The sequence below is a fragment of the Diospyros lotus genome, chromosome 1 (assembly GCF_014633365.1).
Source record: "Diospyros lotus cultivar Yz01 chromosome 1, ASM1463336v1, whole genome shotgun sequence".
NCBI lineage: Eukaryota > Viridiplantae > Streptophyta > Magnoliopsida > Ericales > Ebenaceae > Diospyros > Diospyros lotus.
In genome coordinates, this window is record NC_068338.1 from 41147146 (window position 1) to 41289626 (window position 142481).

Genomic DNA, 142481 nt, shown 5'->3' on the forward strand with positions numbered 1-142481 from the left:
TTAAATAAAAATTGTAAAAATATGATTTTCATTCCTAGGCTTTTAGAAGTGGGGAACATTAATTAATGAAGTTACTTAAAAAAAAAAAGGAAGTGGGAACGAAGATTAAATAATGTTGTGTTGTCTTAGTGCGGAGCGAAGATGCTTTAATTCTGTAACAAAGAAAAGCTTCAAATATATTTAATAAGGGATACACATGCGTATTTTTACCTAATAAATTAGTTCTGAGAATATTTATTCTCATTTTTAGAATTTGGATTATTATGAATCATGTGATGTCACACTGCCATACATCAATAAAATATTCCATTCTCTGCAAGTTGTACGATTCTTTCTTCTTGGGTTATTGGAGCCAAGCCCATTATATGGGCAAGGGCCCATTTTCATGTTCGTGGCCTCCGTTCCGGCCCAATTACAATATGACATATCATATCAGGTTAGGTTCCAGGTTTAACCCTTTTTATAACTTTTACCCAGGACCAAATCAAATAAAGCAAGTGACCCTATGATGCAACCCAGTGCCATCGACCTCAGCTTAGCCCCTGCAAAAGAGCCTCTCTTTTTTATTTTTTTTCCTTATAAAAGAATATTTTTATCATTAATACACATTTATATAGTTCAAGATGTAAACAAAAATATACCGATAATATTTTTCTTTAGTTTTAGATCTTGGGAAAAGAGTATTTTTTTTTTTGTTTTTTTTTTGAGTGGGATAGAGGTTGTGTTCCTAAAATCGTATTCTTTTATGGATTAAAAATTGTTATTTTTGAGCATAAAAGAAATACAATTTTTTTGTAATTAGTTTTTAACTCTTGATCTCGATATTGAATACATATATATGGATTTTATTATTTTTAATAGAGATAAAAAAAATTACATTTGTAATTTGTTGATTGATTAAAAGACGTTGATTGATTAATTTGATTTTTACTGCTGGTTTGCTTCAAGAATTAATGCATTTGAGGAGCTTATTTTTATTTGTTGTCTTAGTTGAGTTTTTGCATATGTATTACTTTCAAAATTAAGGCACCTAAACATACCTTTTTTATGGTGATTTTTTGGTTGACTTTATACTTTTGATTTATTTTCATAATTGAACTATCTGAGCAGGCATTTTTATCTGTTTTTTGGTTTTGGTTTTGGTTTTGATTTTGATTTTTTTACGTGGTTTTTTTTTCAAAATTTAGTAAGTAAATAGTTATATTTTAAAATTTAATGAGTGTATGTTAAATTCTTTAGCCACGTAGACATTTTTCATTAGTTATTTTGAATTTTGTTAGTCATGTTAGTATTTTTCATTTACAAAATCAAACAATGATGTAACGGGTGATGGATGGTTGATATTAAATAAAATTTAGTAAGTAAATAATAATAATATAAAGCTCGATGAATAAATAGTTATATTTTTTAAATTTAGTGAATATATATTAAATTTATTATTCATTTTTTTTTGTTGGGAGCGGCCTATAACCGACTAGTCCCTAATGCATGTCTATAATCTACTAGCCGCTAATGCAGCAGCAAGCATGACATCCTGATCCTGTCACAATTACTAGGGAAGAAAGGAAACATTCAAAAGCAATAAAAAAGGATCAGGATCATAAGAGTAGAGAAAGAGAGAGAGAGAGGCAAAGGCAACCCCAGGGCTTTTTGAATTCAAAAGTTGGCGCCCAGGCCCAGCCCTCCAGCGTCCTATGAAGGGTTTTAACGGTCTTCCTCCTGTATTTTATATCTATATATATATTAATTACACAACAGGGGGGTTTTAACGGCCGGCTTCTCTCGTTGTTTGTTGCTTTTCCTTTTCAACTGTCTCCTCCTCTCTATCACTGCTGCAACCCTAAGTCTTCTTCAGCTGGACACGGAGAGAGTCTCCCAGTCCGACGAACAATGGTGGTGCACAAAGCAGCAAAATACGAGGAAATCCGCCGGAAGAGGGTTGAGGAGAACAAGAAATTGATTGAACAACTGAATCTCAACAAGCTCTCTCAAGCTCTCCGTTCCACTCCCAGCCCCAAGTCCTCTCCAGTTCGTTCCGCTCCCACCCCCCCCTCCCTTTCTCTCTATATAAATATGTGTATATATATATATATATGTGTGAATGTATAATTTGGATTTTTCCATGAATAGATGAAGCGGGTGAAGCCTCGGACGCCCCAGCTGCCAGCGGATCTCTCGGTGCTTAGGAGATCCAGTCGTATTGCAGACAAACCACCAAGCAATTACAAGGAAGTGAGCACTCTCACTCTCACATTTTGCTATTTTCTCCGCAAGATGAGAAATTATCATTTAAGAGAAAACTTTAGGACTTGTTTAATTATAAAAAAAAATATTTTAAAATTTAATTCTATTTTTTTTGGTTAAATGATTAAATCTCTAGCTAAAAATAAAAACTTATTTTTTTTTAATTTTATACTATGAATTAAAAAAATATATTTTTGGTATTTTTAAATTTTTCTAAAAAAGAAGAAATATAAAATTTTAAGATATATTTAATTGTAAAATCTAAGTTAGAAAAGTAAAAAATATTTTCTACCATAGGCCTTTAATATCCCAAATTAATTGTTTACTATGGACTGCTAATTGTAAAGGTTAGGTTTATAAATACATTAACACAATTATTTTACTTATTTGATGACTTTTATTTTTTTTTAAGTATGTTTAATTGACAACAATTCATTTGTTAGAAACATTTATATTTGACATTGATGTGAAGACTATAATCTAATTTTTTAAAATTGTAGTCGAATTGAGTCAAGCTGAATTTTATTGAACTCAATCTCACTTGCAAGTCAATTTTTAAACTAGAGTCTTAAAGTTCGATTGAATTCAAGTTCAACCTCAATGCATGTGAATCAAGCTTGAGTTCGGTTTGAACTCAACTCGTCAAAAGGTTGACGAGTTGAGCTCAAATTTGTCATTTATTTTTAAATTTAATTTGTTATTTTATTTTATTATATATATATATTATATTATGTTAAATAATTAAATTAATATATAATAATTTTAACATATTTAATTTAATTATATTATTATAGTAATTTAAAGTTTAATAATTTTATATTAAACATGTATTTTTAAAATTATAAATAAATATATTAATATATTTATAAATAAATTTATTCACGAATTATTCACAAACTTTTAATTGAACATATTTTATAAATTTCTAATCAAACTTATTAATATTCACAAATTTTTAATCCACAAACTAGGAAAAAATCCACACAAACGTATTGCGGAGGCAATGTTCTCGTAAAAATAAACCAATTTTAAATCTATTAATTTGTTAATGGATTAATTGAAGGCTTTAATGGGCATCCATCGGCTTGAAAAGGAACAGCAAAAACCAAATGGCCTCATAGCACTAATTTTTTGTTTTTTTTTTTAAAAACGAGTTATTTCATTGTTACAATCTAATACTTGGATTCTGCAATTCAAGAAAGCTTCATTTCCTCACGAGAATATGCTGACAATCTCATGATGAATAACAGGAGCCTATTGAAGCATTGGGCAGGCCTAGAAGGTTCATATGTTTAGTGTTTTGTCTATAAAAAACAAGGTGCCAATATTAATTATTAGTTGCTTATCATTTACATAAGCTGCTGCTGCTGCTGCTGCTGCTTTCATCATATTTTCAGTTTAAGGACTTACAGCCATGGGCGAAGGGATTTGGCAAATCGAGTATATGCCTCGGATGAAGACCGGGCATGCGCCATAGAGAAAGCAGAAGAAATCGAATCGGGTTTAGAACCCGACTTTCCCAGCTTCGTGAAGCCCATGCTCCAATCCCATGTGACTGGAGGATTTTGGCTGGTAAAGCTCTCCATGCTCCCGATTTCGATTTACAGTACATACAGATACCAGATACATGCTCTTAAGAGTTCTTCAATCCATAATCCGCTTTGGATTTCATGTCGGAAATTTGTTTAGGGACTTCCTGTCCAGTTCTCCAAGGCACACCTTCCAGACCATGACGAGTTCATCACCTTACTGGACGAGGATGATAATGAGACCTCCACCAAGTATCTCGCCCAGAAAACGGGGCTCAGTGCCGGATGGAGAGGTTTTGCTATCGATCACCAACTAGTTGATGGTGATGCATTAGTTTTCCAACTAATCCAGCCAACAAAATTCAAGGTGATGATGTTTTTTCTGAACCCGATTTTATCATGCTTGATTGATGCATCTTTATGTGCCCTGAATGCATGCATTTTTAGTTGCAACAGGTTTATATTATAAGGGTGAACCCAGGCGAAGACAGTGATGAAGCTGCACAACAGTAGTGCTAGTAGTGTACACAAATTCGAGCAAGTACGCATACTCTAAGCTTTGAAATGTTTTTTCTATTTTTGAAACCCATTCTGAAATTATAAATGTTTTAAATATTATCGCTTTTGTTTCCATGACAAATGCTTTTCTTGACTGGTTCCAGTGAGAAGAATGCAACAAACTGAACTAGCAAATATCATCTGCGCTTCCAAAAATCAAATGGATAATAAAGCGGCGGGTACAGTGTGATGCAAGTAACCAAATATACAGTTATTTGCTATTAATTCTAAAAATAAAGAATTAGTTTTCAAAAATTGACATCAAATACCCAGTTCTTGTAAGGCAGATAGGAGTTTCTGTGTCTCAAAAGTTAAACGTTGGTGTTGTGAATTGATAATATCACATAATACAAATTAAAGGTGAACCATAATTTATATCAGTAAAGGGCCTCTCTCTTCTCCACAAAAGGTTTTTTTCATGATAAACCATATAGCTATTATGCCCATATGCATCCAACTCAAAACATATACTTTTAAGGCATAATCATATTTTGCCCACATCAATGGACATAAAAACAAACCCTTCTTCACCATAACAAATGGGATAACGTTATATTTTGCAAGAAAACAAACTAAGTTGACTTTAAATTATCCTATTTTACCTTTTTGATAAGAAAATTTATCTTCATTCTCACAAATATAAGATAATTAAGGTATAATCAGACCTGGTTATAGTGGTAAAATCTGTCTTCACAATCATATTAATTCAAGAAATGAATTTGCTTGGTTCTAAATTATCTTTAAGAAATAATAAAATAAAAATACTTTTACTAGTCATGCAAAAATGAAAATGAAAAAAAAAATGATTTTTAAAATTTCCATTATTTTCAATTTTGAGAACGATGAACCCAAGGGTCAACCTGATTCATGCCCCTGCATAATTCTTGTAAATGTCCAAAAAATACAGCAATCCACTACTCAAAACAGATTTGCAAGTTCAACTGATGTTGAATGAAATTCTAGTGGCAAAGAATGAGAACCTTCCAAACAAATCAGATAACACCAGCTATCAACATCCTTATATGGACTGTCATTTCATCCATGAGGCAACCGATGCCTGACAGATGAATGGAGTATAAACCAATTCATGTCATTCTAAATTCCCTAATATTCAAGTTAAATAGTAAAAAGGCCAGTCTAGTTACAACCATCTTTCTTCTTTCTTCAGTTACACAAACATATGTATTTCGTGTCCATACATTTTTACCCTGCTATAAACTTTTGTTTTAGAACTTGGACCTACTAGATTGCATGTGAAATGAATAACAAATTTGTTGCCTACGTTACCATTAAAGGGCCATCAATGTATATTATGAATGACAATAATAGTGTATCACGCCAGGTCAGAATCTTGTCAAAAACTGTGCAAGCTTCTTTCCAATGACAACCAGCAGTGGAAAAACAGTAGTTGGATTCTTTCTCTTTTATTCTAACTTGATATAATAATTCTCTTTATGAATGCCAAATGCATTCAGTGTTTTTGTTATTTTTCCCTACTAGTTGATAGCAGCTAATACCATCTCAACATTTCTTCCAATTTCCGATAAGTATCACGTGTTTCCACTATATTAGAAAGAAAAATTTAGGGGAAACACAAAAAACTCAAAATTACACTAAAAAAACAAAGGCAATAGAGTCCTACAATGAGACTTGGTACAACTAGATATCCTTTATGGATGTTGACAAGTCCCTTTGGTAGTTAGAAACTAAAGTAGAAGAAAAACAATATAAGAAAAATCCAGAACTCTACTCAAAATCGTCATCGTCTATAGATTTAGGAAAAGATCTTTTTTGAGGTAATTGATTTAGAAGAGAGAGTTTATGATTTAATGTTAGACTCTGTGTACCTTTCAGAGAACTTCTCACTGATTTCAAATTCACGCTTTGCAAGTTCTTGCAAAATGTAGGAATTGTGTTCTTGACAGAAGCAATATTCGAAGAAACTGACGGCATTGAATTGTGCCTCAAGTTCTCCTTTGAACTGGACTTGTTTCCATTTCCTTCTACTACAGTGGTCTTGGATTCAATAGGCACAAGCTTCCCGTCTATTTGGTTTGTGAAAACAAATGTGACCTGCAACATTAGAAGTGTTAGATCTAGGCAATCTGGTTGCCCTAAGATGAGGGAATGGTAATCATGTTAACATTCTCCTGTGTTTCTAGTTTAAGTGAATGCAATGATTTATCACATGCGTATAGTGGGTAAAAGCAAACTATGCTGTTCTAGCTTGTATCGTACCAACTAGAAAAGGATAATACACAGTACCAGACTTTTGTTTCTCTTCTTATTTTTTTGTTTTTCTGTTTCTTTCTTCCTTCTTTTGGCTCGGGAGGGGGTTGATAAGGATCAGGGAAGATAAATAGGAAATATATTTTGGAAGTAAGAGTAATTCAAAAACAAATTAGGGTTATCTGGCCATGTTTATTTTATTTTAGGTATTTTTGGAAGCAGAATATAGTAGGATTAGCCAAGCAAGAGGAAAAAGACACATTTTATTGATGCTGAATACATAGAATTTTCTGAGCTTCCCTCTCTGTCTCTTCTCTTCCCATCCCTGTTTCTACTGACTGTTCCCTCTTCTTTTCTAGTTTCTTCCTCTTCCTCATCTCTTTTCTCTTCTCTCTTTTGAGTTTTGTCTCACCCTCAGTTCTGAATGGGGAGGGGTTTGTGTTAAGGGAGGCAAAATCTTCTAAAACAACATAACAAACATCCTCAACCATGAAATTTTGTAATTGAAAGATTCTCCTGGTGACCTTTAAGCATGCTTTAATGCTAAAATTACTTTCATGGTAAAGATATTTGATCAATGCTATAGGAAGCATGAACTTGTATCTTAAGAAGTTACTGTAACCGAGGGAAGCAAAGAGTTTTCCAATGAAAAAAAAAAACTCAACAATATACAAAACTGCAACTCTTAGCACCTCCTCTCCAGCTGAGGCTTGAAAAATAGCATCAGGCACTGATGATGCAGAAAAGTGATGCCCCCAACTGCCCAGATCCTCCTCCAGGGGAGTTCCTACCTGAAAAAATAAGGCAGAGAATTTCAGAGAGATTGTTAGAATCAGTAACATTGAGTCTCGAAAAACATAAACCAACACCATTTCTATGATCAAGTGAACTTAACTAACCTGTTTCTCTGAGCTTCGCAACTTATGGAGGCACCCCGAAATGCAAGCAAATCCTCCTATATCATCTTGATCTGATTGACAATGTTCACTTGTTGAACTGATGCCCTCCATCTGGTCTATTTTATCAGCCCTCTCGTCTAAGACTGCATCATAGTTTGGACAACGGATGCAACCCATCTTCTCATGAATATCAGATCTGAATGGATAACAAAAAAATGAAAGAAAGAAAGAAAGGCAGGTTAGGTATATCTCCATATTGTGCAATAAGATCCTAGACATTAGTTACTCAAGCAAGTAAATCAGTTAGTAATATAATTAGGTTAACGGCAAGGATGAGAGAGACATCAAAGCTTTCAGCCATCAATAAGTAGTATATATTGTTTAAGATAGCATATAGAAGGTGCCTTATCTTCTTTAGCTTTCATCAAGAAAAAAAATGACACCTCTGTTCAGTCAACAAAATAGTAAATTGATTTCCATTCATCAACTTGTTTGAAAGAGAAGATCATCCAGTAAGGAATTTTAAGAAGAAATTTTACAGGAAGAGGAACCTACCTCACATCATGAAAAGTGAACAGATCCCGTAGATCTTCTGTTGACAGAAAGTTGCCCTGTAATTACAACTTTAGTGTTATACAGTTGAAGGCTTTTAAATAGCATCACAGAATCAGAGCAAGTACCTGGGCATTTGTTTTATCTGTTTGCTCCTGCTGAATAACTTTTTGGAGCCCTTCTTTTGACATCTGACGCTGATACACCTGCATGCATACAATTAGTCCTTAAAGCTCAAGCGTGGTTTGTCTTTAATTTATTTCACTAATTTACGCAATAAATCACTAATTACATCCTTAAAATACATGTACTGCAAAAAAGAGTAGAAATGGTAATATCAAATAAATTGCTGCTGTGTCAAAACCTTTTCTTCAATGGTTCCAGCACTCAAAAACCTATAGATGTACACCCTCTTCTTTTGCCCATCCCTCCAGACTCTTGCAGCAGCCTGCATATAGGTTAGAGAGAGAGAGAGAGAGAACATAATAAACAAAAACTCAATTTGCATCCAAACACAATATGATATTTCTTTTTTAGTTCATGTTACAGTCCTTATGATAGACCTTGGGAAAGTAATTACTTGTTTGTCATTGGCAGGATTCCAATCAGGATCAAACAAGACCAATCGATTCCCACCTATCAAATTGAGGCCACAACCACCAGCCTTGCTGCTCAAGAGAAAGACAAACTCATCCTGCAAGACGGAAATCGAATTTGTTTCATCAACTCATATTTTGGCAATGCTAATTTTCTTGGACCGAATTAGGTACCTTCAATGGATCATTGAAACAGTTGACCAACTTTTGCCGTTTACTGATTGATGTAGTTCCATCAAGCCTTAAGAAGGGATATCTTCTTTCGCGACACAATTGAGCAAAAAGGTCCAATGTCTGAAGAAGTAAAACTAAAAATATTTAATGTAAATAACATGAAAGGTTATATCAAGAGACTACAAAATCAGCAGCTGTTATACAGCAGTAAATGTGATCAGAAACACGAAAAATCAATTTAAAGAGAACAATTTGTGAGAGTTCACTTTCAAAGTGAAAAATACACAGTCCGGGTAGTTTTACACTGAAAGTTCATACAAGAATTGTGTTTGCAACAGATAAAAAACACAAGATGTGCTTTTATGGTGTGATTGACCTAATATGTCTTATGGGTTATCTCCATCACCATTGATTTGCCTGGGATATGCTCTTCGAATTTTTTTTCTATATTTTCTCCATCAGAGTTTGTCATCTCACCAACCAAAGAGAAAAGAAGGGTCAGATAAAACTACTTAAGTTGGCAAGATTCACAATCTAAGAGCTACAGCTACCTGTGTGTAGTTTGAGACAAGGACAATCCGGTCATCAGTTCTCTGACGCAGCTGGGCCAGTAACCGAGCTAAGACATGCATTTTTCCAGATAGCTCAACCCAAGCCCCATCACCACCAGTCCAAGATCCAGATCTAACCGAAAAACAGAGATAATTTTGTGATGCCAAGAATATTTGGACAAGAAATTCAGAACTACAAGAAAAGAACAAGGATAAAAAAAAAAGAAAGAAAAAAGGAATGACTTACCTTCCAGAGAACATTTCTGGAGGGAAAAGGCTCGAGCAGTCCTCAAATCCTGATTTTCCAGAACTACCACTTTTTATGGTATCATATATGAGCTTCAAAGTAAAATAACATGCATGAAAACACAGCATCTATCTTATTAAGCGTCAAGGCTAAGTATGAAGGAAATATATCAAAGTGGTCGAAGCAAAATGATGTCACTGAGAGTTAGTCAGAATCTAGCCTAGGAGATCAAATCCAAGCCCACTGCTGTAGATTGGTGAAGTTCCTCACAGTCAAAAACCAATGCCAGTTTCAGAAGACAAGGATCACTACTCAGATATTCACTAATATAGCAAACAAAGTACTCATGCCAACCATATCAAGGGAAAAAAAAAAGGAACAAGGGTCGTTTGTTGGCAAAGGGGTACCTAACTATCAGATTTGTAGTGACTTATTACCTGCATTTGTTGTAGATAATAATTTCACAAGATTTTACACTTTCATAATATGTTAAACATAATGTAAGGGTTCAATATTTGTCATTATTTGCTGTTATTAAGTGGACTTATAGCAAATTTATAACCCTAAACCATCTGTTTCTTTCACATCATTTTGTTGATGTAAAATTTCTTTAGCAGAAAGAGCTATACCTATAATATGGCCAAACCATTGCGAGAATTTATTGGTCTCCAGAACAAAGAAGTAACCTTGCTTTGATGGTATAATTTGTCCCTTAACAATGTAAGTCGCCAAGGGTATGTTATACCATATAAGGTCTGGATGTGCTTCAACATCTTTAATAGTGCATAGCCTTCTGATTCGAGGATAAAAACTATGCTATTGCTGGCCAATATATAAAAGCAGAATATTAAGTTGTAGGGATTTTGCAATTTTAGAATCTCATATACTCAACAAAATTTTTAGTATTCAATTTTTACTTATAGGAAGGAATAAGCCAGAAGGAAAGGGCTTTTGCAATTTTAGAATCTCATATACTCAACAAAAATTTTAGTATTCATTTTTTACTCATAGGAAGGAATATGCCAGAAAGAAAAGGGGGGAAAAAAAACTCCTAACACATATTATTATCCTTCAAGAAATACACCTTGGGATGATTGCAAAGCTTCTTAAGAACTATATATTACTTGCAGAGGAAATAGATAACATGCATTGATTGTTTTGTGCAAGTTTTAGAATTTGTAGTCAGATTACACAACCTTGTATCTTCATTACTTATCTCCAGTATGAAATACACCACACCACAAACAAGACACTTCATAGATATTATCCTTCAGTAAATACCTTTGGATGATTGCAAAGCTTTTTAAGAGCTGTGATGCAAGCCAATATCTTTGATTGCTTCATCTCTTCTGTGATTGCTTGTTTAACCTGCATTTTACAAAAGCAAAAGTACAATCTAACAGTTCCTGTTGTGTACTTCATACATTTATGCAATCTTAAAAGGCAAAAATAGCTACACAAAAAAATGAGAACTTACATTTCTAGAATGCACAAAATGGTTATATAACTCTAGTTGGAGAGGAGCCAACTTGCAACAAACAACTTCAACAATCTGCAAGAACAATTACTCAATAAGCACATGATCAGTGCAAAAGGATAAAAAAGCAATGCTGATATAAAAAAAGGAATTTAAATACTATGGAAATCTAAATTGAGGGGTATAGAACACAATATCCTGTCCAAAGAAAAATCTTATATTGACAGGCCAACAGGGAGAAGGATCAATCTGATAAGATGACAATTAATAATTGAATCTACTTAAAGAGCAGAATGTTAATTCTATCCCCCCTACAGTCCCCACCCAACCAATAGAATATAACCTAATCTGGTCTCTTTGAGTTTCAGCCAATGAATGTTACATTTACATCCAAGCTCTACTACAAAGGCAAGAATGTTGTTAAAACTATATAAAATTTGTTGATAGCACAACCTGTTAAACAAAATGGAGGATGAAATCTACCCTACTTCCAAAAAGAAAAAGGAATCTCAGCTTGACAATTCTTAGAACTCCATAAGTTTGCCATGTTAATCAGCTCTAGACAATTCTTGATTAGCTTCCCAGCTCCAAAACTGTTTATACAAGAACTGGAAGAATGATTATCCTAACATAAAAAGTTCCGAAGGCCAAGATAATCCAACAGAATTTGATTCCCAAACCATAGGGAAAATTTAATTAAAGGACAAAAAGTGTCTCTAGCCTGCATGTAACATGGCCTAATGAGGCTAAATAGAGCTCAAGAGAGATGCTATTGAGTATTTTGTTGCTCCTCTCTCTCTCTCTGTGGGGCATGATGGAAGGGCAAACATCTCATCATTGGGTTAAAAAACAATAAAGTGAAATAACATCATGAATAATTCCTTTATACACTGTTGTTAGAATCGTGCGATTCACAATCCGAATCATACGATTCGACTCAATTCATATAGAAATCGAGTCGAATCTATAGAGTGAATCGAAAATCTCTTAGAATCGTCCATGAATCGCACGATTCGTCCAATTCGTGCGACTTCATCTGCATGTGCGCTTTAATCAAATATTCGTCTGATTTGGCTATGTTTGAAGACAAAGAAGATGATGAAAATGATGATACTCTTGAACTTGAAGACGAAGATGATTGATAACTAGTGAAGATTATAAACAATGGAGTTTATTAGTAGCCTAATAGTTGTAGTTTTTTTTCTTTTTTCTAGCTTGTTATTTTGAAAGTGGTTTGGTTTGGTGTAATTTAAATTTAAAACATGAATATGTTTTTGTCTTTTGGTATAATTTTAAGCTTAGCAAATATATTTAGAAGTATTATTTATCTATTTATATTTAAAAGAATTGATCATGGTGGGCACGTTATTAATTTTCTATGGATATATATTATTTATAGTTGAAATTGAGAATGTGTACTGAATCTTACGATTCGATTCAAAACTCGATTTAACAACTATGCCTTTATATATGCCCAAAAGGATGTGTATAAAATCAAGTCAACAGTCTAATATGAGGTGAGCAATTACTTCAAGGGCATGACAACCATATGAACAAAAATAAATAAATAAAGAGTCTAATTTATCTGAAATGTTGAATTTAAAAAGACATATAATGTTAATAAGACTGATCACTAAACAATGGATCAAGCATGAAAAATGAATTACTACAATCGCAAACGGATAATGGCAACTTCAAGAATTCAAATGGCAAACTGGTCAAGTGCCCATACCTTTGGCGGTAAGTGATTGGATAACAGGGCATTGGTCCTCCTCAATATAAACTGAAAACATGCATATGAGTCATAATTAGATGTAAAGCTGAAGTCTGCTAATTGCACACTTTTTTAACCTACACACCGTATCAAAACAATTTTTTTCTTTTTTTTTTTGGCCATCAAATTACTTGATATTTTGTAAATTACATTACGATCATATATTGCTTTCTCAAGGAACAAAGTGAGTATGCTGCAAGAGTTATATACATTCCAGGAAGAGAATATCACCTGATTTACTTTTGCACTAAGTTCCACAGAACGCTCATCACCTAGTTTCTTCTCTTCTTCAGTGGCAGTCGGTTCTCTTCCACCAATGATTGGCATCTTAATTTACCATGTATTAGAGTTAAAAATTAGCACAAACATATGCCAAGAAGTAGAAAGGGGTAAGCAAACAGCATCTTGGTAATTGCAAACTATACATGAATTCAAATTTGAGGAAGTCCAATAGAAAAACAGCAATTTCCAAACAATACTTCCTGCCACTTGATTTCCTATCATATTGATACCATTAAATAGAGCCAAAATATATTTGGTAGATTAGGTGATAGTTCGTTCTCTAACATTAAATCATAGTAAATTTCAGATCAACTGGTAACATAAATTTATGGCTATGCCATAATGTTCAGAATGTGCAGCAATGAGCTCACCTCATAGTACCGTCGAAAATATGCAGCATCACCCAATATTCCAGGATTAGCAAAGTTAACCATTGCATAGAACTCTTCTAGGTCATTCTGAGGTTGATATGGAAATAAAAGTAGAGGCAGACTTATATAAGATGAGGAAGATCTTGATAACATGAAATATATCAAAAATCAAATATGTCAGACCTGCATTGGAGTTCCTGACAATAGAATGCGACGCTTGCACGAGAGAGCAGCTAATGCCTGAGCCAGAAGACTTCTTAAATATATTCACCAAACCAGACAAGTTAGGAGCAAAATATCAGATTTAGATCTTACTCGATTTGTCAATGTCTGATCATTTTTCAGTCGGTGAGCTTCATCACATATGAGAAGATCACAGGATCCATCACTGCTGAATTTTGATGAATGCATCCGAAATGTCTCATAAGAAACTATCAATACCTGGGAGAGTAACAAGTTGTCACTTCATGACTCCAGATAAAACCCAGATAATTATATTGATTTACCTGTATATGACTACAAGGATTGGTGAAGCTGTCAATTCCAAAGACAACATCATTTCGAGTGCTCTCACACAAAGCAACAAGATGAACTCTATCTCCAATCCACTTCTTAATTTCAGCTTCCCAATTGCTCACAAGGCTGGTTGGAGTTACAATTATAGCCTTCTTAACCATGGGTTTCCCATCAAATCCCTGATGAAGAAGAGTATACAATAATGTGATTGATTGCAAAGTCTTTCCCAAACTGCAAAAGCAAACACTAAATATTAAAAACCCCAAAATCCTGGTAGATAAAGTACGACGGAAAACCACAAGGGTGTTTGAGCTGATAATCAAGAAGGGTCAGGTATTTACCCCATATCATCAGCCAAAATGCATCCATTTATATTGGCAGCACTATATAACCCCGAAACACATTCAAACATGAACTGAACACCCTCCCTGCATAGGAATTAATAAAATGACCTTTTCAGTATAGAATAGTTGCAATCTGATTCACGGAAATGAATTCAAAATATGGAGAATATAATTAGCAATCATAAAAACATGAGTATATATTTATAATATAAGTAGGTTTTAACAATGATATTATAGTTATATAAAAAGATTCCAAATTAATTATGTAACTATTATTGGATGTGTAAGCATGAACAAACATAAAAATATCAGTCTCTGTACGCTGAATTAAAACTATGGATACCAAAACCAACTGTGGAATCTTTAGTTGGAAGAAATACCTTTGATGGGGACGAAGGAAGCGGACAAGCAAAGGATCCACTATTACTGGCACAAAATTACCAGTTTCTTCTTCACGTTCCTCCGGTTGCCACAGGACCAATGACTCAACTCCTGGTGGAAGACTAACGATCTCTTCCGGCACTTCTTTCTCAGGAATAGAGGGAATGTTAAATCTATTGGTAATTGAAATTAGTGCAGGACTCTTAGAGCCCCAAGGGACAAACCGCTTGCGAGCCCAAAGACGACGAAAGAGCTGCTCATTCTTGTTACTGTATCCATTAGAAGAGGGAGGCTTAAAGGGTTTCCTAACTACAGCTGCTCCTTCAGTCACCGAAAGCACCCTTGGAATTAAAGACTGTCTTTTCACAACAAGATTGCCTCTGATAAAACCACAGTAACTGGTCGTTAATTTATCCGAATACCTCCAGGAACAGGAGAGAACTATATTTCCACCTTTATTTATAAGAATACTAGTCTGTTTTGTGGCGTTTTATGCACTAACTAAAAACCATTTTCAACTTATCAGATTACACAATATTGAGAGTGCAGAAGCGTGAAATGAGGACATACAAATTAAACAATGAAGTAAACCTTGCTTTGGTGATAAAACAGATATTCATCCACGTAATGTTATCTATCTAATTTAAATGTTGGAAACCCTAGAAAACCAAAAAGTTTCCACCGTACGCAAATAGGTTACGGAGACGAAGTTTAACAAAAAAATTTGGAAATCAGGACCTACCTCACGAGGGCGGCTATATTTTTCGATTTACGGCTGTCATTTGGCGGAGGTCGCCGAATCGCGGATGGTTCTCGAACATTATCACCGTCACAGTTAACATTTTCATCATTGTAAGATTCAGGTTCAGATTCAGACTGAGATTGTTCCGATTCGTCGCGGTCGCAAGTGAATTCGTCGTTTGAATCGGTGGAGTCGGAAAGTGAAGGGACTTGGTCGTCGTCGTCGTCGTCCATAATGTACCCGTCCGACTGGCGCTTCGCACACCGTCACTGTCGGCTTTACAGGGTGGGATGCATTTTAAGTCGTCCAAATTTGGCGGTACATTTCAAGCCAATAGGCCCTGTTTGGCTACCGGGTTATTATCCTCTCCTCACCGGTTAGACTAATCTCATTTATTTTCTATTATTACCAAGAAAAATAAGGCAAAATGTAAAATAATCACTATATTTTATGAAACTAAATTAATTATTATATATTTACAATAAATTAAATAAGTTATTATATTTTAATTTATAAAAATAATAATAAAAAATATATAATTATCTTGCCTTCTTTATTTTTTTTATCTTAAATGAAAAGTTTAATATGAGTTATTTGACAAATGTGCAAATGCGTGATTCTTAATTAAAATAATAAAATCTTAATTTTAATTTCAAAATAAAAGAATGACTACCAAAATTTTGTCTTAATTTTTGGTAAGTCATTGTTGTAAAATATTTTACTTAAAAAATATGTTTACCCTTTTTTACAATCCAAATAATGAGAAATAATTAAAATGTTCAATTTAAGTCAAAACAAACGAAGCCCTCATTGATATTTAGCATGCTTATTGGGTTTCAATTTTTTGTTTTCAGTTTGATGATTATTTTGAAAATAAAAATAGCCTCTCATAACTTATTTTTAATCTTTAAAACATTAATTAATTTTTTTAAAAAATTAAAAATAAAACAATAATAAAAATAATTTCATATTTTCAACGTATTTGTATTTAGACGTGTATAAGAAGTTAACATTACAACAACATATCCAGCTTTTATCCAATTATGTGGGGTCAGTTATATGAATTCTATATTTCTATGTATTTTTATCTTTTGTCGTATCTTCATTTAGGTCCATACACTTCATATATAAAAAGTTAAGATTTAAAAAAAAAAAAAAAAAAAAAAACTAGCTTCACAAGTGTTACATGAGTGTTAATAGGCCCTAATTTTCAATGTCAAATCATCCACAGATGGACAAGAAAAGGCCAAAACAGGGAAGAAAGAACATAAAGAACAATGGAAGATTAACAATGTGGGGAGAACAATGCTTATATAGCAGAGACATAATTCTATATCATCTTCTTAATTATAATAAACTGCCTGCCCGATCAGCATTCTAGCAAAATATAAAGCTTGACATCATCTACTAAATGGTTGATTTTAGAAGCGGAGAAGCTGACTTAGCCAAAAAAACATAAAAAAAAAAAAAAAAAAAGCAGCAGCAGCAGAGAAGCTGGGGTCGAGTACCTGTAAGATCAGAGTATCAGAGACAACTTCAGAAACTGAAGAAAGCTACGATTCATGCTGGAATGTCAATAATTCATTCATCTCAACTGCACTGCCGCAAACTCCTGAGAATGAGCACATTCCATCAAAATCAACAACCTAATTTGGATACCGCTTTCATTGTGTCTTCCTTTCTGGGAGCTCACTATGGCCTCGTACTCCTCCGGAGAGATCTTAGCATTCAATTTGCACTGGCACGTTGGGCAATAGCTTAAGACCAGGAAAATATATTAGATGATAACTGGCATAGGCTGGCAGATCCAGATGCCTCTTAACCCTGTGATGAGAAACAAAATGATGCACATTTTCCAATGCTGTCAGGAAGAAGAAGCAAGTTAATTTCATTCACCGACAGCATCCATGGCAATTAAGGAATAGAAAGATTTTGAAGTCAGAGGAAGAGGATTTTATCAGAAAAATGGATTAGACATAGGGAAAGAATCAGTTATGGAGCATATCCTTTTTGGAGGGTTTCCTTTCACCAACTATAAATGGATCCTATATTTAAATGGTAAAAAGTTAGAAACATGTGGATCAAAATAGTGAAAATTACAATAATGCTGGACGACTGGATAGAAGATGGACTCGATAGAAATTTGTAGCAATATTCCCGATCAGAAAGAAGAAAAAAGATGTAAAAGAGATATAAGAAAATAAAAGAAAGACAGTTTCTATATTTATTTGGGTGACGGTGGCTTTCCATTATCCAAATCCTCCATCACCTCAATATCCTTGCGTGCCGTTATCTTCTGCACATAACCTGAAAGTATGCAAATACAGAAAGTACGGAAATTCAGACACTTAAACTAAGGTATTCTGCGTCCATAATCAGAGTTAAGTGTAAAAAAGATCATAGACAACCTCATTATATGTCAGAAGCTTGGAAAATCACCCTATAGCATACCCGCCCACAAACAGGAAACACAGGTGAGCATGAACGAGTTAAGTTACATTAAGATGTGATTAAACCTAGATCTGAATGAGTTGCACGCTACTGTATTGAGCATTAACAATCAAATAAAATTCCATTAATGAATGGATTTGGTTCAGGAGTAACAAGTCCACAAACTTATAGAACTGATGGCTATACAACAAAGCCTTGTCCCTACAAGACATCCTAGAAACACTAAAATTCCAACAAGAAAATCTAGTTTTATAGCTTCCATGCACCTCCATGTTCCAACAAGAAAATCTAGTTTTATAGCTTCCATGCACCTCCATGAGGAAACCAACATTATGTCCTCATACTGACCTCCAAAGGACAAAAACGAGAAGGAAAATTCATCTAGAACTGAGAATTGACAGCTATACATTATTTTTTTTAGGTGAATAATTATCTTAAAAATCAGGTTCAAAACATCAGCAACAACATGTTTATCATAAAGAGCTGGTATAAACTTCATTCCCGTCACTGAAAAGGCTAGTTGGTCAACTAGCAAATCATCACCACACGGAAATTGGTGGCTGGAAAATCTTTTATTTTTGGCTAGGTGTAAACATATTTTGAGTAAATTACATCAGCTCCATAAAAGTTTCAGGCCTACATATTCCTTCTTATGAGACGAATGTTTGTCCACCTTTTGCCTATTAACAAGAAATTCCCTTGTTGATGCCATTTAAAAGGAATTTAGTTAGAAAAAATTCCATTTACAAGTAACAACAATTAAAGGACTATAATTTCCCTTGTTAATAGGCATGGATGTACTCTTAGCAAAAAAAAAAAAAAAAAGGCATAGATGTATGATTGAGGTATAAATGTGATACCCATGTATTAAGTTTCTCAGTATAAACACATACTAAGATAACTCTAATTAGGTGTTCGGTATCCTTCCATTTCATGCAAAGATTTACATGGTATTAGAGTGTTAATCCATCATACCTGCTCAAAATTGTTAAAACATTGTTGCTTTAATTTAATAACAAGTATTTTTGTTTTCAAATCAGATAAATTGTTTTATCTAAGGGTGTGTTTGATAACATAAAAATTGCACGGAAAATGTCACATCTAAAGGATTGAATTCCATCTTTACTGTTTGACACACTACATTTTCCATGGAATTGAATTCCATTATACAACTATTAAAGTATGTTTTGATCTATTCTCTATGAAAATTTCCATCTAGGGGGGAGGTGGTTTTTGTTTTTCATGCAAGTTGAAAAATATTTTTCTTTCCAACTAAATGCTATCAAATACACCCTAAGATTCGTTTGAACAAAAAAATGGCCCAGCTAGGTACTGACCTAACCAGGCCATGGGAATAAAAAATCACTTTCAAACAAAATCAAAATAAAGAAAGCTTCTTTATTTTGATTTTTCTTTATATTGGATCTTTTCAGCCCTTACCTTATCTAAATAGAATTGCTGATAAAAGTTGTACATATCTATGTAATAAATAATAAAGAGAAAGACTTTTTTAATCCTTATTTACATGTAATCTAACATGGTAATTGTCCTTTTTTTTAATTGAAGGGTGCACCCACCTCTGTTGATTGTCCTGATGAAGTCAAATCACTCCAACTTGTTCAAGAAGCTCAACATATAAATATTAAAATTATACCCTTAATAATACATCTAATTACAAAAGTGCCTATTAATGCTATCCTTTAAGCTAGAGCACACCTGCTATATATTCCAAAATTGTTATAAAGAAAGTCACTCTTTAACTCCTCAAGTTTTAGTAAACAAACCTGCTAGCCGATTCAGACGTCAAATATTGATCATATTTTGCATCTTTTTCCTAATATTCAGACGTCAAATATTGATCATATTTTGCATCTTTTTCCTAATAAAGTGACAATCAACCTCAATGCACCCTGTCCTTTCGTGACATGTAAGTGAAAATGACAAGTTGCTTTTTGATTATCACACATTAACTGCATACACTATGAATGTTGGACTCCATGCAAGAATATGATTCAACCATATCAATTTGCATCTATTATATATTTATATGTCATATCTCTATACCCAGATTCAGCAACAGACTAAGTTATAACTTCTAGATACTAAAATTTAAGATTCCATTGGTATTTCACTAGCCGAGCTCATCCAAAACTAATAAGAATATACTTGGGAAGAAGAAGAGAGAATATCAAAACCCAAACAAGGGGGAAAAAAGAAAGAAATAAAGCAAAGAGAAGCAATTAAAAGGAATCTTGGTAGGATATTTCTTTCAAAATGAAAGCCCTCCAATTAACAAAATCATTCTGTATAAAAATTTCAAACTTTATTTGTTTGTTCGTCATTATCAAAATGTTTCATATTTATTAAATAATTTCAGAATGATGCTGTCATGATGCTCTTAATATGCAGGGGATCCATTGCCAAGAACTGACCCTTGCCACTTAAGTAAACCATTTTCCCTGACCCCACCCTTCCTACCTAACTAATCTCTTCCTCCTTGAATTTTACGATGAGAGATACTTCATAAAGTCAAACATCATCCTCACATATTATAAACATTTTTCCAGTAATGACAATCCAAGCAATAAAGATAAAAGAGAGGATAAAATGACTGATAATACCTCTTAACTCCACAGCTTTTATTCTTGTTGCCAACATATTCCTAAACAGTTCAGAAGCAGCCTAGGACAATATCAAATCAAGGTTTCAAAACATATTTATTCTCCTTGAGCACAGGTTATCTGGTAGCCCAAAGACTGTCAAGGGTCTTTGGTTAGAATGAAAGTCCAATGTGGATGGTAGACGGGGAGGAAGGGGTGCTCACTCTATAGAGAGAGAATAAGGTTCATACCAGGGGCAAACATCAACAGCAGTTTTCAGAAATAAGAGCTAGCATTTAAAGGTGCAATATGGTTAAGATAGGGTTAACGGATCCTTTTCCCAACCCCAAGGTAAACCTGATTCGCTTAACATACCCAATCCCAAACCTGCCCTAACTTGTTCAACATCACCCCATGCCCTACTCATGCAAAATGTGATGTTTACCCAACATCCAGAAGATTGTTCCATCTTTAGACATGGCAGTGGCATTTCAAGATTAAAGGACACTTTGGTAGGTTATTTGGTTTAAGAATGCTATAGAAACCAAATAATTATGAAGAAACGAAATTGGGATTGGGATCCTATCATCTTAAAAGCTTAGGCTACGTTATCTTTACTTTTCAATTTTCAGTTTTGATTTTTGAATTCATTTTCAGCTTTTTGTTTTGATAGTCTGTTTTTAAAAAATTGAAAACGCGTTCTCTTTGTCATTTTGAAAAACTATTTCTCAAAACAGAAAACTAAAAAACACATTCTCTTTGAAATTTTGAAAATAATTTTTTAATGATATTTTATTCAATAAATTTGATTATTCAGTAAATTAGAAATATTTAATGTTAATATATTATTAAAAAATATATACATTTTAAAATTAATGAATTTTGTAATATTTTTTCCCATTACAATAATAAAATATGAATAAATAAATAAATGTGTTTTGAGTTTAGAGTGTGTTTTGAGTTTAGAGTTTGTTTTGGACGAAAACACTCAAAATAATTTTTCGTTGTTTTGAGTTTTCTTTATAATTTTTTTTTTTTTGTTTTCAAAAAAATATTTTTAAAAACAACAAAGAGAATGTGTTTTCATTATTTTAGAAAATCGAAAACTAAAAATAACTTGAAAACAGCAAAGAGAATGCAGTCTTATATTTTTTAAAACATCATTTCCATATTATACTTATAAATTCAATATGAGTAGCAAATTCCTTGTTCTAAATAGAATGCCCATAACCAGCCACATAATTCGTAACTGATCATCCCCATTTTGTGGAAGTCACAAGGTGTTCCTTATACCTAGTTGACAGCCAACACAATGTTCCCCCATATACAAATTCTTCACAAAATGCTTCCTTATGGTTTAAACATGATAATTGCATGAAACAGTCGCTTCATTTTTCAGGAAACCAACTTTATCCATATGCAGACAGTAAACTCTGATTTTCACTGTAGTGGATGTTCACCATCATGAATTATCATATGCAGTTATCATCCACTCAATAGTTTTCCTTCTCTTAAGCATTTAAATCACCCTGGGGATAAGCCATTCACCAGAATTTTCAATCAAGCATCTTTCTTCAAGGCATATCTTCATCAAATGCCCAGTGCTTTGCATTTCAATCATGAAACACTTATACCCATTTAGTCTTCTAAGTGTTTCGCAGCAAAAAATTGTTGAAAATTTTTCTTCCCGGGTAGACTCAAGCTCTAGGTGATGCTATCCAAAAAGTTATTCCATGTCAAGTCCAACATATCTGACCAGTTTATCTCAAGAATTCCGCAAGGAATTTTGGAGAATTGTGTAGAAGAGACTTGATCGGAGAGAGAGAGAAGAAGAAGAAAGAGAGAGAGAGCGGGAGAATTTAGAGGGAAATTCAGGATTCAATTCATATATGCCTTCTTCGAGTGAGATTAGTGTATTTATATAGATCTCACCAGCCAAGTAGACAATTTGAATAGTTTCTGCCAAAATTCTATACAATCGCTAACAACCATGTGATACGACTACTATTACTTCCTGTCTTCTTTATTTAGTAAGCACATGACAATTTATCCGCCCCATAAAACATTTCTTGTCCTCAAGAAATACAAAGTAGACTAGCTACCTGCAGGAACTATGTGAGCAAATCAGAGAGATATGGTTGTGGTCATTATGAAAATGAGACCACTTTACCAACACATGGGTTATGGGGGCTCCATGCCTATAGATGACCCTTCTATCTAGAACAGTTGCGGGTTCTACCTAAAGCACATTGTTGCTGGTACCCTGAGGTAGACTTGCACTCAACTATTGTCCTCCAACGCCTTTCTTTAATAGTGATACATGGAACATCGGATGAATACGGGAATTCTTTGGTAGCCGCAACTGATATGCTACCTTACCCAATTTAGCCTCAATAGGGAAGGGGCCATAGTACTTGGGGCTCAGCTTGGACATTGGTTTTGAAGTCAATGCCCGAATGTGGGTTGGCATTAGTCTCAGATAGAACTCATCACCTACTGCAAACTCCTTCTCGCTTCTTCCTTTATTAGCCTGTTATTTCATTCTATTATGGGCATAGCTAAATCCCTCTTTAGCTGTCCCAAAATTTCTTGCCTTTGTTGGAGATGATCTTCTACAGCTACCACATTGGTAAATCTCTTGAATAGCATGGAGTAGGGTGGGCTTATACCCAAACAGAGCTTCGAATGGTGACATCCTGATAAAAGTGTGGTGGTTGGAGTTGTACCACCACTGGGGGCTAGTGATAGCCACTTGTGCCAGCTCGTGGGGTGATGGAAACATAAGCACCTCAAGTAGTTCTCCAAACACTGATTGACTCTCTCCGTTTGTCCATTAGTTTGGGGGTGATAGACTAATGACATGCTTAGCTTAGACCCAAGAGATTTCAGTAAAGCATACCACAATAGACTAGCAAATACCTTATCACGGTCAAAGATGATGGTTCTTGGAATCCCATGTATCTTAACAACCTGATCAAGGAATACTCTAACAACTTCCTGTGTGGTGTACAGGTGAGAGAGGCTAAAGAAGTGAGCAAACTTTGTGAACCTATCCACCACCACTAGTATGAAATCTTTCCCTTCCGATCTAGGTAGCCCTTCCACAAAATCCATTGACAAGCTCTCCCATGCTTGGCCTGGAATAGTTAAGGGTTGTAACAATCCGGGGGTGGCTACATTCTCATGCTTGCATCTCTTGCAAGTATCGCATGTCATCACAAACTTAACCACAACTTCCTTCAATTTAGGCAAGAAAAAGAGTTGCTTTACCTTATGGTATGTGTTTTGAATCCTCAAGTGCCCTCCCAATGGGGACTCATGGAGAGTTTGGAGTATCTTTTGCTTGATGTCCTGTTTGTCCCCAATCACTATTCTTCCTTTGTATCGGATCACCCCATTCTTAAGTGTGTATCCCGGTTTGCAAGTGGGGCTCAAGATCAGCTACTCTAATAACCCTTTGATCTACTCATTGGAATCATAACTGGTGGCCACCTCTTGATACCAATCTGGTACCAAGGCAGTTATGGCTACTGCTTCTCCCTCCTCCTAACATCTGGACAAGGCATCGATCACTACATTATCCTTCCCCTTCTTGTATTGTATAGTCAGGACCCATCAACTTTGTCATACCCTTCTTTTGTAATTGAGTGTGTAGCTTCTGTTGAAGCAAAAACTTTAAACTTTGATGGTCAGTCTTGATCACGAATTGAGCCCCTTCTAAGTAGTGCCTCCACTTGTCCATTGCCATCAACACAGCTACAAACTCCTTCTCGTAAATGCTTAGCCCCACATGTCTAGGAGCTAAGGTTTGGCTGAGAAATGCTAGGGGCATAGTTTTGAAAGGCGCAAGGCACAGCGAGACGCAAAGGGTCTTGGAGCTTCAGGCGCGAGGCGCGACTTTGTGAAGCAAGGCGCACATTTTAGAAAAAAAACTCAAAATCTTGTAAAATCATAAAAAACTATCAAATTATCAATAATAACACATGCATATCATTAATGATTCATTATCTTCAAATTCTAAACTAGTAACATCAAAGTTGATTTATTCATCATGCAAATTCTAAACTAGAAATATCATTAAAGTTCAAACTTAAAGTCTCAAACTCAAACAAGTATCAATCATCATACAAAGTTCTAAACAAACATATAAACACTACAAGTCCACAATCAAAAATGAAGTTTTAATCAATCATCATCAAGGAGATCATCAACATCAAGGTCAATATCTTCATCTTCATCTTCTTGTCCCAATTCTTCTCCCTCTTCCATGTCTCCATCATCTTCGGTCTCTGTCTCACTTTCCTCCTCCTCTTCAATCACCTGAGTTACTCGCCGCTTTGAAGTCGAAGCCAAAGTTAAACTCGATTGTGATCGAGTTTGTTTAATACATTGGACAGATACATTGGGTCTTTTTCTACTTTGAGGCAACCCCTAATCATCATCATCATACCCTTCACCAAATTGAAAATCATTATCTAACGGTGTCATATTTCGCTCATCCCTGTTATTCTTCTTCTTTTGCATGTACCCTCCAATCTCTTGTTTTACTGATGGAGGACATTTTGGACAAGCTTTAGTACTCTCCACAATCAATAAACACTACAAGTCCACAATCAAGAAAATATTTTCATTTTGAAAAATGCTATTTTTCTAAGTCTAGAAGATTAGCATATTATAAAGAGACATATAAGAAAATGTTTTCATTTTGAAAAACTATCTCTCGGTATTTTGATAACTAATATTCATTGTTGTTAAAATGATTTTTAGTGATTTTTTCAAGAAATAGTATATATGTATTTTGGGAGTGGTAAAATTGCTAAATTCCAAGTTTGTACTAAAACCAAAATTCTATTTTCTTATTGTTATGGATTTTGATTTTTTAGATATTTTTATTGAATCCAAATGGGGGTTACTTTCTTATTTACATTTATGTATTAAAGTAAATGGAAGGTAAAATATAAATTAAAGAAAATGTGGACATTTAAAGTAAATGTATTTATGTATTAAATATGTTGTAATGTATATATGCTGGAACCGAGAAGAGGGGAGGGGCTAGAGAGGAGAGGAAGAGAGGAAGCAATTACAACCTAGGTTTCGTGAGGCACGCCTCTCGCCTCGGCTCCTCACCGTGCAAGGCGAGAGCCTTGCTGAAATTACCTCGCCTTGGCCCAGGCGAGGCGCCAAACTGGCGCCTTAAGGAGCCTTACACCTAGGCACGCCTTTAACAACTATGGCTAGGGGCCTTCCCTCCTGCATTAACACTACCCTATTTCCAGTCTCGCAAGCGTCTATTTCCAACACGAAGGTTTTGTTAAAGTTAGGTAGGCCCAACACTAGGGCCTCACTCATAGCCCTCTTGAATTGTTCAAAGGCTGCTTCAACCTGAGCATCCCACTTGAAACCTTACTTCTTCAATAATTGAGTTAAAGGCCTACTAATGATCCTATAGTTCTTCACGAACCTCTTGTAGTACCCCGTTAAGCCTAGAAACCTCCTCAAGGCTTTAAGGGTGTTAAGCCTCGACCAAGACTGCATGGCCACTACCTTCTTCAGGTCTGTGCTGACCCTTTGGCCTGAGATAATGTACCCGAGGTATTCCACCTGCCTTTGAGCAAAAACACACTTCGACCTCTTGATATACAATTAGTTGACTCTAAGGATCTCAAAGGTAGCCTTAAGGTGTGTCAAATGCTGGTAAAAAGTACGGTTATACACCAATATATCATCAAAAAATACCAGGATGAAGTTTCTTGGGTGGGGTTCAAAAATGTGGTTCATCAAGGATTAGAAAGTAGCTGGGGCATTGGTAAGGCAAAGGGCATTACCAATAACTCATAATAGCCCTGATGGGTTCGAAAAGCAGTTTTGGGTATATCTTTAGGGCTCATTCGAATCTGGCGATAGCCAGCTCTTAGATCAATCTTAGAAAAAATGGTTGCATCCCTTAATTCATCTAGGAGGTCTTCAATGAGTGGAATTTGGTATTTGTCTTTGATGGTCATGGCATTTAGCTAGTGGTAATCTATACGAAAACACCATGATCCATCCCTTTTCTTTACCAGCAATACTGGAGATGCATAAGGACTGTGGCTGGGCTGAATTAAGGACTGTTGTAACATTTCTTTGACCATTTGCTCTATCTGTGTTTTCTAGGCTGGGGGGTTATCAATAGGCTCGTGCATTAAAGGGTTCAGAATTGGGTTTCAAATTGATGGAATGGTCACGGGGTCATGGGTTCTAGGAGGAGTAGAGTTATTGGCTCCCTAAAGAGATCCTCATATTCAAACAAAAGCATATGAAGTAGGTCGAGTTGATTTACCTCCCACTCTGCTTGAGAGGGGTTGTTGACCACCAACAAGAGTTTGTTGTCTATGCTTTGATCCTCCTCCTCCCCTTCTTCCACTACCTGTATAGAGAAGAGTTGGGCCACCTGAGTTAGCTTCTGCCTGAGCATCTTCCATAAATGTTTCCCCGTGATCATTTTGCACACGCTGGCTTTCTTGTTGCCCACCAATGTCATTCCCTTCCATTCTTTCTCAAAAGTCACCTCCATCATGTTAAAATCGAAGCAGATGGGGCTCACTTGCTTCATCCAGTTGACCCCCAAGACGACATCACATCTCCCTAGTTTTAATAACCTCAGATCTGTCTTCAACTCTTCACCCTACATCTCCCAACGGAAATTAGCGCAAGCTGATTTGTTCATCACCTTACTTCCATTAGCCACTGTTATTAAAAGTGGTTGTGTGCTAATTAGTGAACACTTCAATCGCTTGGCAGTACCTTCGTCCAAAAAATTGTGGGTACTCCTACTATCAATGAGGATCATCAACTTACTTTCTCCTACCTTCCCTTCCACCTTGATGATTTTGTTGTTGGCCAACCCTCTCAAGGCATGTAGAGAGATGCCCCCATTGTCTTATTCTCCTTCTTTAGGCACATCTAACACATTGTGCCTGGAATTGGTAAGCTCCTCACCCCTTATACTCCTTTCCAATTCTCCCTTCCCTGAATCTTCCCAACGGGAGCTAACACATTGTGTGTTCCTCCCTTGTTCACAATTTGTTGCTTCTTCATGAGTGCTTCCACCGTCAGCTCATGCAACCGGGCACTATCAGTGGCATGCTTAAGGGTTTGTGGCTGCAACACCTTCACCATGGGGCTTAACTCCTCATGTAATCCGCTAATAAAACTGGAGACGAAATAAGCGTAAGGTAAGGATTATGGTTGAGCATCAACACATTCGATTCCTCAAACCTCTTCTAATACTCTGCCATCGATCCATTATGTTTAATCTTGTTAAACTCCTACACCACATTTGTCATTCCTCTCTCCCCAAATCTCTCGCAAAATTCTGCTGCAAATTCTGCCCATGGACATTCCCCCCTTGTCTTGGCCCATCCTTGCTACCAATCATCCCCAGCATCGTTAAGGTAGGCCACATACATGGTTACCTTCTGATGCTTCAGTATTCCAAACCACTCAAAGGCCCTCTCACATCATCTAATCCACCACCGAGGTGTACTTCCATCAAACATGGGGATCTCCAATTTTGACATTGGTATCCCCAGGTGGCCAGTGCCTCCATTCACCCCCTGCCTTCGACCAACCACATTCTCCCCCAGTTCCTCCCCAACGTTAGAGGTTCCCGGACTCCTTTAACTAATCCAATGGCCGGGAAGGATCGGATCTGCTCTTTCCCTAGGAGGAAAATCTAGGGAGAGGCTTACCGGTTGTTGTCACGCAAACATGACCATGAAGCCTTATAACTGCTCACGAATCCGTGCTCCTACTTCTTCTCGGATCTAATTGACTGCACCATCCATTTTGCGATCAATGGAGATGATCACCCCATGATTATGATTCGATCCCAATTCTAGCTGATCTACCCTTGCCTACAAGTCCAACACCGTGGATCCGAATTGGTGTAGTTGCACCTCCATATTCTACAGCCTCGCGTCGTCTACCATCACCAAATCTTTCTCGCAGCTTCGCTTGGCCTGGATCGCTCTGATACCAAATTGTCAGGTCCAATAGATCTGACTAGTTTATCTCAAGAATTCCGCAAGAAATTTTGGAGAATTGTGTAGAAGAGACTTAATCAGAGAGAGAGAGCGGGAGAATTTAGAGGGAAATTGATTCAATTCATTCATGCCTTCTTCGAGTGAGATTGGTGTATTTATACTGATCTCACCATCCAAGTGGACAATCAAGTGGGCAATTTGAATAGTTCCCGCCAAAATTCTATACAACCGCTAACTACCATGTGCTACGGCTACTATTACTTCCCGTCTTCTTTATATAGTAAGCACATGACATTCCACCATATCACCGATCTAACAAATGAAGTGACACAAAGTTTCCACACATTTTTAGAGCAAAAATTGTTGAAACTCATGTAGCCGTTTAAATAATGGCCTAGGAGGATTTTCTGGCATGTCATCCACTAGATGATAATCAACACCACGTTTTGAGATGGTTGTCACTCTTGGATGAAGGTAGGAGGGTGGCAATAGAACCAGACAAAGAGATTCAAATCCATATCCAAACTGAAGAAGAGGAATGTGGATCAAGAAAGTCAGAGCCACATAGGTTGTTGGAGTCATAGAAGACAGGCCTGGATGGCAATTGCTCCAACTTGATTGGTTTTGGAGGCCATTGAGCAAGGGTAAAATTGCAAAGAGTAAACTGCTAATACATATTGCCAGCAGACGAGAAAAATCTGCTCTTGCTTTTACCATAGTTGATAGATAAAATAAAACTCCATTAGATGTAATTCATTTACCACATTTAAATCATATTCTGTGGATATCTTCCACGACAACCTGACAGAGTATGAATTAATGCAATGGAATTCTAACGAATATCTTCCATTGCCTTAAATATATATCTGTATGTGGTATGTTAAGTTGAAACAAACCAAATCACTAGCCACAATCACAGCTGGCGTCCTCAGAAGAAAGCATTAGTAGAAACAGATCGCAGACAAAGGAAATTAATAGGGGTAAGTCAAAGCTAAAATTCCATGGAAAGACATCTTTCATAAGGTTGCTTGTACTATGCTGTATGTGAGATGAAACCACAAACTACGAGCCTATGGACAATTGGCAAATCCATGTGAGTTTTCAGTACTACAGAAGGGCAGTATGCTCATTTTCCTTTTAAACAAAAAAAGCATTCAATATAAACATTGATAATGCAGAAGTAAGAGAAAGGAACCAGAATAGTACCAATTCCAAGGCAAGGTATGCATTTGCAGACAACCTCCTTCCCTCTTTTATTATAATAACTGACAAATCCTGATCCTTGGCAACTTCGACACTTCCCAGTCCATTCATACACCACTTCCTTACAGTCCTACAACTCCACAAGTAAGCAGTATCAGCAGCAAGGAACTCCTGTAGACCTCTATTCAAGTTTAAGCCCCAAGAAGAATCAAGAAGGATATGGAACTGCGGAAACTAAACATGATGAGCCATCCCATGGTGATAATGGTGCAAATCCACCTCCAGATAGCCTTTTATTAAAAGGTTTTTCATGCCCATACCATGCAGTAGTGACAAATTCATCAATGTGAACTGAAAACTCAACATTCCTTTATAAAGTTTTGGTGATAACACTCAATAACACAGAAAATTATCTATTTGACTAATTCTCTAATAAAATTTCTGTCGGTGTGAGGAGTCGTATGCATTGAGGACGTCCTTCAGATAATAATTGATTGTTACATTACAACCTAGCTGTGGATCACTTGAAATGCAGATCCCTGTTGTAAAAGGTTCGGGGGGAGCCAACTCAGGAACCTGGTGGATAGGTTCAATGCTTACAAAATTTGCATAAACTTCTTTACACATTACCATTCGCAAGGTAATTGTAATTCCAGGAGCTGTTTTTTCGTCATTCCCGGGGAAAAAAAAAACCCAAAAATTAATCTCAATGACTAACTTTCTATTCCCTTTCAAACCGGGCTGCTTCAAATAAACCAAACCCAGTTCGCAGAACTCATTTGGACCGACAAAGTTCACAAGTTGCAATCAGATGTACATTACCAATTGTATGCAAAATCTGATGTTTAATTTCTAGTTCCTTCCATTTTAATACAAGTTCCAGCCGACTCCAAATCAAACAGACCTGGACTTGAGGATCGCAACTGAGTCGACGATCAATTTCGTCGGGCGAAACCGGCGACGAGTTCGGATACGTCATGGGAAGAGGAAGAGCGTCGCCGTCGTCGGCCAAGTAGCTCTCTCCGTTACGCGACCAACGCTTCTCTTTCGCATTCACCTTCGTGTGCTTTTTGCTACTCGCAACTCGCCTCTCTCCAGCTGCATCGTCGGAGTCAGGGTTTACGCGGGGGATGCCGAAGGACTCTGCTGCAGCCGCCGGCGAATTGAAGAACCACCGCTGACCGCCGGGGAGGTCGGCGGCTTGGCAACGGACGGTGGCGGTGGTTGTGGCGACGGAAGAAAGAGGCGAGAGAGAAGGGAATGAGAGGAATGGGGATTTTGAGGTAAGAAAGAGTGAGCTAGGGTTTAAAGGCAACATTCGATATGCTTACATACAAGCATGTATATGAAAACACCAGGAAGCGTGGCCGATGCCTGAGAAACGGAAACTGAAAGTGAAAAGGTTTGGACAGCAGAGCTGCGAGGAAGATGGAGATAGGTAGGGTCTCTGCCCGTTACGTTACCTAGGATTTTGTGAATCCTAACAAATCAAATGGAATTTGCTCATATTTTTGTTTTCAACTCTTAAAAGATATTTATATTCTGCTTTTATAAAGCCATCAGTCACATGAATATGCATTTATCATTATATGTATTAATTAATAGGAATGTGTAATATTCAGTTTAAACAACTTGAAATATGTTTTTTTTAATTAAATTATTATTACTAACAGTTTGCTTGTCTTTTAAATTATAACCAAAATTAAACAATTTCAATTATAATAATTAATAAAAAAATAAAACATATCAATAATAATATTTTTATTTTAAAATAAAAATTTTGAGAGTTGTCAATTAAACAAACCCACTAATTAGTATGATTTAGAATAAGATAAAGAAAGAGGCTTTGCTTCAAATAATTAAAACAAAAAATGTGAATTTATTAATTATTTGACAATTAACTAAAGTTTTATTACTAAATAAAAATTTCAAATCATAAACAATATAATTTTATTTGGGATTTAGACTTACCAAAACTAAAAACCTAAATCAAACCATTTTAGACCATTTTAAAAATTATCAAACAATGACTGACTACTACTTTGAAGATTTATTGATTTAACCATTTAATTTGGTTAATCTGAACAGTTTGACCTTTTTTCTCACCCTAACTCATAAGTTATGATATTATGTTTAAAGATTTATTTATCAAATTTTCTTTTAGTCTTTTAATACAATTCCAATCCATTGATTATGAACTTATTTCATTTTATTTCTTCATCCTTTTAAGTGTGTTGGTGTTTTATCATGCCTAGTTCATCTTACTTAATAAATGTCACTCCAATTTTATTAAATATTTAATATATCATTATTTCATATAATAATATTATATGATATGATATGATATTTTCTTTATATACTATAAAATATTTTAGTGTTGTCTTTCCAAAAATAACAATTAGGAAAAAGAAAAACACGAACCCATCATAAACACTTAACTTGTATGTTCACTACGTACTAATTAGCTTCCCTACATGTAGTTGCAGTGTGAAAACAGAAGTATATATGCACATAAAACCTGTCCCAATTCAGAAGGTAGATTGGATCTCTCTCTCTCTCTCTCTCTCTCTCTCCCAACTCCCTGCAATAGTACTCTTCTCCAGTATCATCCAGCCTGCGTCTGATCCATAATTTTAACATAAATCAACTTTTCATTTCCAGGGGAATACCTGCAGCAGCAGCAAAAAGCAACGCCGTCAATGGCTAGCTAGAAGAAGTTCTAATATAATATTACGGGCTGTGGAATCAAATCAATGGAAGAATAGAGCTCCTCTTACTGAAGGTTCATGCCCGTCCTCATACCCAAGTGCGTGGGTATCGTTCCTTCTAGGTTGTTTCCTTGAACAAACCTGTCATCCACCAAGCAAACCATCTTCTCAAGCAGCAGCAACACCAAATTGCCACTTACCAAACAGATCTTATTGGACTAAAAAAAAATAACACGATAAGTGTATGATTATTAATAAGTCGTGTTGAAAGCATACAATTCGCGAAGTCGAGGAAGTTGCTCAAGAGACTTGGGGATTTGTCCTTGAAGCTGGTTATTGTCGAGATGCCTGCAGTTTCAGATCATCAATGAGTTTACATAGAAGGTAAAATGAAATAGTAATGACAAATGAGCAGATTAATCCTTTATTCTAAACCCATTAAATTTGATTCTTTAAATTCAGTCACATTAAAAACTGAAAACATACTTTTCTATGGGAACTTACAGAGATTCAAGAGACTTCAAGGCGGTCATATTTGGGAATAAGCCTTTGATTTTATTGCCCCCGAGCCAACTGTATGCACAGCACCACTCGAATTAGTGGATGAGTTCAAGTTCAACGTATCCGCATACTCCAATATTTTCCCCACAGGTGGGTATTTAGATTGTCACGTATTATAATTTTAAAATTAAGAACATTTCACAAGTGATTAAAAACAATGTATGACAATTTAACAATCGATAATGTAAAAAGTTCCTTTGTCAAAATAATTAAACACTTATTGTGAAGAAGAATTAATTAATCCTTACATGCTCCGAATTGCCGTTAAATCATCTATGCTTCCTGAGAGCTGCCCGCCTACACCGACGCCCGTCAGATTTCTTCACATAGAAAAACAGAGAAAAAAACACATCAGATAAAAAAAAAAAAAAATCACATTTAGCTAGCAGAGATAATACATGAACTCATACCAAAAATATATAAGTGAATTATATATAATATAAGAAGTAAATTTCATTTGACACCTCTAAATTTTTATTAAATTGCAGCATACATCTAAATATTACAGTGATCATCCATTGATGAAAAGACTATTAAGAAATGAATGTAATTTTACAAACTCTCTGTATTTATATAGAACCTCAGCTATGCCGAGAGTGATTTGCTTAAATTTCAACCTGTTTATCTGTAAAAATATTATTTGCCCACAAGAACTTGTTAAAAGAGATTGGATGAACTAGCTGAATGAACTTACAGAGCAATAACTCGGGCATATTTTCCACGATAAGAACATTCAAGTCCGGTCCATTGCAACTTCTTGGGCAGACAGGGATCGCCATGCCAATCTGAAGGTGGGTAGTTAAAGCCTCTTGATATTTGTTCCAAAGCCATCACTGCGCTCACACAAACCAACTGATCAATTACAGAACTGATTATATTTTCCATTTATGGAGGTTAATGATTTTATTTTAGGAATAATTATGTAAACACACAGAATTTGTCACGTTGTTTGCTTTTACTATTCTTATATTAACAAAGATATATTTAAAGCCTAAATCTTTGCAAAAATAGTTAAAATACTTTTTAATATTGAGAAAAGTAACAGTAAAGTAAAGTTGCAATTAGAAAAATCATTTGAAAGCCTCAAGTATAAAGGGATAGTTTCTAAACCATTTCATATGAAAAAAAAAAAATCATATATAAATTAAAAAATGGTCTTAGAGTCCGAGAAAAAAATGTGGAAAAAATTAAAAAATAATATACAAATCTCAAAAGTCATTTTGTAGTTGCTAGAAGAATTTCATGAGAATTTACACATTAGGTAAGTTTTTATTAAATTACATATTTAATTAAAAATAAATATTATGACAAATTTTAATTTAGATAAGTTTTTGTTGTTATCCCTTTATTTTATTCTTTTCTTTCCTCTTGCTGTTGATAAACCCTAATTTTTTTACCATCTCTGGTGAGAGTCCTTCCTTGCACCCGCATAATCTGGAAGATCTCCCCGGCGTTGATCACCGGCCCAACCGAGGCATCACTCACCGGAGTCAGCACAATCTCAGTTTGGCCGGATAACGGCCACTGTGGTGAATAAACAGTGACGCCTGATGCAGAGACGTTGAGCTCTCTATAGAACTCCTTTCCGTTCACAGCGACGTTGAAAACTCTCCAGCTGTAGGGGCCGGGGTTCCGGTTGTCCTGGAAGTAGAGCGCAATGTAGTAGTTGCTTTGCGGCAGCGGGAATGGCGGCCACTTGATCGTCAACGTCTTCCCCCTGCTGTTTGTGAGAGCACTCGTCAGGGCTTTTTCCGGCGGCATGTTCCAAAATTCTGCCGAAGTTATGTTGCTTCGGGTTGAAACAACCGGATTCTCGTCCTTGAACGGTTGCCAGAGGCGGTTGAATTGGTCGTCCGGGAAACTAATTTGACAGCAATTGAAATTCAGATGCAGAGCAGAACCAGAATCGCTGTCAATGTGGCAGAACAATTGAAATAGATTAATCGGGTCAAGTGATGTTACCTGATGGGATCCCCGCCATAGCCAAAGCTATTTCTAGCGACAGTGGCCAGTCCATAGGAGACAAAATCAGTGGCGTTATAGAGCGAGTTTTCTAGAGCATAAACCTCAACGGCGGAGATGAAAGGGCTCGAAATCGTGTTTCCGTTTCGAGCCAGGCACAAGCTCAGCGTCTTGGCGTGGGCGGTGACGATGATCTCGTAGTACGAGCTGAGCCCGTTCGCGTAGTCCTCGGTGGTGTTGACGGTGCTCCACTTGGTGCCGTCGATGATCTGATCGAACACCGGCGGCTCCTTCCCGCCGTCGAAGCCTCCGTAGTAATACGTAGTTCTGATGAGAAACTTGCCCTCTTTTATCGCAGGAAACACGTAACAGTGTTTTCTCGACGAATTGTCCGGGAAATATCTCAATGTGGACAATATAGGATCTACATCTGGTTCTTTGATGGTTGATTTGTTTCCGACGAAGACGAAGCTGTCGTCGGGAACGAATTTCAAAGCACCGTGTTTTACCTCCTCCGATGAGCCGCAGTTCAGCAGGAAGCCTGTTCACGCTTGCCATGAAGATAGAGCACAGAAACATTACTACTTATAATTCCAATAGATAGGAGTTTTCTATTAACAAAATTCATCATCATTTGGTATTTGATTTGTAAAAAGAGATGGAAAATTGTTACCTCTAGGTGGCGGATGAACGGCATGGACAAGGAGGGGGATGCTGACGAGCCACAGGAGGAAGACATGAACGGCCATTGCAAGGGTCGGAAGAGGTTGCAGAAAACTTGGGGTTGCAAGGTCAGAGAGAGGAACAGATACAGAGGGGAGAGAGATGGATGGGAATGGGGAAGGAAGCTTTTGGACATGGGTATAGGGCTGTGCATGAAGATAGAGAACATTGCTTTTCAGAGTTGACCGGGTCATTCACATTTTCTTTAAAAAAAAAAAGAAAAAGAAAATGTAATGCGATCATTTTTAATTTGAACATGAAAATTCTTAAAAAAAAATAAATTAAGTAGCATTCAGTGCTTTTTCATCTTGTATTTTTTCAGAGATATTATATCTCAGAATGTGTTTAACAAAAATTCACATTTCAAATAAACTTAACATTTATAAGCGTAATATCATACTTAAATATTCTTTTAATTAATATTGTTTTAAAATAAATTGATTTTTTTATTCGATTTGAACTAAATTATGAACTACCCTTAATCATACATAAACTAACCTAATAATACTAAACAAATGTCTCTAAAGATAATTTAAATAATCATTCATAATTGATAAATAAAAAATTTTTGTCCAAATTTTTTAACGTCTCTTATTATAAATATTTTGAATTTTAATATAATTTATTTTAAAATAATATTAAAAATTATTATTAATGACGATATTATTAATTATTTGATATTTTTTTATTAAAAAAATTATGTATCATTATTTTTTTTACTTAATATATCCTTTAATAAAAATATAAGATATGATCGATAATAATTAGTCATTACTCCTTAGCCTAAGTCCAATTTGGGCTTCTTTGGATTTTTATGGGTTTTTCTAAAATCCAAACTCGCTGGTATCCAACCTCAAATAGAAACAGGCGGCCTGAGTTGGTCCATTTTAACTCAAACCGGTTCTAACCCGCCCAATTGCCAGCCATTCGACTTCAAGCTCGCCTTTGTTAACGAACGAAAACCCTAGCTTTTGCTTACCTTTATCCTTGAAGGAAGAGCAATGAAGGTTTTCGAGGTCGACGGAGGCACTCTCTCTCTCACCCTCTTCACGGATGTCACAAACTCCAGGTACTCTTTATCTCTTGCTGAAGCATCGCTCTGTTTTTGCTGATTTTCCCTACTCTGTATAATTGTGACACGAGAAACAGCTTATGCTGTTTGCGAGCCTGTTTGCATTTCGACGTTTAATTTATGTGGTTTACGTTGATTGATGGATTCGTGTGTCGAGAAGAGTAATTTACGAGTTTTTAGAAACCAAAATACCGAATTATTTTGTGATTACTAGTAAGATGGGAGGTGAATTCGATGAGCTGTTCGTTCTATCTTATGCTTACGTATGGTGTTCTAAGCAGCAGCAACAGTGAAGACTGACGCTCTACTTGCTCTTCTCTCGAAAAGCTGAAGAATTGAAAGGTGGATTATGCTTAGTTTTCTTGACTCCAAACATGGAGGAAAGAGAAAATAGAAATGCAAAGACATGTAGATATGCATGAACTTACAACTATTTGGTAATAGACAGGGTCGCATAACCATTTTGATCTGACAGTTCATCCTGGTTTGACAAGTTCGGAGTCTCATAACCATTTGGTAATGGACAAGGTTCCGGTAGAACTGTAGTGAAAAAGAAGAATTTTTCGTTTTTTTTTTCCCTATCTAGTTCATCCTTGTTGGATCATTCCAGATACCATAGTGCTACATGAAATAGCTACAGCATAGTCCTCTAAGCCTTGATTGTATTCGTTATTTGGCAGAACCCTGATCTATTAATCAACTCTTGACAGAACGTATTTTCTAATATGAATGCCTGAAAAGAAAAGGAAAGAATGGATGTGGTTTGTCTGATGATGTTCTGTCATCTGTGCTTATATTTAATGTTACCCCTGGGCCATTAATATCTATCCAGATTTACGGCGTTGTTTACAGGGATTAAAAAAGAAAGTAAGGAAAAGGATTTTTTGTGTGCCTTTCTTTCTCTGCTAATTAAACTTCAAAAAAGAATGGCAAATAGAGGTGCAGGGAATCGAACCCTGTGAGCACTCTACCATATGAGCTACAGCCCCTTATACTTTTTTTGCTTTAATTATCTTATAAAACTCATTTTCTTGCAGAGAACTACTGGACTTGATGCAAGCTGGAACCCTGGAACCAGAAGTGGCATTTCTTAATGCATCATTGGTAGGGTGCCCAACATACATTCACTTTCCTGCCTTGTGCATTCCGTTTTTTGTTTTTAATCTGCTCTCATGTGCTCCGCTGAGCATTTTCTTGACAGCCTCTCTGTAACATTCCTATTAACAAACATGGCAGATCCCAGATGTCTTCCCTATTCTAGCAGCTGCACATAAGACGCTTCTGGCCAAGCAACGAGAATCCTTGAAAACACGCACCATTCATTCTGAGCTTGTCTACAATTATTCAGGCTCCAAGCATGTAACTTCCACGTTGATTAACCCTTATTTGCAGTTTGTTTTTCTATTCCTCAAATAGATTTCACTTACACTTCTACATTTAACAGATCACAGAATCCTTGAAAAGGTGTGGCATCTCTGAAAGCTCTACTTACATCCTCGTGGCTCGTTTTGGTGCTTCTGTTGATGAGGTGAGACCATAGGGTATTAATAACAATGTTTCTTCGTCCCTTCCCCTATTTTAGTAAAATTTTGCTATTTATTAGATGGAAGCCATCAAGAAACTAATCAAGGGTAAGGAGATTGATATGGAGGAGTTGCTAGGGAGAGCAAACCAAACCCAGATACAAAAGGTTCGAGAAATCTGGACTGGAAACTTCAATAATATTTTGTCTTCACATTTGTGCTTGATTGTCAGTTACTTACAACATCTCCAATGGTTTCACAATTTCAGCATTACAAAATACCTGGCCCGGAATTGGGTTTGTCCACCCTGGAAGATGCTATTACATGCAGGATTGCTGCCCGGGATGCATTGTGAAATAGAAAATAGTTGCTTCAGTTAAGTTGTGGATAATTTTGAATTCAGGCACGCCAGTGCATTGTTCCATGATTTTCTGGGTTCTAAACGTAGAAGGGCTGATGAAACTTTGGGTTGTAAGAGAAATTAAGAGATGTTGAGTTTCTTGTTAGACTTGTTTTGTTAAACAAAAGAGTCGTGTAGATCCAAGATTTTACTTTGTTCTTACTCGTGTTGTTAAGCCTGTATGTCTCTGTTTTGCTGCTGTTAGTTTCACTTAAATAAGGTCATGGGGATTGTTAATTAAATTGTCCTTTTGGAGTTGCCTGTGTTGTGACTTGTGAACTGGCTGGTTCTCTGAACCCAGTTGTGTGCAGGAAAATAAGAAGAATATCCCTTGGGCTTCGTTTGGGAGGGGATTTAGTGATGAATGAAATGTAAAATCATTTGGGAGAGTAATGCATTTTGTTTATTTTATTTTTTAATTTGTATAAATTATTAATTTAATTGATTAATACTGAAAACTAAACTAAACTAAACTCCAGCCGTCCAATCACATGTACTTAATAGTATTCCGTATTCCCGTGCGAGAGGGGGTGGGGGGGCATGTAAAAGGTGGTTTGGCGGATTTTAAGCGTGTGATTTTCAAAAGCGACAAAAATTCAAAGAGCATGCCGTACCACCTTAATTAAATAACCATTTGTATTTTATAAAATAAAACCTGTCTAACGTTCCTTCTTGACCATCGGATTCTCACCAGTTGACTGGACAGAGTCTATTGTGATGTGATTTAAGGATTGAATTGGTCAAAGAAGTCATCTTCCATCTCTTGCTCCTGAAAATTATTGCTCCTGTCCCCAAATCACAACAAATTTTAGTGCTCTAAACTAACTAATGAGTTGCATCCAGGCGTTAATGATATGATAAGATTAAATTCATAACAGGGTTTATGAATTTAGATTAAATATATTATTGCTCCAGTCCCCAAATCACAACAAATTTTAGTGCTCTACTAAACTAACTAATGAGTTTCATCCAGGCGTTAATGATATGATTAGATTAAATTCATAACAGGGTTTATGCAACTATTTTTCTCAATCCAAAATATTTTTTATATATAGGTATAATTATTTTCCTACCAATCAAATTTGAGGTATTCAAATTGTTTGCTTGATTAGCAGCAGCAGCTGCTGCTGCTGCTTGTAGCAGAACCATTTTCTTGGTTAGAAGAATCGTTAAACTTAATATAATGAATATTTCAGTATTTTAAATGAATTACATGATTGTTGTATGCACCAACTATATATTTACAAAGAGAACCTAAATAAAGCTAAACCTATAATATATGATATAATATAAGTTGAACCCAAAAAGATATCATAAAACAATCTCAACAAAACCCAAGAGTATTGAATATGTACTCCAAATCAATTGAGAGCAAAACTGCATTAATTAATTTCCTCTTTTTTGTTTTTATTTTTCTAAAATAAATTCCTCCCTTTCATTTTAATTATAGCTAGTTTCTAAACCCTATCCACTTAGCTATAAATGGGGAAAAATTTGGTAATTAAAAATAAAATATGTTAAATTTATATATTATCTAAAAATGAGATGTATTCGTTGCATCATCTTATAGTACTAGTGCATGAAATTCTAAAAGCTAAAGATTGAGTGGATTTCCTGCCTTACTACTAGAATCACCGTTCAAATCCATAGTCATCATCATCATCCACTCTTCAATCTCTACCTCTCCATTCACCTCCAACGCTTCCTTCCTTTCCTTGCTCGTTTCCGTCTCTATCTCTGTCACGGCTTCGTCCTTCATCTTATTTTCCTGCTGTTGCGGCCATTCCGGCGAGCTTAGGCTCTGGCTGGACGACGGAGACGTGCCGTCAGGGAACGAAAAATTGAGCTTGGCTCTAGGCCCGCGGAATTCAACGGCGGCCTTGTCGTAAGCCCTAGCAGCCTCCTCCGCCGTCCCGAACGTCCCCAGCCACACCCTCGCCGAACGCCGGGGGTCGCGAATCTCCGCCGCCCACTTCCCCCATGGCCGCCTCCTCACCCCTCTGTACGTTCTTTTCTTTTTCTGATCACAGGCGTCGACTCCCTTCTCCTCCTCTTGACTTGGCTGGAAAAAGTTGCAGCCCAAACAACCCTTAATCTTGCAGAACTGACACGTGTCGGGGTATCCGGGAATGGGCAAGAACGTGCCCATCTGGTCGGCGGCGCCGCTGGTGGAGGCGCTGTCCTGGCCGGGTGGCAGCAGCCTCAAGTCATGCACGCCTGCAATGACACTCTTGAGGGCAGCGACCATGACGGCGGCCTCTTGCTCAGGTGTGATACGGGGAGGCTGCGGTGGCGTTGGCGGAGGCGGTGGGGGGTGGTTCGTGGAAGCTCCGCGGTGTCGGACTCTTTTGGTTGGCTTATGCTGCATGGGGGAGTGCATTTTTTTGACGGTTCAAAACCTCTTTGGTCTTCTTCGGACCGTTCGCACGTTTTGGGATTAGATTTTTTTGGGGGTACTGTGGGGGCGGGGGAGGTAGCTAGCTAGGAAGGGGAGAGGGGGGTATAATATATATATATATATATGGGAGCCTACGTGGATGCCAGCTGTACGATTCTGACACAACGGGGTCGGTTGGCCTCCTACGTTGATGCCAGCTGTACGCTTCTCGCACACGGGGTGGATTGGCCTTTTGCTTCTTTTGGAGTTACGCGGTGTTACTCCAATGTTCTTTTGGTTAGACAAGGGCTGACGTGGCCTTGTCGTCCCAAAAATTCCCTTGATTCGGAGCCCGTACGGTTGAAGTGACTTGTACTTGGGTGGTACTTAGTTGTTGTTGTTCTAAGCTGCCCTTTATTTTTTCTAAAAAAAATTGTTATTTATAGATATAACTTGTATATTTTATTTGGGCATTCAACTCAATTGAATTATATTACATTCTTTTATTATAAATATTATTTTTATTTTTTAATTATATTTGATTTTGATTAAATTAGTTTTTTTTCTTTCATTTAAAACTTACAACAATAATGAATTAAATAGTGATCGGATGTACTATTTATATATATATATATATCGGACTAATTCATAAGGATAATCAAGTTTTAAGAAAATAGTTTTAATTTTTTTATGTATTATATTACCACATCTTCTATTATAATACTTTCTTTCACCACTTTCTTCCCATTTGTTATTTTACTATCACTTTTTTAAACACATTATTTTATTTAATATTAAATAATTAAATCCCAATTCGCATTAAATAGTTGACGTTTTGCCTCCTTAATATATTTTTTATTTTTAATTTCTTTTTCACATCACCATCCTTCCTTTTTTTTTTTTCTCTTTATTATTTGCCCATATTATAGCCTTCATAATCCACAACCCACCCCGGGGGAGCCGGGGGGGGGGCTCATTTGCCCATATTATAGCCTTCATAATCCACAACCCACCCCGGGGGAGCCGCGGGGGGGGGGGGGGGGGGGGGGGGGGCTCTTTTTGTCTTTTAGTTTGTTCTTTGTATGGCAATTAGCAAGCCCGCCCGGTCACTCTTGGCCATAGTTAGCATGCTGGTCCGTACGTCCCATATTGCCCGCAATTGGATACATTGTCTTTTTTTTTGTTTTTTAAATACAGATTCAATTTTTATGGGAAATTTTGTATATATAATGGATACAAGCGTGTTATTCCCAGTAAATAAAAAACGAAAAAGGAAAAATATACTTAACAGAAGGGGGAAGGCACGATTACTTGCATATATTATAGGTGAAAAAATAAGAAAAACAAAGGAGGAATGATTTGAAGGCTAACTTGGGGAAATATTAATATTAATAATAAGAAAGGTGGTGAGCAATCAAAATTGATGTGGAAAAAAAATTAGAAAGTAAAAATATATTAATTTTGAATGATGATCTGTGTAATTTAAAAATTAGAAAAAATATATTAATAAAAAGTATGTAAAAGGACAGTTAGTGGGATTTTAATGTGAGTGGAATTTTTTTAATTTAATTTTGAATGATGATCTGCGTAATAATAATTAAAAATAATTAGATAATAAGCTCAGTGTCAACTTATGAAACCAAATTAGATCAACCCACTTGTATATTATCTTTGTTGATTTTTCTTACATGGTCTTTTAAGTCTCTTGCAATATCTCCTGGTTTTTGAATTATTTAAGTATGAAATCATTCTAAAACTCTTTTTTTTATTAACTTTTTAATACTTAAAACTTGTCAAAGACATTTTTTTTTTTTTTTTGGGTATAATTTACTTTTTTGTTAATTGATTTTTTTTTCCCCTTTTTGCACTTGTAATTTTATGAACAATATTTTCACAAAAAAATATATATTGACTACTTTTGAAAATATTTTTTTTATATAAATCTGAATGTAAGGTAGATGAATAATGTTAACCCTTGCTCTAAAGGCCATGGCTACGGATATAAAAAGGACATTATTATTTCCTTGCAGGATTTTATTCAAGTAGAGGAGAGCAATTCTTGACACGATAACGACCACTTTGGCAATTAACATTCAAACACGTTTGATAATTTAGTGTACTCTATAAATAATCTTCGGGAAAACGATCTTAAAACATCTCCATGTTAGAAGTTTGCAGAGAAAAAGTCATTTTCATTGATTCAACTATCATCCTCAATAAAGCTAAAAACTAATTAAAAATGGTTAGCGTTGTTTTCATTGAATGCTGATTGCTATTTTATCAAAGGTGTATGGGGTCATATGGAAAAGCTACAACAACGGAATTGCCAGTTATTTTTACACCAGACTTGGTCTGAAAGGGGAAAGTATGCGGTCCTAACTTCCTTTCTAAACCAACAAAAATAATTTACGTACAAATGCAGAATTTCCAAACTCTCTTTGGAACCAACAAAATGCCGAGGCAAGCAAAGCTTGCAAACCAGTCTGACACTGACAATAGTCTTCCCATGGCTTAAGCATATCTCATGGCAGATGCAACAACTTTTGAGTCAACAAGACACAGACATTCTCATGGCAATGTATATTTCAGCTAAAAGATTTTACTACAATTCCAACTAATCATCATCCTCTGAATCTGCATTAAGGTAGAATCAATCAAGTTGTTATGTTTCAATAGGATTAAAAAAAAAAAAAAAAAAGATGACAGTAATAGGAAGAAAAGGAAGGGAAAAAAAAAAAAGACGACAAATGAAATTTAAATGTTGGAATATGGTCCAATAGGCACCTTTCTGGGATCTCTGTTTCAGTTACCATTCAATAGAGTGTAAAAACAAGGAGGCCACGTTTCTGGTTAATGAGATGCAGCATTTCATCGCATTCCATGTACTACGACAACTGTGTGTTAACGAAAATATGCAAGAGTAGCAGATACTAATATCCATTTGATGGGCCAGTTTCCGATAACGAGTATCAGATGCAGCCTTCGGGCATTTGGATTAGGTTATGACTATCCTGAATCCTGGAGAGACCAACTCTTAAGTTTTTGGTAATGCAACTTTTATGATGAGAATTTATAACCTGTAGGTCATTTGTTATCTGGAAAAAACATTTAAAAGAAAATAAAAAGAAAAGGACACAAGTTCCCAAGAGGGGAGTGCTCGCATAAACACAGTGCAGGGGGAAATGCAATTGATATGTGAGCACCAGTAATAATAGTCTGCATAAAATGAAGATGAATCTCAAACTGATAATTGATATGGAAAAATCCTTACCAGATCTAATATCTTCTCCAACTTTCCCCCTATTTTTCAGCTGCCTCATGATCATCAAATATATGAGAATCCCCCAGTATATGTGGAACACAAGTAAGGTCAATAACATTGTATTGAAGACATAGTACAATACCATGTCATATGCTTCTGGCAACCTCAAACACTCACAGAGGTCATTGCTGTGATACAAGAAACATTTAAAGAGTTAAGCTCAAGAATGGCAAAATGGTACCTAGTGAAAGAAAACATCAACTTGGGGGACAAACCTTGAGGACTTTATAACCCAGAATGGAAAGTATATCAGCCTTAGTAGAAGCCAAGAAATAGCAAACAATCCAAAACAAACACTTGCTCCAAGCTCCTTCTCAGAATATTTGAAAACTTTAGCAGCTTCCATAAATACATCACTTCCGTCGTGCAGTGCAAGGATAATTGAGCCAATCCGGAAGAAACTGTAAAGACCACATGGTATTGGCATGATGGGAGTGACATGATAATGCTAAGACAAGACATGTTTAATGAAGAACAGTTTAAGACCAATGGCCATCCTTCAAACGCCTTCACACTACAGTACTAGACATTTCATTGCCAACAATAACATATGCCAATTATCATCATCATCAACTACACCTTATCCTGACCAAGTTAGGTTTGGTGGCACGACATTCATAATATCAATTGACTTCTACAAGTCATATTGACAATAAAAATCAATGCAAAAGAACAATGTGGCAAAATTTAACTTCAAATGCCCTTCTTGACACAACCCTCTAACAAGGAAACGATGACAAGTTCCAATATCATCTCCATATAGAAGTTTCATGAGATGGTGATAAATGAAGATAATTGATGAAGACTAGGTACAGAAAAATCTTTAGAGATGAGGCACTGTTAATCGTTGTGCATTTCTTTCATTCTATCTGGACTATGGTCCGTTGAATCCAGAACTACATGTTGTTAAAGGGTAAGAAAAAATGATGTCTGAAAATGTTAATTCCATAGTGATTTATAAATTGATAAGGCATATTCCATTCCACATGAAAAAAATTTCTGTAAATAATTTACAAGAAACTGAATTGTGGTAGGAAAAAGCAGAAAAATAGCCATCATATTCTGAGAAATATTTTACATGGTTAATTTGAAGAAATTGTATTTTTTATACAGAAGTTGCCAAGAGAGCATTGTAATTCACATGCAGGCCAAAGGTTGAGCGGGCAATATCATGGATACCCAGGAAGGCCGATATGCTTGGGATGCATTGAAACTAGGATACAATTTTGTCATGACCAACAAGGATTTATGAACAAAATGGACTATTGGCATGATGCCTTTCATGTTGTGTGTCCTAGTAAAACTTAGAATTTCACCCTCGTCTGGGAGACCAAGTAGATAGGCCGAGAACAAGTGTGCTTGGTTGCTTACAAAACTCTACGCTTAAGCTTGGTCATGTGAGCTCAAATTTTGGGGTGTGGAATAGAAGTCTATAATGAGCACCATACTTAACAGTGGCGTTCAGATGAGACTCACTTTGTTTACAACTTTCCTTGCGAAGTGCATAGCTTTGGAGAAGGCTTGTGCCTAGCATGTCACAATAGATTGTGCAGACCTAGACCCTTGGAGCTTAGTGAGTGGCTCATGACTTGTTGCTAGCATATGCTGCTGGGTTGGTTGCACAGCACACATTGCTCGTTTGAGAACTTGTCAAGGCAGAAAAATGGCTATTATCAGCATGACTAGTTGACCTACACCAAGCCTCCAATCATGCAAGACTAGGGATAGACAGAAATGGGACATGTATTTGTCAAGCCCTTGAATTAGGGCCTGCAATTCAGTAATTCCGATTGTAGAGAGAGAGAAAGAGAGAGAGAGGGAGGGAGGGAGGGAGGAAGTTTATTCATTCAATCAATCAGTCAATCCTCCTGAGTGCCGTAGGTCTCTTATCAAGAGGACCTCTAGCCATACAACTATTTCTTCTAATTGCTTAACAGCCTACTCTAGCTGTTACAATAGTCATTCCTGCCTTCTAACCTCCTAACCTCCCCAACAGTCTATAAAAGGTAAGTAATTACAAGATTATCCCCAGGGTCGTAACAATCCCCACCCCTTGAAATAATTCTTGTTCTCAAGAATTTAGATAAGTCCCATGGCTCGGGGAAATTGCTTCAAAAGATTTGGGAGGTATTCTCAAGTAGTGTGGTCTGGATGAAGATGAGACCATTGGACTAATACTTGAGTTATGGGTAACTTCCCTCGGTACAACACTCTTTTCTGCACAATAGTGGAGGGTTCAATTACCTCTTCTGGCTCTTCAGCATTTAGTGGTAAGTCTATCTAAGTAGGAGCAGCAGGGTCTGTAGCTCTCTTCAACAGCGAAACATGGAACACTAGATGGCTGGTAACCCCTTATGATAGCTGCAACCGATATGCTATTAGCCCCACCTTGGCCACAATAGGGTAAGGTCCAAAATACTTTGGACTCAACTTAGAAGCCGGTAAGGAAGTATAGGGCTGTTGCAAGAACCTCTTAACCTTGAGGTAAACCATATCATCGGTCTCAAAGGTCTTGTCACTCCATCTCCTATCTGCCATCTACTTCATCCGGTTACGGGCGGTAGCCAATTCCCTTTTTAATACTGTTAACAACTATTGCCTCTGCTGGAAATAATGCTCCACTTCAGCCATAGTAGGGGAAGACTCTGAAATGGCAGGCAGCAAAGTAGGCTTATACCCAAACATGGCTTCAAAAGGACTCCTCCGAATAGCACTGTGGTAGCTGGTATTGTACCGCCACTGTGCTAACGGCAACCACCTATTCCAGCTCTTAGGGTTAGTGAAGCACATACACCTCAAGTATGCCTCTAGACACTGGTTGACCCTTTCTATTTGGCCATCTATTTAAGGGTGATAGGCAGTGGACAAACATAGGCCTACTCTCAACTTCCGAAACAGCTCCTGCCAAAATGAACTTGTGAATAACTTGTCTCTATCTAAGACAATAGTTTTAGGAACACCATGTATGCTGGCCACCTTATCCAAAAATGTTCGTGCCACCTCCTATGCAGTAAATGGATGAGAGAGACTAATGAAGTGCCCAAATTTTGTCAAATGATCTACCACCACCATAGTTACATCTTTGCTTTTCGACCATGGTAGACCCTCCACAAAGTCCATGGAAAGCCCCTCCCATGCTTGTTGAGGCATTGCCAGAGGCTGCAATAATCCAGGGTAAGCCACATGTTCATGCTTACATCGTTGGCATGCTTCACATGACATCACAAATTTCACCACATTTGCCTTTTGCTTAGGCCAAAAGAATAATTGCTTAACCTTTTGATAAGTAGCTCGTATTTCTGAGTGACCACCAAAGGAAGAACAATGAAGGGCCTGCAATATTTTATCCTTTTAAGGTATTGTCATCTCCTACTACCAACCTGCCCTTGTACCGGACCATACCATTGGACAATGTATAACATGCCATTGCAGTAGGTTGCACAACCAACTGTGCCATAATACCCTGAAGCCACTCAGACTGCCCATAGCTAGCTTTTAACTCCGTCATCCACTTCGGCACTACAACTGTAATAGCTTGGCAGGCTGTAATTTCGTTTTGTCTTAACAGTATGTCAGCCACTACGTTTTCCTTACCTCGCCGATACTGAATAGTATAATCCAGCCCCCGTGAATTTGAAAACACCTTTCCTCTATAATTGGGTATGCAGCCTTTGTTGGGCTAGAAATTGCAAGCTCTTATGGTTTGTGCAAATCACGAATGGTTGGCTCTCCAAATAATGACGCCACTTATCAATTGCCCCTAGCACTGCCAACAGTTCCTTGTCATAAACACTTAACCCTAAGTGTCTTTGAAACAAGGCTTGGCTTATAAAAGCCAATGGTCGCCCTTCCTGTACCAACACAGCTCCAACACCGGTTTCACATGCATCTGTCTCAACTGTAAAGGGTTTAGAAAAATCCGAAAGAGCTAACACCGGTGATGCGATCACCAATCAATATTTGACCCAAGGCCTACCCAACCAAACCGAAACCGTAGCACTGAAATAGTAGTAAATAGTATTTTAATACTTCATATATTTTAGGATTCTACTTGATTTAGGATTCTACTTCATGTTTCTACTTGATTTAGGATTCTATTTCATGTTTGATTAGGATTTATTTTTATTAGGATTCTAATTGGATTTTATTTACAAATATTAGATGAATTTGAATTAGCCAAATACTATAAATATATCTAGGATCTAGAGTTTGTAATCAAGTTTTTCTCAATTAAATTTCAACAACCTATTTGGGTTTTCTTAGCAAAACAGTCTTATTTTTGCGTCTTCTTGAAAGCCAAGCTTCGGCCATTGAAGTTTTCTCTTTCAAGCGGTTCAAGAAGATGCCAAGCAAAGGTTGCACAAATAAGAAGTACAAGGCGACAACTGACAAGCATAGGAAGCACCAGGTATTTGAGGTTGAAGATGAAGTCATGATATTCTTGAAGAAGGAACGGATTCCAGCAGGAAAGCAAAACAAGTTCAAGTCAAAGAAGTATGGTCCTTACAAGATTACAAAGAAGACCAATGATAATGCTTATGTTGTGGATTTGCCTAATCATATGGGTATTTCCAAACATTCAATGTGGCTAATATCTCTTTGTACTTACCGGACATGGATTTGTCCTACCCGGATCAAAATTCGAGGTCGAATTTTTTCTCAAGTGAAGGTGAATGATGCGGTCACCAATCAAGACTCGGCCCAAGGCCTACCCAACCAAACCGGAACAGTAGCACTGAAATAGTAGTAAATAGTATTTTAATACTTCATATATTTTAGAATTCTACTTCATGTTTCTACTTGATTTATGATTCTATTTCATGTTTGATTAGAATTTATTTCTATTAGGATTCTAGTTGGATTTTATTTACAAATATTAGATGGATTTGGATTGGCCAAATACTATAAATATGCCTAGGATCTAGAGTTTGTAATCAAGTTTTTCTCAATCAAATTTCAGCAACCTATTTGGGTTTTCTTAGCAAAACAGTCTTGTTTTTGCGTCTTCTTGAAAGCCAAGCTTCGGGCATTGAAGTTTGCTCTTTCAAGAGTTTATTTTGGTGTGTTTTCTTCACACTCGCGCTACACGCTGCGTCAACCGGGGCCATAGACATGGATTTCTTAAGGGCTAAGAATGCTACTTCCGCCTTGGGATTCCATTGAAATCCTTCCTTCTTCAGCAACTCAGTGAGAGGTTTCTTGATAATGCCATAGTGTTGCACAAATTTCCAGTAATAACTAGTCAATCCCAAGAAACTCCTCAACTCCTTCACATTTTTAGGTCTAGGCCACTCCAACATCGTTCCACTTTCTTTGGATCAATTTGTACCCCTTCTCCACAAATAATATGTCCCAAATACTCCACCTCCTTCGCAACAAAGGTACATTTTGAGAGCTTAACATACAATTGGTGAGACTTAAGGATCTCAAATGTAGTGCAAAGATGTGTGAGGTGGTGTTCAAGAATGGGACTGTAAGCGAGGATGAACTTCTTCAAGTAAGGTAGGAAAATTTGGTTTATCAAAGCTTGGAAGGTGGCAGGGGCATTAGTCAAACCAAAGAGAATAACAGTGAATTCGTATAGCCTTTAGTGGGTTCTAAAAGTTGTTTTATGAATGTTAGATGGGGCCATCTGAATTTGATGGTAACCAGACTTAAGGTCCAGTTCAGAGAAGATTTTTGCACCATATAACTCATCCAATAGGTCATCAACTAAGGGTATAGGAAACTTATTTTTGATAGTGTTGGAATTAAGTTGTCGGTAGTCTATGTAAAACCTCCAAGTTCCATCTTTTTTCTTAACAAGGAGGACTGGGGAAGCATAGGCACTTTGACTGGGCTGAATGATGGTTAAATCTAGCATTGTTTTAACTTGCTTCTCAATCTCTGTTTTCTGAGCAGGAGGGTATTGATAGGCTCTAACATTAACAGGTTCTGAGTTTGGTTTTAGGTGAATTGAGTGGTCTAAGGTTCTTTGAGGTGGTAAAGAATTCAGTTCCACAAATAGATCCTTAAATTCTACCGAAAGTGAATGCAAGTCATCTGAAAAACATACCTTATTTGCGAGTTGGGAATCAATGCTGGCAGTGGTAGGCTAAAGTTCTGCCCTCGATTGGCTGTCACTTTCCATTTCCATAGCCTATATAGAATAGAGTTGGGATATCTGCCCTCCCTTCTTCAACATCATCTTCTACAGTATTTTCCCTCCAATTAGCTTACACTCTCCTTGCTCCAAGCTGCCCAACAAGTCAGCTTCTTTCCTTCTATTACCACAGTGACTTCTAACTTGTTGAAGTCAAAAGTCAGAGGACTCACAATCCTCATCTAGTCTACGCCAAGTACTATATCACATCCACCCAGTTCTAAAATTCGCAAATCAGCCGCAAATTCCTGACCCTGCATGATCCATGTAAATCCTATACATTTATAGTGGTTGTAAATTATACTCTCGTTGGCTATAATTACCGACAAGGGGGTTGTGGCTGTCATGGGACACTTGTGGCTAGTAGCTGTGGCTTCACTAAGGAAGTTGTGGGTGTTTCCACTGTCGATAAGCACCATTAATCTTCGTTTCCCCACCTGGCCTCTCACTTTTATAATTTGTCCCATAGGGCTTCCTTTCAGTGCATGGAAGGAAATCTCCCCTCCTTCCTCTCTTTGCATTTCTTCTTCTTCTTGCACCAGCCCTTCTTCACCGGCCACTTCTTCTTCTTCTACTTCTTCTGTCTTTTCTCCATCAACTCCCTCCATATTCATTAGTTGCCTTTTGCACCGGTGACCAGGGCCATATTTGTCTCCGCATTTAAAGCACAACCCCAGCTGCCTTTGTTACTCTATCAAATTCCCCTTACTTCCATTGTTACTCCCTAGCACCTTGGGAGTTGGTTGATTATGCCACGTGAGCAAGGGCCCTGCGTTTCCCCCTCCATATTGTCATGCTAAGATACTTGGTTTATAGGGAATCTTGTGTTTCTTGAAGATGGCCTCTAAGGCCAATTCTTGAAGTCTAGCCTTTTTTGCAGCTTGTTTCATGGATGTAGGGGTCATCATCTTCACCATTGGTCACAATTATTCCCTCAATCCACTAATAAAGACTGATACCAAATATTGCTCGGTGAGTCCTGGTTGCACTGTACTCACCATAGATCTCAACTCCTCAAATCGAGCTTGGTACTCAACCACAATCCCTTCTTATTTTAACTTGCTGAATTCTTCGACTACATTAGCCATGTTTTTCTCCCCGAAGCGATCACATAACCCCTCAGCAAATTTTGCTCAGCTTCCATGCATTCCTTTATCTTGGACCCATCCTTGATACCAAGAATCCGCCTTTTTATTCAAATAGGTTGACGCCAAATTTATCTTTTGATCTTCAGGGTTTCAATAGAATTAAAAAAATCTTCCACACCTTCTTATCCACCATCGTGGTTTCTTTCCTTCAAACATCAGAATCTCCAATCTTGGCATCAAAACATGTGTGTTGAGTCCACTATTGTTGATTCCTCCCCGGAACTTCTTGAAGTGCAACCTGATCTACTTCGTCAAGAATCCCTTGTGTGCCCGAATGGTTGCCCTGGTGTGGCAAAATTTGTCCTCTCCACACCGAAGCACCCTACTTCGATCAATGCTTTTCTGTTGTGGCACAACTTCCGTAATTTTTCCCACAACCGAATCATCCAACTCTGATACCACAATTGTCAAGCCCTTGAATTAAGGCTTGCAATTCGGTAATTCCGATTGTAGAGAGAGAGAGAGAACAAAGAAATCAAGAGGGAGGAAGTTTATTCATTCAATCAATCAGTCAATCCTCCCGAGTGCCATAAGTCTCTTATTAAGAGGACCTCTAGCCATACAACTATTTCTTCTAACCGCTTAACAGCCTACTCTAGCTGTTACAACAATCCTTCCCGCCTCCTAACCTCCCCAACAGTCTATAAGAGGCAAGTAATTACAAGATTATCCCCAGGGTTGTAACAGTATTGGGATGAAGCATCAAGTCCTATTGGCTTCTTCCACAGTTGTTGAACTGCCAATTGTAAATTACATGAATATATGCTGGCCAACTGCTTTGGTTTGACAAGGGAGGAAGAAGTAGCCACAGCTAGTCTGAATTTCAACTTGTGATCTTCAGGTTTGGTCTAAATTTTGTCATGAGAAACACAAGAAAGGGACCATGCTTTCAACATCTAAAGCAGAAAGATTCATGATTTCTCATGCATAGTTCAAAGTTCACACAAGACATAAAAAGGGATAATATCAAGCCAAATAACAAAAACAATGTTCACAAAATAGAACATGTAGAAATTCTCAGTCAAACACTAATTAAGACATGCAAGTATAATCTCATAAAAGAGGACTAACCCTGAAATATATGAATACCCAATCAAAATTACAGTGACCACATGATGAGACATCATCACAGAAAAATCTTTCCTTCGGGTTTCCCATGTAAGAAGGGCAGCAATGCTATATATGTAGAACCCACACTGGCACATATAGAAAAGCTTTAGGGGGAGCCTGAAATGATAAATCAAACAGTTCAATTTAAGTTAATTAAAAAAGAAATCAATGATTGCAGTTCAATACTTAAGCAAATATGCAACATGGAATTGAAAAGTTTCAGTTGGTGATAGCATTAACTAGACATTAGTTAAAAATGATTACAGGAGCAACAATATCAAAGTCAATCAATCTGTTCAATTTCTTACCTAGAAAAAAAACAAATCAATCTATTTAAGTTGAAAAATAATATCTCAGGAAATTAACAAAGGGCAATCAATTTGACTTCACTAGCAAGCTGATGGAAAAGATGAATGTTTCATCATGTCTATCTTAAAAGTTACAAAATTCCACCAATATTTTAGTCAGAATATTATCATAGGAGATGAAACCAGTGTTGAAAATGTTTATGACATATATGCAAACTGAACAAGGTGAAAACTCCCAGCATATATCATATGCCACCAAATAACATTGAAAAAACTTAAGATAGAAACAAATATATCCACATCTTTATTCAAAGTCCAGTGCAGGAAATGATTGAAAGCTCACAATTTCATCACGAAGAGAAAGTTGGCCCAAAGGTCTTATAATCTAGAATTTGGTAAAATAGTCTGCAATTAACTTAAACATTATTAAGGTACATCAACCACATTAAAGATCAAAACTTGAAGATGTATAAAAAAAATCATAGAATTTGGGGGGGGGGGGGGGGGAAATATGTCTCCAGCTAAAATGAACATCAAGAGAAAAACTTTCAACTTCTATGTTCACAACCAGTTTAGCATCAATGTCATGCAAAGCAGCAATCATCTACAACCATATCCACACATTGCTACGATGTTGAATAAGATAGTTCACAGGTTTTTTCCTCCTTTAATTTTGCATCCGTTAATGGAATTCATAACAAAAATATGGACCTAAAAGAGCATCATGCGAGTTCCTGCAATGGTTGGTCAGAATACTGTTATGGACATGGCATGTTGCATAAAAGAAAAAGAGAGGAAATATGTTTTGAAATTTTTTTTTAGGAATGTCTACACATATAAAATCCACCTATTACAAAAAACACTAAACATAGCATTAAATCAACATAGAATATACCATAATGCATAAATATAAACATTAATCGAAACACAAAAGTAGAATTTTGTAACAACCAAATACCATTATACCACAAATTTGAAAGTATTTAAGTTCAACCGTGAACAGCTAATCAAAAAAAAAATAGATAATGTTATTACTCAAGAAAATCAGCACTGAATACATTGTTGCAATATTAAGAAGATCAACTCATCCTGTTTTTATTGAGAAAAACCTCAAAAACAAAAGGAAAAATAGTGACAATTCCTGACATTAAGTAAACCCAACTCCAGCAAACCAGAGGTCTAGCATGTACGATGACATGCAACGAGTACGCATGACCAATACTGGCACACACTGGCTCCGGTTTCAGAGTACTTGTGTTTCATGGGCTCATACAATAATGTATGACATGTCAAAGATTAGCAAGCTTCAGATTTGTAGTAGTTTTTTTTAAACAATTAAGACATGAGACTTCATATATCCAGTAGTCCAACAAAACAGAATTTCTACTCACTTCAATTCTTGATTTGGCCAGCCTCTGAAGTATCCTTTCCCATCCCCAAACCATGGCTCATGGTAGGTAATTGTTAGAACACATAATTCAACTGTGGCATAGTATGTCAACTTCCACATAGACTCTGAGCATTTCACTATTTTTGTATTTGTAGCTTTTCTAATCTTTAATGGGATGGAACCATTGGACAGAAACCACGTGGCTAACCTCTGGAAAAGATGCAAGAATAATAAGAAAATATAAAATGTAAAAAAAATGTGAGGCAGTTTAATGATCAGAAATACAGAAAAACCAGAAATATTGTGTTTGTACATAGATACGCAGAATTATTTTGTATTAAATTTGACTTAATTTAACATAATTAAATAGAGATTAGAAATAATTTTAACTTAATTTTAGTTTAATTGACGCCTTCTCTTATGGATGCAGTTTCATGGCCATTTTGGGAAAGTTTAGGGACCTACTTGGCCAAAATTAAAGTACAGGAGGTGTACAGTTAATTTACTTAATGCCATGAGTATTGGACAGGGGTGTTGTGGCTATTTCAGAAAGGTTTAGGGACCAATTTGATGGAAAATTAAGTTCATGGGCCGTCTGGGAGAAAGACTCAAAAGTTCTAGAGGTGTACAGTCAATTTACCCCCATCCCCCCAAAAAAAGTGATTGAAAGGGAGACAGGCCAAAAAAGGACATGGTGAATGCAAAGCTGCAGATAAGATGGGATATATTACCGTTAAATTGAATAAAGAAACTGAAAAAAAAAAGAGCAACACCTCTCACTTCCTTATTATGACTTCCTGTAAAAGGTTTCTCAAATGCACTAGACTTCAACCTGAAACTTAGAGCTCAATAAATGGAATGTTATGTTATTAGTTCATTTTCAGATGCTTCAAAACAAAGTGATGTCAAGCTGTTTCTAACTTCCTATTACACTTGCAAGTAATAGTTGATTTAACCATGCCAAGCTTTTCTACTCGACATAACAAATGATTGTATAAATGGAACAAAAAAGGAACCAGGAATAAGAATCTTTTTTTTTTCAAGCTTGATGCATCTGTCACTTCTATAGTTTTCTAGTTACAATAAATGCTGTTTTTTCTTTCAGTAAATAGTTTCCCAAAATGATAACTACTGAGAGAAGCATTGGATGTAACAGCATAATAACTAATAAACAAGTGTTATATTATAAGTTGAATAAACCGTATTAAATTAATAAATCAATCCTGTAACAACAAATGGAGAAACGATAAACCATGCTAGACAAAGATTTAGAATAGGTTGTCCATCCTAAGGGCACTAGCCAACTCTTACATAGTGATGTCCATTAATTAGGCCAACCAAGTTTTTTCTTCCTCAATGAAACTGCACTCCACTAAATATGCCATGCCAAAAGCTAATAAAAGAATTTGTACACATAAGGAGCTTTTTTATGCTGTTTCATGGACTACTTTTTCCAAGAACTAAAGGAGGACTTTAAAAACTTCTCAGTTGATTAACATACAATTTGATACTTAGCACCTACATTTTCGACTTGCAATCCCTCAACCAGTTCACCTGAATTTAGTTGGACAAAATAACATGTGAAAAAAAAAATCCATGGATAGAATAAATATATATCTCATCCACAGCTTAAAGTGCGCTAAGGCAGTAGATGTACCTCCAAAGCCAGAGCTAAATTCCTCCAATGGAAAAAAAAAAAAAAAATTAATCCTGAAACCAAATCAGTATTGATTGAAAAATCAAAACGCAGTTAGCTTATAAAAGAATAGCATTCTCTTCAAGGAAGAGAAAAACTCCGTAGCCTAAGGCTGTGCTAGGGCTTTCTTGCAATATCAAGTCCAAAGAAGTTGCAATCAAAAGGCAATCTGATTGTATACACCTTATCTTACGTGCCAAGTTGCACTGTGTAAGTACAGCCATCGAGTGTCTTGCACTAGCGTAGAGCATACATTTTCCCAATTGAACATAACCAGTGTCAAATTAACCTTATTCTGCTGGCCTTTCCTTCCTTCCTGGTGTGCATTCTAGAGATTGACAAAATTCTTATAGGCTCAGTTTTGTGTAGATCCCTCTTCTATTTTCTTGTGAATAAAAATTCGAAACAATCAAAATCAAACCTAATTAGAAGGTTCTGCTGTACCGCAAAATTCCAATTCCAGAGGCAAATAAAAACGATATGGACCGGGCGATTATTAAATAGCGTTCGGCAGCCCATTCTCTTTACTGCTTTCTTGCGTTTACTTTCAACATCTTGAGAATCGAAGTCAAAAAACAAGGACACACAGAACAATAATTCAAAATCCTCGGTACCGAGAACAAATTTAAAAGGCAGAAATAGATTGTAATCCATATACGCGAGGAGGAGGACCAAGGAGACGTACACGGAAGACAAATCTGTCAAGCAATAACCTGGCGCCGACGAAGCCAAAAGCGAAGCACACGGCATAGGCGAAATGCGAAGCGCTGGGGACGTCATTGTCGCCTCCGATCCAGGCCATTGGTGACTTCGAACGCTGAACTCAGAGAGTCGCTTCGATCAACAGATCCATCCACCGCCACGCGCCCGATCTCAACTTCCGAAACCGCGCAACAACAAAAGATTGCCGCGCGTTCAACTCTCTAATCTCCTAATTGGCAACGCGTTCAGAGATGGAGAGAGAGCGCGGGAAGCTGAGGGAGGGATAGAGACAAGAAATAGAGAGGCGGAAGGGTTGAGATTTGCGTGTGTGCGCGCGCGACTGCGGGGGAGAGATTGTTGATTTTGTTGTGGCAGGATCGCAAGTGTATGCACCGGTGGAGATTGCGTGATTGCATCTGATGATAACCGAAATGAGCGTATAACGGCACGTCGGCGCCCATTGGAGGTGTGGCGCAGACTCTTGGGCAGTCAATATTTCAACAGAAGAAAAAAAAAAGAATAATAATACTATTATTCCGAATAACAGTAATATGGTAGTCCATAAGAATTCTATTCGTTAGGCGTCATTTCACTTTCTCCCAATAATGCAGTTCACATAAATGTGTACCAATAAATACAATTTATATGACTATCACACATTATTATTCATCTATACTATATATGAATAATATTATTAAAAAAACTCTTTTATCTGTAAAACTATTTTTTAATCATTTTCCCATGAAACTTTTTAGTTAATTATAAAAAGAATAAATTATATGAAACCCGCACTTAGGGTCATGTGTAACTTACCTCTTATACTTTCGATTACATCAAAAAATTCTTTACACTTTCAAAATGTTACAATCAGTCACAATTTGTTAACATTTTACATAATTTTATACAATTTACTAGTAATTTTGCATTTCTTTCATATACCACGATTCTGTATGTAGAATTTTATATTTTGTATGTAGATTAATGCATAAAATTATGTAAAATTTTAACAAATTGTGGTTGATTGCAACATTTTAAAAGTGTAAGAGATGGTAAGTTACATATGACCCTAAGTGCAGGGGGATTTCATGTAATTTACCCTTATAAAAATCAATTTTCCTAGTCTTTTCAAATTTAGACTGAATTCTATTAATACTCACATGTAAATTTAATTTAATTTTGTTAAGTTTAAGGGTAAGAAAATACGATTTGAATGATAACAAAAATATTTTTATTATATAAATGTATTTTTTTCATACAAAAAAAAAATATTTTGAATTAAAAGTGGGCACAATTAGTAAATTTATTTTAAATTAAAAATGAATTACTTTTAGATATGTTTCTTTATTTTGATCATTTATATCTCAAAAGTTTATGTTTGAATTTTCATTTCTTGATAAATGTATTTCTTATTTATGAAAAAATATATTTATTTTGAATTAAAAGAGAATTATTTTTAAACATGTTTTATTTTTCTCATACAAAAAGTAAATTTATTTTGAATTAAAGAGAATTGGTTTTAAACATGTTTTTTCTTAGTCATATAAAAAGTAAATTTATTTTGAATTAAAAAAAATTGCTTTTAGACATGTTTTCTTATTTTAATCATTTATGTCTCAAAATGTTACATTTAAATTTTTAAATTTTGAATTAAAGGAAAATTATTTTTAGACATGGTTTCTCTTACTCTTGTATAAAGTAAATTTATTTTGAATTAAAGGATAATTACTTTTAGACATTTTTATTGTTTTAATCATTTATGTCTCAAAAGTTTATATTTGACTTTTCAAATCATGATTTATCATACAAAAAGTAAATTTATTTTGAATTAAAAGTGAAACATGTTTTCTTATTGTTTGAAAAAGTCTAAACATTTTTTGAAACATTTTTTGAATTTCAAATTTTATATTAACATTTTCTTTAATAACTAGTGTGTTTGGAAGATGTATATATATAGGGTAAGTATGGAGGCTTAAGATAGAACAAATTTGATAGAGCATTCAAACAAAAGTGAGAAAGTCCGAAGTGCTGGAAATGTGCTGACGGGTAGAATTCTCAACCGTTGGTAACTTGTTTGTAATTGTCTCTAGTTGTAAGTTTGTTATTTTTACTTACTAGTTGTGTGAAATGATTGTATTTGTTTGTAGTGTGCTAGTGGTTCTTGCTTAGGTAAAGCATTGTATGTTAGTTTTAGCTCTGATTAAAAATTAGTGTTGATTCTTTCTAGTGGAACTTTGATGAGGGAATATTTACAGGAAACAATTTTATTGTACTACCCTCGGGAGATTACCATTAACTTGAGCCATGTGTGCCAGTAAAGGCCAATATGCGATCGCCACGTGTCAAGTCCTAGAAGCTCCATGTGTCTTTATAATCTCTATTATAATTTTGAACTAGAAAGAGATAAAGAGGAAGATTCAATCAACCAAGAATATCTCCAACACCGCAAGAATATCTCCAACATCCCAAGAATTATCTCCATTGGGGAAGGTTATATTTTCTCCCCATGGAAAAGGAATCAGCCTCTATTTTGAAAAGATATCTTATCTTTAAAGGGAAAGGCCAAGGGACATCTATAAATAAATGACAGTCTTTACAGGTATGAAGATTTGACTCTGAATGGACTCTTCTATTATTTTCCATTACTATTCTACTTCTTGAAAACCCATGAACTGACTTGAGCGTCGGAGGTACAACGGGGAAGCAAGTCCCCGCCCCTTTGTTTTGCAGGTACTTGGTCAGATACAGAAGGCGAATGATAGGTTCTGCATCATCAAACCTCAAGTTAAGTCTTTAGAACCTTAAGCTAAGTCTTGAGAGACATGATTAGGTTCTTTAGAGCCGAACTTCTATAAATTTTTCTTATTCTGTGTGGTTGAGTGATTTTATTAATTTCAATCCTATTGCAATCACCACATATTAATATTATAAATTTAAGAGTTTTCAAAAGAATTAAAATTATTAATTTTTGAAAAACTCAATTCACCCCCTCTTGGGTATTTTTTTGGACAACAAATTTGAATTATAAACTATTGCCTCCCCTATTAAATAATATCCATCAAATGTTTAGATTTTTTTTATCAACTTTCTTTGGCTTCATGAAATACAAAAAAACATGTCACAAGTTAGATTTAAAATAATATGAAATAAAAGCATATTTGTTTTGATTAGATTAATATTATTATTATTGAGCATATAAATTTTGGTATTACACAGTGTTGAATGTATATGTAAACTTAACTATGTTGACTATATGTTATTTATAGTTGTTGGAAATCAAAATATTAATCATTGAAATTTCGACTTTTAAATCTTGTAAATCTTAGTTCTTTCTCAAATAACTTGTGTTCTAGTCTTATTTTAAAGTTTGTTTAAAATTTGAAGACACATCAATTTTGTTTCTTTTGCAATTAGACCCTTTTTTTCATAATATTTATGCCTAGAAAGAAGAAACCCTGCAAGTTTTAAAAATCCATTATAATATTAAAATCATTTACTTTCATCTTTATTTTTAATATAAATTATCATAAGAAAGGAAAAACAATTATATACGCTAGTTAATTTAAGTAAAAAAGGATTATTATAAGTTAATTATTTTGTGACGTAATGTAAATAATATACCATCTCACTAATGAAATGCGAATTGACATCAACATAGATATGTAATATGTTGAATTGAATTAAATTAAATTATTACCTATTATAGTGAAAAATATATGAAATTAAAGCCAATTATATGTCCTCTATTCGAATGGTAAAGCTAGTTGTTTGACTATTGGACTATTTTGGATAAATGAAAAGGCAAATACTACAACAAGACAGTAATCCTTATATGAGATATAGCTATAGTAATAAGGTACATATTCTAAGCTTAAATAACATATTAGTCTATAAAAAAATATTTAGAGCTACAAAAGCATATATTTGCATTTTTTATGATGTTGTGTAATAAGGATAAAAAAAATCCAAAAACTCGAAATAATTTTTTAAGACTAAAAAAGTGTAATTTTTTCTATAAACGGGAGGTCTCACACAATGCCCAAACTAAATAATTATAAAATTTGAAAATTTCTCTAAAGATTTTATTAAATACTATAAATAATTTCTTCAAAAATAATAGATAATTATTCATAAATAATTTTAATTTTAAAAAATTAAAATATTGAAATAAACATTATCTATAAAAAGTCATAATGCTAGTGAGTTTCAAAATATTAAGATAGATATTATCTTTACGAATCTTAATTTTAAGAGACTCAAGATTGCTCCACACTTCTATATAAATAAGTAGATTCTTATTTTAAAAATTATATATTTTTAATATTAGTTTCAATATGAGTTTTATCATATTTGTTGTTTGACTTAAATATTAGAGTGTTTGTGAGATAATTTCCTTACGTCATCTAACTCTTTATTCTCTTGTAAACTCAGATGACTTGATGATGACGTTTTTTATTAAATAAATTTATTATTGTATCTCAATAACAACATATATAGGAGTAAATGTAGAGTTGTGTTGTGTAATTTTAGGATAAAGTGGGCAAATGTGATGTATTATTTTTTTTATTTTATTTTAACAATTGGCTGTATATATCTAATTTTTATTGCAGTTAAGAAATCTTTAAATCTCACAATTACACTTTTATTTACTAAATTAAGAGAGCATGTTAATGTAAATATAAATTATGAGTTTATTGAGAGACGTCACCGTGATAACGAGGACATTCTAAATAAGTTTATTTTACTTGTAATTGGCAAACTTGGTAATTCGTTAAGTGATGAAAATTAATTTTAATCATTAATTAAAATTAATTATGTTAGTGTTGTGTATCTTAATGTTAGATTTAGATAACTTTTACCGAACTTGTAATTAATTCATTCGTTATATTTTTGTACATATTAATAAAAATTAAGTTTATCATCATTCATAAACTTTCCAACTGTATAAATGAATTCCTAGATCTTCTGTTTGAGAATTTTATTTTCAAGATATTGAGATTGTATAACAAGATTCTCGGGTGATAAGACTTTTTGTTAAGTTCAAGGGTAAGTAAATAAGATTTTGATGATAACAAAATTTTTTTATGATATAAATGTATTTTTTACTCATGCAAAAAGTAAATTTATTTTGAATTAAAAATGAGTACAAAAAGTAAATTTATTTTAAATTAAATGTGGGTTGTCTTTAGACATATTTCATTATTTTGATCATTTATGTTTCAAAAGTTTATATTTGAATTTTCATATCTTGATAAATGTATCTCTTACTCATACAAAAAATAAAGTTATTTTGAATTAAATGTGAGTTACTTTTAAACTTGTTTTCTTATTTTGATCATTTACGTCTCAAAAATTTATGTTTGAATTTTCATATCTTGATAAATGCATTTTTTACTCATACAAAAAATAAATTTATTTTGATTAAAAGGTGAATTATTTTTAGACATGTTTCATTGTTTTAATCATTTATGTCTCAAAATGTTGTGTTTGAATTTTCATATATTAATAAATATATTTCTTACTCATGCAAGAAGTAAATTTATTTTGAATTAAATGTGAGTTGTTTTTAGACGTGTTTTTTTATTTTGTTCCTTGTTGTTTGAAAAAACCTAAAAAAATTTGAATTTCAAACTTCATATTAACCATTTTTTTAACGATTAGTTTGTTTGGTAGATATATATATATATATATATATGGTAAGTATAAAGACTCGAGATAGAACAAACTTGATAGAGCATTCAAACAAGAGTGAAAATGTTTAAAGTGCTGAAGTGTGCTGGCTGGTGGAATTCTCAATCATTGGTGATTTGTTTATAATTATCTCTGGTTGTAAGTTTTTTATTTTTACTTACTTGTTGTGTAGGGGAATTGTATTTGTTAGCAGTGTGCTAGTGATTTTTACTTAGACAAAGGATTTTATGTTAGTTCTAGCTCCAATTAAAAGTTAGTGTTAATTCTTCTTAGTGGAATTTCAAGTTAAGTTTTAAGAGAGAGGATTAGGCTCTTTAGAGCCGAACTTTTATAAACTTATCTTATTTTATGTGGTTATGTGATTTTATTGTTATCAATCTTACTGCAATCGCTACATATTAAGATCACAAATTTAAGAGTTAAAATTATTAATTTTTGAAAAACTAAATTCACCATTTTCTTGGGTATTTTTTTAGGCGACACTTCTTAAATTATTCATGATCTTTAGATTAATCGAATAGAGACTCTAATTAGTCGAGTATGAATTAATACAGTGTTTACTACATTGTTCAATATGAAATGCTGATGGGAGGATGCTGTGTCACGTGCCATATGACATGGAGATATCTCTAGTAAACCTGTAGGTGGTTATTGGGGAACAACGCACTGAATGTGACTCTGATAACTGACCATATGACATTGTGTATAATAGTTATATCGTCTAATTACGATAGTGTAGTCGATGTGCGAGATTTACTAATGCGTCAAACTATCCAATTGCGAGGTAGAAGGGTTCATCTATGTGGTTCCATATTGCTGGTATATGGAGACATATGTTGAGAATATGATCTGTCACTCTCATCGTAACTAATTGGGTGAACGTCTTATATGATCTACTGTTAGTATGATAGAACAATCTCTAGCCATAGCAAATTGATTATCTAGGAAAATGTTTTCTAAGATATCATCTAGTCATATTGACGAGATAAGACACATAGTTACTAAGTTTGTAAGGTTATCACTCCATGGCTCTAGTTCAGTTGGAACGTTAGGTAATAGAATGATTATAGCATACAATAATTGTTAACTATAATAGGTTCACTTGAAGTAAAACTTTATCGTCACTTATATTGTCCTGGATTGTTGCTATGCGCTATCCATGACCTTTCAGATCATTATCGAGATATTGAGAGATTTTTGTGATGGGTCAAGGTGTCGGGCGGTGTCAAAATGGATTTTGATACTATTTGATTGCTAGCAGACTATGGACATAAAAAGTCACACACCATGTAGTGTTATGTCTTGTGTCGACATTGTGTATCTGATGTGTCTCGGTTATGTCATTAAGAATTAATGACGTGATGGGTCAAAAGTTGACTTGTTAAAGCATTGAGAATTGACTGCTCTAGGTCTGAGGCTAGTGAGCGGGAGTTGCCTCCTAGTGCCACCTCAACCAAAGTTGGTGGGTTCCACATGGCACAAAATTGGGGCTGTTAGTAGAGGTGGTCAGGTAAAAGAAATTAGATGAGAGGTGAAATTGGAAAGATAAGGTTTTTACTATTTACCTATGGTCTATTCCTTTATGTTTCCTCTGCCAGATTTCTATTGTTGTCCTAGTAAATTAATTGAGCGTGAGTGTCACACATCGATTGAGACACGGGTATTGATGATATGGGATTTTTAGTCTAACATGAGAAGAGGTGATTGGAACAATATTAGACATGATGCTAGGTGTGGACAATTTAAGGCCACCACAACGTGAGGTGAAATGGTCTCAATACAAAAATAGTTTTTGTACCCTAACTTGACATCAAATTTCAAGTATTAATTTATTATATTTCATGTGATGAAACAATACGTTGTTTAAATATCCAAACTATGTATGATGTATGTTTATAACTTCTGTTGTGTATATCTGATGCATGTAAAATTTTTATTCTTACCCGCACCAGCATACTTGTATGAGTGTGATTTTGTTCACCCTAGGGGTAAAAAGGTTAATAAAATCGCACTCCTCTATTTCTACCCCTACCACGTTTCTTTCTCATCTCTCTCATTCCTCTATTTACCTATGAATCGTTGCATCACTGTCTCACTTTGCAACGGGTCGAGGCAACTACCGCTGCATCGCTACCTCGCCTCGCAGTAGGTCAAGGCGAGGCAACTGGTCAACGATAGTCGACTAGTCAAATATGGGAGGAATAAGAGATAAATGGGGTAGGAGTAGGGATAAAGAGGGAATAGTGCGATTTTATTAACCTTTTTACCCCTAAGGTAAAGTCGCCCAAGTGAACAAAATCACACTCTACTTGTTGATAGAAATTAAGTACTAGGGCACACACCAAGAGGTGGGGTTGAATTGGTGATTTTAAAAATTGTTAATTTTTAATATTTTAAACAATGCAAAAGAATGTTATAAAAAAAATGTGAGGGATGAAAGAGTGCTAAAAAGAAATTAAATAAAATAAGTACACAAGGATATATAGTGGTTAAAAGAATACAACCTCCTATTATCTAGATATGCCCTCAAGCTCTACAAGGTTGGAACAAATGAATACAATAGTAAAATGAGAGTTTTAAGAGCTTGACCTCTTAGTTATAAGTTCTCTCAATAAAAATACAAGGCTGGAATAAAGATAGACACAAAAGAAACACAACCTTTACACTTGATACGAAAGAACAAAAGAAATTTAAAACTCAATGACTTCTTGGACACTTGGTAGTTGAGTATTAAATCATTTAAAAGTTTTGAATGATGCTTCAACCATCTATTTATAGTTGATGGAAAGATAGGCAAGAATTAGACCGTTGTGTTGAAAGCATTAAATACATTCAAAAAACTAGTCGTTATAAGAATCTGCGAAACAAACTGTCGACAAATGGAGAAAGTTAGTTGATAGATTTAACTTATGAAAGAAGACTTAGTCGACAGATGACTTTGCAAGCACACTGTCTGTCGACAGTTGCTTGCTAAACTGTCGATAATTTCATGGCATCACACAATCATGCTTTCTGTCTGTCGACAGTTTCTAGAGAACTGTCGACAATTTCAAACATTGTTTCAAAATGTTGACAATTAGGCTAGGAAAACTTATCCAAAGGAAATTTTTTTTGATAAAAAAAAATTATTTGTTGAAATTTAATTTTCAAAACCAATAATTTCAACAAATCATATATGAGTTTGATCCCGATATCCATAAACTAAGAGGTTGATTTCCAAAAATATTCATTTTATCACAATGAATCACAAATACATGATAATTTTGATAATTAATTTTGATACATTTAAGAATAGCTTGCTTGAAATATTTTCATCATAAAAAACGTAATTAATCACAAGAGTAAAAATATCACTTGTATTCCGTCAAACTGGTACACATGATTTCTTATTGGGGCTAGCTGTCTTCATTTTAATCAAGTAAATGATATCAATTAATCACTTGAATTCATTCAATTTAAATTAAAAATATAAGTAAGTTACTCAAAAGATAATGAACTTTGACTTTATTTTCTAATTATATATCAGACTTTTGTCTTAAATTTCAATTTTATGACAAATTTTTAATTTTTTCAATACTAAGCACAACGTTGATATCTACACTCAGCATCTAAGCCAATTAACCGTTACTAGCCATTGTGTAGGCTCACAGTCAAGTCTAGTCAAATTAAAAATTAATATTGAACGACAATCATAAACTAAAGATATAATAATCTGAAATTTAGATTAAGAATTTGAAATAATAAATGTATAAATATTTTTTGGGTAAATTACTAAAAAATGCTAACTTTTGATTTTATTTTTAATTTTATAATTAAATTATCATTTTTTTAAATGTTATATCGAATTGTGTGTTTACTTTCAATTTTTTGGAGTTATATTTTTGGATAAATTATTTTATAGACCCCTGATGAGAGAATATTTACAGGGGGGCAATTTTACTGTACTACCCCTGGGAGGTTACCATTAACTTGGAGCCATGTGGGCCAATAAAGACCAATATGCGATCGCCACGTGTCAAGACTTAGGAGCTCCGCTTATCTTTATAATCTTTATTATGATTTTGAACTGGAAAGAGATAAAGAAGAAGATTAAGTCAACCAATGATATCTTTAAATATCCCAAGAATTATCTCTATTAGGGAAGATTATTTTTTCTCCCCATGGGAAGGGGATCAACCTCTCCTTTTGAAATATATCTTATCTCCTAAGGGAAAGGCCACGGGACATCTATAAATAGAGGGTAACCTCTACAGGTAGGGGGATCTGACTCCTAAGGGACTCATATATTATTTTCCATTACTATTATACTCCTCAAAAACCCTATGAACTGACTTGAGCGTCGGAGGGATCACGGGGAGCAAGTCCCTACCCTTTTTGCAGGTATTTGGTTCGAGACAGAAGAAAGTGATCGGCCCCGCATCATCAATTGGCGCCCACCGTGGGGCCCTCATTTTTCTTTTTGTCTGCCAAGTATAATCTCAAGCCACTCGAAGCACAATCAGATTGAGTGGGAAAGAAAAGGTTTCACGTATGTGGCCTCATTAACGATCAATTTTTGTATGTGTCAATTTTCGCTGTTTTCCCATAAGTTTGGCTCTTATGTGACCTCATTAACGGCTTCTGAAAAAATGGGAGAAGAAATTGAGAGCGGTAATCCAAGAGAAAGAAGAGGTTCATCTTATTTTATAGATCCTATAAGGCTTGATTTTGCCATCCTATGCGGCTTTATGTTAAAATAAAACCTTTTAGAGGCTGGGAAAAAAGACAAGCAGAATCAATGGATGAAGTTTCACGGCAGCAAGGTACTGTTAATCTTTCTAATCCATTGAGTCTATGTGTTTGTTTATCATTGTTGCTTATTAATTGCACTTGTTGAGGTCAAAAACCTCAAGATGATGAAGCTTGATTTTGTTCATGCTGTATACATTATATTTTTCTGGCCTATCTTTTGGGCTACAACGTCAATAAAGGGCTTTTCCAATAAGTATAACATCTTTTTCTACCCATGGGGGTTTTATTCCATGACGGCAGCAAGGGCCAAATTGGGCTAGCTCCGAACCCTCAAAGAGATGGCCAATGGTTAGTAGGATTCATCTTTGCATGACAAGACGGTAGAGATGGCTATCGCGGATGTAGGCATCAAGACCGAACCGCGAAAATAAAATATGAATATTATTTTAGATTGCGAACGTAGACATTTCGCTGAACCGCGAAGGCAAAATATGAACATTATCTCTGATTGCGGACGTAGGCATCAAGCCGAACCGTGAAAACAAAATATGGATGTTATTTCGGATTGTGGAAGTAGGCATTTCGCCGAAAATAAAATATGGATATTTTTTAAAATCCCGTCATCAACTACAATTCAAGCCAGCATGTGCACATGAAGACCGAGGGTCTGAAATGCCTCGACAACGCAAGAGTAAAGGATCAGATATGATCCTCGGGGGGCCTCGAACCCCCGAACACTCAAAAACAAAGGATCAGATATGATCCTCGGGGGGCCTCGAACCCCCGAACACTCAAAAACAAAGGATCAGATATGATCCTCGGGGGGCCCCGAACCCCCGAACACTCAAAAACAAATGATCACTTATGATCCTCGAACTCTTGACAACTCAAAACCGAAGGTTCAAAGGGGACCACCCCTACTAATTAAGGTACCAGTTCGGAGGCTATGAAACTCCACCAAATGAAGACCAAAGGGGACCACCCCTACTAATTAAGGCATCAGTTCGGAGGCTACGAACCTCCGCCAAACAAAGACTAAAGGGGACCACCCCTACTAATTAAGGTACTAGTTCGGAGGCTACGAACCTCCGCCAAATGAAGACTAAAGGGGACCACCCCTACTAATTAAGGTACTAGTTCGGAGGCTACGAACCTTCGCCAAATGAAGACCAAAGGGGACCACCCCTACTAATTAAGGCACCAGGTCGGAGGCTACGAACCTCCGCCAAATGAAGACCAAAGGGGACCACAACCTCGACCAACACAGCTTCGGCCAAACGGCCCCGAAGATAAGGCAAGCTGCCTCGGCCCCCACAGCCTCAGCCAACGGCCTCCGAAGACGAGGCACGCAGCCTCGGCCACCGCAGCCTCGGCCAGCGGCCCCCAAAGATCAGGCACGCGGCCTCGGCCACCATAGCCTCGGCCAGTGGCCCCCGAAGACAAGGCACACAGCCTCGGCCAGCGACTTCGAAGATAAGGAAAATTCTCAAACGTCACTATCACCTCGAGCGACCTAATCACCCTTTGCATGGGAAGACTGAAAAGGCACCGGGAGACTTAAGAAGCGAATTCAGCATTCGAGACTGCTAACCCAAATTTTTAACAGAATTTTTTTACAGAGGCTCAGAAAAACAGTGACAACTACTCCTTCAGTTGCCTAACCTCCTTACTCGATCAGCTCAAGGAGTGGGGGGCAAGTGATGAGGGAATATTTACAGGGGGGCAATTTTACTGTACTACCCCTGGGAGGTTACCATTAACTTGGAGCCATGTGTGCCAGTAAAGACCAATATGCGATCGCCACGTGTCAAGACTTAGGAGCTCCGCTTATCTTTATTATAATTTTGAACTGGAAAGAGATAAAGAAGAAGATTAAGTCAACCAATGATATCTTTAAATATCTCAAGAATTATCTCTATTAGGGAAGATTATCTTTTCTCCCCATGGAAAGGGGATCAACCTCTCCTTTTGAAATATATCTTATCTCCTAAGGGAAAGGCCACGGGACATCTATAAATAGAGGGTAACCTCTACAGGTAGGGGGATCTGACTCCTAAAGGACTCATATATTATTTTTCCATTACTATTATACTCCTCAAAAACCCTATGAACTGACTTGAGCGTCGGAGGGATCACGGGGAGCAAGTCCCTACCCTTTTTGCAGGTATTTGGTTCGAGACAGAAGAAGGTGATCGGCCCCGCATCATCAACCCCATATGTGATTTGAGCTATTGATACAGAGATTTACCATGGTAAATAGTTGAAGTTCAATGTTGTTTAGTTTAATTTTTTTTAGGCTTAATATATTTTTTAATTCCTAGACTAATCAAAAAAATGATTTTAAAGATATCAATTAAATTGTACTCATTATTCATCCATGGATAAAATAATTTTATACATTTTTAGTCCCTGGCTTAATAGACGTTAACTTTACCACGTCATGCTGCCACGTCCCTGACGCGTCACTCCTCAGCACTGCCATGTCACCACAGCTTAATGCATTTTTTAGTCCCTGAACTAATAAAAAAAAGTGATTTTAAGGATATCAACTAAATTGTACTCACTATTCATTTTTAGACAAAATAATTTTATATACTTTTAGTTCCTGTCTTAACCGACATTAACTAAGATGTTAATTTTGTCTCGTCACGCTGCCATGTCACTGACAAGTATTCACGTCTGATGTCCATATTTTTATATAAAAAAAAAACAAACAACGTCTACACACACCCAACCATGGCTGTCAGCGACCATGGGAGCCTTTTCCCTCTTTCTCCCTCTCTTCTCGTTCTGGACCATTCTTACCTTTGCACTCGTTGTTGATTCAGCCATTGTCGGTTGCATCGAAACAACTGGGGGTCGGGGACCTTACACCCAGTGGTCGGGGAATGGCTGGGGGTCGGGGACTAAGGTTCTAGGGTTCCCCGACCCCCAACAACCGACGGCCATGGCGGTCAGCCGCCCGACCGCTAGGTTCCCTATCCTAGCCACGGCTGGGTCGAGGAACCCAGCTTTCCATGGTCGTGGTTGGGAAGCCCAACTGTGGAGACATTTTTTTTTTATATATATAAAAATATGGACAATAGACATGGATAATATGAGTGACATGGTAGTAACGTGGCAACGTGATGAGGCAAAGTTATCGTTAGTTAAGCCAGTGACTAAAAATGTATAAAATTATTTTGTTCAGAGATGAATAATGAGCACAATTTAGTTAATATCCTCAAAATTATTTTTTTTATTATTCCAGAGACTAAAAAATGCATTAAGTTCTGGTGACGTGGCAGTACTGAGAAGTGACGTGACAGCGTGACGTGGCAAAATTAACGTCTTAGTTAACGTCCATTAAGTTAGGGACTAAAAATGTATAAAATTATTTTGTTTATGAATGAATAATGAGTACAATTTAGTTGATATTCTTAAAGCTATTTTTTTTTTATTAATGCAAGGACTAAAAAATGTATTAAACCTTTTTTTTACTTGAACACTTCATCCATTATAAACATTATTATTTAAACTTTAAATAAACTAAATTAAGTTAATTCAACAATAATTAAGTTACATTTAATTAAATAAAAATTAAACAATTGTCAACTAGAGCCCATCGCCAATGATAGGTTCTAGTTGAAAGAACCTGTCGTTAAAATTTTGTATTTTATGCTTGTATTTGCATGGTATATATGCCCTTCCAAGAATGGAGACTCTTCTTTCCCGCCAAAACCCTGTTAACAGCAACACTTTCATTCTCTCTCTGCAATTAATCAGAGATCAAAAGATGAATAAAACTCGGTTTGCTTATCTTTTCTGTCTTATTCTATCTGCCGTTCTCTTCGCTTTTTCCGAGCTTCGAACTTTCAGGCTGAGAAGTTGATCAGCAAGTTCAATTTGTTCCCGAAATTGTCGGTTGACGTTGGCGATCCCGATCGACACGCATTTACGGGAAGGTTGCAGGACCGTCGAGAAGCGGTTCGTGTTTTCCAATTTGGTGTCGTATCTGTCGAAGACCTAGGTCACCACTACGGGTACGTACTAAGTCAGCATTTTCTCGATGCTAGTTACCTCCAAAAGACCCCAGGAATTCTGATTTTTGGATAATTCCACATTGGTCCCCTCCTTGAACTCGTTCATGGAGTGGAGTTGCAAATTGACACTCTCGCGCGGAACGATTTTGTTCTTGTGGAGACGGGAGATAGGGACCGTCGGACAGGTTTATGGAATAAAAGATTCGACCACTGCGTGAATCAATGACCTTCAAAATAGTTAAGACTTGAATATAAATTAATTTGCTCATTAAATATACTTAATTGATGATTGTAGCGACCAATTTAGCTTTTCTTTTTCTTTTCCCTCTTTTTAGGGGGGAAAAAAAAAACTATGCGTGCTTTCATTGCAAGTCAAATAGAGTCCAGCTAAACGTAAAGGGCATATGTGCATATATATATATATATATATATAAAGTCTCTTGCTCTCAGTGCCCTTTCTTTTTTCCCTTATTGTGGAATGGAAGTGATAAAGGAGAATACCTTCGGATCCGTAATTACTCTCATGCACTGGAAAGGCGTTCTATAGCAGTCGTGCCACGTGTTTGCTTAAGGGGTACTTCGCAGATGCTATCTTGTTTGGATCTAGAAGGACACGTGGCAGATATATATCGTCACGCTAGTTGGCAGGATGCTCGGTAAGGAAGTCCCCGAGGTCTTAGGGACTAATCTTTTCGCCAAAGATGATGGAGGAAGAAAGCTATCCTGAACTTTTCGGAGAGGACGACTATTAAGGAATCCTTATCGATAAGGATTCCAAGAAAAGTGGGATAGAGATCTCGAAAATCTCTATCCGGAATCTTGATCTCAACGCAAGGATAAAAGAAGGGGGAAGAGCAAAGGTAAGGGATCGAATCATCTCTTGATAATTGGAGCATACTTATACTGATTTTTGTTGGTAAAAAAGACATCTGACTTGATCGTCGGAGATTCACCGGGGGAGTGAGTCCCCATCTCCATTGCAGGCACATTGGAAGAGGTGGAAGAGGGTGATCGGCTACCGCATCATCAGGAAGAATTTATGTTCATAATGTTCTAGAATTTATGTTCATAATGTCCTAATAATAATATGAAAGATTAGCACGTGCTGTGCCCACTTGGATCCTACGTGATAACTAACCCGATTTTCTAATGTGCTATATTGGAGTTACCTGCATTTGCAGCTGGATTGATCTCAATTGCTTTATGAGCAAGTCAGCTGTGGCTCCCACTGAAAAGAGAAGGAACTGGTAATTTGCCCTTTGGCATTTTGCCAAATGGTACTATCGAGACCATCTTCAGGGATTTTCTGGAAAGCAATTTGTCCTACGTACATAATTAAGTTAGATCTCGGGTGCACCCCGCATTCTGTTCACAGAATGAGTTTATTTGGTTCTATCTTCCAAATAGCAAGGGGAAAAGCTATTTTGGATCTCCTAACTATTCAAACAGGTCATGGAACCGGCTGTTCCCAATGGATCCAAAATCTGTCCAAATGGATCAGGAGCATTATAACAATCTGAACTTGGCTTTTGACCACGAAAAAATTGGAATTTGAATACTGTTGTGAGATACTAATTCGTAGCCCTTTAATTCTTGTTTGGAATGGCACAGTTGAGTAGCTAGATTGCGTACTGCTGCTACAGCCTACGTGTAAAACATTTCTATCTTTTTATTGCAGCATGCGGTGGAATGTTTCCATGTGGTTTGTCGAGAGTGTTGCACTTCATCTTAATTTTACCTGTCTTTTGCATTCAACAAATCAGGATCTTGTTGAAATTGAAATCGGTGTCAATGAAAAAGACTGACATCAAGGATGAAACACACCCGGTAACTTAAGACACTGAAGATCGAAAGCTTGTGATTAGTATAGAAAGCAAAATTTGCCACTGAGGCAATTGTTGATTTACTGAGAGCTACATTGTGGTTGTTGTACTATATCTGAACCACATCCAATCCTTTTGTCGCACATGCGAAGATTCGTGATCCTTCTGTAATTAAGACTGATTATGAATATGGTTTTCATGTGATCTGTTGAGCCATTTTGGGAAAGAACAGAAGGCAATGGTTTCTAGAGCATGAAGTATTGCCAGCTTGTTCAATTCAAATGTGATAGGTACTGAAAGAAATATTACATATGTAGAAGGTGCTTAAAATTATTGTGAAAAGAGCATTTGTTACAAGATGAGATTCTCTGTGTTTCAATTAGTTTTAGTGACAAACCTAGTCCATAAATGAAAAGTAAACGGCTTAATTATCTCCTCATCTTTCTTATTAGTATTCAAAATATTCATGGTAGGTTCATTAAATGCTATTACGGTCACAGTGAGGTTAATTTTGATGCCTGCAAATTTGTTTTATGAATCTGAATCATATAATTGTAGATTAGTTTCGGTGAATCTGTATAAGAACTACCAAGTATGTGCCCTTGTGAAGTTTTGCCAATACAGGAATCACTCTTTCCAAATACTCAGACACTACATCTCTATTATCAGAATGTACTGCCTTTTAAATTAGCGGAAATATTGAGAAGAAATTTTTGAGAGCACATTCTTTTCCTTATAGTCTTTTTTCCATGTAGTTGATGATATTAATTTCAGAGTTTAGAGCGGCAGTTGTTTATTGTAATGATTGTGATGACTGATGACTGATGAGCCTATCATGAGAACCTTACCACGTATTTATCATTTATGTTTCATTCTAAGGACCTAATGGCGACTATGCTAATTGCATCACGTTGATGGCTCTTTAGTGGTGGCAATGATTTGCCCATTTCCCTGTAAATTAACAGCATGTTGTAATGATGATGAATGATGTATCCACGACATACGAATTTCATGACGCAAAAAGCTGAGTGACAATTTTCATAACATTGTTGATGAGGAAAGTATGTTTATTCAAATGCTTATTTGGTCTCTATTTAGCTCCACTTATGCCGTGTGAAAATTCCTCTTTTTCCCATTACCTATCCCAAAAAAAGAAAAAAAGAAAAAAAAAGAAGTAGAAGTGTATTCATTTGATTGAGGTCTTATTTTAGACTATTTTGTCAACAAATGAATGCCGTACTCTGTAGTCTTCTTCTAGTTATGTGGTGGAACTACCTTCAGTTGAAGAATTTCATCTATTTTACGTAGGTCCATGACTTCTGTATTATTTTGAACTTGCAAGGAGCTTCTGTACATGGGTTTTCTCTAGCACAGGAGAAATGCCAATAGTTAGTTAATTTCTTCCCCATGTACTTTATGTGGAAGTACTTTCTGTAGAAGAAAGTACCTTTTATTCTTCTTTCATTTAGTGGATTGATAATACAAGTTTGCTTCTTTAGAGCAACATGCTTGAGCCTAAACTTCTTTTTTTTTTTAGCTAATGCTTGTAGGGTTGAGTTCATACATTTCTTATACCAGCACCAGTGAGACTTTACTGCAAGACACATTCTTGAAAAATGAAGAGGAATCTAGCGTTAAATAAGACATAGTACTCCTCTTTTATTACACAGTTATAGTCATAATCATGAAGTACAACTTATGCAATTAATATTAATATAGGTAGGAAATGAGATGGAGACAAATGACAGACCCATAAAAATGCAGGAGGGATGAGGGAGTTGAAAATCTTGAATCCTATATGGTAATGCAACTCTCACTCATTAAGTCTTAGACAGGAATATATGATTATCTTGAATCTTATATGGAAATGCAACTCACTCATTAAGTCTTGGACAGGAATATATGATTAATAGGCATGAAATGCTGCTCCAAGACAAACTGTTGTTCTGCTACTGATTTTGTATCATGCTAAGTGAAAGTAAATTTGAGCCGAACAGGGTATCATCTTCTGCTAGAAACCCACTTATTTGGTGCTAAAATCTTTCCAAAACATGGCCGGTAGCCCTTGGTGAGGGATTGGGAAAGGGCTATACTCAATTCCACCTCGGGAAGCCACCACTTCCCACCTGCAACCAGAATCAATCACATGGCGCCAAATGGGAACAGCCAATCAACATTATCTTTTTCATTCTGACTCTTGAGAGCAATGTTTACTGACCTAATTTTGATAAGTACTTTCTTAGCCAAAAATCTTCTATCTCTTTTTACTTTTCTTTGTAAGCAATGACGCTGTCTAATGGCTGTAGTGTTAAGAGAATTTTTATTGTGTCTTGCTGTATCCTAGATGATCCTGAGGATATGGATTTCTTTTCTTCCTTTTCTCACGGGGGACAAAAATTTTACCATGGGTGTCATACCTGAACTTGGTAACCAGGTGATGGACCAAAATAAGAATCTGCAGTTTGGCAAGCTCATTCCCTGGACAAGCATGTACCCCATTGCCAAATGGCATAAAAGTATTTGGTTTGGGAGCAACCTGCAGAATCCACCACAACCAAAAACTAGTATTGTTTTAAGGAAACCTGAGACTGCTTTCAGGCAAGAGAGAGGGAGGGAGAGAAGCTACTTAGACTTAACAGCTTCATTATGACACACCTCAAATCTTGATGGATCAAAGTTTTGGGGTTCAGAAAAGAATTCAGGGTTGTGGTGGATATTCCTGAACAATGGCATCACCTTCCAACCTTTTGGAATTAGGCATCCTGTCAAATATAAAAAAAGATCCATGAATCTTAGACTAGCCTAAAGGCTCTTAGACTGACCATTTAAACTTCTCTTTAAGTCCTTACCTCCATATTCTACATTAACCACTGCTTCCCGAAAGGCGAAAGAAATTATACTTGCCGTCCTTAAGGTCTCCAGTATAACCTGAAAATACAAGTAAATATGACTTAGATGAACATTCTGTCAAGTTAGTTACTGAAAAAAAAAAGAAAAAAGGGGAACATTCTGTCAAGAATATGCTCTCAAACATAATATAGAAAGTGTGAGATTGCATACCCTATACGTGAATGGCATATTTCTAGTCTGAGCCCATGTCAAAGGTCTGTTTCCTGCATCGTTCAATTCATGTATCGCCTTCTGCTCTGCCTGCAACAAGAAAGTTGTACTAAAACTGCAAATGAAAAGAACTAACATTTATGGAGAGACCTTATATCAATGAACTAATCCCTTATCAAGAGTGTAATGAATAGGTTTTGGGCATGCTACTTTGAGTTTAAGAGCCCAAAAGCTTTAGCTTCAATATACTTTTGAGTGATGACCCAAGGTTTTGTATCCCTAGTTCATGAAATGCCGGAAATGGAGTTTGTAGGCCCTGGTTGGTTTTGTTACCTTAACAGCCTCTAGAAGTTTTTGGTCATCGTGGAGGTATTTGACAATGAATGTCAGGGCACTAGCTGTTGTATCTTGTGCAGCGAATAGCACCCCAATGATGTTATCGGCAATTTGCACCTCAGTCAATTTCTGCTCCTTTTCATCTCTGAAGTTCAGGAAATGACCCAATAGGTCCTTCTCCAGCAGCCTTTTCTCCTTCCTCTCTGAAATTATCTCACTCAGCAATTGACCTAGCCTTTTTCGTGCCTTGAAGAATTAATCACAGGGCAAGCTTTAGAGAAAAGGTCTGTCCAAAAAACGTATAAAACCAAATGTGCAAAAGAATAAGAACTTTACTTACCAGGATTGCTTTATTATATGCGGTTCCTGGTAAATTTGGTTGGAAAGAATTGTAACCCTTGTCCATTATGCAGTAGTTCTCTATTAGCTCTTCCCTATATTTTCTGTCCAGGTGACCAAGCACAGAGAGAATGCCAACTTCGAAAGAGTACTGTAGAAGATCAATAGAATAGAACTCCAATGTATTAGAAGCAGAATCTAAAAGAGTATAAAGGAAGTGCAGTAGAGTAAGATGTGGACACAGACAATATGATCACGACCCCACATCATCGATTAACTTAGGTAACCAAAATAGCATGAGTTTCAGATACTAAGCATGCATTCTATAAAATCTACATTAAACTGCTGGTGCCAAACTAACCTTCTTCATTGCATGGAAGGTCTTGATAACTTCTCCACTGGCCCATGACTCCAACGCAGAGATGGCAATGGCTCCAATATCACAAGTAAATTTTCTGATTGCTTCTGGAGACAATGAACTCTGAACCAGCTTTCTCAGGCGAATATGGTAGTCACCTTGGTGAAAAAATAGTGCAGAAGAGCCAATCATCATCTCTTTACTTTTGGGGTATGTAGGCTTGAACAAGTGGGCATGAGTCACCAGCACAAACCGTGCAGCGTCAGGGGAAGCTAGCATGATGCAAGGGCAGCCATGAAAGCGTATTTTGAATATGTTCCCGTATCTGAATATAGAAATTAGCAGCACTAAGGATGTTAGGAACCTATTCAAAGAAAAGCTTGCATGGGAGAGTAAGAGATTAAGGGTAGCATCTAAAGATGGTGTTTAATTACCTTCTCTGCTTCTTAGTAAAGAAGTCATCTGGGTCTTGGGAGTAGAGTTGGAGAGTCTCTCCTATGTAAGGCCATCCCATTGTTCCCGGGGGAAGTTTAGCCTTTTGTTTTGGTTTTCTCTTCTGTTTCTTTGAATAAAAATATGAAAAGAGAGAACAGAGAAAGAGCAGGATGTACATAAAAGTAGACATCGCCCGTGTCACGAGCAAGCACCTCTTCCCCCAAGGGAAAATTTCTATGGCTGAGCCGTTGATGTCGCAGAAATACGGTGTTTATGTTAGTTCAAAATTTAGTGGTGCGGAGAGGTGTTTATATAGTGAAGAGCTGGGATGTGGATAGAGAATAATCTAGGCTATCTAGTGTTCAAAGATTAGCTTACACCTGAGAGCTAGTTCCACTAGAAATGGGATTATAATTAGGCAGATGTACTGCTGCACATTATTATGTCATAATAGAGTAGTACCCGATTACGTAGAGAACCAAACATTTACCAGAAATGGTTTCAGAAGCTGGAACCTCTAATCAATGATCTACTTTCATTATGTGTAGCCAATTTGCTCAACAGTTGGTGTGTATGGCTGCCGATGAAGGGCATGCTAGCATTCTTTGACAGTGATTTGCTCTGCGAGTTTCAGCAACTTGCAAGATATGTCAACATGCACTTTAATTATTTAGTTTCAGAAACTTGCAAAATATGTCAACATGCAATTTCTTGATGATTTCTGTCTGATCAATATCAATAAATCCTGTGAAGAGAAAGTGATAAATTTCAAAGTTCATTATTCTAAGCTTTTATTTGATGTGCATTGTGCAGGTGTTGGTTGTGCAAACTGCAGCTTGGAGTATCTTACCTCCATATGCTCCTAATATTTGAGAACCAGGTATCCAAAATGATCTTGTTTCTCTGATTAGTTGGGAAGACATTGATAGTAAGACTCTTGTACAAATAGAATTATATATACCATACATTGAGAAGAATATGAATAGAAAACAGCAAAACGGGTAAAAGTAACACCGACACCAAACAAGTTAGTCAATTTTTATCTAAGCTTGAATAATTTGGTATTTTTGTAATTAAATCTATCCAATTACCAAAAAAAAAACAAGTTTTGAAATACATGAAGTTCAACTCATTTAAGTAACAAAAATTTAGGTGAAACCTTTAACAAGTTTGATCTAGTTTATCCGTACATAAAATTTATGTTGAAATTAGATATTTTCCTACCCAGATAAGATGACTAATAATTGTCAAATTAACATTTCTAATTTAGATTGTTCTGTATTATCAACTTAAAACAAATTTTATGCTTTGTATTAGTTAGAATTAGTATGATAATTGCATATATCATTCCACAGACCTAAGGAAAATAATGCTAGGCTATTATAATTAAATGCATCAAATAATATGTAGCTTAATTGTCTAATTTGTCTTGAATTTTTTTTAAATTCTAATGGTAATGAAAAAACATCATAGTGTAGAAAAAGTTTAATCTGTGTCCTTTCCATATTAGAAGCCGAATGTAAATTAACTTTGAGCTCTTTTACGTCATATTAATATAAATAGAATATCAGAAATACTATGTCCACAAATTCACCTTTAACCTAACATAGCCCTCCAGTAAAATTAATTTGTAGATATATTGGTAATGCATGATGTTATGTTTATTAATATTGTGAAGAAATATTATTAAATATGAGAAGAATTATTATGTATTTTTTGTTTTAATCATTAACAAAAAAAATCAATTAAACTAATAAAAAAATACATAATAATTCTTTCTAAATTTAACAATAATAATATAACATTACATGCGAACCAAGCATTTCATGTGATTTGGCGTTGTGTTTTGTTATAATTAGAATGGTAATCTCGAGCCTTCCCATGATCATGCGCTTGGAAGCGAATGAAAATCCAACATCCCATGATGTTGGATTTCAACTGATGGGACCAACGTCGGTCACGTACAATAGGAAACGTCGACGTGGAAGTTGCGCAAGTATCACATGGGACACTCTCCTCTCCGTGATCGTGTGAAGTTGGTTTCAGCGCAGTCCTGCTGGGTACAGACTGGTAATAGTCGCGGTCAGGACGCGACGCGTGTTGAGCTCCCGATGGTCTTTCTCGCGATCCCTTCGCGGACGACAGGAACATGATAATGCTGCCGTCCCTCTCTGCCTGTCCGCCAGTCTTCCAATAAATACAGGGATGCGACACTACGACTAGTGCGATATAAATTATGAAATTGGATATGCTACGCAACTAACCTGCTTCACGAAGCTTTACTTGACTGGTACCCTTGACACATTCTTCACCATATGCTTCTTTGTATCGTCTGTCAAATGATTTTCAGTTTCACTTCATTCACCTCACCAGGGAATGATGACCCCGATTCAAACTCAGAACCAAAGGAACCAAAACTTCCATATTTCTCATCAATTCAAATACTGGTCCTAGTATTGCACTTGCATCATAACTCATAAGCCAACTGTAATAGAAGAGAAAAAAATAAAATTTGATGGATAAGATGTGTCCTTGGAGTTTTCCTTTAGCCAAAAGGGTGGTCATGTCCTCATCGGTTGAACGTATTATGGCTATGTAAATAGGCAAACATAACTTTGCCACATTATCTGGAGGTGATGAATCATGGAGTTCTGCTGCATAAAGCAGTTTCCATAATTTTCCTAGTAGATCTTGGTGGTCATGTAGAACCACTGCCCGGGAGGGCCACTACCCCGGATAAGTTCACTCTACACTGCAACTTTACAAGTTACAACAGCGTAACACAAAGTTACAAGCTAGTTCAATTCTCATTAGTTTTTAGTAACCTTCCTTAAAATCCTACATACTATATATATTGTTGTTCAAAGACTTCACAAGTTAATCCTTGCTTGTCTTTTCTTCTTCCTCTTCATCCGATTCTTCATCATCTGAGCATGGAACTGAATTTCGGCCATCTTAATATTATCACCACGGTTGTTTTAAATTCTTTGGACTGCTTCTAATTTTTCAAAATCCATGAATCTAGTTCAAAGCAGATAAAATTAACTGGAAGTCTAGAATTTATGCTGTCGACCTACGTGGTGGGATTAAGACTTGTGACTTTTGTTGTTAGCATCTGCTTCTAATTCTTCAAGAGCAATATCATGATTAGCCACTCTTCATGCTCATCAGGGTCAAACTCCAGAATTTTCTTATAGCCCATTAACCCTCAATTGGAAATAACACATTCTTATCTATTTTCCCTTGTGAAGGCTCTCCCAGAAATGTTCAAATGCAATAATTGAGGGCAAGGGTCGTGTCTTTTTTTTGGTTCTTTTTCCCACCCACATCCTGTTGCAGAACCCACTGCTAGCTGCAAGCTGTAGGCATGTCCAAATAAACCCAGAGAAACTTCAAGCAAAACCACAAGCTCCCGAACCAATTTCTGGTGATTTCAACCATATCCCCGTCTCAAAACCCACTGCTAATGGTATCTGCAATATATAGGCTTGTCCAAAAAACCTAGAGGAAATACAAGCAAAGCCACAAGTTCTAGAACCACTAGTCATCAGAATGATTGATATGATCTTAGTGGTTGATCTTCTGACCCGGAACAATTTAATGACAATTATCCAAATTGTCAAATTTCTGAATACCTACATATAATCCATGTCACCAATAATCCCCACAAGAACAAATGCCATCTTTGAAGTGGTGGAAGCGATTAGAATCCCTCACTATAATCTCCCTCTCTGTAATCATTGATACAAATTTAGTTGCATTGTGGCAATCTCCACAAACCCGCAAATTCTTGAAGATTTGAATAAGAGTTTTAGGAGGGGTGCTAATAATTCCATATGCAATAGCTAATCTCTCACTATGACCCATAAGGATATGCTCCTTTTCATTGTCTTCAACGTCCTGCAACACAAAGCTATAATCTGGAATATAGCCAATGCTCTTCATTTTAGCAGTTAAAGTCTCCAACTCCTTATAGATCTCCTCACAATGTGGATGAGATTGATTTCCAGTATAAAAGACTTCTATCCTATTGTTCAGCTCAATTGAGCTCCAACCAGGAGTCTTCTTCAATCCCCTATCTCTGGCCAATGATCTCACTTCATTCACTCCCTCCCATTTTCCAACATTTGCATATATATTTGACAATAAAACATAGTATCCAACATTCTCGATATCAACTTCAAACAAGCGATCTGAAGCAAACTTACCCAGTTCAATATTTCCATGGATTCTACAAGCTCCAAGAAGAGCACCCCAAATTGAAGCATCAGGTTGCAAAGGCATACTTTTGATAAAACAGTATGCCTTTTCTAAATATCCAGCTCTACCAAGCAGATCTACCATGCAGCCATAATGCTTCAAACCAGGTTCAATTCTGTACTCTTGCTGCATCACATGAAAGCACCATTGCCCTTGATCAACTAAGCCCGAATGGCTACAAGAGGACAACAGAGATACAAAAGTTACATGATCAGGCTTTACCCCTACATCCCGCATAGCTTTGAAAAGCTGCATAGAAGTCTCACCATGCCCATGAATCCCATGACAGGATATTAAAGCATTCCAAGTAACTGAACTTATCCTGGGAACTTCATAAAATAAGGACATTGCATCACCCAGTCTCCCACATTTTCCATACAGGTCAATAAGGCAGGTAGCAACATAGACATCTACGTGGCAACTTGCTTTTAAAATTCGTCCATGAATTCTCATACCCAGTTTCAAGGCCCCTAGGTGTGAGCAAGCTGGTAAAATGCTTACCCAAGTCCCTTGGTTAGGTGTTATATCCTGACACCCTTCCATCATTCGGAATATTTCAATGGCCTCAGTTGCAAGGCCATTCTGACCATAGCCTGATATCATAGTGTTCCAAGAAACCACATCTTTTAAAGGAATTTCTTCAAAAACTCTACGTGCAGAATCAATATTACCCAACTTTGCATACATGTCCACAACTGCATTTCCAATGACAACATCTTCCATAATCCAACATCTCCTAAGGACAAAACCATGAATAGATTTGCTTGTTTGGCAGTCCCTAGATTGAGCAACACTAGAAGCCAAGCTCACCAGTGTCAGCATATCAGGCTGAACTCTATTAAACTGCATGTTGCCAAAAAAATTTAATGCAGTTTCCGGATTGCCATTCTGCTCGTATGCAGCAATAATTGAGTTCCATGAAACCAAATCTCTGACCACCATTTCATCAAATACCTTCTGTGCATGCCCCAAGTTTCCAAATTTAGCATACATGGTTATCAAGGCATTGGACACAAACACATCAAACTCCAGCCCATGCTTTATGACATACAAATGCACCAGCAATCCATGCAAAATATCATCCATTTGCGCACACAAGGGAAGAATAGTTGAAATTGTGACAGAATCCATCTCCATTCCCTCTAACCTCATCTCGTCCAAAACACCCAACGCCTCTGCAGCGTGGCCGTTTTGACAAAACCCAGAAATCATCGCATTCCAGGAACCCCTATCTCTGAATGGCATATCGCCAAATATCTGATATGCAACAGCAATAAAGCCAAAGCGGCAATACATGCGGACCAAAGACGCAGCCACAAAGACATCCCATTGCAAACCCAATTTAAACACCCAGCAATGTAACTTCTTCCCGTCTAACAAATTAGCACAAGCTTTCAGCACCGGAGGAAAAGTATAAAAGTCCGGCCTAACTTCAGAGCCCGATAACATTTCATATAAGCAATTCACAGCTCCACGGAATTGGCCATTGCGAACATAGGCCGATACCATTGAGTTCCATGTATAGGCATCCCTCTTCGCGATCTGATCAAACGTCGAGCGAGACAACGCAACATAGCCGAGATTGGAATAAAGATTGACAAGTTTAGTGGCAATGAACATGCCTTGGCCATTCCCCGACACAATAAGAAGCGCGTGGAGGCGCTTAGCGAGGCGGACTTTCGTACATGACCGGAAAAGGAACTCGAAATCAATCTCTCCGTTCGCCTCCTCTGCGCCATTGGACAAAACTTGCGCACAATTTGCAGCCGTCGAATATAATTGGCGGCTGGTTCCAATAGATAGACGATAAGGCGAAAAATGCCTCGCTTTGCAGGCGGGCAGCAATCTAAAATCATTAAAACTAGGGAAAGTTACTCCGGATGGGAGATCGGCTTGTAATTCAGAAAAAAAAAAAAAGAAAAAGAAAAATGAGAGTTCTGATAAGAAAATTACGTGGCTAAAAGTATAGAAGCAAATCAATAGTACCTGAACATACATGTAAATTCAGTGCCGTAATCAGGCGATCCTCTGAAGACGATGCACAGCGAGAAGAACACGCCAGGGAGAGAACTCAGATGGGCTTGGGGGGTTAGGGTTTTAGTTTAGACAGAAGGATTTTGTTGAACCGAATCGAACCGGGAGACCGGTCCAGTTTGTGGGAAATAAATGGATTGATTACACTTACGCTTAGACCCTCTGATTATAATTTATGTTGAACTAACCCCATCATAGTAAGAAATTCACACTTCAAACCCTATCTTACTTTTTTGGTTGTGCATATTGTTATAGAAATGTGATGCGTTTCTGACATTGCAAAAGTTACACATTATGAAATTGTCAAGTACTATAAATATGATAATAATATAATTAATTTAAAGTAAATTGCACTTTATGTCTTTAGGTTTTATTAAATTCCGTGTATATCTTATCTTTGAAAAATTATATTAAATGCTAATAAATTCAGATAATTTGATACAATTTTTGTATGATAGAGATAGACAATATATATAATTTTTGAAATGTAAGAGCCACTGCATATAATTTATGCCTGCCAAAATTTTAAGTTTTGTGATTAAAGAATAGCTATTAATATATACCACACCAAATAAGGTATTAAATTTGTCATTTGTCATTAATATAGAATACAAAATCAATCTCATTAAAATTTATTATTTCATATTATTTTTTATATATCATTATAACAATATATATTGTAAAAATTTACACAAATACTATTGTAAGGCCATTTATAATTATTGTCATTATCAATGAGATGTCACACAATCTAACATAACAACACTAAATGTGTGTTTGATTGCATTGCTTATAATTTAATTTTAGGTAATATTTGTCTAAAAAATAAAAACTACCTCACTCCCCTAAAAAATAAATTTCATGAAAAAAAATATTTAAATACTTGTATCATACATATTTTTTTATAGAAAAATTAAGAATGTTTGATTACTTTCATAGAAAATATTGTAATAATTACACATTTTATATGATAAATGTGTACAGTCAAACATACTTTAACACTACAATAAAAATAACAATTGTCATTGTTCAAAGAGTAGTCACCACACAGAGCAAATGAATAGATTAGTTATTTTTATTTTTATAGAATTAACGATTAGGTTTATTTCTCTTTGTGTATGCCATTTTTTTTTCGATTTTATTTGTTTACTTTACTTTGATTGATGCTTTTGTCATCTTTTAATATATTTTCATTTTTGTGTACTGAGCATGCAATGAGGAGGTGTACGAGTATCATCATTTTGCATCTTTATTTTTCACATTTAAAATTTGTTAATTATTCTATTTATAAAAAAAGTTAAATATTATTTTGAAAATATTATTTTGATAGAGCTTATTAAAATTGTGATATGGATTCTTATCACTAAAGCCACCCATGAAATGTGTGATATGGGTCTATCTTACTAATATAATAAGTGAGATATAAAGTATAAAACTAAAGCTAGTTACAAAGCAGTAAAAATAAGAATTTAATTGGTAAATAGTAAAAAAAAAAAAAAAAAAAACTCAATTTTTTTTTTTTTTTTTGTAAATTTGTAACTTTATTCAATTATTTTAATTTAACAATTATATCTCAATGGAGTGTAATTTTATTTAAAAATTGATTTAGAAATAGTGTGTTAATGTTAACGTGTCATATTAGATGTCATTTAATAATAATATTTATAAAATTTATATGTATAAGTAAATTAAAAAAATAAAAAATAATGTGAACAATCACATAACTAACTATGGTGACACAATGATGATTTTTTTTTTTTTTTTACTTATGTATACATGTAAATTTTATAAATATTATTATTAAATAACACATGATATGCCACTTTAGTATTGACACATGCCTTCTAAATTGATTTTAGATATTGGATAAAATTATATTCAATTAAATCGATTGGGATATAATTATCAAAATTAAAATGATTGGATAAAGTTGCAAATTCGTAAAAAGATTTGAAATCTTTTTGATATTTACCTGAATTTATATAAATTCTTCTCCAATTCTAAAATTCATAGTTTATAAATAGATGAATGGTGGTTGATATATTCAATTCACTTTGTCGTACACAAATTGAAGATTTGGTCACTACTCAACTCAGTCTTTTTAATACATACACAACTATAAAAAATAAAAAAAAAAAATCAATGGCTACAAGTGACAATATATTTTATTCTCAATTGAATAAAATAATATTTAAGTTATTAATTTTACAAAACAATTATGCGTACAGTAACTACAATAAAAACCTCTTTGGAGGCATCATCGACTTATAAATAGAGATCAAAGTTTCCTCTATGAAAAAAATTAAAAATTATGGCAAAATAAATAAAGTAAAAATTGAAGGGAACAATGACAATCCCCTCTCTCTCTCTCTCTCTTTCTCCTTTTGCCTCAAAGTAAAAAATAATAATTTATAAATAACCTTTTTTTATAGTATTTATGGATTATTAAACCATTAATTCAATGACTTATGGTATCACACAAACTGTATGTATCCCAATAATAGTTTAATTATATTGTAAATTAAAGCAGAAGTACAAGTGCTACGAGTGATGCGTTGTCGTCTTAATACCCAAATAAAAAAGCTTATCTCTTCTTTTAAATTAATTAATATAATATAAAACGTAACATATCAATGCATAAATATTATCTTAAGTATGTGTCTGAATCCTTGTTTAAACAACTAATCTAAATCTCACCAACCCACTTCCATTATTGGCTGTCCATTAAATTAATAAATACCATTTAGCCGTCGGCACTTGCCATATATGGCAAGTGGCAGGCGCACGCGTTCTTTGTTTTATTTGTTTTATGGTTGACAATGTGCTTCGATACGTGGGATTGTGCAAAGGCCGCTACCATTCCCATCTGTTCTTCCCCAATCACGTGGGGACGCGTGTCGCGATTGACCGACCATTACGCCAGTGGTTTTATCCTCCTTTCATATTCCAGTTTGCCACTACTACGAATCTGGTGATGCAAATTTGGTGCCATGATATTTTCCCATTCCATCGACAAGGTAAATATATATATATATATATATATATATTATAATTATATTTTTTAGGATTAGTTACCCAAAAAATGGTTAAATTTTGGTCATTGTATTAATTTTATAATAAATTCTAAAGTTTATAATTTTTCAAGTAAATTATAGTATTTGATCTTGAATTTTGTATTTAGTAACAAATTAATTATTGTGTTTTGAATTTTATCCTTATAACACTAAATTTTAACTTTTAAATTTTAGTTTACCTTTTAATTTTTCATCATATTTTATTAACAAAAATTGTCCGATATACATGAATATAAATTCTTATATCACTTGATATTAAAATTAACTTAAACTTCATAATCACATAATTATAGGATATATATTAGTACATATCATGTCAATTCTCATTGAATTTTAACAAAAACCAAAACTTAATAGTTATACTGAGAAAAATTAAAATATAATATTCAATTTGTCATATCTTAATTTTTTATTTAAAATTTTAATTATATCCATTCTATAATACCATTAAAACTTAAATAATTAATGTTTATTTTTCTTGTGCACAGCAAAAACTATGTGTTTCGCCTATTTTTTTATTGGAAGAGAGGGATTTTTTGTTTTTTGTTTTAAGCAAAGGGTGAGTTAGGTATTCCCATTTTTTTAGTTGGAATTGGAGATAAGGTTTAAAACTCACAACATATCAAAAGCAAGAGATAAGATAATGAAAAATATTTAATTAGATACAATATTTGATAAATTATTATTTAATTTTTTCTTATGATTGGTTAAATATAAAATTATTGATTAATATTACAAAATATTAATCGTCTAATATAAGTGGACTCATATCCCAATTAAAGATAAACACAAAACAGGTGAAACCCGAACCCAACTTTTTTCATTCTTATTTGTTATGAAATCAAACCCAACTATATTTATAATTTCGTTTAACTTTTGAAATATGCTTTCTTTATCTTTTTGGTTGATTCCAACTAATTTGATTATTTTAGCTATGCCAATAAGCAAATAAAGTAGACAAAGTTACAATGGAATTCACTCTCAAAGTCATTATTTCTTAGGGGGAGGGAGTTTAAAAAATATAATTAAAATAATCTTTTACTATATATCTCTTTATAATAGTAATAGTAAGAGTGTTTATTATAATTTATAAAAATAGATAGATAATTTCTATTATTAAATCTGATCTCAAACTAATAATTAATATAATTTACTCAAAAGTAAAATATTAAAAACTTATCATCTTACAATAACAAATCAAACCAATATATATTCTCGTAATTCAAGCTCAAAGGAATAACATCAAAGTCCCAAATCCCTACTGCAGAAAGGGCGGCTTTCACGTGCGGCTAGAAGATCCCTCGCACTAGGGTGGTGCGCAGTAAGCACCGGGGCGCACTCTAGCCAGAAGTGCACTAGACCGGATAGCGGACAAATCCAGGATCGACATCTAATAGGTTGCCGGAAAGCGCAAGCGAGCGATCCAGATGCTTCCACCTTGCGCGCTCCCATTGCTAAACGTCACATCAAGAACCTCAGCCCACTCTGATTGGCCCACGTTGCTCCGCCCCATTGGCGGCAGAAATTAAAATAATATCCGATGAAATATTTAATTGATGTAATTGGCAAAAGCAAGAGGGCTTAAATACCGACCCGTGTCGAGGCGGCACAATACACTTGTCGCCTCCTCCACCGGCACACCAACGCTGCTCTCTCTACGGTTCCATTTTCCATTTTTTTTCCAACACAAGAAAATTAGGAAAAAAAAATACGTTAAAAGGTAAAAAGTCCACTCCCCTCTCATTTATTTTTTTTCTTCTTTTGTGGGTTTTTTTTTTGTGATATAATTAAAATGAGTTTCCAAGTTTTTTGGAAACAAAGGACTCTTACTCGTTTGGGCTCTGCTTGGGTGAGAGGAAAATCATGAACAAAGAGCTGGGATCGTAAGATGTCTGTAGACCCGTGCTGTTAATCATTTGAAATCCAGAGTTGGGTTTTCCTCGATTGAAGTGTTTCGTGGGTTGAAGGAAAGAAAAAGAGTGAAAATCATGACCAAAGGGCTGGGAATTATATGATTATTTTTTTAAACGATCTTGGAGGTTTTGTGCCGTTTATGATTTGAAATTCTGGGTTGGGTTTTTTGCGAAGTGATGCACATGGATGTGAGCTACTGATTATATGTTTGTTTCTGCTCAAACGGGCGTGCTTTTTTATTTGTCTTTTTCTTTTTCTGTTGGGTTTTCTTTGAAGTTAAGTTTGCTATACTTGTTTTTCGTTTGCTTGTTTACTGGTCCTGGATCTGATGTGAAGCAAAGAGGAGTGGCTAAAGCCTAAAATTACGATCTGATCCATGATTGAATGGGTGCTATTTATATGGTGATGGTTAATTGTTTGAACCGCCTGATTGATTATGCAACTGGGATTTTAGATGGGTTTTCGTGTGAAAGTGTTTTTTGACATTTTCTCAGTTGTTCTTTTCCGGTGGATTTGGCTTTGACCTCATAGGAAACTTTCCTGTTTGAATTTGTTGTCCCGTTTACTATTGGTGGTTTTGTTTTTGATTAGGAGGCATAGTGGAGACTGACGACTATATATGCTGACTCACATTTGTGGGTCCTTGAATATCAATATCTTGTCATTTTTGTCAGTTACTGACCCTCTCTTCTTGATTTGTTAAATTATGGGCCTAAATTTGAAGGTAGCAAGCCATACGGATTAGGGAACCCAGGAGTTTGATCCAATTTGGTAAATAGGAGTTCATTTTGTTCTTAAATGATGGGTTCCCATGTGAATTTCAAGAACTTTGGTGACACACCACAGTCAGAATTCAGTGGGATGAAGCCAGCAGGCAATATGCCGTTGCTTCGACAGCCTTCTCTGTACTCCTTGACCTTTGATGAGTTCCAGAACACCTTGGGTGGATTTGGAAAGGACTTTGGTTCGATGAACATGGATGAACTCTTAAAGAACATTTGGACAGCTGAGGAGACTCAAGCCAAGGGAGTTTCTAGTGGTGGTGGAGGTGGCAGTATGCCCGGTGGGAATTTGCAAAGACAGGGATCACTAACTTTGCCACGCACGCTTAGCCAGAAAACAGTGGATGAAGTTTGGAGAGACTTGTTTAAAGAAAGTAGCGGAGCAAGAGATGGGGCAGGCAATGGTGGAGTGCATTTTCAGCAGAGGCAGCCTACTTTAGGAGAGATGACATTGGAGGAATTCTTGGCGAGAGCAGGTGTGGTAAAAGAAGATCCCCAACCAATTGGGAGGGCAAATAATGGTGCTTTTTTTGGTGAGCTATCACAACCAAGCAATAACAACAGTGGCCTGGCAATTGGTTTTCAGCAATCGGCTAGAAACAATGAAGTCCTGGCTAATGAGATTAGGAAAAATAATAAGTCAGTGGTCAATATAAGTGGAACAGGATCATCTCAACAACAATTGCAGCAGCAACAGCATCAGCCACTTTTCCCCAAGCAAACCACTTTGGCTTTTGGCACTCCTATGCCTTTAGTAAACAATACTCAGCTGGCTAGCCCAGGAATTAGGATGCCGAATCCTTCTGTAAACAATCCATCGATTCAAGGTACTGTCATACAGAATGGATCACTTGGCATGACAGGTATAGTTACTGGGACGACAATGGTTGCATCAGGATCTCCTGCCAGTAAATTATCTTCAGATGCAATTGCAAACAGTAATGTGGATACCTCTTCGTTGTCACCTTCGCCTTACATGTTTAGTGAAGGAGTACGTGGAAGGAAATGTGGTGGGACTTTGGAGAAGGCAATGGAGAGACGACATAGGAGAATGATTAAAAACAGGGAGTCTGCTGCAAGATCACGAGCCCGGAAGCAGGTGAATTTATAGCTGTTCTGTACCATCTACTTTTTCCATGTCATTCTTAAAGCTAGTCAAGGAGTTCTTTCGGGTTAAGGTCTAAAAAGAAAAAAAAAAAGTCCTGGGTCATGTTAATTTATGCACCAGTATGACTTTTATATCCTTATGACAAGGCTCATTAGTAGATATGGTTAGTATTTTCTTCTAGGTGCTCTTGCAAATATATTTGAAAAACTCTTATTACTCATAAGCTGATAACTTATTAAGATGCAAGCACGTTCTTAGTCTTCTAGATTTAAACAGAAGCCTTGAATAACCAACCTTAGCTATTAATTATTCTTTCCTGTTTGCAATGATGCCTATAGATGGTTGTAGGAAAAAAATAGGTTGATGAGCAAATTCTTGTTATGATGTTTAGATTGTTATCCATGAAGAAATTAGTACGTTGGAATGAAAGATCATGTACAAATTGGCTGATCGATATTGTATTGTTACCTGAACCTTTAACTTTTAGTCCTAGAGATGAATCTCGTGCTCTCGGCACTTTAGGATACACCCTGCAATTAAGAAAGAAATATCTATCACTATATCCAATTCAAGAGAACGAGAACATAATGGGACAAATATATATGCTGATAACAGTAAGTTGAATCTTTTTTCCGTATCAAATGGTGTGGAAATGTTTAAAAAAATTATCATTCTGAAGGGGTTTGTCAAGCATAAAATGTTTCTAGATGGGGAGTCCTTGTACATAACTAGCTTTGCTGATATCCACTGATGTTAATTTTCTCTTCTGTTTTGGGCAGGCGTATACCTTAGAATTGGAAGCAGAAGTTGCAAAACTTAAAGAAATTAATCAAGAGTTGCGAAAGAAACAGGTATACTAGTAATTGCATCCAAATTTATGTGCTCTTAAAACGTTACTTCCAAAAAGATCCTTTGGAACAGGCATTTGCATCCAAAGTTCTATGCGTCTAAAATTTAAGTTCCAAAAACATGTTTGTGACCAATATTTGTTTTATCATTTCTGCAGGAAAAAATTATGGAGAGGCAGAAAAATCAGGTACCTGTCCGCTGCTACACTTTGGTTGCCATATGATCTTCTAAGCTGAAAAATCAGTGTGCTATATCCAATAAAATGTGAGACCAACAAGGGAGGAAAAAGAGATGGAAAATAGATATAGCTTTGCTGGAACCTTCAACGCATGTATCCATGGATGCCCACTTTTTGCAATTAACGAATACTAGTTGGATACCCAAGTTATTAAGAAATGGGTTATGGTGAAAAATCGCAGTCTACCAAGAAATAAACAACTTTCAACTCCTTTACAGCTGACTGTATCTTTTGCAATCTGGAAATTTTGAGCCTCAAGTATGTGGAGTTGGGGTGAACTCGTTGAAAACTAATGGAAACATGAGTTTTTCCTTCAGGCACATATCTAGTTGTTGCCGAGCAGTTGTTCTCGTGTGGATTAAAATTAGCGACTTTTGCATTTGGCTTTCCCTTCTATCTAATCTTATTCCATTCATTTGTTGCTACATATACTTGTGGCAACTGTTGGATAATGCCATGTAAAAATAGAACTTTTCAACAGAATTCTTAATATAGAATGATGTGCTTTGTTCATATTCATGTATTGGGAAGAAATGCCCGTAAATTAAATCATAATGTCAGAAATGCCAAAAATTCTTTTAGAACATGAATTGGCAATAGAATTTATCTGTTGAAAGCACCCTTTTTGGTTTGTGCGCAGATCGTGGAGACGATGATACTGCCCTGGGGGAGCAAGAGGCAATGCTTGAGGAGAACGCTGACAGGCCCCTGGTAGTAGAGAGAGAACGAACGTGAGTCGCGGATGCATGTAGTTGAAGTAGTAGATCAGAGTTGTAGTTTACGAGCATTTGGATTGGAGATTCAGTATGAATGCTTTGCCCGCTGTGAGATAAAAAGGATTCAACAGCTTGCCATCCGTGGCAAACCTTATCTTAGGATTTGATAAAGCAGCTGTATGTACATAAGGAAACAGTGTTGTGCTGTAGAATCTCGAATTGGGGATGAAAATAATACCTTGAGATAAAAGTTCTTAATTTTGTGAGCTCTGTCCGCCTCTCCGTTTGAGTTTGTTGAAAGATGGTGCATAAAGGTCGGTTACCTTTTTAGTTAGTTTTGTTTGAAATATACTTAAAGAGATGCCGAAGATAGCAGCCCAGCTGGAGTCGAGCTCCAATGAAGAATAAAGGACTCTTTACTTCAACTGTCGTTATTCTTTATAAAACTTGAATGGCTGATTTTCATACTTCATTGAGATCTAAGAATGAAAAAGTTGATATTGTTGCCATTGATGACCTATTAGTAATCACAATAGTCTGCGTAAGTAAGACTTTCACGAAGTCAATCTCATGAGAGGTGCAGAAGTTGAGCAAAGCTCATTTTGCACATCATTTATTTTACAAAGTAAGAAAGAAAAATCTACGAGAGAGTCAGTTATCTAGAATTTATATAGTAGATTCATGTAATAATGAGATTATAATTTATTATTGTTATTTTAAGGGCAAATAACAAAAAAAAAAAAAAAAAACCAAATATTTTTATATTTTTATATTTTATAAATTTATTCAAATATTTCAATTTTAACAATTGTATCTCTACAATTTTATTGAACATTTGAAATCAATTTATGTTGACGTGTCACGTCGTCACCTGTTATAAAAAAAAAAAATATACCAGCGAGATTGACATATATTCATAAAAAATATATATTAAATGACTATCTGGCATTAAATGGGTGGGGTTTAACTTTAATTAAATTTAGGGATTGGGTGAGTGACCCAAATTGAACTAAAGGAATCAGAACCCTAATTGAACCAGAGGAAGACAAGGTGGTCTCGTCTGCAGCTGAGAAGTAACAATGATGGTGGTGGTGGTGGGATCCGCCAAGGGCAAAGAGATCACGAGTGATGAGGGAGTCGATGGTGTTAGAGAGTAAGGAACCTGGGACCGAATTGTACCGAATCAGCTGATCGCTCCTCTTGGAGTGCCCGATTGGGATTGATCTCGCTCCCCAAAAAGAAGATGAAGAAGTAGAAAAAGATGGCGATCGTATCGAATCAGCTGGCCGCTCTCTCTTGGGGGGGCTGATTGGGATTGACCTTGCTCCCAGAGAAAAAGACGAAAAAGCAGAAGAAAATGGTGACTCTGGCTGCTGCTAGTGCTGCTTTGGTTCAATTAAGGCTCTCTCACCCAATCCCTAAAGTTAAACCCTACTCATTTAACTCTAATTAGTCATTTAATTTTTTATTTTATTTTTATTTTTATTTTTATTTTTCCATAATTGACACTCATATTTTTTGTTATGACAGATTATATGCTATATCAAAATTGCACCAAATTGAGTCAATTAGGATATAATTGATCAAATTAAAATGTTTGGATAAATTTGTAAAAATGTAAAAAAAAATTGGTTTTTTTTTTACTATTTGTCCTTGTCTTTATTTGTTGGTTTGTGAAAAAATAATAAGAAAATATTTTTAAAAAATATATATATATCTATATACGAATTAAGTCATGTTTGATTGAACAAATAGAGACCGATTTTATAAAATATTACAAAGTATTATTTTGTTATTACAAAGAAATAGAACGATCAATTGCTTATGGATTAACAATTCTCTCAAATTGATGAGAAGCCTTCTCTGTTATAAAATGGACAATGTAACATAAATTTAATAGAAATAAAATATTAGAAAAAGTTGTCATTAAAAATTATATAATTATAAAAATATTATTATCCTTAATTTTTTAAATAAAAAAAATTGCATAATGATATGCCTTCGGATTGATGGCGAGGAAATGGATAAGCGAAGAGGGTAAAGCAGCAAGACAGTGATCCAAGCAAAGAAAGCACCAGAGCGGTCAAGAAAATGAACAGAGTGGTAGCGAGAATTGCAGCCAAAGCAGCCGTTTCCAAATCAATTACACGGAACCAAAGCCCAATCAACGCGCTTCTATTCCAGGCCAGGAGACCTCTCTGCCTGGGTGTCCTCTCCGATGTCGTCGACCGGAGCTCTGAATTTTTCGCTCGTAACTCCGCCGTCATGGAGAGCCTCGTATCCGACCTGCAATCCCACGTCCGCAAGGTCCCTTTATTCTTCATTTGCCCCGCTTTAATTTGTTTGTGTCTATTTTGGAGTTTAACGTGTTTTTCCTTAACTTATTAGGTTTTCTTTGTTTGGATAGGTTATGGCCGGAGGAGGCGCGGATGCGGTGAAGAGAAACAAGGCTAGGAATAAGCTTCTTCCCAGAGAGAGAATTGACCGTTTGATTGACCCTGGTTCTTCTTTTGTTGAGTTTTCTCAGGTTCTAATTTGCTTTTATACGTTTTTCCTGCGCCCCCCCCCCTCCCTCCTTTTTTTCAAGTCTCTGTTTCTAACTCGTGGAAGAGAAAGAAAGAGAGAGATTATTTTCCTTCTTTTTTATGTTTGATTCTTGGTTTTATGGGAGAGGAGAGAAATTCAAAGAAAAATCGTTTTGCTTTTGTTTTGGCTGTTATTTTCAGAATAATAGCTAAAAATAAAACATGCGAAAATTTTTCTCTTTTCATTCCTGAATTCTTACCAAAATTTATCAGTTTTTTCTTCATTTTCAATGCACTTCTCTGACCCTTCTGTTTGGAACTTGTGGAACATAAATGAATAAAAATGAAAAAAATGAAAAGGTGACAGGAAGACGAGTCTTCGAGACAGTAGTAAATTTCCTTAATTTGGTTTTACACGGACGAAGGGGAAAAGTTTCTGTCTCTCTTTATAATCCTTTTTCTTTCTTGGTATACTTGGGAAATTATCTAGTCCACAAAATTGCATGATGGGCACCAAGATGATGGTAAATTCAATTATACATGTCTTACAAGAGGAATGTAGGAAAGCATTTACTGTTGGAACTCGTACTTTAGTCAAGCAAATGCTTCTAGTCCTATGTATTTGTGGTCTACACAAACACAAAATCGCTTGCACAGCTTTACCTGATAAACATTCATAATTCTGTATCTCTTTACTCGAATTTCTCATTATCATTTATCGGGCTTGATGCATTCTTTTGATTATTCCACTTATAGCTTTCAGTGTTTTGTGGATTAAGCTTGCAGGGCATGAACTATATGATGAACCCTTGCCCTCTGCTGGGATCGTGACTGGAATTGGGCCAGTGCATGGGAGACTTTGTATGTTTGTGGCAAATGATCCCACTGTGAAGGGAGGAACTTATTATCCTATTACTGTAAAAAAGCATCTTAGGGCACAGGAGATTGCAGCTCAATGTAAACTACCATGTATATACCTTGTTGATAGTGGAGGTGCTTTTCTTCCAAAGCAGGCTGATGTATTTCCTGACAAGGAAAATTTTGGTCGAATTTTCTACAATCAAGCTGTTATGTCTGCTGAAGGTATTCCCCAAATTGCACTGGTATTGGGTTCTTGCACAGCAGGCGGTGCTTACATACCTGCAATGGCTGATGAGAGTGTAATGGTAAAAGGAAACGGTACCATATTTCTAGCTGGACCTCCACTTGTAAAGGTTTGTTCTTTTCCTTCTGTTGTCCCATAATGCCTCATGCCTGTTCCATTATTCTTTTCATAATTTCTAGGTGTTCTATGAAATTCTTAGCTCATGTTTGATGCAATAATTGTTATTGTGCATGATATGTTCTATTCATGAGCATTTCAAGTGTTGTCATATACATTTTTCTGTTGCCTACGTGTGCACATATATCTCAAAACTATAGGCTATGTCTAAAACAAGTCCTGACAGGCTGCTACTGGGGAGGAAGTTTCTGCAGAGGACTTGGGTGGTGCAAATGTGCATTGTAAGATGTCAGGTGTTTCTGATCATTTTGCTCAAGGTACTCCTTTTGGAGATTTACAATTTTACACTGACACCACACTGCATGTTACATAAATAAAAAGAAAGGAAAAGAATTTGAACGACTTAAAATGAACTAATTTATGTATGTAATATTTGCTAAGACCAATCCATCAGAACAAGGAAAAAAAATGATATTTAATGAACCCCTTGAATTTCTGTATGATGTCCTAGCATGTTATTGGTTGTTTGAACCATCTCATCAAGGATTGGCCAAAAATGTTCTGCGTTAAATATGGTCATATCTTAAACATTGGCAATCATTAAGTTTCAACAAGCTTTGCTGCTTCCTTAAAATGTTTGAAATTTGAATTTCAAGACTCCATCACTGTTGTAATTATAGAGCTAGAAACCTTTTTCAGCACTAGAAGCCATTCTGATAAGAGTGCCATGGAAAACAAATGGTCTTTCAACCTTATTGCTGCTGCTGGTTTTTGCTATTGCTATTGTTATTTGTTGTTCTTGTTCTTACATTATTGTTTGTTTTTGTTCTTACTATTGTAATCAATCTTATTGTTAAGTCCAATTCATGGAGTTCATATAGGTTTCCTGAGTACTACAAAAACAATAAAGTTTAACTCATTGTATCATATAAAATTGGCAACTTTTGTTGATTAGATGGGTCATTTGAAAGAACAAATGCTGAAGATAACTTGATGGGTTTGCATTCTTCTTGATTGGAGAAATATAAAGGAAAAGAAAATAAGAAAAAGGAAGAGATAGCAAGGGGCTGTTTAGTTGTGGAAAATGTTTTCCAGTTTTCTACCTCTAATTTTCTATAAAGTCTCTAGTTTTCATTTTCCATAGAAAATTTGAGAAACACTTTCAAATGCTAGAAGTGTAGAAAACTAATTTCCAATCTAGAAAATTGTAACATATGTTAAAAAATAGAGAGAGAGAGAGAGAGGTTTTTCTTTCATGTAAATGTAACTTGTGTTAGAGAAGGAAGTGGAGATGATTTGGGAAAAATTGTGGAAAACTGCATTTTACAAATCTCCAAATTAGGAAAACTCCGAACTGCATTATCCAAATCTTCATTTTCTGGGATTAATTTTCTAGAAAACAGGGGCTGTTTTCCATGACTAAATAACCCCTAATGTTTTTCAAGCCCTGAATAAAATAATTGCTCGCCCCCACCTCCCCCCCCCCCCCCCCAAAAAAAAAAAAAAAGGAAAAAAAAAAAGAGAAGAAAATGAAAAAAACTTCCATTCATATAATCAATGAAACAAGCAATTCTTTGCCTATCTTGTAGATGAACTGCATGGACTTGCGATAGGGAGGAACATCATCAAGAATTTGCACAGGGCAGGAAATCAAGGGATGAGAGATGGATTGCATAATTTTATTTCTGATTATAAAGAACCTCTATATGATGTAAAGGAACTTCGTGCTATTGCACCAACGGACCTGAAGCAGTCTTTTGACATACGATCAGTTATTGCTCGCATCGTTGATGGGAGTGAATTTGATGAATTCAAGAAACTGTATGGCACTGTGAGGTCATTTGTATTCTGAAAGACTATTAATTGTTTTTGCTTTTTATATTTAACAATATGCTAACCGCAGTCATGTTTGTGCAGACTCTCATAACTGGCTTTGGTACAATTTTGGGGCAACCTGTTGGAATCCTTGGAAACAATGGAATACTATTTAATGAATCTGCTTTGAAAGGCGCCCACTTTATTGAATTATGTACTCAACGTAACATTCCTTTGATCTTCCTTCAGAATATCACAGGGTTTATGGTATGTATTATGTTATGTAAGGTTTTATTGTATTTAATCTTTGGATGAAGGTTTATTTTGATGTTGTGTCATTAAATTTCTAATAAGGAATGCTAATAAAATTGATGTTGATGAAATTCTCATACTCCTTGTTACTTGAATATTTCCCAAATAAAAGGAATTATGAGGGGACAGAGTGATTCTTATTCCATCTTGAATAATTTTTTGGATAATTATATAAGATATTACGCTAACTTTTCACCATTATTCTATTAGTTCTATTAGAACAACCTGTATAGATGACATCCTTCATCTAGATATCATTTTACCAAAACTTTCCTTGATTTTGTTTTTTAATTCTTGAAAAATTGAACTAGAAAACTTCTGATATGGTAGGTTGGCTCAAAATCTGAGGCAAATGGTATAGCAAAATCTGGAGCAAAAATGGTGATGGCAGTTGCGTGTGCAAAGGTAAGGTTTTTCTGCAGACTTTTGCCACAAAAGATCATGAAATGCGAGTGCTTATTTCTTCTCCTCTCTCTCTCTCTCTCTAAAATTCTCTTCCAATCACTGTTTTCACAGGTCCCTAAAGTTACTGTTATTATCGGTGGGAGCTTTGGAGCTGGAAACTATGCTATGTGTGGGCGTGCATATAGCCCCAATTTTCTGTTCTTCTGGCCAAATGCCAGAATATCAGTAATGGGCGGTGCTCAGGTCGTGTACCGTTTGCATTACTATTTGTTTGCAAATCCATTCTTGTTTATGTGCTATTGTTTATCAAAATATTGCAAGTCTTTAATTCCACCTGATTTGTCAATTTTCACAATCAAGGTGGTTTCCTATTCTTTTCTCCTTAGAAAGGATGGGGTCTGTTTGCATCATCTGTGGTGGTAAAATGATGTAAAATATGATACGAAATATCCATAGAATAAGGTAAATGTTATCTCTAACAAAAAGAGTTGCATAAAATTGTGAAATAGTAAAATGATATCTTTTTCAGTATGGTAAAAATCAAAACCTGTAAAAGCATAATTTCTTACTCCTCTTACTTTTTGAGTTTCTTCTGTTCTTTCATTCCAAAAAGAATGTTTTCCTAGCCAAAAAAGCTAGCAACCAAATTTATTTAGCTTCTTCTAAGCAAAGAAGAAAAAAAGCAGCTTATAAAAGCTGGTGCCAAACAGATATAGATCCTTACATAATTTGTTAAGCATTATCCCTTTAAACCAAGCATGAACACACCAATTTACTTGTTTACTGTGGCCAAGTCCAGGCTGCTGGTGTGCTGGCTCAAATAGAAAGGGGCAACAAGAAGAAACAAGGAATCCAGGTAACGATCTACCCACTACGACTTAATTTCGTTTTCTGTTTTGTGTTTTCTATTGTCTCTTGGGTACGTGACTGAACTTCAGCCACTGTGATCGGGCTCTGCAGTGGACGGAGGAGGAGGAGGAGGACTTCAAGGCAAGAGTTGTCGATGCATATGATAGAGAAGGTAGTGCTTACTACTCCACAGCCAGACTCTGGGACGACGGCATAATTGATCCAGCCGATACAAGAAAAATCATAGGCCTGTGCTTATCTGCTTCCATGAACCGCAACCCGGAAACGACCAAGTTTGGTGTATTTAGAATGTAGTGGTGTAACATCATTGGCATTCAAACAGTTGTTTCTTAACGATCAAAATGGCTGTATTAAGAGGTTCGTTGTGGGTTCTTATGCGTGTAAATGCTCTGATCTCTTTGCAGCTCTGAACCTTTCACCGTTTTGTGTTTGCTGCTTTGTAAATAATGCCTACTTTGGAAAGGGCTATACTATTGAAGAAGGGATGACATTGTTTTCACTTTTATTCAGTGGGTCAAGTTTTAGTTAAATATCTGGTAGTTTTTTTTCTTTCTCAAGTTTATGAGTTTTCAAGAAGAATTCTCGAAATTTTTATTTATAATTTGCAGATTTTTTTTAATTGATTCATCAAGCTTTAAATATTTACTAAAGATTCTCAAAGTTTTTTTCTTTTTGTTAAATTTTGGCTAGGCATTTAGCAGTTGTTTTAATTTAAGGGCTATATATGTTTATTCATGCTATACAAACTACAATATTAACCATCCAAGTTGTAGTACACGGGTAGAGAGTATTGGGGAGCTTGGGTTATAGTTTAAGGTGTTGGTGTTAAATGTACTATATTAATTTGTTGAGACTCAAGGCAGCAAGGCGCCCATGGCCTAATGGATAAGGCGTCTGACTTCTAATCAGGCGATTGTGGGTTCGAGTCCCACTGGGCGTGTGCAAATATTATTTTTCGTACAAGATTATTAATGCTTTTAGTATTTGTGTTGCATTTTTCAAATTACTATAATACCCAAGGCTTGCCCATAAGATATTATCATTAACGGCCTCTCATATATTTGTGACCAACAGAATTTACACATATATTTGTAAGTTGTAACAAATACATAGGTATATACTCATAAGTCAAGTCAAATATTATGAGGCTATTCGTAATTTAAACAAATAAGAAGTGTTACTTAGATTCTTTTAAATAAACAAGAAAAGATACCAATGAATCACTAAGGAAAATTCATAACTAACACAAAATAAATGTACATAATCGTTTTTAGCACTTCTAAAGCATAGGTAAATTAACAAAGATGAATACTCTATTAATGTTAATTTGATAGGACACGAATTTAAACACTTCCTTAATGAGACAAAAGCTTCACGTCTGCAAATTATCTCCCTCGCGTAAGTAAGGGTATGAATACGAAATACCGCGCGCGGTCATCCGAAGAAAACAAAAGAACGTTCATCCCATCCCATCCCATCGAGCCAGCCAGGTAAGACTTGAGTTGAATGTGTTAGGAAGGAAGCACGTTTGTGAAATGAAGTGATATTTTCCGTTGCCCACCAAACACAGATCATTCAACGATACGTACGTACCCATTCACACACGTCGCTGTTCCATCGTCCTCTCTCTCTCTCTCTCTCTCTCCATCTTTTGATTCTCGCGAAAAATAGGCGTCTCTGAAGAAAGTTCATTGCATCAGACCATTACGGTTTCCCACAGAGGCAGTGATCGCTGTCCAGTTTGTGGAATTGGGCGTTTGGTAATGATTCAATGGCTTCTTCTGTCGTTTCTCGTCTTTCCTTCTCCGCTTCCCCGAACCCTAGCCTCTCTTCCCTCCCTCCCTGCTTTCACCGACTCTCTTTCCAGCGCGACAGAGCAATTATCGCTCCAAACTCCCGTTCCAGTCTAAGAATCTTCTGCATCCGTGAAACCAAAGGTACTTTTCTTTTTTCATTGTCTTTTCGTTTTTGTTGAATCCTTACAATACTCTGGTGATGTTTGGTCGTCGATATTTGCAAAATATGCTTTGATTTACTTATTGCAAATGCTTGATCCGATATGGTAATCTAGGGTTTAGTGGAGGACACGTTCAGATTGATTCAAACAAGTTGAAGATGTTTAAGTTATATTGTTGATTGCTTCTGATATCAATGCAGTCTTTACTGGATCACGTTTCTATTCAGATCCGCCTGTACAGTGGCCTTGCTAATTTTTGCGGGGGCTGGCTGTTCGAAAATTGAAACTTTTTAACTTTCCTAGTCTAACTAGGATTTTGTTTAATTGAGCTAGTTTTATGTTAAGTAGAATGCTCCTGGAAACATGTTTAGTCTGGATTTTCACAGCTGAAACGCTTTTGTGGACTTTTGTGTGATTTGGAATACCATTTTTCTTGATCTCTGTGTTGTCATTTTCTGAGATTAGCATCAGTCTCAATTTATTTCCTGGGTAGTAATGTATTATCTACATTATTTCATTCGGAAGTACTGCACAAGTGTTGATGTTGCTGGTTGTCTTATGAGGTTTTAAGTTGTGAATTATAGGACATATTCAGTTCCATTTTAGCAGAACTTTCAAATTGGAAATCAACCTTCCTGGATAAAATGTAAGTCCTAAATTATTGGTTGGGGAAACAATGGAAGTAGGTGCCAGAATGAAGTATCTTGACCTCGAAAGAATTTTTACCTTGTTCTTTATGATAATTGATTTGCTTGAAGCCCCACTTGAAAGAATGGTACGGTTGTGAATTTGTAGATGCCGAAGTGAACAAAGCCAAAAGCCACTAACCTCAATTGATGATTATAGCATCACATTCTTGTGTTAATATTCTGTAATCTTAAAATAGATAGTATTATGTTTGTTTCAGGGATCTATTCATAGTCTTTATCCTCATGTTAAAGCTGATGAAATTTTGTGAATGAGGATATAGTTATTGAAGAAATCCTACCAAAAAATTATACCTATTGATAGATTATATTGTATCATGGTATGGAAAAAAAAATCATGGTACACTACAGACTCTATTATATACTTGAAATGCTTTTGAAAGGAATGTTTTGGAAGAGAAAAAAGCCATGGCTTTGCACATTTAGGTACCATATGAGTATTGCAAACTTTGGGTGTTAGTGAGATGCCTTATGGTTGTATTAGACATGATGATGCATCCTGAGTGGTATCTGGTCCATTAAATTATATCTATCTAGAGTTACAGCGGTGCTGTTTTTGATGGCTTTTAGGGGTGGTGTCATGGTCCGATTTGGAAGAATTTGAAAACCAAACTTTAATTACAGTTTGCATACGTTCCAAACCAAATCAAACCATTTTTAATAGTCAAATCAAAACACATATTCGAAATTCTGATTTGGTGCGGTTTAAACAGCGTACAAATTTTATCTAGTTTTGTACCTTATAGTGCAAACTAAAAAAAAAAAGATAGCATAAAAATATTCAAACATAATTAAAAAATCATGTAACAACCAATGTCATAACAAAAATTACAAATGCAGATTCAAATTTTTGAATATTTCATCACACAAGAAAAAATCCAGACATGCTTCAACAGTATTCGAACAATTACAATGTACTTACTACTTATAAAACTTAAGTCTTATAAAAACAGTTCAACTCATAACTCATAAATGTTTGAACAATTGTGTGCGTGGGTTTTTATTACTGCTGTTGTTTTATTTTAGGCAAATGAGCTTCTATATAAATTTTTTTAAGAAATTATAATAAAAAAATTATTTGGTTTCTTTGTTCAAAATCTGTTTTATCACACATTTATTTTTTTGTATATATATTTGTAAAAAAAAATTCTATACAAGTTTTTAAACAAAAAAGGGTAAAAACTTTATCATTAAAATAGTTTTTGCTACAAGATATTTTTATGGGGATATAAATATTACAAATATTATATATTATTAATAATATGATTTACTGTTTGATTTCGGTTTTTTTAACAGAAGCTGAAACCAAACCCGTAAATTACATTTTCCAAAATTTACAAACCAAACTGTTATTCAAAAAATTTTAACCAGACAGAATCAAACCAAATTAGCTGGTTTGGTTCAGTTTAACAGTTTGGACCAAACTGTGCCCACCTATAGTGGTGCAATAATTGCTAGATATAGCTATTTGGTTGAAAATATCTATAAAAGGATCAAATCAGATCTTTACATTTAGCCAGAGGTAAGGTAATTCTGGATTTTCAGAAGGGTTGGGTGCCAATTTGGTGAATTTGATTAAAAAATAGAGACTTTGAAGTGCAGAGTTTGGGAAATAATATTTGTAGCTATCCGTGCATTGTGGTCTGGAAGGATGGATTTTAGTTTGGGGGTTCTTTAGCGGAGATTGCACACCCAACAGTGCATTGAGGTTACTTAAAACCATAATGTCTGATGTCTTTACGTGTATACATACTTTTTGATAACTAATAAGACCATGTAAGAACTCCAGATATTGATATCACCAAACTAAAAATTGCTAATTTGAGATGATGTTGCTCCATTGAAGAATTGCATGGAGGCAAGAAATTAAAAGGCTTCGTAAGTTATCAACCCCCCCATAAAAGAAAAAAGTCCCAAGTCTATTATTGACAATATTGTCTTGAGGTTAAATCTTCAGATTGCTATGGATGCGCTATCCCGACACCAATTACTGGCATGCCTTGAACAATGTGGCGGAAGTGAAACTGCTCATGTGCACTAGCAAAGAGAAACTTGTCAATTAGTAAGATCCTCTATGTTAAGCGTTTGGAGTTGTTACGGATTCAATAGCATTTTTGTTTTTTTTTTTTGCTCTCTTTTATTATAGATTTTTCATAATAATACTTAACATTCTTTTTCTGAAGTATATTATTTTATGTAGTCAGAGAATCAAATTTGAGTTTCTTCAAGTATGGTAGTGGTTCTTCAAGTTCACTAATACCATCATCTCTAGTTTTTATTTATCAGAAATTATGTGCTGTATTTGCCAAGTATGCGACATTGCTTAAATTGATTTGTGAACCGAACTTATCCCAAGTCGATCATGTTACAAAGAGAGGCAAACTGATGGTTTAAATGCATGCTAATACCTTCTTAACTAATTAACATTTGTCAAGTTGAGTTCAGTAGTAGTTGATAAAACCAGAAAACTAAATTTAAAGAAAGAGTGAGTATTAGAATGTCCAGACAGCAACTCTTTGAAACATGTAGTCTTCTTTCAGTGCTGAGATTAGAGTTTCTGGATCTAAAAGTCTTTAATCTGTGTAAATGTTGAACATCAGTTTAGGTGATGAATGGTTGGTGTTGCAAATTATTATACTTTTTATCCAATTTCACCGGACAACTCTAACTACCAGTGGTGGTTGAAGTGAGGAAGATTAGAACCCAATAAACTGTAATAAATTCCATCACAACAAAATTAAAGAGGCAAAAGAAGCAAGGAATTTAGTGCAAGCTATCCTATTTTTTGTTTTTGTGTTATGCAAGATGATATTGTTGAGGTAGGACGCTTGTTTAGATATGATGAAACATGAGAAAAACCTGAAATCTTGTTTTTGGAACATGCAGCTGCCGTTGTTACTGGGAAATCATGGGACAAACTGATTTTGAACAGTGATACTCCGGTCCTTGTAGAATTCCACGCGAGCTGGTGTGGGCCATGCAGGATGGTTCATCGGGTGATCGACGAGCTTGCGGTTGAGTATGCTGGGAGACTAAAGTGCTTCGTACTCCATGCGGACAATGATAAAGAAGTTGCAGAGAACTATGACATCAAGGCCGTGCCTGTAGTTTTGCTGTTTAAGAATGGAGAGAGACGCAAATGCGTGGTGGGTACCATGCCAAAGGAGTTCTATGTGGCTGCCATTGAAAGGATCCTAGCTTCATAGTTGTTTATGACTATTATAAGTGGAGAATTATTGATCAAATGTTTTCTGCATGTTACATGATTCGCATCATATGTGTTCTTTCAGCTGTTTTGGTGCACGGTCTGTAAAATTTTTCACACGTACCTGGTTTTTACTAGATAAATAGATGAACAAAAAGGTGAATGATTTCTTCGGGTTGCTAAGGTTTGCACATGGTTTGAACTGTTCGATCTTTTCCAATTAATCTATTGCTGTGTGCAATTTTATTTTTTTCTTTTTCTTTTTTAGGCTCGGGAACGTGTGTGTGTGTGAAAATAGAACAGCTAACAGGTTGAGGCCTCTCGCTTCGCACACTTCAGTCAGGGTGGGTCAGCAGAGCTAGCTAGCCACATTTCAATTTACCTATTCACTGCAGCCAGCCACACTGCACTAAGATGCTAAATCGATAGTATCCTTATTAGGTTGAAGACACCATTATCTCTAAAAATTTATCTTAACTATGATCTTCTTCTCTAAGATATATTTTGCAATCGATGCCAAAAACAAGAAAAAAAAAAAAAAAACTGATGAAATATATTTTGCAATGCGAAATCAATTCCGTTCAGCCACACAGCATTTCAACTATGATCTTCTTCCCTAGGAAAATTTATTAGTATTAATTTCTGTGGCTGAACGTGTCTGGGTGTGATCCTAAGTCCTACCAAAGGGCTATTAGAAGTACGGCCCAAGATAAATCTAAAATGAGTTTGGTGGGCAAAAGCTTAAAAGGCCAATATTAATGGAATCCACGAAGAACCAAACCGGCGGCCGCAGCCTTCCCGCGAGCTCAAAGCTGCTGTGCTATGTGTCGAGCCCTTCTCTCTCACTGATATCACTGCCATCGACCGAGGACCTGACGCTCTCTTTCTCCCTCTATTCATTCTGTATAATGTGGTAACCTAGTAATCTTATTCTCGGTTTTTGGTATCTCGAATTATTGGATTCTCCTGCTTATGTTCGGAACTGAAATTAAATGGTTCAGTTCCTTTTTCTTTTTGGTATATATTTGTTGTATATTTCCTTAATTAGGTTTTTGGTTCATAGAGCTCGGGAATCTGGTCATGATCAACGAGGAATTGCTTGCTGCTGATTGAGAACATCAATTTTGGTCGGCGTGGCATCTGGTTTTGTTCTGTACTTCAATTTTGGAGAGTTCTGGTTTGTAGCTTTTATCTTCTTCTCTAATTCAGTTGATTGTATCCTGGTTTTTGTCGGAATTGATTTCGCATTGCAAAATATATTTCATCAGTTTTTTTTTCCCCTTGTTTTTGGCATCGTGGATACCTGTGCTTGGTTTCCTACTTAATAGACATTTCAAAGAAAAACAGAAAGGAATACATAGATATATTTAATAAACAAGATAGAAGCTGGTAGCAGTATCTTCATTATTTGTTTTGCTGTCTGTAGGCTGGCCTTGCATTATGAGAAGGCTGCTGGGGAGGATAGAATCACCGTTTCCATGAATTTAGCAGTAGTATTTTTTTATTTTTTTCATCTTAGACCGCTCCTTTACTACATAATAAGTCATAATCCCAGACTGAGAAAATTGTATCAATTTGTTTAATTATCATCTGAAGTAATCTTGCATGTTCCTGGTTGTTTAGTAAACACATTCTGCTGTTTATCCAAATTGCCTAGTTTCTAATTAAGAAAAGTTCCGATATTGAACCAACAACAGTGGTCTTTCCATGTAATAGATGTCTCAGGTCTTAAATACCATGTGTAGTAGCAGTAACATACAACCTGAAGTTCGATTTTAGCATTCAAAACCATTTTGTCTCATCAGCTGCTATGAATGGCAGGAATTGGTTGATATAGAGACATTTGATTATCTCTTGGTTCTATTTTGAATATAGCACGCCACTATATTCTTACGGGGGGTAATGTTGTGCTATGCTCTGTTCAAATATTATCTCCCGGAAAGAGTTGATGGTTGTGCAAATTTAAAAATATTATATCCTACTTGATATTTTTACGAGGGATTCAATTGCATGTATCATGTATAATAGACCGGAAAGTTGCTGGAGCATGCGCTTAGAAGTACACTTATTTGAAGCACTCCTACTGCTTAAGAAAGAACATAAGAGACTATTGGACTTCTTATTACATGCGTCCCATTGACCTCACACCAGCTCAAAAACCCATATGTCCCATTATAATCGCTCTCTGAACTATGTCCCAGATCAATCTCAACTGTCAAGTTAAACTCAACCTTGCTGTATTTTCCAGGAAAATAGATCTCCGACGGCTGCACAGCAATTTTCATATCAGATGGAACCACCACCTGAACTCTATAAACAGAATTTGAATCTGCTGCATTTGTCAGCACCCTCCTAAATGTGTAAGTACTAATAGCATTGGTGATGTTCAAGATGATGGCAAAGGAAGGATAATTAAGATCGAGATTGGCATTGTCACAGTTGAAATCTGACCTCCTTGTGATTATCCTGATCTGCTTTGTTGTATACTTCATAGCGCAGAGGAAATCAATATAGTCCTGGATCTCAATGTCATACACAAGGCCAGGGTCCATGGCTTTGTTGGGATTAACATGCCCTGCCCCAAAATCTAGAGGGGTAGCCGCAGCACCAGTGGCCATGTCAGTGATCACACCATCTTTGTTGTCAAGGACATCAGCAGTGGTCATCATAGCTGATCGGATTGCAGCTGAGCTCCAGTCAGCGTGGACTGATTTAAGCAGTGCAGCTACGGCCGCTATATGGGGAGAGGACATGGAAGTGCCTGACAAAAGCACATAATCTGTGAGCAAGTAATTGTCACGAATAAATGCCCCCTTCTTGTTTGGTACCCACGCGGCCAAGATGTCATAACCAGGAGCCAATATATCTGGTTTCAGTACCCATGGAGCCACTAGACTTGGCCCCCTCGATGAGAAGTCTGTAACCTGGGGAGCTGGCTTAGTGCCCAGTAGCGTTTTCTGGAACAAAATGGACACGATTGGATTGTCATTGTTGATTATGTAATCCTTCACCAGCTTTCCATCTTTATGGTTCACAATTACAAATGGTAAGTTGAAGTCTCCGGAACGGATCAACAGCCCAAAATCTGAGCTTAAGATAGCTCCAGCCGCTCCTGATCTGTTAAGTTCACGCAGTTGCTGATATAGTACTGATGTTCTATTTGTGAAGTAGCAAAAGATGTACTTTCCCGCAACATCTTCAGCGTCTAAGGCAGCGTATTTACAGGTCTCCTTGCTTCTGTTTCCGTGTCCATAGTATAAAGGGACTTTGAAGACTAACTGGTTTTCTGGGTAAAGAGACCTTCCAGTGATTGTGAAGTCTCCATTGCCAAGGGTTACAAAACCTGCGAAATTCCGGTCAAGAGTCCCAGCACCAACGGTGGTAATCCAAGGAGCTTCATTGAATAGCTTAAACTGACCACTATTTCCGGCTGAACAGGCCACGAAGATCCCTTTCTCCATTGCAGCAAAAGCTCCAAGTGCAATTGGGTTTTTGTAGAATGGACTGTCGGGGAAGCCTAATGACAGAGAAATGAGATCTACGCCATCATCTATAGCCTGATCTATCCCGGCCAGCGTATCACTTGCAGCTGCAGCTTCATCAGATTCATTATGGTGGAACACTTTGTACATGGCTAGGTGGGCTTTTGGAGCCAAGCCAATCGCCTTTCCCTTGGCATATCTGAAGTAATTGGCACACTGCACTGGGCTGCCGGCAGCTATAGAGGATGTATGTGTCCCATGCCCCATGAAATCCCTCGGAGAATCATAGTCGTATGTTTTTGATATGTTCAGCCCGGCCTCCTTGAAAGCCTTGCTGAAAGACCTGGCACCAATAAGTTTCCTGTTACAGTGAGAAGAGTTGAACTCAGTCCCGGTTTCACAGGTACCACGCCATCGCGCTGGCACGGGAGGCATCCCCTCCTCGTTGAAACTCTCACTTTCAGGCCATATCCCGGTGTCAATGATACCAACAATCACGCCCTCCCCAAATCTGGCCTCCGGCCACAACCCGGCCTGATTTTTCAAGCCAAGAAACTCACTGCTGTGGGTTGTGTGGAGATGTCCGAATGTCTCTGCATAAGTGGCAACATGGCCGGGCATTTTCTCGAGCTGTTCTAGATGGGACTCTGAAAGAACCGCGCTGAAGCCATCCATCACATGGCTATAAGAATAGAGATGGATCGGGGGAGCATCTTCTGTCGATGAGAGCGATGACAGAACCGATTGGTGCCAGCCCCGGGGCGTGGAGAATGGAGCCGGCATAGCACCCTCATCCATGTGGATGATATAGCTTCGACGATCATTTGCAGCTGAGGATGATATGGAAGTTACAAGAAGAAGCGAAAAGGAAAGGATGAGGTAACAAGAAAGGTTGCCAATATTACAGTCCATTCTTTCAAATACAATCTGTGATCGAGCATGCAAGAGAAGAGAAGAGGATCTCGATTATCTACTAGCTCTACTCTGCGTCCGCTGACTGTGAAGCATGGAGATGATCGGTAAGATATGTTATGAATATGAAAATGAAACTAGTGGTTCATAGTAAGGGGACGACTCGAAGGTGGCTTGAAATGTCTGTTTCAACAATCCCATCTGAAAAGTTTTTTTATCGGCCGGCAATTTTCATCCTTAGACGTGTAGTAGGTGTAGGATACTGATACATAAGTTTATAAGTAATATTGATGTATGAAGATGAAGAGATGACAAAGGGATACAGAAGATTTGGAATCTGAATTATGAGTTTCCTTCGGCATTTTGATCTGCTTGTGCGTGGACTACTCCATTCACTTAATGATAGCAACATCGAGTTGTTTTACTAGTAAGAGCATCTCCAATAGAGAGTGTCATTTTGGAGTGCTAAATTACCTATTTATAATTTTGAATAGTATTATAGCACTTCTAAAAAATAAATCTGCTCCAATGGCAAGTGTCAAAATAGAGAGTTATCATTAATATTTTAATATTTTTTATTAAATTTTAAATTCAAATAATCAATATTTTATAATAAAAGTTGAAATAGACCAATTAGAAATGATGGTTGGAGTTTGCATTTCTTCCTTTTTCTCTCTCCAAATGTTGTAAAAATGACACCCCAAGAGGGTTGTTATCATTTTACAACCCCATATCCCACCCCCATTGGAGTGGTTCATTTTTAATTCGGAGTGCCATTTTGACAGTTATGAAAATGGTACCTCAGATGCCATGTAAGCACCCCCACCCGGATATCCCAGCCGCCCGGACTACCCGAACGGGAGCGCCTACGGAAGGAGAAAAGAATGAGACACCAGACAAAGACCACCCTGGCATGCATACACAAAAAATAAGAACAGCGGAAGCAAAGGTCAAGACATGCATGCACTATGGGTACCCCGCTAACACAGCGGTCACAAGATAAATAAATAAACACAAACTCCTGTGCCGACATACACAAGACTCGAGAAAACACCCGGCACAGTACGAAATAATAGAGTAAATTCTACTTAGACATCAGAGTGGATAGGGATTGACGAGACTGCCTGTACACCACACCGACTCTGCCGCAAAAGCTGACTCCCTTGCTCGGACCTACGCTGGCACTACCTGGAATGATGGAAAGCAAAGTGAGTCGAGAGACTCAGCAAGCATAAAGAAGAAAAGGCTGAAGGCTACACAAAACCAGAAATCTCACCCCAGAATAAACCCCCAGGTACACACAAGCCATGAGACGCTACAACACAACAGCTCAATAGCATAACAAAATAAAGGCACATACCGGTCCTTGGGGCCCACATAAGACACTTGGCACCCAAGTCCCATACCAACCTGCCGCTGCCCTGAAAGGCAACAAATGTCTCCACAAACCTGCGCGCGCTGTCCCAGGCCGGTACTCCCGTCACCTGTATCCGTCGGTACTCCCGACAACCGAGCCATAGGCTCCCTCGGAACGGTACTCCCGTCCGAGAACTAAATACTACCAGTATCCATGCAATGCACATAGAAATGCAATGGCGTAGTGAGCATCAACGTGATACAAGGCGCCCATACATCCAGGCATCAGGCCATGCTCCGCCCACATAGTAAACCACACGCCATGCATATGCTCGCGCTGGATGCAACCTAACCAAACTAGAATGTCCGTGTCCAAGCATTCTCAATAAATGGATATCCCAATATGCATCCCGTACCCATGCGCATATCAAATCATGAACAGTAATACAATGTATCTAATCATGCAGTAAATCACATACCGGCAGAGCTAGTCAGCAGTGCCCGGCACCGGTCAACGGCCAGTGACTAGGGGTATCCACCCGACGGTCCACATCAAGGCCGTACCATAGTCTACCCCAACGTCACCAACAACCGACCCCTGCCCCACTGCTCAATAGCTCTAACCGAACCATAAATAAATCTGAGAAAAATTGTAAGTAAATCCAATAAAATCGTAAATAAACCCTCACGTCTAGGAACCTAGTCCCCAAACCGGTTCAGCATCATTCCCGAAAGGAATGGGGGTGGTACAAACCCCCGTAGGCTCACAACGAATAAAATTATAGAAGTCTCGGATTTAATTTAAATTAAAACAAATGAATAATAGTTCAACCAATAAGGCAAGGTGCCGAATTAAAGTAAGGGAGGTGATAAAATATAGAAAATCACGGGGTCTTCCACGGGAATTAAAGATCAGGAAGTGAGGGTTAAGAGCTTGCCTTTACACGGCCGTTTCTTCTCTTTCTTGCACTCCCGCTGCGAAGTAAAACGTTCGTTGGCAATAAATAAAATCGCAGCTTAATTAAATAAATCTACCGTGTAATATAAATAATTTAACCGTCTAAAATCCCTCGTAAGCGCACCACAATTAATATCTCAACGAGTCTCATATTTATTTTAAATTAAATCACGCTAATAAAGCCAGCTTAATAAATTAAATTTAAATCAAACGACTCCAAATTCCATAATTAATAAACGAGTCGAAACAGACGAAGGGAGGGTATAAAATACGAGAAATCACAGGGTTTCTCACGGGAATTAAAGAATACGAGGAAAGCATTAGGAACTTGCCTGAAATCAGCTGATTCTGACCTCACTCGAGCTCCCGAGGCAAATTAAATCATTCCCTAGCAAATAGCACAATCGGGACTCAAATTAATTAATTTTAATCGCGAAAAATTTATAATTTAAACACGTAATACTTCTACTAATTTTTACCCACGTACCTGATCACTTTCTACACCGAAATAATTCCAAAATCCCTTATTTTTTCTTAATTTCTTCCTTTTCTTTCTTCTTCTTCTTCTTCTCTGCGTCCCTGCTCCTGCAACGTCTTCTTCTCCTTTCCTTTCCTTCTTCTTCTTCTTTTCTTCTTCTTCTTCCTTTCTTTTTCTTCTTCTTCCTCTTCTTCCTTTCTTCTTCTCCCTTCCTTCTTCTTCTTCTCCTTCTTCTTCCTTTCCCTTCCCGCGGCCGCTGCTTTATTCTTCTTCCCCATGGCGCCGCACCAGCTCGCGGCCATGCCCAGCCGCCTCCGCGGCTACCTCTGCCCGACGCCGGCCATCGTGGTCGTCTTCCCCGGCCGCCACCGAGCCCGTTGCCGCCGCTGCTCCGCCTTCGCCGCCGCTGTTGGTTGCTCGGCTGCCATGGCCGAGCTTCACTCGACAGCTTCCATGGCTGCCGAGCCTCTCTCTCTCCCTCGTTCTATCTCTCTCCCTCTCGGCTAAACTCTCCCCCTCACCCGATCTCATTCTCTTCATCCCCCTCGCCTGATCTCTATCTCACTCTCTGCTCACTCTCTGCCCCTCCCCCTGTCTCTCATCTGCTCACTTTGAAAAATATGGCCACTGGCCATCCCACAGCTTCCACGCACCTGCACACAACCACACAAAATTATATCATATTAATTATTTAATTAAACTTAATTTACACTTTTATTAATGTTGGGATATTACATGCCACTTTTTATTGGAGATGCTCTAAACACAAGAAGTCAAGAATCTAGATAACAGAGATCAAATTATTTCCATGTATGGTTCCACTCCCCCAAATTAAGAACAGGCACATCCTTTTTCTGTTTAGATGAAATATTTTGTAGTCGAGAGATAGTTAAAACGAAAAAGATAATAATAAGGTTAGTTGTGGTAGAGATTAAGATGTTTTAAATATGTGAACAAAAATTAGATAGAAATACTTATGAGCAAAATAAAAAAAAAATTGTTGCAAAATAGAGGGAAAAAAAACACAATATAAGTTAATAAATATACAAAAACTCTCTCTCAATATACGCTTAAAACTAATTAAAGTCTAGAAAAAAAACTCTTTCTCAATATACAAAGGCTAGTTTCAATGGACCTCATAGCAATAAATGAGCCACCAGAGAAGAACAAGTTAATGAATGCAAGCATGTATATATATATAATTATGTCACCTTAATTATGGTCTGATAAAAGAAGCTTAAGCATGCAGCTCAGCTGTAGTGTTTTATCCTCACCTATACATATGTACTGCCCATCTAAGACAAGTTTGAAGGATTTAAAAAAGAGTGTGCGCTCTAGTTAGTTAGTATATATATTCCTTGAGATGGATGGATCCTCATTAGAAAAATTGTGTGCCCTAGTTACACAGGTCTTACAAACATGTGAAAGGGAGTAGAAGATAAGACAAGTAAATTTTAGGGCTTAATACATAGAGAGGTCTTTGGACTACTAATAAATGTGACTTTTGGTTAACTTTCAATTAACGGTTCAAACTCGATTAACATTAACATGTACAACTAAATCTCTTTAACATGCCAAATTAAATTATCCACGTTAGACTAAACATTTACACATCACAATCATCATCTTCATCTTCTATTTTTTTTTTTTTTTTTGGCTAGCCATCATCGCTACCATCACAACTACTCCTCTTTCTCTAGTTGTCCATCCATCACAACACCTATTTTTTTTTCTCTTCACTTTCTTCTCTCTTCTTCGTCTCATTCTCAGCCTTACACCACCACCACCATATTCGATCTTTTTTTTTTTTTTTTTTTCCAACCACCACCATCATCACCCTCACCAATTTACTATTAGAATCACTCCTATCTTTTTCTCTCTATAAAAGAAAATGAAAAAAAAAATCATCTTATAACATAAATCCACTATTTGCCTCTATTGTCACCAGCTACCAACCATCACCAAAGCAAAATCCAACGAGTCACTTCAACCATCACTACCAGCCAATCACCTAGACCTCCATTTCCATCATGCAACTACCAACGGCTTCTACGCCACCAAAAACCACCCATCAAAGCTTCGCCAGCCACTCCATCACATCGAAACTTACTTACCAAAAAAATAGAGAACTAAATAAATTATGAATACAACACAATTGCAATTAAATAGAAAATTGCAACAAAAATTAAAGAAAAATTACAAAAATTCAAAGTTACATATTTTGCTTAATTCTTTCGAGAACCAAACAAAGAGATAACAAAAAACAAACTTTATTCATCAACGCCAATAATCTTGACAAGCACAAGAATTGTGATCTTAAAAAAAAATAAAGAACATTACCTCATAAAAAAATGAGATATCAAAAACAAGGAACAAAAATTGAATCAAAATCTTGACTCTTCTAGGGACATTGACTCGTTCACTACACCTAATTACATCACTGTTACTCAAAAAGAGAAATATGTGAAGTGGCTAGTTGTGGTGGTGGTTGCGTTACTTTTGGTTGTTTGAGATGGAGCAATTAGTTGTACCGGTAGTGGTGGTTGTAATATCTCGATATTTTAGGAAAAATTAATTTATGTAATTGAGATGAATTATTTATGATTTATTGATGATTTTTAGATTTGAGAAATTTAATGAAAATAATAAAATTTTTATATTTTGGAATAAGGAAACGGTTAAGAGTTTTTAGAAATTTATGGATTTCAGTGAAATTTCGAAAACTAAGAACTAAGATTAGTATAAATTTAATGGTTGCATATTAATAAATGAGAAAGTTGGTTAACGGGGTGGCACGTGAGGAAGGATGCTGAGCTGGCTCCTAGTCACGGGTTTGACTCTAAGCAAGCGCATGGGCTGGGGAAAAATGTTGGAATTTTTCTAGCTGAGGGGGTGCCAAAATGAGTGCGATTTTGTGCACCCCATTTAACTGGGGTAACTTTACCCAGTGTCATATCCACCGTTAACTTAAAAAGGTGGTGTAAACTGTAGAGAGTTATTAGAGAATTAAAAAAAATATTTAATTAATTTTACACGGCCCAATGTACGCGCCCCCCCCCCCCCCCCCCCCCCCTCTCCCTCCCAACACTTTTTCCTTCACTCTCTCACGCAACTCTCTCTCTCTCTGTCTCACTCTTACTCTCTTTCCAGCATCTCTCTCTCCAGCAGCGGCCTTCCACCTCCAGCGTCCGTCCAGCAGCGATTCTCTACTCTTTCTCTCTCTCCGTCCCCTTTACCAGTGGCCGCGACGTCCCCTTTTCCTCCGGTGTCCTCTCTTTTTCCGACGTCCCCTCCAACAGCGACCATGGTCCTCGGCGCGTCCCTTCCAGCAGTGGCTGCGAAGTCCCCTTCACCTCCGCCATCCCCTCCAGCAGTGGCCGTTACGTCCTCTCTCTCCGGCGTAGGGAGGCGGTTTATCAATTTATTTGGGCTTACAGAGGAGACATGACTCATTCTGAACATGACTCATTCTGATTTTGATTTTGTTTGATTTAGGTTTTACGCAGTGTAATTTGAACAGCAGCATATCATGTATTATGATTTGTTTACTTTTTAAAATCATTTTAGTGCTTAAACTAAACAAATTCATAAAACTATATGCCACTATTTAGACACTATAAAACTCAAATAAAACTTTTTTCGCTGAAAAATATTGTTAGGTAAATATTAAACCTTATATGTAATAATATATGATAAATATTATATAATATAATAATATCACAGGACATGATTTTATTTTAATCTTTTGTAAGATAAATTGTAACAGAGATAAAAGTTATGTTTTTAACATTTATAATCAAATATGTTCTCTTTCTTTTTATGTATTATAAGTGATGTTTTAATTTTATAACGTTATCATATAATAAAAAAATTAAATGTGTAAAAAATAAAATACATATATTATTCCTAATAATAAATATATTACTCAAAAAATACTTATATTTACTTAGAATTACTTTTCTACGAATTTATGGCTAAATATGATATTAATAATTAAATAGAATTGAAGAATTAAGTCACATGCCTGTATGTTATATAGTCATGCAAAGAACAAATTCTTTGCCTAGATCACTTCCCTTTTGGACCAAATATAAGCATTTTTTATGTAATTTTTTTTATTACTTTGGAAGAAACAGAAATTCGTGGCCTTGTTGAGGGGTCTGAGACCCTGGAAGGTGGGTGCGGAGAACAAGGCGGAGGCCATGGCAGAAGAAGGGAGCTTTGGAAGAAGAAAGAAGATAAAGATGAGATAGTGGATGGGAACTATCAAGAAGAGGATATATATATGTATGTATACATATATATATATATATGTTTGTTTGGTATTTGTGAAGCAGACTCTAGAGAAAGTGTGAGAGAGAGCCATCGTTGGTGGAGGGGACACCGGAGGTGGAGGGCCGTTCTCCGACGACGGCAGGAGGCGGACGACACGACGGAGGTGGAGAGACACCACTGGTTGAGGAGTCGTCGTCGGAGGCGGAGGGAGACTGAGAAAAACAGAGACATAGAGAGAGAAAGAAAGGGAGTGTGTGTGTCATGTAGGAGAGAGTGAAAGCAGGAGAAATGGGTCAAGTTGCATTGGGTTGGGCGCAATTTCATTTGCTTCTCTCCCTCTCTCTCTGTTTAATTTAACGGTGGGTAAAGTTACCCATCGTTAAATGGGGTGCACAAAATTGCACTCTGCCAAAATGACACTATTTTGGGCCCACCTGGAGGCTTTGGGCTGTTTGCTGATACCTTGTGGACGCTGCTTCAAATGCTTAGGTGGTGTTTTATTTGTATTTTAATTTTGAGTTTTGAATTTATTTTTAATTTTGTATTTTAAGTTTTTATTTTAAAATTTTTAAAAATGCGTTATTTTTTTATTTTAAAAAATTATTTCTTAAAATAGAAAATTAAAAAACACGTTTATTTTGAATTTTTTAAAAATTTATTTTATAATATTTTATTAAATAAATTTGATTTAAAATAAATTATAAACATTTATTAATACATTATAAATTTAATTCAAAGACTTTAAACTATAATTCAAGAAATAATTGATAATCTAATTTTAGAAATGAAATAAAGTAATTATAAATTACAAAATAACATAACATTATTACAGGTATAATCCAAAATTTTAAAAATATTTTTAAAAAAATTAATACAACAAAATTATATTGCATATTTAATTTAATATTTAAATAAAATAAAATAAAACAACAAAAAAAATCAAATCGTAGAAGGGAAGCCGCGACAAGCTAGAAGAAACCATGGTGAAGGGGAGGCAATGCTCAACCATTCGGCGATGGGTAGTGGTGGGCGCAATGCTAGGGTTTCAATCAATAACGATGGGCGATGACAGGTCAAAAGAGAAGAAAGAAGAAAAGAGACAGGGGGCGATCAACGATAATGGGCGATGGCGTTGGTCGTGATGCGAGGGTTTGCGATAGGGGGAGGTCGATAGCGGTGGTGGTGGGGGAAGCGGTCAGCGACGGTGATGGCGATGGCGAGCCAGAAGCTTAGAAAGGAGACAAGGGGCGATCGACGGCAGACGCGATGCAAGGGTTTTTGCTATGGGGGGCGATTGACGGCGATGGTGGTGGTGGTGGAAGCAATCGATGGTGGTGGTAGTCGACGGCCATAAGAGAATAGAGAAAAAAATTGAGAAGATAGGAGAGAGATCACTACAAGAAATGTGGTATTTAGCGACGAAATTAGCGAATGAACAAAATTCGTCACTAATTAGCGACGGATTAGTGATGGAATTCCGTCGCTAAAATTTTTAAATATTTTTTTGTAATTTAGTGACAGAATTAGAGACAGGATGTGGTTGCTGAATTTTTAGCTACAGAATTAACGATTGGATTACTCGTCGCTATTTTTTTTTAATAAATTTAAAAATTTAGCGATGGAAAAATCTGTCGCTAAAAAAGGAAAAAATAAATTCAAAATTAAAAATTTAGCAAAAGAAAAAAATAATAAATTTAAAATACAAAAGCCGCTAAAAAAATAAAATATATAAAATTAAAAAAACTTTAGCGACGGATATTCCATAGCTAAAAAATGGGAAACAAATAATTTTAAAATTAAGATTTTAGCGATGGGAAACACTCGTAGTAGAAAAGGGCAAAAAAATAAATTAAAATAAAATCTTTAGCGACAAGAAAGGCCCGTCGTTAAAACATAAATTTAGTGATGAGAAGATCCGTCGCTACAAAATAACAAAAAAAATATATAAAATGCAAAAGTTGCTAAAAAAAGAAATAAAATTAAAAATTAAAATTTTTAGCAACGGGTTTCTTTCGTTGCTAAAACACGAGTAAAAAATAATATAAAAAATAAAAATTTAGCAAAAGGTGTTTCCTGTCGCTAAAAAATGAGAAACAAATAATTTTAAAATTAAAATTTTAGCAATGGGAAACACTCGTCACAAAAAAGGAAAAAAAATTAAAATAAAATATTTAGCGACGGCAAAGTCCCGTTGCTAAAACATAAATTTAGCGATGGGTAGTTCCGTCGCTAAAAAATAACAAAAAAATAAATGTAAAATACAAAAGTCGCTAAAAAAATAAATAAAATATATAAAATTAAAAAACCTTAACAACTCTGTTGCAAAAAAAGAAAAAAATTAAAATACAAAATGTAGCAATAGAAAACGCTCGTCGCTAAAAGAAATTAAATTTAAATTTAGGGATGGGTGCATCCATCGTAAAAGATAAAAAAATAAATTAAAAATATAATATCTACTTTAAAAAATCAATAAAATAATTTTAAAATTAAAAGTTTAGGTGTGTGTAGTGGGTGGGTGGGGGTTGCATACATTTTTCGTGTTTTGGTATTTTTAGTGTGTTTTTATTAAAAACACCTAAAGCAATATTTTGTTATTTTGAGTTTTCTTTATAATTTTTTTCTTATTTTCAAAAACGTGTTTTAAAAAATAGAAAAAAAATAAATTTTCACTATTTTGAAAAATTGAAAACTCAAAATAGGTTAAAACATTTCAACTAAAATTGAAAAATTATCAATTAAAAACGTGTTTTGAAAAATAGAAGAAGTCATATGTGATGAATGAAAGAGCATTAATTGAGAGAAGTGAAAGCAGCAACACATTAATTGAAGATGTGAAAAGGACATTAAATTGAGATAGTATTTAACAATTAAAGAAACATGCATCAGATTTTAAATTGGATTTGGCTGCAAAATTAGCCTGTGAATTAGAGACACATACCATATAATCAGAACGTGAATTGAGCATGAAATTAATTTGATTTGATAGTTCTGTAAACTAAATGATGATAACACGTAAAAATGAGGTGAAAATGAGAGAAGTGAGAGTTAAAATTTATTGAAATTTTGAAATAGAAAGAGGAGAATAACTTTATAAATATAGCGCTTCCATGAGAATAACTTTATAAATTAAGAGTCAGTAGTAAATTATGCAAATAATTGAACAAGTCTAAAAGTTATATTCATAATTTAAGGTGTGAGATCTAATATCATATTTAAAAGTGATTTAGTTATACTTAGTTAAAATAATTCTTTTAACCTATTAGGTTAAATTTTTGCTAGAAAAATTCTAGCACGTGGCAACGATATTTTCAACACTTAAAGAAATATATTCAAAGAGATTTATTAAGGCATCAAAAGTAAATTGTAAGGGTCAATATATATTTTATGTGCAAATTTTATTATCATAATTTGCATATGATGACGTGAAAGTGTCTAGGCATGAGACTAAATTTTGGGGATTGAACAGAACTCATGACTGCACTCTCACCCTGCAATTAAAACACAATAAAAACAAATCATAATAAAACTTTTATATTTTTTTTATTTTAGTGAGAGGTTTATACTCGCCAGTGTACGAGTGCAGTTGTAGTCCAAATTTAAATTTATATTTTCTGGATGAATCCAGGTCGTCCACTGAGAGATTTATTTATGGCAAAAGAAAAAGAATGTCACACACACGCACACGCATTTGGACAAATTGACAACAAGATTTTTTATGGTTTTGTTTTTTAGACAACAGGTACTAGAAAATAAAGTAAGGCAAAAATTGAAATAAACATTAAACGTAAAAATATGAATTTGGATAGTGCTTGAGTTAAGACAATTTCAGTACCAACCCGTTGATTCCCAAATTTTAGCATATAAGATTAGCAACATTAATTTAATTTCAGATATGAGGGTTTGTTATTAAATGCAATTAGAGATGATGATAATTCTAGGTTAAGCAATCCCCATACATGATATGCGGGATTCTAATTTAAGCAACTACCATAAATCCAATTACAATTAATATACAAAACAACTAAATTAATCATCCGGGTTTGGGTATGATAGTGTTTCCAGTTCTAGTAACTCTCATACATGGCATGAAAGCTCTAAGTTAGGCTTACGCTCCAATCCAAACCTAGTAATTTTTTAATAATTAATACACACTCATACTGAAATTTAAATTAATGTTACTTATTTAAAGCGCAGCTTTCTTTGGGAATCTTGGCATTGGACATTGTCCTTGCCTTAATCCAAGATTAGATTTAACTACTCATTTTTATTTGAAAGTTAATTGACAGAAATTTAAATGACGTAATTTAAATAACAGAATTTAAATGACAAGAAATTTAAAAGCATAAACTAACCGGCCATTTAGGCGGTGGATAATTAAATGACAAGAATTAAAATTGCAGAAATTTAAAGGCATAAACTAACCGGCCATTTAGGCGGTGAATAATTAAATGACAAGAATTAAAATTACAGAAATTTAAAGGCACAAATTAACCGGCCATTTAGGCGGTGAATAATAAAGTAATAATAAATGACATAAGAATTTAAAAGAAGAAAGAAAAAAAAGTAAGATTATAAGAGAAAGTACTAAAGAAAATGAGAAAGAACAAGAACAATTCTCAAAGAGAGAATTATAAGGAAACAACTAAACTTTTATTCAAGAATAATAATCACGCTTACAAATGCAATCAAGTGAGCTATTTATAGGCCACAAGATGCAATACAAATCACACAATTTCAATTATTCAATTAAACACAATTATATCTAATGGGCACTCACACACTTAAAGTTAAATGGATTTTAGCTAAAATACATACCTAATAAAGCACTCATAAAGTTAAATGGATTTTAGCTATAATATCCACCTAATAGTTAAATGAATTTTAGCTAAAAAACACACCTAATAAAGCTCTCACATAAAAAATAAAAATAGATTTCTATAAATTGGTTTTTAATCTTCATTAGGATTAAAAATAATCCTTGGGCCTTCTCCAAATAATATTTTCCATGGGTTGCTCAAATTGGTCCTTAATTCTTCATGGGCTTGAATTCTTCATGGACTTTAATTTTTCATGGGTTTGATTTCTTCATGGATTTGAATTCTTCATGGCTTTGATTTCTTCATGGACTTGAATTCTTCATGGACTTTAAGTCTTCATGGGCTTGAATTCTTCATGCCTAAAAAAAATAAAAATAATTTAATGTTATTAATAAATTATATATTATATATATGTATTACACATGGCACATATATATATTAGATTATATTATATATATATTACATGCATGCATATAATGATATATATGTATTATATATAATTTTATATATTATTATTATTTACTTTAGAACTTCATTTCATTCATCTTTCAATTTAAATTTACATATAACCATAAAATATATATTAATATCTAATTTAAACCATATTTAAGATCGAAAGAAGGGTATAATTATAACAAAATTTTTACAAAATTAACCACTAATCAGCTCGTGTTAGGGTTTATGGAAAATCATGTTGCCAAAAAAAATGCCCGAGAAGCGGATGAATCGAATTTTTTAAAAATTAATAATTTTAACTATTTTGAAAACTCTTAAATTTGTAATCTTAATATGTGACAATTGCAATAACATTGATAACAATAAAATCACACAACCACAATAAACAAAAGAAAATTATAGAGGTTCAATTCTAAAAAGCTTAATCATTTCTTTCGAGACTTAATTTAAGATTTCACTAGAGATAATCAACACTAACTTTTAATTGGAGGTATAATTAACATACAATCCCTTGCCTAAATAAAAATCACTAGCACACTGTTAGCAAATATAATCCGCTCATACAACAAGTGAGTAAAAATAATAAACTTACAAGTAAAGACAATTACAAATAAGTTATCAACGGTTGATAATTCTACCAATTGGTACACTTTCAGCATTTTGGATTTTCTTACTCTTTTTTGAATACTTTATCAAGTTTGTTCTATCTTAAGTCTCTATACTTTATATATAGATACATCCTCCAAACAAATTACCCGTTAAAGAAATGATTAATATAAAGTTTGAAATTCAATTTTTTTTAGGCATTTTCAAATAACAATGAACAAACACAAGAAACACATGTTTAAAAGCAATTAATCTTTAATTTAAAATAAATTTACTTTTTACATGAGTAAGAGATACATTTATCAAAATATAAAAATTAAAACATAAATTTTTGAGACATAAATTATCAAAATAAAGAAATATATCTAAAAACAACTTACTTTTAATTCAAAATAAATTTACTATAAATTATCAAAATAAGGAAACATGTGTAAAAACAACTCACTTTTAATTTAAAATAAAATTACTTTTTGCAAGAATAAAAAATATATTTATATTATAAAAATATTTTTATTATCATCAAAATTTTATTTACATTCTTAAACTTAATAAATCTGATTTAAAAGCATAATAAAGGGCCCCAAGGCTGCTATTAACCCAAACATAAATTTAAATGGTTTCTTGTTATGTTTTATTTACATATAATTTTATTTTTTCTATTATGGAGGCTCTTTCCCTAAAATTTATTTTTTTATCTTTTAATTCGTGCTTTTATGCTAAATTTGAGTATATGACTTTAAAATTTTATTTTTTAAATCATTGAATCTACCATGTCAACTATCAATATATTTTACAAATAAGTTACCAACAATTGAGAATTCTACCAGTTGGTACACTTTCAGCACTTTGAACCTTCTTACTTTTGTTTGAATGCTCTATCAAGTTTGTTCTATCTTAAGTCTCTATACTTTATATATAGATACATCCTCCAAACAAATTATCTGTTAAATAAATGATTAATATGAAGTTTGAAATTCAATTTTTTTTAGGCATTTTCAAATAACAATGAACAAAATAAGAAATATGTTTAAAAATAATTCATTTTTAATTCAAAATAAATTTTCTTTTTGCATGAGTAAGAGATACATTTATCAAGATATGAAAATTAAAATATAGGCTGCGTTCTCTTTACTTTTTAATTTTCAATTTTGAATTTTGAATTCATTTTCAGTTTTCTATTTTGGTAGTCTGTTTTTAGAAAATTGAAAACGCATTCTTTTTGTTATTTTGAAAAACTATTTCTCAAAACAGAAAATTAGAAAACGCGTTCTCTTTAAAATTTTGAAAATAATTTTTAATGATATTTTATTCAATAAATTTGATTATTCAGTAAGTTAAAAATATTTAATGTTTATAAATTATTAAAAAAATATCTACATTTTAAATTAGTGAATTTTATAATATTTTTTTTATTATAATAATAAAATCTAAATAAATAAATAAATAAATATGTTTTGAGTTTTAAATTTGTTTTGAATGAAAACACTCAAAACAACTTTTTGTTGTTTTGAGTTTTTTTTACAATATTTTTTTTTTGTTTTCAAAAATACATTTTTAAAAACAGTAAAGAAAACGTGTTTTCATCATTTTAGAAGATTGAAAACTAAAAATGACTTAAAAATAGCAAAGAGAACGTAACCTAAATTTTTAAGACATAAATGATCAAAATAAGGAAACATATCTAAAAACAACTTACTTTTAATTTAAAATAAAATTATTTTTTGCAAGAATAAAAAATATATTTATATTATAAAAATATTTTTATTATCATAAAAATCTTATTTACACTCTTAAACTTAATAAATCTCACTTAAAAGCATAATAAAGGGCCCCAAGGCTGCTATTAACCCAAACATAAATTTAAATGGTTTCTTGTTATGTTTTATTTACATATAATTTTATTTTTTCTATTATAGAGGCTCTTTCACTAAAATTTATTTTTTTATCTTTTAATTTGTGCTTTTATGCTAAATTTGAGTATATGACTTTAAAATTTTATTTTTATTTTATTTTTTAAATCATTGAATCTACCATGTCAACTATCAATATATTTTTGTAATTATTTATTTTTTATTTTAGCAACAATTTAATATATAAAAAATAAATATAATTAAAAACATAATTATTTTTTAGAGAAAAATTAATATTTTAGATTTTTATATAAATTTGTTGAGTAACCAATCAATACCACTAAACAATTTTCTCAAATGGAGATTGGACGATTGGGGTACTCAAATAGAAACATTTTATGGTTACGATAGCAATTGAATCGAAACTCAAGTTGTACTTGATGAAATATAGTTTCTAAATTCAAGCTCGAACTTGGGCTTTACAAAATTTGTTGGTAGGTTCGAGCTTGGGCTTGGGCTCAAATTCACTATAAATATTTTAAAAATTATAAATATAAATAATTAGCAAATAGTAATCTTAAATTAAATTTAATAATCAATAAATATAATATCAACATAATAATTAACTAATAAAAATTTTAAATTATAGTAAATATAATACCATTCATCATAATTTAAAGTTTGATAATTTTATGTTAAATAATATATTTATATAATTATAAATAAATTTATTAATGTATTTATAAAAAATATGTTCACGAGTTATTTGCGAATTTCTAATCAAACATGTTTACAAATTTTTAATTAAATATGTTTGTGAGTTTTAACAAGTTGAGTTTTACTGACTTTAATATCGATTCGTTTAATAATCGAGTTTTAAAATTAAATTCAAGTTTAATTTATTTATCTTAACGAATAAATTTTTATTAAGTACAAAATTGAGCCACTCACAAATGACATGGCTCATTTATAACCTTATTCAAAGTTTATAAGGAGTAAAATCATAATTTATTTTTATTAAATAAATAAAGCATGATAATTATGACTTAGATACAAAAATAAAAAATAAAATTAAACATTGATTCTCTCTATTATTAATAATGTTAATTAAGTAAATTATTGATAAATTTATTCAAAAATTTTGACTCAAACTCTCTATGAACTTAATTTTTTACCAAATTAATTCATGAAGTTTCTGAAATGATCAAGAATAATTTGATGAAAAAATAAAAATTTAACAAATATTTAGATTAAAAACTCAAAATTTAAAAATTATATGATTACTATTATTAACAAAGTGATAATATGACTAATTTTAAAAATCAATTAATTAAATTTTAAAATTCAAAAAATATTAACCAAATAAACAACCAACTAAAATTCAAGGCGACAATGTTTATAATGTTCGAATGGCCACTTCGTAATTCCAGTCAAAAATCCGGGGTTCTTTCTGTTCGAATGCAAAACCCTAATATAACCCCATATATATGCACACATTCTTCTCTCTCATTCACTCTAGGGTTTTCCAAACAGCGTAGTGGGCCTACCAACTCCGAATCCAGCGACAACAATGGCGCCAACTGTCGAGTCTGTTCAGTGCTTCGGCCGGAAGAAGACGGCCGTCGCCGTCACCTACTGCAAGCGCGGCCGAGGCCTCATCAAGATCAACGGCTGCCCAATCGAGCTTGTTGAGCCGGAGATCCTCCGCTACAAGGCCTGCGAGCCCATCCTCCTGCTCGGCCGCCACCGCTTCGCCGGCGTCGACATGCGTATCCGCGTCAAGGGAGGCGGCCACACATCCCAGATCTATGCGATTCGCCAGAGCATCGCTAAGGCCCTCGTCGCCTTCTATCAGAAGTACGTCGACGAGCAATCCAAGAAGGAGATCAAGGACATCCTTGTTAGGTACGACCGCACTCTTCTTGTGGCCGATCCCAGGCGTTGTGAGCCCAAGAAATTCGGCGGTCGCGGTGCTCGTGCTAGGTTCCAGAAGTCCTACCGTTGAGCGATTTATCGTCAGTATGCTTCTATTCATCCGTTTTGGTCATGTTTCTGCGAGATTTTGTTTTAGTTTTTTGGCGACATTACGTTTACATTTGGTGAAGTAAGTTGTTTTGGATTATAGTTATGCGTCTTTAGTTAATCGAAACTTCAATAATTAGGTGTTTTATTTTAATTTGAACTTGTTGTTTGATTATATGTGCTGGTCATGCAAAAATTACAGCTTGTTGCTGCTAAAGCCTTTCCCCTAAAACCTTAATTGAGAATCATGCTTTGTTTTTTTTTCTTTTTACAGATGCAGTAACTCAGAGTTATTTGAATAACATAAAATGATATATGAATTCTTTTGGTGTTGTAATTTGTATTGTTATAATTGGGAGCACTGGCAGCCTTTATTCCTCCTCAAGAAACCAATCAAACACCTCCCAATCACACTCTCAATCACTCTCAACACACCGGCTAATAAACCACAAAGCAAACATATAATAAAGAACAGAAATTAATCAAAAGAACATAACAGGAAGTGAAACATTCAAACCATATAAGAAGACACAATTTTATCCTGGTTCATGCTAATTGAATTGGCACTACATCCAGCCTTGAAACCACCATCGAGCAGCCTTCTTTATTGATGAAAACAGTACAAGACTTCCCTCTTCTCTCTCTCTCTCTCACGATACAAGCCTTCCAAAAGTGTACAAGACTACAACTTTCTCACTTTCTAGGCTCTCGCGAAATCAGAAGAGAACATGCGGTATAGTCCCTCAGCCCCCCCTGCCCTATTTATAGAAAATAGGGTGATATTTCCTAGGGCTGATTATAATATTTCCGATTTTGCCCTCCACTAATAAATAATATTACAAGAGAGCCACTCACCTATCAACTAATCTCATAACCACATACAAATCTGTAAACTAACCTATCACTAACTCTAGACAATCTTTAACAAATCTCCACCATTGTCTTGAGTGTGATACCTTCCATCTTCATCCATCAAAAACTTTTGCTTGCTCTTCCTTTGGTGTTTCCCGCATGATAACCTGACCATCAAATCAATCAATAAACATTAAGAACATCAAAAAAACAATGCTGTATATTTCACAAATGGATCACCTTTGGACAATACTTCCAGCTGCATATCCTACACGTGCAACTCTCATTAGAATTATCTACCTCCTCAAGGGGTTTTCCTAATGAATACATTCCTTACACCAATATGATTGGTCTCTCCATGGTGTCTACATACACTCCACCATAAACCAAATCCATACTCAATGGTACTTATTAATCACAAAGTGTCCAAACTTTTCATAGCATCATATCAACAGTGCACCATACCCGGATTGGCCTCAACTTTGCTAGACTTACTCCTACCTTCCCAAAACCAGTCTTTAGGCTTTACCACTGTCCTTCCTCTAATGTTTGCTTAAACTTCAAAAAAAAAAAAAAAAAAAACTGCTCGAATTTTCTTCTATCTACCTACCAGTCTACCAAGATATGCTTAAGATTAGGGTAACCTAGGCTGCCATAAGCTGTCCAATTCCTATTCCAATCTCTATGCCTTATCTTTCCAGCTTCTCCCCCTTCCAACAATCTCAAACACTGAACTACCACCTCAGCTACACCTTGAGATTCTCATTGGATAACTATCAATGAAGCTGCCTTACTTTTCCTAGGCATACCATTGAAATCGACACAGCTACCCCATGCACTTAATTTACCCCTTGGACTATCACAACCTTATATCTTACCTAGGGAATTATAATCACACCTAGAGAGACCTTCTAAGCAACCAATCCTTGCTTACCTTTCCCTCTAGCCTATTATCCCTTGGCTACACTATAAGATCACTTTTCCCTTAGTTTCCACATGGATAATTAGCTTTTCGTGATACCTATTTGATCCAAATTAAGCCTTCATGTGCTGCTTTAACCAATGGCCATTTGTCTAGCCTTTTCCTAGACTTTTCCCCATTTCCAGCACCTTCCTTAATTCTCAAATAGACACTTCACAACACTCCACCCTTTTAACCCAAGGGATCTTCCTCCTAAGTCCAAAATTCTCCCCAAATTTACATGGCTCCATGCCATTCATTTGGACAAGAGTGCATCACCTCTTCTTATACAAGAGGTTCTATTTTTCAGCCTGTTCCTTGGCACTCAAAAACAGTGCATAAGTATCTTAAACCTAACATTCCATACCTCACTGGTACTTTCTTGTGGTTCTATCTTTTACCCATCCTAGGCAACACTAAACCTTCTATTCCCTTGCTTATTTCCTACAAGATGATTCTCCTTCCCTTTCCTTGCTTAACCCAGATTTTGATCAACATGGGCTACACCATACAAGACAACACTTGCACACACCCTTTTCCCCTCACTGTTCACAAGGACCCTCAATGCAAGAGCCAAAGCTATCTTAAACACTAGCTTCCTCCCTCTCACAATCTAGCCCAAGCTTACACAATGAATATGACCAAAAAATTTCCAGATTTCCCTATTGCTATACCCTGGTTCATAGGTTAGTTTAGGACATTCCCAAAGGATTCTTCTTGCTGTTTTTCTTTACACGACAGTCCAGATTTCATCCATTGCCCTTAGCATTAGCTAATTTTATGTCCTATCGGTAGAGTTTTCCCACATAGGTAAGAAACCTAGCTTTAGAAGTCCTAGGCATACCTATTACACAACTCCACAACATCTAAGCCTTCACACCAGAAGCAATTTCCGGCAAACTTAAATATGATTGGGAATTCCTTAGGGACACACCATCTTCACTAGGTGCACTTCACCTAGCTCCACCATGAGACAAAGCCTAGATAGGTTCCTCCTAGATCCTAGAAATTGATCTCTAATGGGCTTTTGACACATACAAGGTCTGTTTTGGAGACTTCTTCATTTGGTAATCTTACCAAACTACATGGTTTCTATTCCTATACACCTGCAAATTTTCCCCTCCCCTAATATCCCTAGCTCACCATTGTGAGCCATCCTCAAGAAATGTCCTAACCTAACTTATCATGGGCTATCCTTAGTGGTTGCAGCTTATCCACAGAACCTGCAAGCATGCACCACATAACCTCTATTCTTGAGGGTTGCTTCCATCTCTCTAAGAGATCCTAGCAACTCTTAGGACTCAATTCTCACTATCTAATTATTCCTAAGGACATTAGGCTTTCTATTAAAATAGAGACATATTTTACAGCTTCTAATATTCGGAACAGCCCCACCATGCGTCCTAGTTTCTCCCATCTCCAAATCCCTTGACCTTAATTGTTGCCTAGACAAACCATTTCCCCCTTCCACCATGTCTCTATGGGTAAATACCCTTTTCCTAAGAGAAGTACACCCTAACCCTAGGACCTATGCTATTTTTACTGTATACCTAGAAAAACTATAGGACATGCACACTTTCATAGCCAAAACCACACATGGTGCTTGAGCATTCGGGGTTGGTTTTCTCTTGGGATTCTTTCTTCCTATTTGGGCAATTCTTCTTCATATGCCCTTCTTCATGACAATGAAAACATTTAACCACTTTCTTGCCACTCCTAGACGTAGACCGAGACCTACCATTTAACCTAGGGTCTCCTTTTTCTGTTCTAGAGTTCACTGCCAAAGCTTCTATGGCAGATTTCTAGGACTCTACTTTGTGCTGCAAATCCTTGGAATTCAAAGCTCCTATCACATTATCTAGGGTCAGCTTATCTTTTCCACGTTTCAAGATATCCACAAAGGTCTCATAGGACTTAGGAAGAGAGTGCAATAAGACCAAAGCCTTATCCTCATCTTCATACTTAATATTTATATTCTCAAGATCCAAACACAGTTTATTAAAACTGTCCATATGATCTTGCAACCTTTGATTCTCACTCATCTTGAAAGAAAAGAATTTTGTTTTCAAGAACAGCCAGTTGGAGAGGGTTTTAGTCATATAAAGTGCATTTAACCTATTCCAAAGCTCCTCCGCGGTTGTCATCTTTGATACCTCCCGCAAGACTTTGTCTCCTAGGCTTAGAATCCAATGGAAATGTTGGTTTCTTTCCTTCTATCCCTGATATCTTTTTTCTGGACTTCAGTTAGGGTTTCGGGCATAGGCTTCTCAGCCTCTAGGGCATCCTCCAGTCCAAGATTTCCCAAAAGGGCTCTCATCTTCATCTTCTATAGGCCAAAATCGTTTTGGCCATCAAATTTCTCAACATCATATCGTGTGATAGAGGCTATAGATGCTATTCTTGCAGGTATGTGATGAAATTCTAAGTTCTTGATGAGAGGCTCGGCTCTGATACCAATTTGTTATAATTGGGAGCACTGACAGCCTTTATTCCTCTTCAAGAAACCAATCAAACACCTCCCAATCACACTCTCAATCACTCTCAACACACCGGCCAATAAACCACAAAGCAAACATATAATGAAGAACAGAAATTAATCAAAAGAACATAACAGGAAATGAAACATTCAAATCATATAAGAAGACATAATTTTATCTTGGTTCATGCCAATTGAATTGACACTACATCTAGCCTTGAAACCACCATCGAGCAGCCTTCTTTATTGATGAAAACAGTACAAGACTTCCATCTTCTCTCTCTCACGATATAAGTCTTTAAAAAATGTACAAGACTACAGCTTTCTCACTCTCCATGCTCTCGCGAAATCAGAAGAGAACATGCGGTATAGTCCCTCACCCCCCCTGCCCTATTTATAGAAAATAGGGTGATATTTCCTAGGGCCAATTATGATATTTTTGGTTTTTCCCTCCACTAATAAATAATATTACAAGTGAGTCACTCACCTATCAACTAATCTCATAACCACATACAAATCTGTAAACTAACCTATCACTAACTCTAGATAATCTTTAACATGTATAGCATCTTAAGCATGTGTCTACATTAAATGCTTTTGCAACACTGGGTTATGTTTCTTGAGATAACAAGCTTTTCTATTGTGATGTTCCACAAATATGGGATTAGAGTTGCTTGAACTGTTAAACTGGAGATAGCTATGTGAGAGTTAATTTGAAGCCTCATTTTGGAAATTTGTTGACATCCACGATAGAGGCAGAGACTTGTGTAAGAGTGGGGGGGGGGGGGGGGGGAAGCTTATTTATTTTTGTTACAAAATTAATAGAAGTTTTGTAATAAAATTTAAAATTCGATGCATAAACTTCAGATATGTCATGAACCTTGGAGATGAGCTACGGTATGAAAGGAAGATTGAGAATAATAAGAGAAGAATTTGGGGGAAGAGATTAGTTGGGAGGGAGAGAGGACAACAAGAAAATAAGCGAGGAGATTACTAAGAGAGAGAGGGAGAGAGATACTAGAGAGAAACAAGTATTCAATTCATTTTCAGCATGAAGGATCAAGCTTATATAGCTTGAACCATGGGTGCTACCATAGCATATCACACTCTAACTAACTAATTTGTCCTATTCTAGCACATAGACACCTGACAAATTTTGTTATAACAAACTGACTAGCAGTGTTCGAAAATTCGGCCTAGGCCGCCTAAGCGCCGCCTAGGCGCTGAGCGGCAACCGGCCGCATCGATTTAGGGCTACTCGGTAGCCCTATGCGCCATGGCCGACTAATCGGTTCGCGGCGCCGCTTAGGCGGACCAGGCGGCGCCTAACCGCCTGGGCGGCCGCCTGGGTTGCGCACGACCTGGGCCACCTAGGTCGTGCGCGTCTTGGGCCAACCTTTTTTCCCCCTCCCTTTCTCTATTTCCCGATCCCCTTTCCCTTTCTCTCTCTGGTTGTGTTCATCGCGGCTCCTCTCTCTCTCTCTCTCTCGCCTTCGATCTCTTTTTGGTTGTTCGCCACCGCCATTGATCTCTTCTCTTGGTCTTGCTCTCTCGTTGCTGCCGACCTCACCTGTTGCCTGTTGGTCGTTCTCTCTCGTCGCCGTTCGCGTCTTGCTGTGGTATGTATCCAACCATCCATCTTCCTCCGCCAACGCAAGCTTGCCTTTTTGCAGCAACTCAGCAGCAAGCAGCAACGCAAAGCTACTCATGGCTCGCTTGCATATTGCTTGCTTGCTGCTCGTTGAAGCAGCAAGCAAGCAATATGCAAGCTTGCTGCTTCAAGCTGCGTCAGCTTGCTGCTTCAAGCAGCAGCTGATTTCATTTCATTTGATGAGTTTTAGTTAAATTTTAATGTATATTATTGAAATTATTCAATACTCAGGGAAAAACAGGAGTCAGGAAGTGAAATGAATGATTCGGATAGGACTGGAAGTACGGGAGCATCGTCCGAGGCCTCCTCAATTCTTAAAAGGAAGTCAAATGATGTCGGATGGGAGTATGGAATGTTAATTGATCCGAAAAATATGGATAAAATTAAATGTAAGTTGTGTGGTAAAATTATGTCTGGAGGTGTTTACAGAGTAAAAGAACACATTGGCCACATTTCTGGAAATGTTTCTGCATGTCCAAAATCTTCTCCAACAGATCAAGCCAAATGTAAGAATGCTATTGCCGAGGCAAAGAATAAGAGGAAAAATAAGGAGGAGGAGGAAGATTTGATGAGATCAATTGTTAATATCTCCGAAAGAGTGGAAGAGGATGATGAAGATGAATTGCAAGAGTTAGGTAGCAGAAAAACGTCCCGTACTCTTGGCCCTATCGATAAGTTTGCAAGCTCCATCAGCCCTGAAACTTGTTTGAGTGCGAGAATGAGCCAAAGGCAACAAACTATTAGTGAAGCACTATTTAAAGAGAGAACACAGTCTGTTCGTGAATATTGTGCTAGATGGGTGTATGAAGCTGGTATACATTTCAATGCGATTGACAATGATAGTTTCAAATTGTTTGTTGAGGTGGTTGGTCAATTTGGGCCGGGCTTCAAACCTCCCAGTCAATACCAATTGAAGGAACCACTATTAAAGGGGGAAGTTGACAGAATAAAAGAGTTATTGAAGAAGCATGAAGAAGAGTGGGCACGAACTGGGTGCTCCATTATGACAGATGCTTGGACAGATAGAAAAAGGAGGAGCATCATGAACCTATGTGTTAATTCTAATGTAGGTACTGCTTTCCTTTCTTCTAGAGAGTCTTCAGATGAAGCACATACAAGTGAACTTATCTTTGAGTATGTGGATAAATGCATTGAGCAAGTTGGGCCACAAAACATCATCCAAGTAGTAACCGACAATGCTGCCAATAATATGGGAGCGGCAAAATTATTGAAGGTGAAGAGGCCAAATATCTTTTGGACCTCATGTGCTACTCACACCATCAATTTGATGCTTGAAAGTATTGGAAAACTGCCGAAGTATAAGAAAGTCATTGATAAGGCTAAGAGTTTCACAATCTTCATTTATGCACACCATAAGACCTTGTCCTTAATGAGGTCATTTACGAAGAAGAGGGATATAGTGAGACCAGGAGTTACTAGATTCGCTTCTGCTTTCTTGACTTTACAGAGTTTGATGGAGAAAAAGGCTCAATTGAGGGCAATGTTTACCAGCTCCGAATGGGAGGAGTGCAAATGGTCAAAGATTGTTAAAGGGAAAGCAGCCTATGCTACTGTGATGAGCATTGCTTTTTGGAATGGTGTGACTATATGCCTTAAAGTTTTTGCACCTTTGGTGAAGGTGCTTCGAATTGTTGATGCGGATAGAAAGCCTTCTATGGGCTTTTTATGTGGAGAGATTAAGCAAGCAAAGGAAGATATTAAGGAGGCCTTAAATAATCTTGAAAAGAACTATAAGCCTATTATGGAGATTATTGAAGCAAGGGTAAAAGATAGGCTAGATAGTCCACTACATTTTGCAGCTTACCTTTTGAATCCCTACTACTTTTTCAAGGATATGGATATACAACTTGATAACGAAGTGATGGATGGGCTTTTTAACTGTGTGGAGATGTTTTATCATTATGATGGTGAATTGCAAGGCCATGTTATAAATGTTGAGTTGCCAAAGTATACTCGTAAAGATGGAGCTTTTGGAAAATCGTGGGCAACTCAAGGGTGTGCGGAAAATGATGACAATTATAATCCAGGTATAAAATTCTTTTAATCCTTTCTATTGTGTATTAGTGTATAAATTAAATTTGTTTACTTTATACTTGTTTGACCTATGTAGTTACATGGTGAATGACTTATGGAAATCAAACTCCAAACTTGCAATGAATGGCGAGAAAGATTCTCTCGTTAACCACTAGTTCATCCGGTTGTGAAAGAAATTGGAGCACTTTTGAAGGGGTTAGTGTATATATGAATTATATTTATTTACTATCAATTAGTTATCCTTATTCAGTTATCATTTATATTGATATTGCTTTTATTTTATTTATGTAGATACATACGAAGAAAAGAAATAGACTAGACGTGAATCGATTGAACAATCTAGTCTATATTCAATTTAATGCGAAATTGATGAACAAGCACAAAAGGGAGAAGGAAATGAATGTTGATGTGCTACTTGCTAGTGATGCTAGTAATGCACAAGGATGGATCGTTGATGGAGAAGATGATGAAGAAGTTGAGCCTGGTACGGGGCTCACTTGGGAAGTGGTTGGTGAAGCATCGGGAGCAGACGAGATGCTTCAAGCTCGAAGAAGTTCTAGGATGAGAGAGCTTCATGAAGATGATTTTCAATCAGAAGAAGAAGATGAGCAAGAAATCAATGAATTTGATTTTGAGTCCGATGAAGATCGTGTATTGGAAGAATATGGAGAGGAAGAAGACCAATTAGATAGTTAGACTTAGATTCTTCGGATATGGTTTATGTTGTATTATTGCTACTTCTACCTTCTTGAACTTATAACTAATATAATAGTTTATTTTTTGAGTCTTAATTCCATTATTTCACTTGTCTTTTCAACTTTGATTTACTTGAAAATAATATCAAATTACATCAAAAGGTTTTTAGAAAAAAAAAAAAAATCATTTTTCCTAGTCGCCGCCTAGGCCCCGCCTAGGCGCCCTAGGCGCTAGGCCCCAGCCTGGCGCCCGACTAGCGCCTAGCGCGTTTTTGAACACTGCTGACTAGAAAAGAAAATACAAACAAGAGAATGAAATACTAAGGCAATACAATTTAGTAATATTGTCAGATCTTAGTAGTTCTGACAATGAATTCCAGGGGATTCGAAGAATTTTCTAGAGGTAAGAAGATTGAAATCGAGAGAGAGAGAAAAGAAAGAGAGGGAGAGAATTTGAGAGAAATTTCAAAATGAGTAGTGATTCAATTCCAAACGTAACTCATATTGTTTGCATGATCCTTTATATAGGAAGGATACCACGAGTCTATTCCCGCCAATGTGAGGTTATTTACATGAGTGTCCTCCTTCTAGAAGTAACTGCATAACTACCTACCCATGTGCATGTGATGCTTGCCACTTGCATGACTTATTCCCTAGCTAGTGACTTATACCATGACAAGTTCCCTCGGGCTTGAAAACTTTTCTTGTCCTCAAGAAATGATGAGTAGACTGGCTGCTTGCGGAAATTGCCTAAGCAGATCTAGTTAGTATTCCCATGTGTTGCTATCATGTGGAAGGTTGGACCATTTCACCAACATTTGAATACTTGGAGCCCCATGCTTGTAGAGTACCCGCCTATCCAAGATTGAGCTTGGTTGTGCTGTAACATCTGCCTCTCTTGACATTTGTGGTAGAGTAGAAGCTACCTGCTAATCTCCCACTGACTTTTTTAGTAAGGAGACATGGAAAATCGGATGGATCTTGGTCTCATCTGGCAATTTAAGCTTATAGGCCACAATGCTTATCTTAGCCTCAATGGTGTAGGGCCCGTAGTACTTAGGACTTAACTTGGTTATCTGTCACTGGGCAATCTTCTTGAGGTGTGTTGGTCGGAGCCTTAAATAGACCTTTTCCCCTACATCGAATTGCCTCTCACTTCTCTTCTTATCCGCGTATTGCTTTATGCAGTTTTGGGCCACTGCTAATTCCTGCTTAAGCTACTGTAACACATTTTGTCTTTTTTCCAAATAATCCTCCACTGTGGCCATCGTAGTGCCATCCCCAATAGCTGGAAGGAGTGGGGGTGGGTAGCCGAACAGTGCTTCAAAGGGTGATCGTTTAATCGAGGCGTGGTGGCAAGAGTTATACCACCATTGTGCAAGAGAAATCCATCGGTGCCATCCCTTAGGGTGAAGAAATCATAGGCACCTTAGATACCCTTCCACACACTGGTTCACTCGTTTGGTCTGGCCATCTGTTTGAGGATGGTAGGCTATAGGCATCTTCAATCTTACTCCTAAAGCCTTTATAAGCTCCAGCCAGAACAGGCTAGTGAAAATCTTATCTCGGTCGGAAATTATTGAGTTAGGGACCCCATGCAGTTTCGTAACTTGGTCAAGGAAAGTTCTAGCCACTTCTCGAGCAGAATATGGATGAGTTAACCCAATAAAATGAGCGAACTTCGTGAGTCTGTCCACTATGACCATTATGCAATCTTTGCGTTCCAATATAGGTAAACCCTCTATAAAATCCATACTGATGCTGTTCCATGCCTGAGCAGGAATGGGTAACGGCTGTAATAAACCTGGGGAGGCTATTGTTTCATGTTTACAACAACTGTAAGTATCACAAGCCATCACAAACTCCGTTACATACCTTTTCATTTGAGGCCAATAGAAGAATTGTTGCACTTTGTGATAAGTGTTCTGGATTCCGGAGTGACCACCCACTAGCGACTCATGTAGGGAGCTCAATCTTTTTTTCTTTAAGACCTCTATCAACAATCTCCCCTTATATCTCATTATCCCATGACTCAGCTTATATCCAGGCTTATTGCTGGGGTTGAGTTTCAATTGTTCCTTAAGCTTTTACATCTTCTGATCTCCTCATAACTTTCCTCTACTTCCTTGTATCAGTCCGGAGTCACCATCATGAGGGCGGCAGTGTGTCCTTCTTCAAAGCATCTGGAAAGGGCATCAGCAACCACATTCTCTCTGCCCTTCTTATATTGGATGGTGTAGTCCATACCCATAAGTTTGGCCATCCCTTTCCGCTGCAAATGTGTCTGTAGTTTTTGTTGGAGAAGAAACTTAAGACTTTCGTGGTTAGTGCGTATAATGAACTGATTGCCTTTGAGATAATGTCTCCATCGTTCCATAACCATCACTACTGCTTAGTAACTCCTTCTTGTATATGCTTAGGCCTAGGAGATAGGGATTGACTGAGATAAGCTAGAGGTCTGCCCTCTTGCATTAGCACTGCTCCTATTCCCGTTCCACAAGCATCTGTCTCAAGGATGAATGGCTTAGAGAAATCCAGTAATCCCAACACCGGTGCCTTGCACATGGCATCCTTCAATTGCGCAAATGCTCTGTCTACCTCCAGTCCCCACTTAAATCTATCTTTCTTCAAGAGCTCTGTTAATGGCCGGTTGATGAGACCATAATTTCTGACAAAACGCCTGTAATAGCCTGTAAGTCCTAGGAACCCCCTCAAAGCCTTCAAATTGACAGGCTTTGGCCACTTCACCATACCAGCTTCCTTCCTGGGATCAGTACTCACCCTCGCCCTTGAAATCACATGACCCAAGCACTCCACATGCTTCTGGCCAAAGGCGCATTTAGACCGCTTAATATACAATTGGCTAGATTTGAGGACATCGAATGTAGTCCTTAAGTGTTGCAAATGTTGGGTGTATGTTTGGCTGTAAATTAAGAGAAATTTCAAACATAACTCAATTCAGAATGAGTTGTGATTCAATTCCAAACGTAACTCATACAGTTTGCGCGATCCTTTATATAGGAAGGATACTGCGAGTCTATTCCTGCCAATGCGAGGTTATTTACATGAGTGTCCTTCTTCTAGAAGTAACTGCATAACTACCTACCCATGTGCATGTGATGCTCGCCACTTGCATGACTTATTTAGCTAGTGATTTATACCATGACAAATATCTAAGTCGATACAAAACTTAGCCGCAAAAATTATATGTCTCCCTAGTCTCATGACAAACTATTGCAACCATATTACAATGATGCCCTTCTATTGTTCTTGGGGTCATGACAATTCCCCCATCCTTGAGAGATTTCTTGTCCCCCAAGAACTTGCAACAAGTAGCCATTGCTCTTCACCCAATTCTAGCCTTCTCTATCTGTTTCATTCCTCGTTCCTTCTTTCTCCTCCTAAGCCTCTTCTTTTTTGTTCTTAAGCTTCCAAGATCCATCACAAGCATACTTTGGCCTAGAATTTCAATTGAAGAAATCTGATCGAGTTCAAGTTCGATGCCCCCACCTTTTGCAATAGCTAGCCGACCAAAATCGGTCTCCCTGCCAATACAAGGATGGATAACAAACCTACAACCATAGCTGCCTTTATTGTATTCCCATTCAACCCATGGCCAAGCTCTGTTACAAAAATATCAACATCTTGGAAATATAGCGATGAATTGTAGACTTGTCTTGGGTGCTCAGACCAATGTTGTCTATGAGCATTGGAATTAGGGGTTGTTGTGATTTTAATCCCAGCCAATAGCCTCCTTAGTGGCTGCCATAAGGCCTTCATCCCGACCTTCTTTCCCGACCTGATTTGTAGCCCAATTTTCTGATAAAACAATATCCTTGCCCGGCCTATTAGATGTATGGAAGCCATCTATGTAATAGTTCTTACCTTCAATTTGTTGTATAGACTAATTAGCACCCGATTTATCAGCTTCCAGCTCTTGTTAAGTGTGATCTATGCAGATCTTCTCATCCGATCTACTTTCATGTTTGGAATCTTGAGTTACCATTGATAAATTGGCTTTGATTCCAGCAATAACTTTCTTAATATTGATTGAATTTTCAGTTGGTTTCTCTTGATTCCATGCAAGTAATCCAACAGTTTCTTTTTCCTCGTATTTGTCGAGATATTTCTCTACATACACTTCTCCTTCAAAAAGATCTGTGGGCTCCTTTTAATCTGCTGCCATATCAACCTGATCAATATAATTTTCCTCGAGATTATGATTTTCACCACCAAAATTACTCACAATATTGCAGCCATCCTTCTGGTCACTGCTGCCTCCATCAGAATGCTTCTTTTTCTGCCTAAAGTCTAGAGTAGGCAGTGAATCAGTCGTTCGTAATCTTATCTTCTCCTTCGCCTGTTCCACTCCAAGGAATTCTTCTTTGATTAAAACTTTCGTGATAATCATCAAAGTATTCCATCAGAAAGTTGTAATAATACTTCTTAATAAGTATCATCGTAAACTCTTGTAGTTTTTTGCGTATCATAAGGCCAAATTCCTTGCTCGTATCATGTACCCCATTGCTTACTCTCTTGTCTCATTGGTTGATCTCATTCTCAAACTTCTTTTCCCCTGTTTGATGTTTCTGGCCAAATGAAAATTCAGCACTCTTCTATTGCAGTTGAGGCTCCATTTGTTTCATGTGTGCACTGCTTCCTTTTACTGACATTTCCTGAATAGTACATTGCGAAGACCAAGGAGGAGGAGTTTTATACATTCTTCTATTTCGCCTGTTATAACAATTCCTATACTTGCCTCATGCACGTCAATAGCCGAGGCACCCTCTCTTCTTTGTTGTTCCCTTACAAACCAAGTTGGCCGAAATTCACAATTGAAATCTATCTCTTACTTCCCCTTACTCACTGCCTAAAGCACCAACAATCAACGGGTAGGATAAGTTGGAAGAATCTGCTTCTCAAACAGAATCCACCTTTGATTTTTTTCCAGCTTCCCCCTTCTGGTACTGCTTATTGATTTATAATTGGCTGCTCCAAATTCGCCTCCGCACCAACAATCAACGGGTAGGATAAGTTGGAAGAATCTGCTTCTCAAACAGAATCCACCTCTGATTTTTTTCTAGCTTCCCCCTTCTGGTACTACTTACTGATTTATAATTGGCTGCTCCAAATTCGCCTCCAATATTAATCGACTCCAATGCGATTGCTACAATTTTTCGGATTTAGGCCGGAAGTCACTGCACCCACTATGCACCCATTGTCTAGTTCAATGGTAGTCACTTGTCTTGCTTTTTACTTTCAATTTAGATCGCCTTACTTGCAACTTCCAAAGTCACCAAAGCCTTGACAGTGAATCCGTTTCCTATTACTTGTGTTCAACTTCTACTTTTCCTCCACAATTTAAATCGACTCTTATTTTGAGAATTAATCACGTTGGAAAGTAATAGCCTAGAATTGATCAAAACTCACTTGGCTAGATCTTTGCCACATTCCACCAATCACCATCCTTTTGGGTTAGAATCTTTTTTGGAAGTCGCCTTCCTATTCTACATTAATCACTGTTGAAAGGCTTCCTAATTCTCACCAAATCGTCTTTGACAGATCAATGAAGTTTCTCTAGAGTTCGATTTAGAGCCTCACGCCAAGAGCCATGGCCGTATGATATCTCACCTCTTTGTAGTCGCCTCCAAATCACCAATGAAAATCACGGCTCGTTGTTAGTCGTGACTAAAGAAATCCACCAAGGATCAGTTGGAACATCCTACCTTGCTCGTTTTCAATGTCGAACAAGTGACCAACGTCTTAGCCGGAGGCCACTCCTACGTCTCCTTCAAATCCTAGTCAACCTCACCTTTTCATGCATCGGAATCAGTCACTACTTCAGATCCAACATGCGATTGCCTTGATTCAACAATTACTTCCAAACTTGCTTTCTTACTCACCGGAATCTCGACTCGGCCGCCAAAGAGCGCTCGACTTGCTCACTTCAAATCGGATCGAACACTATTGAATTCTGAACTCTAGCCGAGGAAGACTGCTTTGTGATGCCTTCCGATTGGGATCGTGAGGTGATCAGAAATCACTTGACCCTGCTTCCCCTCAATCTTTCCTTGTTTGACAAGGGCTATTCATCGAAATTGGCTGCGACAACCTTTCTCACCCCTGTCGTCAACTTCGGCAGAGCTCCTGCAACTTGTCTTCCGCTTCAGTCACATGCGCCTAGGCCATCAGCTCTGGTCAAAATCACCTTCCGACCAAGTGAGCCGCACACCGTCGAGCCCCAGTCGAATTCGCCTTCAAATAAAAGCCGCAACAAAAACACAGCCTAGGATGGTACTGAGCCTAGGATGGTACTGCTCTGATACTAATTTGTCATGAACCTTGGAGATGAGCTAGGGTATGAAAAGAAGATTGAGAATAATAGTAGAAGAATTTGGGGAAGAGATTAGTTGGGAGGGAGAGAGAACATCCAGAAGATAAGGGAGGAGATTATGGAGAGAGAGAGAGAGAGGGGGGGGGGAGAAATACTAGAGAGAAACAAGTATTCAATTCATTTTTAGCATGCCTTTTACAAAAGAAGGATCAAACTTATATAGCTTGAACTGTGGGTGCTACCATAGCATATCACACTTACTCTCACTAACTAATTTGTCCTATTCTAACACATGGACACCTGACATATTTTGCAATAACAAACTAATTAGCTGGAAAGGAAATACAAATAAGAGAATGAAATACTAAGGCAATACAAGTAATATCCAAGCCAATACAAAACTTAGCTGCAAAAATTATACGTCTCCCTAGTCTTATGACAAACTATTACAACCATATTAAAATGATGCTCTTCTATTGTTTCTGGGTCATGACAAGATGTTCTTGAATTTAGGTTAAAGTGTGACTTCCATCTCTCATGAAACGCATTCTTTAGGTTAAAGCCCCCCCCCC

General features: G+C 36.1%; 14 protein-coding genes and 1 non-coding gene across 18 annotated transcripts; 7 read left to right on the plus strand and 8 right to left on the minus strand.

Moving 5' to 3' along the window:
- The first annotated feature begins 1741 nt into the window (after window positions 1-1741).
- Window positions 1742-8787, plus strand: LOC127806075 (B3 domain-containing protein At3g19184-like). Of its 4 annotated transcripts, none has more exons than XM_052343072.1 (7): window positions 1742-2028; window positions 2131-2232; window positions 3495-3526; window positions 3642-3816; window positions 3934-4140; window positions 4221-4314; window positions 8609-8787. In XM_052343072.1, the coding sequence occupies exons 1-6, from the start codon at window positions 1891-1893 to the stop codon at window positions 4284-4286; spliced, it is 720 nt and encodes a 239-aa protein (XP_052199032.1). In that variant the 5' UTR covers window positions 1742-1890; the 3' UTR covers window positions 4287-4314; window positions 8609-8787. The 4 variants fall into 4 exon arrangements, with proteins under 4 accessions (XP_052199032.1, XP_052199039.1, XP_052199057.1 ...); XM_052343079.1 differs by lacking the exon at window positions 8609-8787 and adding an exon at window positions 4436-4639; XM_052343097.1 differs by lacking the exon at window positions 8609-8787 and adding an exon at window positions 4436-4633 and having other exon boundaries at window positions 1744-2028; window positions 4230-4314.
- On the minus strand, window positions 4721-17102 carry LOC127806061 (protein CHROMATIN REMODELING 25). Its single transcript, XM_052343055.1, has 22 exons — window positions 16975-17102; window positions 15467-15806; window positions 14724-15104; window positions 14341-14427; window positions 13990-14230; window positions 13799-13924; window positions 13667-13723; window positions 13484-13570; window positions 13062-13157; window positions 12789-12839; window positions 11057-11131; window positions 10861-10947; window positions 9580-9671; window positions 9333-9465; window positions 8782-8901; window positions 8592-8705; window positions 8376-8459; window positions 8140-8217; window positions 8015-8070; window positions 7460-7655; window positions 7253-7351; window positions 4721-6404 (listed from the first exon to the last, which is right to left on the minus strand). The coding sequence occupies exons 2-22, from the start codon at window positions 15697-15699 to the stop codon at window positions 6078-6080; spliced, it is 2820 nt and encodes a 939-aa protein (XP_052199015.1). The 5' UTR covers window positions 15700-15806; window positions 16975-17102; the 3' UTR covers window positions 4721-6077.
- Window positions 16632-31269, minus strand: LOC127806093 (protein disulfide-isomerase SCO2). The gene is made up of 3 exons (XM_052343109.1): window positions 30649-31269; window positions 29748-29874; window positions 16632-17773 (listed from the first exon to the last, which is right to left on the minus strand). The coding sequence occupies exons 1-3, from the start codon at window positions 31060-31062 to the stop codon at window positions 17691-17693; spliced, it is 624 nt and encodes a 207-aa protein (XP_052199069.1). The 5' UTR covers window positions 31063-31269; the 3' UTR covers window positions 16632-17690.
- LOC127806068 (probable LRR receptor-like serine/threonine-protein kinase PAM74) lies at window positions 29746-35803 on the minus strand. Its single transcript, XM_052343064.1, has 10 exons — window positions 35649-35803; window positions 34976-35516; window positions 34411-34874; window positions 33708-33846; window positions 33262-33333; window positions 32957-33025; window positions 32729-32800; window positions 32522-32593; window positions 32263-32413; window positions 29746-29874 (listed from the first exon to the last, which is right to left on the minus strand). The coding sequence occupies exons 1-9, from the start codon at window positions 35722-35724 to the stop codon at window positions 32350-32352; spliced, it is 1569 nt and encodes a 522-aa protein (XP_052199024.1). The 5' UTR covers window positions 35725-35803; the 3' UTR covers window positions 29746-29874; window positions 32263-32349.
- A 777-nt stretch (window positions 35804-36580) lies between these two features.
- LOC127795136 (uncharacterized) lies at window positions 36581-38948 on the plus strand. The gene is made up of 6 exons (XM_052326608.1): window positions 36581-36767; window positions 37808-37874; window positions 38007-38129; window positions 38215-38298; window positions 38374-38460; window positions 38562-38948. Exons 1-6 carry the CDS (start codon window positions 36700-36702, stop codon window positions 38646-38648), a joined length of 516 nt encoding a protein of 171 aa, XP_052182568.1. The 5' UTR covers window positions 36581-36699; the 3' UTR covers window positions 38649-38948.
- Window positions 38949-39236: 288 nt separating this feature from the next.
- LOC127795127 (ethylene-responsive transcription factor ERF109) lies at window positions 39237-41159 on the minus strand. Its single transcript, XM_052326594.1, has 2 exons — window positions 40312-41159; window positions 39237-39478 (listed from the first exon to the last, which is right to left on the minus strand). The coding sequence occupies exons 1-2, from the start codon at window positions 41071-41073 to the stop codon at window positions 39470-39472; spliced, it is 771 nt and encodes a 256-aa protein (XP_052182554.1). The 5' UTR covers window positions 41074-41159; the 3' UTR covers window positions 39237-39469.
- Window positions 41160-43300: 2141 nt separating this feature from the next.
- On the minus strand, window positions 43301-57362 carry LOC127791002 (ceramide synthase LOH2). The gene is made up of 6 exons (XM_052320740.1): window positions 56872-57362; window positions 54492-54700; window positions 52754-52909; window positions 44608-44793; window positions 44342-44520; window positions 43301-43704 (listed from the first exon to the last, which is right to left on the minus strand). Exons 1-6 carry the CDS (start codon window positions 56986-56988, stop codon window positions 43685-43687), a joined length of 867 nt encoding a protein of 288 aa, XP_052176700.1. The 5' UTR covers window positions 56989-57362; the 3' UTR covers window positions 43301-43684.
- Window positions 57363-74790: 17428 nt separating this feature from the next.
- Window positions 74791-77870, minus strand: LOC127812003 (abscisic acid 8'-hydroxylase 4). Its single transcript, XM_052352250.1, has 9 exons — window positions 77680-77870; window positions 77249-77570; window positions 76889-77038; window positions 76546-76794; window positions 76213-76302; window positions 76002-76080; window positions 75808-75914; window positions 75570-75688; window positions 74791-75278 (listed from the first exon to the last, which is right to left on the minus strand). The coding sequence occupies exons 1-9, from the start codon at window positions 77868-77870 to the stop codon at window positions 75176-75178; spliced, it is 1410 nt and encodes a 469-aa protein (XP_052208210.1). The 3' UTR covers window positions 74791-75175.
- A 1623-nt stretch (window positions 77871-79493) lies between these two features.
- On the minus strand, window positions 79494-84085 carry LOC127811996 (pentatricopeptide repeat-containing protein At4g33990). Its single transcript, XM_052352236.1, has 2 exons — window positions 83927-84085; window positions 79494-83786 (listed from the first exon to the last, which is right to left on the minus strand). Exons 1-2 carry the CDS (start codon window positions 83932-83934, stop codon window positions 81332-81334), a joined length of 2463 nt encoding a protein of 820 aa, XP_052208196.1. The 5' UTR covers window positions 83935-84085; the 3' UTR covers window positions 79494-81331.
- Window positions 84086-88606: 4521 nt separating this feature from the next.
- On the plus strand, window positions 88607-92921 carry LOC127788777 (bZIP transcription factor 46). The gene is made up of 5 exons (XM_052317391.1): window positions 88607-88768; window positions 89687-90843; window positions 91632-91703; window positions 91859-91888; window positions 92580-92921. Exons 2-5 carry the CDS (start codon window positions 89761-89763, stop codon window positions 92652-92654), a joined length of 1260 nt encoding a protein of 419 aa, XP_052173351.1. The 5' UTR covers window positions 88607-88768; window positions 89687-89760; the 3' UTR covers window positions 92655-92921.
- A 1756-nt stretch (window positions 92922-94677) lies between these two features.
- On the plus strand, window positions 94678-100313 carry LOC127788576 (methylcrotonoyl-CoA carboxylase beta chain, mitochondrial). Its single transcript, XM_052317037.1, has 10 exons — window positions 94678-94962; window positions 95063-95182; window positions 95960-96394; window positions 96629-96719; window positions 97992-98233; window positions 98320-98484; window positions 98860-98934; window positions 99046-99177; window positions 99734-99790; window positions 99895-100313. The coding sequence occupies exons 1-10, from the start codon at window positions 94747-94749 to the stop codon at window positions 100096-100098; spliced, it is 1737 nt and encodes a 578-aa protein (XP_052172997.1). The 5' UTR covers window positions 94678-94746; the 3' UTR covers window positions 100099-100313.
- Window positions 100314-100671: 358 nt separating this feature from the next.
- TRNAR-UCU (transfer RNA arginine (anticodon UCU)) lies at window positions 100672-100744 on the plus strand. The gene has a single exon. It is a non-coding gene; the product is annotated as a tRNA-Arg (tRNA).
- A 517-nt stretch (window positions 100745-101261) lies between these two features.
- Window positions 101262-105856, plus strand: LOC127792498 (thioredoxin M3, chloroplastic-like). The gene is made up of 2 exons (XM_052323003.1): window positions 101262-101741; window positions 105355-105856. Exons 1-2 carry the CDS (start codon window positions 101576-101578, stop codon window positions 105672-105674), a joined length of 486 nt encoding a protein of 161 aa, XP_052178963.1. The 5' UTR covers window positions 101262-101575; the 3' UTR covers window positions 105675-105856.
- Window positions 105857-107617: 1761 nt separating this feature from the next.
- LOC127792916 (subtilisin-like protease SBT3) lies at window positions 107618-110254 on the minus strand. The gene has a single exon (XM_052323577.1). The coding sequence runs from the start codon at window positions 110065-110067 to the stop codon at window positions 107761-107763; it is 2307 nt and encodes a 768-aa protein (XP_052179537.1). The 5' UTR covers window positions 110068-110254; the 3' UTR covers window positions 107618-107760.
- Window positions 110255-126368: 16114 nt separating this feature from the next.
- Window positions 126369-127039, plus strand: LOC127791700 (40S ribosomal protein S16). Its single transcript, XM_052321680.1, has one exon. It carries the CDS (start codon window positions 126434-126436, stop codon window positions 126866-126868), a length of 435 nt encoding a protein of 144 aa, XP_052177640.1. The 5' UTR covers window positions 126369-126433; the 3' UTR covers window positions 126869-127039.
- The last annotated feature ends 15442 nt before the right edge of the window (window positions 127040-142481 follow it).

Coding starts and splice junctions, on each gene's coding strand:
- LOC127806093 (XM_052343109.1), bottom strand. CDS start 31,062: ATGTTGCCTTTAAACCCTAGCTCACTCTTTCTTACCTCAAAATCCCCA. Junction 29,875..30,648: donor GTTGCGATCCTCAAGTCCAG/GTCTGTTTGATT, acceptor GTGGAGTTGTAG/GACTGTAAGGAAGTGGTGTA. Junction 17,774..29,747: donor CATACCTTGCCTTGGAATTG/GTACTATTCTGG, acceptor GCATACTTTCAG/GTTATGTGCAGAAGATAACG.
- LOC127791700 (XM_052321680.1), top strand. CDS start 126,434: ATGGCGCCAACTGTCGAGTCTGTTCAGTGCTTCGGCCGGAAGAAGACG.
- LOC127806061 (XM_052343055.1), bottom strand. CDS start 15,699: ATGGACGACGACGACGACGACCAAGTCCCTTCACTTTCCGACTCCACC. Junction 13,925..13,989: donor ATCCTTGTAGTCATATACAG/GTAAATCAATAT, acceptor TTACTCTCCCAG/GTATTGATAGTTTCTTATGA. Junction 10,948..11,056: donor ATTTTGTGCATTCTAGAAAT/GTAAGTTCTCAT, acceptor TGTAAAATGCAG/GTTAAACAAGCAATCACAGA.
- LOC127788576 (XM_052317037.1), top strand. CDS start 94,747: ATGAACAGAGTGGTAGCGAGAATTGCAGCCAAAGCAGCCGTTTCCAAA. Junction 94,963..95,062: donor TGCAATCCCACGTCCGCAAG/GTCCCTTTATTC, acceptor TTGTTTGGATAG/GTTATGGCCGGAGGAGGCGC. Junction 98,485..98,859: donor AGAATATCACAGGGTTTATG/GTATGTATTATG, acceptor CTGATATGGTAG/GTTGGCTCAAAATCTGAGGC.
- LOC127792916 (XM_052323577.1), bottom strand. CDS start 110,067: ATGGACTGTAATATTGGCAACCTTTCTTGTTACCTCATCCTTTCCTTT.
- LOC127795136 (XM_052326608.1), top strand. CDS start 36,700: ATGAAGGTTTTCGAGGTCGACGGAGGCACTCTCTCTCTCACCCTCTTC. Junction 38,130..38,214: donor ATTATTCAGGCTCCAAGCAT/GTAACTTCCACG, acceptor TACATTTAACAG/ATCACAGAATCCTTGAAAAG. Junction 38,461..38,561: donor ACCAAACCCAGATACAAAAG/GTTCGAGAAATC, acceptor TCACAATTTCAG/CATTACAAAATACCTGGCCC.
- LOC127806075 (XM_052343072.1), top strand. CDS start 1,891: ATGGTGGTGCACAAAGCAGCAAAATACGAGGAAATCCGCCGGAAGAGG. Junction 2,029..2,130: donor CCAGCCCCAAGTCCTCTCCA/GTTCGTTCCGCT, acceptor TTCCATGAATAG/ATGAAGCGGGTGAAGCCTCG. Junction 2,233..3,494: donor CACCAAGCAATTACAAGGAA/GTGAGCACTCTC, acceptor GATGAATAACAG/GAGCCTATTGAAGCATTGGG.
- LOC127812003 (XM_052352250.1), bottom strand. CDS start 77,870: ATGTCTACTTTTATGTACATCCTGCTCTTTCTCTGTTCTCTCTTTTCA. Junction 76,795..76,888: donor CATATAATAAAGCAATCCTG/GTAAGTAAAGTT, acceptor TAATTCTTCAAG/GCACGAAAAAGGCTAGGTCA. Junction 75,915..76,001: donor GGTTAATGTAGAATATGGAG/GTAAGGACTTAA, acceptor TATATTTGACAG/GATGCCTAATTCCAAAAGGT.
- LOC127806068 (XM_052343064.1), bottom strand. CDS start 35,724: ATGGCCGTTCATGTCTTCCTCCTGTGGCTCGTCAGCATCCCCCTCCTT. Junction 33,334..33,707: donor TATGCCCGAGTTATTGCTCT/GTAAGTTCATTC, acceptor TTCTATGTGAAG/AAATCTGACGGGCGTCGGTG. Junction 32,414..32,521: donor AGGACGGGCATGAACCTTCA/GTAAGAGGAGCT, acceptor CTGCTGCTGCAG/GTATTCCCCTGGAAATGAAA.
- LOC127795127 (XM_052326594.1), bottom strand. CDS start 41,073: ATGCACTCCCCCATGCAGCATAAGCCAACCAAAAGAGTCCGACACCGC.
- LOC127788777 (XM_052317391.1), top strand. CDS start 89,761: ATGATGGGTTCCCATGTGAATTTCAAGAACTTTGGTGACACACCACAG. Junction 90,844..91,631: donor GATCACGAGCCCGGAAGCAG/GTGAATTTATAG, acceptor TGTTTTGGGCAG/GCGTATACCTTAGAATTGGA. Junction 91,704..91,858: donor AAGAGTTGCGAAAGAAACAG/GTATACTAGTAA, acceptor TCATTTCTGCAG/GAAAAAATTATGGAGAGGCA.
- LOC127792498 (XM_052323003.1), top strand. CDS start 101,576: ATGGCTTCTTCTGTCGTTTCTCGTCTTTCCTTCTCCGCTTCCCCGAAC. Junction 101,742..105,354: donor CTGCATCCGTGAAACCAAAG/GTACTTTTCTTT, acceptor TGGAACATGCAG/CTGCCGTTGTTACTGGGAAA.
- LOC127791002 (XM_052320740.1), bottom strand. CDS start 56,988: ATGGCCTGGATCGGAGGCGACAATGACGTCCCCAGCGCTTCGCATTTC. Junction 54,701..56,871: donor TTGACAGATTTGTCTTCCGT/GTACGTCTCCTT, acceptor CATCTTTTCCAG/AGGTTAGCCACGTGGTTTCT. Junction 44,794..52,753: donor GGGTATTCATATATTTCAGG/GTTAGTCCTCTT, acceptor TGGTCTTTACAG/TTTCTTCCGGATTGGCTCAA.